Here is a 144,179-nt window from a genome sequence, read left to right as displayed (position 1 = left end):
GAGTGTTGTTTTTTAAAAGGGAGAAGTTTTTTTTGAAACTGCGACAGACTTTACGAAGTTGAATGTTTTTAGCCGTTAAAAAAAAAAAAAACTACGGTTGATTTTATAAAATTATTTATTTATAATGACATGAATTAAAGATTTCTCGCGTACGTAACGAAAACAGAGGGAGTAGGAGTGTTGAAATCTATTAGAGGGAAAGTGAGAGGTGTTTTCTTTCACCGCCGCTGTTTCTATTAATAATGTGTTGTTTTTCCTTTTTGTTTACTTTTGTTTTTTTAAAAGGGAGAAGTTTTTTTGAAACTGCGACAGACTTTACGAAGTTGAATGTTTTTAGTCGTTAAAAAAAAAAAAAACTATTTGATCAAATTAAATGAAATTGTTTGTATTAAAAGCGATATAAAAATGCCGGAATTGGAATAACGGATTGAAGACGTTGCTATTTAAGCATGCGCAACCGGATGTTGAAAACCGGAAATCTGATTGCAAACATACAAGATCCATATACTTTTAGTATTATATAGATTCATACTTGGGTGCGATTACACATTGCATGACAACGAAGTGTAAAAACAGAAAAATAAATGAGGCTGGGAAAATAATTGGGAGGTAAAACTCATTGATATTTTTTATATAATCCATTCATTAGTACATGCGAATTTAGAACTATTGATTTCACACATTTGTGACTACAGTCATAGAAACAAACCTCCAAGAATGGCGTGCTTTTATTGTAAAATGGGAACGACACTCGAACCACGACTGAACGTAAGCAATTAGACGACGTATGCAAATGTGAACGCGGTCGACATTAGACTATATGAAATACCTATTTCTTCCTTCTTACTGACATGCGAATTATCCGTACATTTAAACGACTTCGAAGACAAACGTTCTTTCGAATGAAAAAAAAATGATAAATGTTTATAGTTTTTTAACGTCACTCGTTACAGTCTGTGTGTGTTTATTTGCTTCCCCACTGAGCAAATTAGGCACAAGACCGATTTTTAATGTGGAGAGAGATGGAGGGGGAATGGAAAAGGGGGACCAGCTCCCGATGGGTGGGAAATGGTAGCTGGATAGTTACAACGTTTATGTGAGGTTTCCACTACATATGCTTTTTGCTTGCAGTATCTGTTGGAACAGATACTACTTGATCTTGTCGCCCTTCTGTGAGAAAGAGGTTGCTGGGAAGAGAAAAGGGAATCCCTTACAAGGCTACGAAGTCTATCTTGAACTCTATCAAGGCAGGATAAGTCTTTCTAGCAGCTCCTGCCCAGATGTAGCAACAATTCTCCATCCTTGGACTACCTGGCTCTCATATAGATAGAGATTGCATCAGCAGTGGGATATCTACTGGATCGATAGAAGGATCCCACCATTTTTCAAGCGGCCTTGGCAACGGATTTGACGTATATGTTCCATTTAAAATCATGAGTAAAGGTCAAGCCCAGAAGCTTGTCAAAACACGAAGCCTCCCCAAGACAATAGCCATGCATTTCAATTGATGCCAGATGGGGATCTGATCGTTGATGATGTGAAGATGAAAGCTTGGTTTTAGATATTAAAAGTAACCAGCCACTCCTTTCCCCATTGTACCACATGCTCAAGATCAGAGGAGAGAGAATCAGGGGGAACTTGGTCATTTACGGTCTTAGATGTGCTACCATAGATAGTAATGCCATCAGCATAGATGTGTACGAATGATGTAAGGATGTGATTTGGAAGATCATTAATATATATCAGGAAGAGAGTTGGGCCCAGGTGGACCCCTGAGGGACTGCAGCAGTAATACTAAGAGCTTCAGATGTTTGCCCATCAACCACTATTTATATATTAACCTATTTTCGTATCTCTATTTAATATATATATATATATATATAACCTAGCACCAAGTGAAAGTCAATCATAGAAATCTTAACAGATAGAAAGACCGCCATAAAATTCACAACATCTACAAGGCAACCATGTAACATAGAACATACAATGCACTTATATAGATTCTAAGCAGATTAAGACAACCATGGACACAATCTTGTTTTTAAATATTTAAATTTTTGGTTATGGAGAGATAAACACATAATCTACATCATAATACATATTTTTTTTATATTTTATCTTTATTGATTATATCGAAATCCATTAGATTATATTGTAACACGTGTTTATTAAGTTATCGATCAACGTATTTATCTATTATAGCGAATTTATTCTTGTTAAACTAGCAGCAATAAGAATATATTATACCTTTTATTAAATAATTGTGCACAGAACATCGTGGTTGAATAAAATGATTCAAATTAAAATCAGAAGCACTTGCTTTTATTTTATTCACACAAATATTGTTTTATTGCCTTCACTACAAATGAGATTCGATGTTTGTAAACACAGCTGAAATATATGATATTGTACTAAAATATATATATGCAAATGCATATTGCATATATCTTCAGTTTGGAGAGTAATTTGGCAAATGAAAAGTTGTGTGCGTAAACTCTGTAATTAATAGAAAGTTGAAGTATGACGTCAGTTCGCGATAAATTGTGTTGTCTTTTATTTTACCATGCAGACTTGAATACCAGTGGAAGAAGAAAGCAAGTGCTAGTCTCACGTGGGCGACTGATGCAAGCAACTATATAAATTCAATGTCTGTCTTTCGATCTAGTAACTTGCTCTCGAGACATTGATGGGTTTATAAATATTTTGCTATCATTTAGTCACGTATATATATATATATATATATATATATATATATATATATATATATATATATATATATATATATATATATATATATACAGAGAATATGAGAAAGAGAGAATATGAGAAAAGGGAGATAAAAGACGGAGAGAATCATTTATATATGCATAGATAAATAGATATAATTTCTGTGCTTATTTAAACTAACATATTGGGTGTTTCTCGCGAAAAATAATCGCATTGAAGACATGTGTTCCCTGATTAAATCAAACGGAATAATAACACGCGGAATGCTAACAGTAAGTGGGTATAATATTATACGCATCTTAAACGATCACACTACATGTGTAGATAATCATATTCTGATTCAGGTGATGATTGGAAAGTATTTATCATTTAGTGTTTTTGGGATTAATATATGAATACCTTATTTTTTTGTTGTTCAACATGTTTAATAAGTTTTATACTACAACGCATTATCTTTTAGAACAAGCTGCTAATGTATCTCCCGTGTGTTTAATTGCAATAACGTTAAAGAATGGGGGATGTTACTTAAGTTACAAAATCTTTTTTCTAATTGTTTGCGTTGTAAATAGCATTTTACAGAAAATACAAAAACGCCTTCAAATTTTGCGAAAAATCTTATTCGTATTAACATTTAATGTTAAATAAAACTCTGGTAACCAGATCTTATGCTTAAATGTACAACCTAATGTAATATAATTAATAATTATATATTATGATAAATGTTTGTTCCTGCAGAGATATAATAATGTCATAAATAATGATGGGAGGCTTTAAATATTTTTACGATTCCAATACAATTACCGACTTAGTTCAAAACCCCTTATTTTTTTACAATTGCTTAATTAAATTTTAAAATAACCTAATCGTCTATTTAGGAGTTAGTTTGTTTAACAAATTGTCATCGTCAACTTTTGCATTTTCTTCATGTTATCCGTTATGTATTTTATCCAAAAAGGTGATAATATTATTGTAAGATTTTGATCTGTATTTTGCAGCTGTCCCACGCTTTTTTTTATATATCTAACTCTATTTTTTATCAGTGCCAATTTGTATGGACAGATTGGTCTGGTGCTACTGTAACTAGTCATTAAGATCAACATAGATTTCGTTTATTCGTAGCGTAAAATAAATAATCATTTTATGATTAGTACCCGCATTGTTAAGTACCGGTTAAAACAAAAACAATATTATCGCTGGGCTAATTTACCGGCTGACATTACGGCAAATTGATAGTATGAACTTCATTGCCCAAGTTTTATTTCTGAAAAAAAGATAGGTATCACATGTAAATACAATTTTTTAATTAAAAAAAAACTGCAGGTGTTGTTTTCCCAATTGTTATTGTCACTGCATAATTAGTTAAATGAAAAAAAATTGCACGGGCTGAGATGATGTATAACCTACGCTGGTAAATATCAAACATTGTTCATGGATGCGAGTTTTTCAAATGCATTCTCTTTCGAAGTGAGTTTTGTTTCCTCGTTTAATATGCGATATTTTCTTTTTGCACTAAATCTATTTGAATAGTATAATGTGAAATTTAATGGATATCATAATTTCGTTTTCTATATCACTCATAATTGTGTTTTTAGTGTAGCTTAATTTGATTAAAAACAAAACATTGGTGTCTTTTTTAATGAATGCATGCTCGGTGTAAAATTTCATGAGCATACATTATTCTTTTTCCATCGTCATGAAGTCGATAGATGAACTGCATCGTCATCAAGTCGATGGATTGACTGCATTCATTAGGAACCCAACGTGATGCACCGGTAAAACGTTTCACATGCCTCTCCACAGTAATTTTGTCCACAATATATTTTCGTTTATGTTGCACTGTAGCCAATTTACAGTTGATTTGTGAATATATCTATAAATAAAGGCTTGAATAGAATTTTGTAAAACACATTCAAGTATCGTAATTTGATTTTGCTCTAAACAGGAATATTCACTTCGAATGTGCTCCTTCCAGTTGAGCTATTGTGTGACGCGTATTATTGCCATGTTCGAAGATACTTTTAATGACTGATGAGTGCTGTGTGTGTCTTTATATATTAGTCGACCCGCTTCAGCTCGTTCACAGGGGTTGGCACTCTTTAGAACGTTTCCTTTCCTAAGGAATAAAATTTCCATAAAATTAAAAAAAATGAGAATCAATGTCTTTGTGAACCGCTGTGACTTGACCGTCTTTATAATTGGAAATCGTCCACACATTCAATCCTTGGGCTTCTCATTTGAACAGGCGCATAGTGTCAACAACCCTTTTTTCAGAAACTCATCACTATCTTTATTACAGCGGGGAACTACTGCTGGAACAATTCGATCATCCTCATTTTAGCTCTTCAGTGAGTATCCTTGTCATCCAGGGGAAGCTAGCTCTTGAGTAGCAAAGTACATCATAGACCATTTTCTGTGCTGGCCCAACAGATAATCTAAATCCTGCAATGTACTTCGTTGTTCTTCTTCTGTCAGACAGAATGAGATTTCAGGAGGCCTTCCAGGCCTATATTCATCCTCAACACTGATTCGTCGTTATTTCAAATCTTTAGCTAAGGTGTAGACATTTTTTTGTCGAAACATGTGGCATAATATACAGTAGGGCAGGTTGATTTGCAACTTTGTTCAGACAATCAACAAGACACTGGTGATGATAGTTGGGATTTGATATGATAAGAAAATATACCAAAAGTTAGATTCCTATCTTAAGCAGAAAATTGAGCATTTAATTCTTAAAATCGTGTAGAAAAATACTGAGAAATCTTTCATTTTTATAGCATTTTACACAACACCGACTTTTAAATTTCACTATTTTTATAAAAAATTCAATTAAAATTGATATATTTATATGGAACATATTGAAAGGAAAATAAATACACGGATCATAATTTTAATTATGAGTAACAACTAACAAAATATCTAAACTTTTACTGCATTGATTAAACAAATATTGTATAAAAAGATAATTAGCAACTAAGTCTTTTACATTTTACAATTCAAAAGAATATGTGAATATGTATTACACAACATAACAACTTGATACAAGTTACATATCCATGCATTTTAATTTTTATCAAATACAATAATAAAAACTGTTATAATAGAACTAAATTGTTCTGTATAATTTCCTTTCGAGGAAAATGAAGGTCAAATGACTTTGTAATAATGTGTTTAAGTCTTACTTCTTGCCCATATACAACTTTCTGAAAAAGTCAATAAAATTTTACCAGCGTAGGCTGCAAAATTGATAGCAGTAATCTTTTTCGGTCTTTTTTCTTAGTTGTTCACTATTTTTGGAAGAAACAACACAAAAAAAACAATTATTTAAAAAATATATTTTTGTGGTGTGATATGAATAAAACTGACTTGTTTGGGAAAATTGAGAAAACTGATAACATTTTATTGATAAATATTTATTTACTTAATAGACAAAATCGTTTGAATGCACTCTTCTCTCACATCTAATTCATCCGAGTTTATCATCGATATTATATTTTCCGGAAGTAGGGCAAAAACACAATATTTTAAACTGTTTAAAACAGTAATTTGGACTTCAGTTAACTGAGATGTGCTCTGAATCATATTAAAATTAACTGTTGTTGGTTAAAAAATATTGTCGGTTTTTATCTCAAACCAATTAACTACATACACTTGGCTGATAAATTTGATCAGAATGTTTAATTTATCATATTGTTTTAGGATAGACACCTCTGGTCCACAAACGCATTAACCTTGTGGCTAATGTTAGCCATCGTGCTTGATTCAGGGGCACAATTTTTTCAGCTGAATATTTTAGATTAACTTCCCCTCGAGAAATTCCAACAGCGTATTCAAAATGTAGCCTATGGTCTTCACACTTAAATTATTTGTGTCTTCTGCTGTCTGATAATGATGATCAGGAGGGGCACTAATTTTTTAGAATTCTACTTGCGGCAAATCTTGATAATTATTGATAGGAAGTTTCCCCAAAGGACCAGTACATGTTTGGCTTTTTGTTGTTACATCAATTAACTTAAAATTGGCTCTAAATTGCTGTTCTCTTAGTGGAAACTGAAAATGTAACATTTGTATGTTTGATAATAGAGTAAGAATACATAAAAATACCAATATATTATTTTATTTTCTACAAAAAAAACGAACATAATTGCAGGTAAATCTATAGAATTAATCTTACCTACTTGTTAGGAGGACAAGTGCAGACTATGCACCTTTTTAACAGTTTTCTGCCTTGCCCTTTACTGCAAAGTTATCACATCTCAAGACAGCAAATTTACAGCTACAATGGAATATATCAAATAGTCTGTCTAGCAGTTCCTTCATTCTATTAACTTTGGTTGCTGCAAGACATTTCCTGTCAATCTGTTTTACCCTCTTATAGTAAAATATATTGATCTTATGTCCTATAAAACGTACCTGTAACAAGGGAATTGAGGATTAACTGCTTGCCAAATACTAATAAATGTCTTAGCAATTAACTTAGAAATCCCATTATTTTTTTAAGTGGGCATAAGTGTTTTCGAGGAAATAACTAAACTGCATGACGTGTTGTGACGTTGGCGGTGCTATTTCATCAAAACCACAAGGTGGACCAGCAAATTTTGTGAACAACGGGTTAAAACTGAACGTTGTGCGTTTACTGATATTCTAACCTGAAAAGTAAAATAAATAAATGAAGTATAAAACAAGGAAACTTTTTAGGCTATCTTACAGTTTCATATGCAAACAATATGTGCTAGTTATAAGAAACAATTGAAAAAAAAATGTAGAGTTGAAGTAGATGTATTGAACAGAGAGGACCAAACAAAATCAGAGGCATAGTAGTGTTTAGTTTAGACATTTTTAGCAGACTTACCTCCTCCTTCGATAACATGAATTTATCTATAAAAAGTGTCATTCTTGCTGTAGCCGTGCCATTTTAAACGAGCGTTTAGAGTGTGAAAAACCAGTGCTTCTGCATCTATGCAACCATGCTATTTTTAATATCGTTTTCAACTTAAATTTCATTTTTATGAATTTTTTTGTTTATTACATTGATAGGTGAAAGTAGAGAATAGTTACAACACACCCTCATATCCTCCCTATATTAAGAATGACTTTCTAAATATTAAATTTATTTTAGCACACTAACATAGATGCACAAGTAATGAAAAACCTTTAAAGGAGTTTGCTTATTTACACTTATTAACCTTAGTGGGTCATTTGATTTTAAAACTATACTTTTAGAAGAAAAATACTGCTTAAACACAATTACTTCCTAAAAATAAAAGAAATAAAAATTTGACACTAATTTTCTGCAAAGTATTTTTTATTGAGTAGAAACACTTGAAAATGTATGTGATTATGTTTCGTAAAGAATGTGCAGAATAAAATTGTATCGGTTATTTTTTTTAATATAAGACTCCAGTATTATAATATTCTAATAAAAATTTCAAATAGAATTTGCTGTGAAATATTAGGTTGGCGAAAAAATAATGTTTTCGGCATTCATTTGAACGCAAAAAGTAACATTATTTTTGCGCCCACCTAATAGAAAAAACAAATTAAAAAGTATAAAACAAGTAAGTTTAAATTGACTGCAGACACTTGAAATATAATCTATGTATAAAGTAGTAGCGTTCGTGTGTGTGTGTGTATGTGTGTGTGTAAAACTACCAATCACCAATGAAATATAAAGGCCATATGTGTGTACACAACTCCTGGTCAAGAAATGACAGGTCATCCTCTGAACTCCAATCTCTGGTCCCCCCTCGCCAATCTTTCACGAAAAACACCCGTCTAGCTGAATCCACTGTGAAAAATTTCCCCCACCCTATATCTCTGCCTAAATCAAAACGCGGATTCCATGAACAAAGCTTCTTTCTTAGAACTGCACGCCTGTGGAACTCTGTTCCGTCTGCCTGCTTCCCACCGGACTACAACTTGGATGTCTTCAAGTTCAATGTTAACAAATTCCTAATGAACCGCCCCCTTAAGTAAACACTTCATCAAATCTCCACACTAACATAATGTACTTGCAAAAACCCTTATCCATGAGTGGCTTCCGGGCCTTGATAAGTGGTGATCGCTCTGTAAAAAAAATATTAATGCCCGTATTAGGATACTTCTGTCAAAGAAGACATTAAATTGTATACGGACTTTCAATATATAGCATTCTTTAAACCCCTAATCTAATGGATTTTTTGTCTTAGGTTACTTAAAAAGTAAGCATAAGTGAAAAAAAAATTCCGAATTAAAATAAAAATATAATCAGCTTAGAATAATATTTCGAAATGAAAAAAAAAAAACAAAAAAAAACAGGAAATATTTAATAACGTGATCCATTTTAAACAATTTTTCAATTAAGCTATCACAGTTATTTCCCCTTTTCGTTTTCTGGTTTAGGGTTTCAAATAAAAGGTTTTAGATTAAATCAAACATAACTTGAAATTTAAATAAACTAAATAATTAAAAATGTTGTAATTAGTATAGTTGAAACAAAAGCTATTATGTCGAATAAGTAATGTCATCGAGGTAATTATTTAAATAGATTGCATTTAATGTGATATGTTAATGGCCGTAACTCAGTAATAAAAAAGTGGTTTAAAGAATGTTATATATTGAAATTCCGTATAGAATATAATGTCTCCTTCGACAGAGGTATCTCTATATGGGCATTAATATTTCTTGACCAGGAGAGGTGTACACATATATGGCCTTTACATTTCTTTGGTAATTGGTAGTTGTACACACAGATACACGCACGCTACTACTTTATATATATATATATATATATATATATATATATATATATATATATATATATATATAGTGGAGATGGTAATTAATAAAAACTGAAGAAAGTACTCAATAATGTTGTAGAGCAAATATGCGTTTTATTTTTTTATTACCGTATCTTTCTGTTAAGTTACATTATTGTTTCGGCTACACGGCCGTTTTTTTGGCTGCCTGTAGCGTCCTCAGACTTTTACCGAAATGTACGCTATTTTGGGATGAAAGAGTGGAAGAGTGAATGAGGTCAGAGGGGGTTTGCGAGGAGGCAGGAAGAGGAAGAGAAGAAGGGAACAAGGAGGGAAGGTGGGGGAATATTGCGCCTATGTACCTACAAATTAACTTAGATTTAAATCAATTCAGACGAATATGTATATACCAATAACCGTCTATATAACTGGGTATATATGTGTGTGTGTATGCACGCACGTGTACATCCACGTGCGCGTCCGTGTGTACACGGGGTACCGATGTGTATGTGCATGTGCCTGTGTATGCCTGTGTGGATGTAAGAGTATATATGCCCGCCGTCTGCTGTTCACATAGTGTGTGAGAGCGTGCAGCTCTGTATATATGTCGATGTATGTGCCCACGAGTATTGGTATCTGCATGCGCGCACGCACTTGAACGTATGCGTGGGGTGCTAGTATCCCTGAATCAATATGCGCATATGAACCCGTATAATCGCCTCCTTGGGGGCCGGGGCGTCGATGTATGTATGTGTCTGTGTATGTGCACATCCATGCCTACGCACGCGCACCCAATCTTAGCACCTCAAAGAAAATTTGACGCAGGTGTCTATGCATGCAGGCGCACATATGAACATATATCTGCACGCCAGGGCGGGCATGTATGTGTACCTGTGACCGTTTCTTTTAAGTATATATGTGTGTACGTGCGTATCTGTCTACCAGTGGCCGCGACCGCTAGTTGACCCTCTCCACACAATTAACAACAAAATAAAAAATCAAAATAAATAAAACGAATCACAGCCCCAAACATAAGCGAACACCCAACAGCTCAAGACATACTTACCAAGAAATCACCTCACCAACGAGACGCTAAAAACTTTAACACTAAGACGTTAATGTCACCCCTCTCCTACCCCACGTATTCCCCTTCCCCTCATGTATCCCTATGCTCTCAGCCACACCAGAAATGAGCTTCCCATACCCTCCCCCACAAGTTCCTTAAACCCCGACACTAAAACATTATCGACATACCAAACGCCCCCACCTTCCCTCCTTGTTCCCTTCCTCTCTTCCTCTTTCGCCCTCCTCGCAACCCCCCTGCCCTCATTAACTATTCCACTTGTTCATCCCAAAACAGCGAACATTTCTGTAAAAGTCTGAGGACTCAACAGACGGCAAAAAACAGCCGTATAGACGAAACAATAATGTAACTTAACAGAAAGATACGATAATAAAAAATAAAAGTATATATATATATATATATATTAAATATTATATGTATATATATATATATATATATATATATATACTAGAACAAACAGTTTATAAAACATGTTAACACACTTTGAAAAAGAGCAAAAAGATATTTAATTTTAAAAAAGGAAACACTAAATAAGTGCATAGTTGTTCATCCGCGGAGTTTAGAAGAACTATTTTCCTTATCGTCAGAGGGTAGGATTTAGCAAAATGCGGGATCGGATTTTGTTTGTAAAAATATTTGATGAAACTACAATTAAGTCACAGATCTTACTTGATAACAAAAAATGAGGCAGAGGGGATAGGGAGAATAAAATGTGATCTCATGTCAATGGATAGTCTGGTGAATTGTAAAGTATCCAATGACGGTAAAATCGAAAAATGCAGCACCCAAGAAAGTTAGTTAAATTTACATTCGCACAAGTAAATTCCAAAGAAATCGCGTAATTGGAAGATGATCCAAAGTAAAGGAGTTGGGCCGTTTTTTGGGATCATCCTATATATGTATGCATATATACAGTGTGACCCCCCCTAAAAAAAAGAAGCTAAATGGAGGCCATCTATAACGTATACTGTAGAACGGAGAAAAAGCCCTAGTGTTTTGATGTGATGTTTTGTAATATAATAAACTAGTTATGACCAAAGTTTCATTTCATTGGGGAAAAAACACTAAAAACCGGGGCCTAATTAGAGTTGGGGTTAGTTTATTTTGGGTCACCTTGTATATATATATATATATATATATATATATATATATATATATATATATATATATATATATATATATATATATAACATTTTTAGTCATTCGATGAATTTAAGAATTTATGACGTGAACTTTTTGAGTTTCAGATCGAAATATTTTTATTAGTGTATATATGACAAAGAATCCATTAGAAACATTTAGGAGTTACAATATTCCTAATGGATTCGTTGTCTTACATATAATAATAAAAACTATTTTGATGTGAAACCCACACATTTCACGTGATTAATTATAAAATTAATTGAATGACTAAACATTTGATTTATTTGCTCTATCTTGTATATCGAGCAATTCATATTTCGGTGGGTAATACTTATAGAATATTACTGCCAGTAATATCTTGTAAATTTTATAATCACAGGTTTCCATACCAGTTGCTTGTTGGATAATTTTAATCTGAAATATATATATATATATATATATATATATATATATATATATATATATATATATATTGAGAGAGAGAGAGAGAAAGGGAGAGAGAGAAATGTAATTCTTGGTTCGTTATAATGCGAATAAAACCATGTATTCTACGTTACCAATTTATTTGAAATTTTCAGACAACCTATCTTTAGAGCCGAGGGATGTTTTTATGTTATTAAAATAAATTTACCTCGCGAATTATTAAAATATTAAATAAAATAAATATATTTTCGTCACCGTTAGTGTTAACCTGTTCTGTTGATAAAACTGAACTTCCAGTTCGATTCATTTCACAGCCACGAATTGACAAAACTAAGTAGATTTCATTTTCTGTTTACTGGATAAGTAAAAAAAAACAACATAATTCATTTGTTTATCTTCCAAATTTTTTTAATTTTAACATTTTTTCTTTATTATATAAGGCAAAAAAAGTTTGTCGCTTGGGTTTTAATTTTTTGTTTTTTTCGATATAAGATTGGTTGATAAAAGTACAGTTTTTTTTACGGATTACTAACTTGCTTAAAAAATATTTGGTGCTAATGCAAAGAGTGATCCGCGCTATTTTTTAAATCGTATTTCCAGGCTTAATTAAAGTTTTATTATATGTTTTTTTTTATTCAATTGTAAGGTTAAAATACAGATTAGGTAAAAAACACCCTCCCCTCCCCATGTTACGACTGGCCTTTTAAATAATAACGTTATTATTTCAACACGGATCACTCTCTGCATGAGTACTGTACTTCCTACTTACAATTTATTAAACAAAAGATGGTACTTATGCAGAGAAGGTACCGTGCTAAAATAACGCTATTAAGAAAGCCATTCTTAACATGGGAAAGGAAGAGAGTTCTGTAACTATTTTATATTTTCACCTAACAATTTAATACACAAAATATAGTATTTATGCAGAGAAGATACCGTGCTGAAATAATACCGTTATTTAGAAAGCTATTCTGAACATGGGGAGGGAGTTTTGCATCTATTCTAGACTTTCACCTAACAATTAATTAAACAAAAATAGATAGTACGTATGCATAGAAAATACCGTGCTGAAATAATGTTATTTAGAAAGACATTCTTAACATGGGGATGGTATTTTGTAACTATTCTGTCCTTTCACCTAACAATTTAAAAACAAAACATGGTACTTATGCCGAGAAGCTACCCCGCTGAAATAATGACGTTAACATGGGGATAGGGGTGTTTTGTAACTATTCTGGACTTTGACCTAACAATTTAATAAACAAAAGTTAAACTTAAGCACACAAGGAACAATACTGAATCATTAACATTATTTAGAAAGCCATTCTTAACATGGGGAGGGAGGATGTTTTCTAACTATTCTGTACTTTCGGTGCTAATGCAGAGGGTGATTTGCGCTATTTTTTAAATCGCATTTCCACGTTTAATTAAAGTTTTATGATATGTTTTTTATTCAATTGTAAGGTTAAAGTACAGAATAGGTACAAACCCCCTAATCATGTTCAGAATGGCTTTTTCTCTGCATGAATAACGATTAATGTTTTGTTCTTTGCTTTTTTACCGTATTTTTTAAAATTAAATTTAAAGTGCACGTTTTTTCTTTATTTTACAGAAGTTGTTTTTACATAACAAAACATGAATGCTTTTTCTTTATTAAAGAAAATGGGTACTCGTGCACTTATTGATCCGTGCTGAAATAATAACGTTATTATTTAAAAAGCTATTCTTAACATGGGGAGAAGAGGGTGTTTTGTAACTATTCTGGACTTTCACCTAACAATTTAATAAACAAAAATTAAACTTAAGCAGACAAGGAACATTACTGAATCATTAACATTATTTAGAAAGTCATTCTTAACATGGGGAGGGAGGATGTTTTCTAACTAATCTGTACTTTCGGTGCTAATGCAGAGAGTAATCCGCGCTATTTTTTAAATCGTATTTCCACGTTTAATTAAAGTTTTATGATATGTTTTTTATTCAATGGTAAGGTTAAAGTACAGATTTTGTCCAAACCCCCTCCCCTTCCCATGTTAAGAATGGGTTTTTAAATAATATATTTCAGCACGGATCACTCTCTGCATGAATACCGATTAACGTTTTGTTCTTTTCTTTTTTACCGTATTTTTGGGCTTTTTTCAAGAAAACCTTTTTTAACAAAGATCGAAAGTGCGCGTTTTTTTTTCTTTTTTTTACAGAAGTTGTTTTTATATAAGAAAATATGGATGCTTTTAAAGAAATTTGGTACTCGTGCACTTATTGATCCGTGCTGAAATAATAACGTTATTATTTAAAAAGCCATTCTTAACATTGGGAGAAGAGGGTGTTTTGTACATAGTCTGTACTTTAACCTTACAATTGAATGAAAGAAAAACGGTAAATTTTTAGATTAGGTCCACCTCCACAATTTTCTTTTACATGACGACTTTTGTAGGTTTTCGACTATGCTGAATACGGAAATCGCATTGAAATTTTGCAGAAATAAGTAGTTATCGAGATATTAAAATTTTGCATAATGCATTGTAATCTCTTGCAGCCGTCTTTTTTACACGCTTGCGCACGTCATAAACAAATCTACGCGCGTAACAGAGATAGCCGCCAAAGAATACAATGCATAAGACAACTATCTATATCTTGATAACTATTATTTCTGCGAAATTTCAATGGGATTTCCGTATTCAGCATAGTCAGAAACCTTTAAAAGTCGTCATTTAAAAGAAAATTGTGGAGGTGGACCTAATCTAAAAAATATACTAAAAAAACATAAAACTTTTATTAAGCTTGTAAATACGATTTAAAAAATAGCGCGGATCAGTACGTGCATTGGCACCCATTAATCGACTCACGTGACCTTATTGCCAAATAGGTCCGGCTACAATGTTGAACGCGCCGTTCACATTGTTTTTTTGTTTTTTTTTTCAAGTTAAATTCAACTTTCACATATCTTTTTATTTTTTTATAATTACACAATATCTTTTTTTAATAATAAATTGTAGTTAAAAAGCATAGAATAGAATAGAATCCCCTCTCTATCGTAAGAATTTCTGGAAAAATATTAGGTACTCATGTAGAGAGTGATCCGTGCTGAAGAAATGACGTTGTTATTTAGAAAGCCATTCCTAACATGGGGAGGGAAGGGTGTTTTGTATCTATTCTGTACTTTAACCTTACAATTGAATAAAAAAAAACATATAATAAAACTTTAATGAAACTTGGAAATTCGATTTAAAAAAATAGCGCGGATTAGCAAGTTCATTAGCACCAGAAATTATTAGGTGAAATACAGAAAAGTTTCTTCCAAGAAAACCATTATTCTTTTCTTTTTTTTTTTTTTTTGCTATTCTTACCAAGAGGAGGGGATGATGTGTTGTTACTATTCTGTGCTTTCAACTAACAATTTATTAAAAAAACAAAAAGTAAATTTTCACATTAAGTCCACCTCCACAATTTTTAACATGGGTATGTTGGGGGTGTTTATTCTGAAAGCCGTTCTTAAAATGGGGAGAATGGTGGTATTTATTCCAAAAGCCTTTTTTAAAAGACGAAAGACAGGTAAAAGGTTAAAACATGTGGTTAGGAATGGGTGTTGTTTATTCCGAAAGCCTTTCTTAATATGGGGAGGTTGGGAGTGTTTATTCATGGCCGTTAGTGAATTATAGTGCATAGTACAGGTCTTTATATCTCGAAAGATAATGGCCTCTGCAAATTTTAAATGAGATTTTCTTATTCAGCATAGTCGAAAATTGTGGATATGGACCTAATGTAAAAAAAAAAAATACCCTCCCCCCAAAAAAGATATCGTGAAATTTAAATTTAAGCGCGGTAACAAAAATAAAATTAGACAGGAAAATACACCTTTGGGTTTGTACTTGCACAAAGACTTGACAAAGTTGTCAACAAAAACAAATATATAACAAGTAATATTTTCAAAGGCAAGATAAGTTACTTTTCTACCTAATTGGATAATTTTTAGTGTTTTTATTGGGTTTGTACTACTGTATGTATAGATTCGAAAAAGTTGTCAACAAATAAATGTATAACAAATATTATCAAAGGAAAGATATGTTACTTTATTACCGAAGTGGATAATTTTTTTTTTTTTGTTTTTTAATGCAAAATTTTTATTCGGCTCAAAAAACACAGCGTTTACTGTTATATTTGAAAATTACAAATAGCGTGAGACTGTGTTCACACATTAGGTTTGAGAAAATGAGTTAAAACTACAAAAAAACTATACAAAATACTGTAAAAATCCACTGATTACATGTCTGCCTATGTCACAGTAACATATATTGAGTGAGTTCCTGTCAGTATTTTGTATAGTTTTTTTTTTAGTTTTAACTCATTTTCTCAAAGTTAATGTGTTCAACACTCGCGGCCATTTGTATTTTTCAAATATACAGATAAACACTACATTTTTTCAAAGCGATTAAACATTTTACACTAAATAAAAACACTAAAATCTTATCCAGTTAGGATAGAAAAGTAATTTATCTTTCCTTTGATAACATTTATTTGCTATATTTATTTTTCAACAACTTTTTCGTTTCTGTGTTTAGTAATACAGACCCGTTTTATTTACTATAACGTTTAGTGAGCTCAAAGAACAGTGTTTATCAGTGTATTTGAAAAATACAAACGGTGATGAACACTGTTGATGATGTAAAGTTTGAGAAAATGATTAAAACTAAAAAACTATACAAAATACTATCAGAATAACATATAATCAGTAGGTACCTGACATTGTTTTGTATAGTTTTTAACTGATTTTCCCAAACTTAACGTATTCAACAGAGTTCGCGACCATTCGTCTTTTTCAAATACATAGATAAACACCGCGTTTGTGAGCCGGTTAAACATTTTACATTAAATAAAAACACTAGAAAATTATGCAGTTAGATAGAAATGTAATTTACTTTACCTTTGCTTTCATTTATGCGTTGTTGAACAACTTTTTCGAATCTGTGTATAGTAACACCCCACTTACCCAAATATTAATTAAAAACTCAATTTTTTAATACAATAAAAAGAAAACTATTTAGCGTGTCAATGGTTTAGAAATTTCGGCTTAATCCACTGAATGTTGGTCGAGCCCAAGCCATGATTGATGGTAGCTCCATTTCTGCGAGAGTACCATATTTTTTTTTCATTTTCTCCTTTTTTTTACTTTTTGGAGTGGATTGCTGTATAAGAAACATGCATTTCCTCTGTTTATTAGAATTTTCCATTACACGAAATTAAGCCACATCAACGCGTGGCAGGGTATAGCTAGTATATATATATATATATATATATATATATATATATATATATATATATATATATATATGTATATATATATGTATACCTTTTATTTTCTGTTACCGTATTTTTATTAAGTTACATTATTGTTTCGGCTACACGGCCCTTTTTTGGCCATCATGTAGCTTCCTCAGAGTTTTACAGAAATGTTCGTTCGTTCGAACATTTCTGTAAAAGTCTGAGGAAGCTACATTACGGCCAAAAACGGCCGTGTAGCCGAAACAATAATGTAACTTAACAGAAAAATACGGTAATAAAAATAAAAAAACGCATATTTGCTCTACAACAGTATTGACCACTTTCTTCAGGTTATTATTAATTACCATTTCTACTATATAGGTATATATATATATATATATATATATATATATATATATATATATATACATATATATATATATGCTAGATTTACCTGGCCACGCGTTTCTGGGGCTCAGTTTGTTAAAATGGAGCACATTCCTCATAAAAAATTGCATTTTGTATTGTTTATTCATTTTATTATTTTCGCAATTTTTTATCAATAAAATTTGTTTTTTCCCCACGAAAAGGTGACTTTTTTAACATAAATTGTTAGCTGAAAGTTTTTTGGTTTTTTTTTTGTTTTCAGGAAAACTTGCACTTTTTTTAAAAGAAAGTTGGCATGAAACATTTCCTTTTGAAAACAGAATTTTTATTATAAAAAGAAAAGATGAATGTTTTATATGAACTCTGTAAATAGTTAGGTGAAAGTAGAGAAAATTTATATTTTATTTCAAGAGAATGTACATATTTATTTTGTCAATAGATGTTAAGAAAATAAACGGAAAAATATTCCCATCCTTAATTAATTCTGAAAAAATAAATAAAATGTTCGTTTTGTGTGTCAGCATTTGAACAATGCTCGGCTGAATCTGGTGATTGCCAATCGAACCCTAAACTAATTGGAATCCGGTGCGGGGAGGGGTGTTTAATTCCGCATGAGTACCATTCTTTTTAATTTTGTTTTTTGTTCAATTTTTTGTGTGGGCTGTCAGCGCTTGCAAATTAAAAAATTCAAACAAAATGCAAAATATTCAACAATTAAATAACTTTAATATGTGCCCAGCTCCAAATACAAATCCTAGTAAATCAATACACCTTATTAGAAACACTGAAAGAAAGGACAAAACCAAATTATTGCGAGTATGTTTGGGAGAGGTTATATACGTGTATCAGAAAGTTGCCATTAAAAATGATGATCAGAACCTTAATAATTCAACTTTCTATTTTTTTAAGCTTATAACTACTTCAAAATATAATTCATCCCCTAATTTTTTCAATTAAAGGCACAAAGACCAATGTTTTTAAATAAATAACAGGGTTAATAGTCAATTATGCAATATTTGTTTCTTTAAAGCGGGTGTCTTTTAAAAAATATAAAGAAAATCAACATATTTTGATTAGCTTATAAATATATGTATATATATATATGTCAAAAAATCACTTACCTAAAAAAATATTATTTAATGGGTAGTTCCATTCTTCATTATTAAGAATTTATCCATATTTATATTTTAAATTCCATTTATTTTTTAAATAAAATGAATTTTAAAAGCGATGGTCCTAGAAAATCGCATTTTTGCAACATGTTTTGCGCGAATCGTTAAATAGCTGCTGCTGCTAAAATTAAATTTAAGTATTTTCATCCTCTGTAGTTAAATAAGAAACGTACATTCACTTGTAAGTTTTTCCACTGGAACAAAAAATCCGCTTCATCGATTAAAAATGTTTGTTTTTTTAATGAAATACACGAGTTTTTTATTGATATAGTTTAATACTTCTTCATCGAATATATTTTTTTTATATCTAAAAAAAGAAAACATTCAATGAGATAGAAAAATTTGCCGTCGGCGTCTGGTATTGACTTGACGATGTAAGCATAACATGAGCTTTCATTTAAAAAAATCAACGATTTACAAAAACAAAAGTTGTACATTTGGAATTTACATGTCAATTTCCAAAAACTATTCTTTTTTTGTTTTAAATTGGAATATTTTCTTTCTTGATATTTTATCTTCAATTTGTGATATATAAAACTTTGACACATGAATTAATTATCAAAATTTTAATAAACATTTCAAAACGGGGGGGGGTGAATTTGAAAAAAAAACGTTTGTCTAAAGTATTATATTTGGTTTATTGGAAAGAGCATAAAATTTCAGATTTACCCTGAAAATATCATAAAATTTAATTAATGTTGATAGATTTTTAAAGTTTAAAAATTGAAAAGTATTAAACTCGTAAAATTCTATTGATTTTATTACGTAAATATGGTTGCACGAAGGCACGCCGCATTTTATTAAACACCGTTTTTTTTAAATAAAAAATAATATTTCTATTATGTTTTAAACAACTTTAATAGTTTATTTTAAAGTATCTTCCATATAGAAAATAAACAACTCACTTTAAAAAGAGAAATTACGATTTTTTTTTGTATTTTATTCGCAGTTTTCTGTTAGGGGTGTCAAAAATTCCTCCAAATTTCTGATACATCTAGAGGTTCTATTCTTCTTTGTCTTTCTTTCTTTTTTTCAATATTTTAAGCAGATTTGTTACTCAGCTAGTAGATTTGGTGCTTCTACACTTTATTCGCGAAATCGGGGAAGCCATTTTTTACGCACTTGCTATCTAAATCTAGGGTAGACATCATTATATGGCCGAACGATTGCTTCCGGAAAAGGAAAGAATAAATTTACCAAAATTTACATTTATTAATTCCGGAAACGATAAATTAAACAAAATAAATTAATCAAAATTAACATTTATTACTCCCTTAAACTAAAATTATCATGTATTACTTCCAGAAACTTGGTAAACCGATATTACTGGAGAAAATGTATCTTGACAATTCAAAAAAAATATTTAAAATTATTTATTTGTTCGAAATAAAAAGAACGCACATACACAAAGGAAAATATAAACGAACAAAAAAAAACCAATTAATGTGTTGGTTTTATTTTGGTTTTCAAATGGCGCTCGCCCAAGTTAAACTATTACGAATATGTCATTTCAATTTTTTGTTTTTAATAAATAAAAAAAATGTTCCATGAAAAACTTCCACGTTCTCATCAATTAAATCGAAACATTTCTAATTAAACAATTACGTATATATGTTCTCTTTCACTTTCTTTATTTACTTATAAAACAACAATAGACTTTTATAAAATAGTTTATTTGTCTATTTTTTTTTAATTTTAAACATTTTTTTTAATTGTCAAGATTCATTTTCTCCAGTAATATCGGTTTACCAAGTTTCTGGAAGTAATAAATGATAATTTTAGTTTAATTTAACGTTTCCGGAAGTAATAAATGTTAATTTTGGTAAATTTATTCTTTCCCATTTCCGGAAGCAATCGTTCGGCCATATAATGATGTCTCCTCTAGATTTGGATAGCAAGTGCGTGAAAAAAATGAGGTCTCCAATTTCGCCAATATTGTGTAGAAGCACCCCAGATTTTTATGGGTCGCTATTTTTTCCATAAATTGTTAGGTGAATTTTTTTTCAGGAAAAATTGCACTTTTTTAAAAAAGAAAGTTGCTAGTAAACGTTTCTTTTTGAAAACAGAATTTGGTAGTCCTTGGGCTTTGAGTTCCATGGCGACCAGCATAAAAAACACGCATCGCTCCCTTACTGAAGCAAGCGCACGTAACACTTTTTTTTATTTACTGGCGTTGTCGTAGTAACTAAACGATTATTTGTCACATTATTTTTTTTTAAATGTTTTACTCTTTATGAATATTAAAAGAAAAATTACTAAACATTTATTAATAATGCCTCACTTTTACAGACATTTGTTTTTAAATTTCTTTTTAAATGACAACTTTTATCGACTTTAAATAGCATTTGCGGATGAGTATGCTGACATTTGTTTTTTTAATTTCTTTTTAACCGACTTTTTATCGACTTTTATTTCAATAGCATTTGCGGATGGGTAAAAACAAACAAATAACTACGTCATTTACTGACAATTTCGCGGTATCTTGATTTTGATTACATTTATTTGTTAAAAATATTTGTAAAAGTGAGAATTATTAATAAATGGTTTAGTTATTTTTTTCGTTTTTACCTATCCGCAAGTTCTATTAAAAAAGAAAGTCGATAAATAGTGATTTAATAAGAAATTAAAACAAATGTCATCATACCCATCCGCAAATGCAATTAAAAAAGTCGATAAAAGTCGTCATTTAAGAAATTTAAAAATAAATGCCTGTAAAAGTGAGACATTATTAATAAATGTTTAGTAATTATTCTTTTAATAGTCATAAAGAGTAAAACTTTTTTCAAATTAATTTAGTAACTCAACGTCCAAGGAGTACCTAATTTTTTTATTATAAAAAGAAAAGATGAATGTTTTATATGAACACTGTAAATAGTTAGGTGAAAGTAGAGAAAAGTTAGATTTTTGCCGAGACTGTGCAAATTATTTTTGGTCAACAGATGTTAAGAAAATAAATAGAAAAAATACTCCCATCATTAATTAATTGTGCAAAAAAAAATAAAATGTTGGTTTAGTGTGTAAACATTTGGACAACGCTCGGCTGAATTCGGTCACCACGATGAATTGGAATCCGGTGTGTTTGGGGGATAAATTCTGCATGAGTACCATTCTTTTTAATTTTAATTTTTGTTCAATTTTTTGTGGACTTTTAGCGATTGCAAACTAACAAATTTAACAAAAATGCAAAAAATTCAACAATTAAATAATTTTTCTAAGCTCCTAATACATATCCTAGTAAATCGATCCCCCTCATTAGAACACTCAAGGGACGGAGGGAACCAAATTATTTCCAGGTTCTATTTTTTAATATTTTAAGCAGTTTTGACACTCAGTTACCAGATTTTTGTGATAAGTTTAACTTACGATAAAACTTGCGCTGGATTGTTGTAAAAATGGAATGGAAATTTAAATTTCGCTCCGTTTTAATCTTTTGTTTTAATTTTCATTCTCCCATACTAATATAATCAAGAGAATAACATTCAACAATTGTACTTCATATATAAAACACGAAATATATATATATATATATATATAAAGATAAATAATTCCATTTTTTAAACGAAAAAAGTCAATTTGGTATATAAAAGTTCCGTTTAGTGATGTCACCTCATGGCACGCAGTGTGAAATAATTGTCCCCAAATAAAAAAATGGCCCATCCGTACAAAGAAAATCACCTATTTATTATAGAAAAATTAAGTATAATGTTATAATTAAAAAGAGATATATAGAAACACGCATGGGTACAGTAAACATATTACACCAAAATGTGGAAGCCATCCGTCCACTGGTTATTTAGACTATTAATTACGAACGAACCAAGAGTTACATTTATATGTATATATATATATATATATATATATATATATATATATATATATATATTATCATTTACAATCTGGCTTCTAATGAAACTGGAAGTATAGGCCAGTCAACTATCAAAATGATAGCTCTGTTATCGTCGTGACAGTGTAATTTGTTTACTAAAACGTTTAATAATAATAAAATAATAATAATAATATAAAATCTAGTATATATGAATTAAAACAGTAAATGTATGTGTGTGTCAATATTTTACTGGTAGACTTTAAAACTGCTTGTCACATAACACTGAGATTATCAGGAAATAATAATTATACACTAAGGATGGTTTATAGCAAGTGGAAACTTTGGGTTGATTAGTAACACTTACATTGGCAAATTGAAATGCAAAATTTGAATTTCAACCGACGGACATGCTTTTGCTTCTTGTCTGCGCATTCTCACATACAATTCATTTATTCAAGTGTGTTCAGATTTGGATTTTATTACGTATTCTTAATAACAACATCAATAGGCAACACGGCTTAAACGTTAATTGATTTGTTTTCGATTCTAGCTGATGGCATCAATCATTTTTCTTTAAATTTATCTTTAATATATTTGTTATTAATAAATGCGGATATCTGCATGGTTTTCAATATATTAAAACGTATTTTACGACAAGCGAAATCAAAATATTTATTTACAGTCTTTGAAAATGACACTTTTCTTTTAATTTCATACAGTCTTGGAAGATGATAAATATTTTTGACGATTATTTTTTGTCTGAAATCCTTAACGAACTAAGACAAAATTCAATGAATAATATTCATATTTTCATGGGTAAATCATCTACTACAGAGGACAAATTCTTAGTACAGTTTTGATGGTAAGCATTACTTGAAATAATTTCAGGTTTCTCAGTTTATTTTCTTGTTTTTTCTAAGCAATACGTAAATATTTCTAGTGATTCTGAAATTGGAAATATTTATAGTCAAGCATACATGTAATAATGTTTTTTTAATGAAATTATTACTCGTATTCCCTTAAGATAATTTACTTTTTTTCTAAAAAGCTTTTTGTTTACTTTAAATAGCGTGTCTTTTCATTTCTATATCTAATGAACTATTTTCACTTTTGTAAATATTTAAGAAGTCATCCCTATATATCTTTTCTTTTTTATTTATTCATCGATTAGGTGAACAAATATTAATTTTTAACAAAATTCTAAACTTACACATTTACTGATTTAAAGCATTTTTAAGAAAATTATGAAAACAAACAAAACAGTGTTTTTTTTAAGACAAAATAAAAAAAAATCATAACTAACAATATATAAATAACCATTGCATTTGAAGAAAACAAATATTAATTCCAATGACACTTTTTATATAATTGTTTCCTTGGACTAAAATACAAATTTTCGGTATTTTTATATAAACTACAACTCACCTTTCAAATTTTGCCGGATATGCCGAGATCGAATACTACACTTAAGCTTGGGACCTGAAAACATTTATTATAAAACATCCCTGATGGACATTTTCCCATCATAATAATTAGTAATGCGTATGCGTAACGGATTTCCGTATAAACAAAGCCAAACATTTCCATGTTAAGAACGGCTTTCGGAATAAACACCCCCGATATCCCGATATTAAGTTTCAACATTAATATTCAATATTTGTTTCAACATAAACACCCCAAACCTCTCCATCTTAAGAACGGCTTTTTGTATGAACAGCCCCAACCTGATTATGTTAAGAATAGCTTTCGAAAGAAACACCTCATTTTTGTCGATGCTGTGAGTGATACAATATTGGATTTGTCGCATGCTGTGATTTCATAAGCCAGTGATTTCATAAGCTTTTACGTGTGGTAGTATATGATTTTGTATCTGGTAAACGAGATATCAGCCCCGAATTTAACTGTGATATTCCTTGTCATCTTACCCTTAATCTATAAAAGTCGTTAATCTCAATCCAATGACCATCCCGAGACTAAAGTTAACCAATGAAAATGTGACACGAAAGCAATCATTTAAACAAAAACAGAAGTTTAAACGAAATTCAATAACATTTGAATTTGATAAAAACAATAATTTTATCAATAAACAGATTCTATGAACAAAGCTTCATTCTAAGAACTGCACACCCGTGGAACTCTGAACCGTTTTATTTCCTTCCAATTGACCACAATATGGTCGTCTTACAGTCCAACGAAAACAAGTTTTCGATGAGCCGTCCCCTTAAGTAATTAATTTTCCCGTTGACTATATACACCAATTAACCGTTATCCCGAGTGGCCTCTGGGCCTTGATAACTGGTGACTTCTTTGTAAAAGAAAAGTTATCTATCACTAGTTCTATGTCGATGCTTGAGTCTATCCTTCTTTTAGCGTCTACTTATCTCTTTTTCACCCTTGTCACACCTGTATGTAGTAACATCTTTCCGTCTGTATGTTCCTTTCTTACATTTTTTCTTCCTCGTTCATAGTCTCGTATCTATTCGCGAAGTTTCGTACTTTTCTCAACGTAATTCGTGTTTGTTTACATCATTCTACCATCTGCCTATATATTTTTATCGTACTTGTCTCTACTTTGTTTTAACTAATATTGTTTATCCTGCATTTTCTTTATCATGTCTGTATCGTTTAGTTTATCTCTTACTACGCCTTATTTCTTTGTTCTGCCTTTTCGCTATCTCTTCCCATTTTTATAGATATCTATCAAACTGTTCTCCTCTTATATATAATTCGGATTCTATATGTCTCTATCTCTCTTAATCTCTTTCCATATTTCTCTTTCGTTATCTTTTCTACACCCCTTTCTCTCCTTCTGGCCAGCTATTTCTAATTTCATTTCTTCTCTCTTTGTCTGCCGTCATCACGGTTTCAGAATTTATTTAATGAAAGCCCCAGCAAGAGTAGGGAACCGCTCTTTGCAGATCTCACCGGCCCGACCCCGACGGAACCCTGGGACATCCTCTTCTTAAGCAGATCCCTTCTTGCCTACCACTCCTACTTGTAGGGGTGCACACTCATTGATTGTATGGCGTGTGCGTGACATTCATTTGATAACAGATGAGGAATCTGGAGATCGCAGGGAGACAGGGGCGATAGGGGTCTGTTACGGATGGTGGGTGATGAAACGGAATTAAGAATCACTCCAAAGAGAAGCTTCTAGAGAAGCTGCTACAAGCAATTATATTCACACAGCCACGTGTTTAGATTTGAGGAATAAATACATTATTCGGTGCATTTTGTTATTCTACTAGTTGTAGTATTCACTCCACCACAGGTACATGACACTTTGTGCACATTGCACTACACAAAGGCTACATAAACAGTGCCATATCATATTATATTAAAGTGAAAGTGATATATTATATCTATATAAGATATCTATCTATCTATATATCCATCTATCTTTCTCTCTCTATATATAAATATAATGTAGTTTTTCTCATTTTATTTTTATGTAAATATACACATGTCTAGAATTTTTTTTTTAAATTGATATGCGTGTAGAATCAATATGATTATAAAATCAAATGACCTTGTAACGGGTGTTGTAACCCAACATCCGATTTGCGACATCCCGTTGCGGATGCGTGCATAAACAAATAATCAACGTGACAATAAAGCATATTGTTTTACTGTGTACGTTTTCAGCTATGAGTTCGACAGAAATGTTTCCGAGTTCGACAAGATACACTTGAACAAGGTCGGAGGTTATATCGGCCGAAACGTTGTGAAAATCCCACTCAATATGAGAAAAGTAGTCTGATGAATAATAATACGGATTACCAATCCTCATCTCAAAAATGCAGAAGCATCATAATCCCTATTACTTCCTATTAATCCATATTGATGTATCTAAAAGATACAGTAATAGTTAGTTAGTCGGACTTTATTAAAGCAAATGTTAATAAAAACTGTAGCCAGATCGGCCTAGTTATTTGGAGAAATTTTCAAGTAAAAGTCGTAAGTTGATAACTAATCCTATTTATCCACATTTCCACAGGACTCTGCATCTAACATGTACCTTGACGCTTTATTGCAACTTGTCATCGCAAACCTCCTCATAAATTGTCAGCTATATCATCCAAGTATTTTCCGAGAAAAATGAAATAGACAAACTAAAAGTAATAAAATAAAGATAAAAATTGAAAAATGGTTTAAAAATAAAAAAATGTACCTTCACTCAAGCAGATTTTCCTACTATATTTTTCAGTATCAACGAACATCACTTTGAGTAAAATCATATTATTTAAAAAGCTAATCAATAAACACCCAACGCTGTCAAGGACTAAAATAAATAACTGCCAACAATATGTAATCCCAAAAACCGTTGATATGAATTAAACTAAACAACAATACGCCTTATAATGACTCCATTATTGTTTTTCATGCAAATCTGCATCAAATTGCATTGTCAGTCTCCTTTTATGGGGACGAATTGTTAAATCACACTAGGGTGTCCTGTTTCCTATTTAGAAAATGGCCAGCCATCAGTGAAACGATACGACAGACAAAGAAAAAGAAAGGCGCGACAGCACATGTTGTCCCCTAAGGTCACCGACTTCCTATCATTAACCCAACATCATCTGTCACATTACAGAGTGGGGCCAAGTGGGGCGGATTCGTTTCTATGGAAAGACATATTGCTTTTAACTTACTCGGTGACGATTACTCAGCATTGAATGAACTTGAGAAGTACCAACTTCCTATTTGAGATAGAACGATTGCCACCTCTTAAGACTTTTATATCGTGATGATAATTCCTTTTTTACAAGAATCCATAGGATGCGACGTTAAAACTTAAGGCAGCTATGTTACAAGTGACGCACAAGTGCTTTAGCTGTATCTAATTTACGTTTATATTTATTTATTTAATATTTTTATATAGCTATTTATTATAGCATCCGTGAGAATTATTAAGAAATATTGTAGCAAATAAAGAATATTCTTTGTTTAGCATTATGAAAAAGATAACTATGTTTTTAACAGAGACAGTTTCTTTTATTTAAAAGAAACGAACACGGTGTATGTCGGCAATATGTATATATCGAGCGGTTAGTGAAATAAATAGCCATGGTAAAGAAAAACAATCTATAAAAACGGAGAAATGACGTTCTGGAGCACGTTTGATAGCATGATGAAACGGTTTTCGAGAGGACAAACGTGAGATAATTTATATTCATTTATTACAATGGCAATATTGATAATCAATTATACACGTGTCATAAGCTTAAAACAAATTACTACTTTTCATAGAATAACGTCAACTTTATTTTTATTTTTAGTACTTACTTGTTATTACTAACTTTAGTGTGTACTTTGCCTTTTACACGCGGTATAATTGTTTAAAAATGTAATCAATCTTGCAAAACCGCCAGGCAAGTATTTTTGAAATTTAAAAACTTTAGTAATTCATATCAATAAGACGTTAAATTCCACTTATAAACAGTCAGAACACAAACTTATAAACATTTTTTTTTTAAATTCAAAATGGCGTATTCCAAATTTCTGTCTAAAACAGAACAAGTAATTTGCTACGTTAAAATGAGTATGAAACAATATTACTTATGTTAATTTATGGTATTATCATATTCCTAAAATAAGAAAATTGTTCAATATTTTTATTTTTATAAGGAAAATGATTTTTAAATAATTTTAAGTAATTATTGGTGCAACTAGAACATTTGTCTGTAACATATAATTGACGATACCGAAAAATTCGGAAGTGAACGAGCAAGAAGAAAAAAAACGAACAAATGTACTCACCGACTTGTCTTACAAAATAATTTGTTTTAAATTTTCCACTCTCGCCCTTTTTTATTTCCGTCTCTCTTTTGCGACTGTGTTTTGTACGTGGTAACGTAAATATTTCTTTCTTTTTATATTGGCCTTTTTATGATAATAGCCCTTGTAACGTGGACCCAAAATAAGTAGTATGTATGTGACCGTTACATCGCAGATAGAAAAAGAAATAAAGCAGGAATATAAATAAATAAAAAATATGGATAGGCAGTTTTGCATTTTTTACACCGGTATTTTCAACATTGTTTAAAAAAAACTCTTTCGCTTCCACATGCCCATTTAAGCCTGACCGTTTTTCTCCTTTCTACTGCAAGTCGGGCACAGCCGGATAATTCTCGTCTGCGACTGACAACGTCCATTTCCATCGTCGGCAAATTTCTTTTTCTCGCGAGGACATGTTACATATTTTTTCTTTTCTTTTCTCGTCTCGCGCACACTTTTTAATTAGAACATGCAGTTTTCCGACCTGATTTTAATCTCTTCGCATGCTATCCATCCTTCGTTGCAAGTGATATTTACATTTGCACTCTGTTACAGATGTAAATTCAGACTCGCAAATTAAATTTATTACGGTTCAGTGACAAGTTAAACGTGTATTATATTTGTAAGTTCATCTGAACACGTTTCTTATTCAATAATTAAGCTTCTTTTTTTTTGTAAAAGGCGATTTTAAAGAAATAACTAATCTACAAGTGCTCACCCCTCTCATTATAATATAGCTATTACATGAAAATACTCGGGACCGTCAAGTTGCATGCAGATAGTCGCAAGAAAACATATACAATGAAAGAATTCAATTTATTTTATGTCCCGTTTCCAAAATAACGGTTCGGTTCTTGTTAAAACGTACTCTCGTACTCCATGGGCTTAACAAGATTTTGCTGTGTCGAACATGTGGTAATCTGTCTTTATCCGGTCATGTTTAGGACACGTTTTTCACTGTTCTTCTCGAGCCACGTGTATACCACATCTATCTCAGTCCTATTTAAACCCCAGGATATATTTTTTTCATTTTTTATAAACTTTTAGTTTCTATTCTTCCTAATAGATGGTCCATGCATACGGCTCAGTCCTTTGCATACATCTGCGTCAGCGCTCTGTTACAGCATGTATATCAAATTACGCAATATTAGTGTTACGACGTTACGTGTGGGCCTTTTTTCAAGCGTGTACATCTTCTCCCAAATCGAGTACCTGGTATTTATAAATAGTCCCACCTTTAAACAGTTTCAAGTATTTAAATATGTTCACATTGAACACCCAATAATAAATACAAATGTGAATTTCTTAGTTAATTTATGTTGTCACGCCAATGTTAGATAATTAAATTAGCTCCTTGCTCTATTTTAATTTGTAAGGAGAAGCAAGAAACGAGTAATTTATTTGAAAACAAAATTAGATTTGCTCTGTCATTTTAAATAACTTTAGAAAAATATCATATCTTCATAAGTGCGTGACTGTTTTTAGATGGTTATCAGAAGTGATAGTAATAATTTATAAAAGTTTTAAATTATTGACATAATTATATTATGATACATTATTATGTGATTAATAGTATATTATATATATATATATATATATATATATATATATATATATATATATATATACATATACTGAATAAGAATGCGGAGTATTGTATATTAACGAGTTTTTTGGTGTATGGTGCGCATTTACGCATTCTAATGTAATCCTACTGTAATTATGCCTTCAGTTATTAAATGCTGCCAAGGTAAAAATACTAGTACATAAGACAGTTATTCGGGAATAATAAGTAATGAATGATCATCGAGGTCAACCCTGTACTCATTTTTAGATTTTACTCAGCTACGAGGATAGATAGAATCAGAGATGGAGCCATATGCTTAAAACGAGGAATGGATGAGGTTGTCCATTTTAAGTAGTGACTATCGTATGCCTTTTTTTAAATCACCATTTATCATTGAAGTTCACTCGACGATAAATGTAAAATTAGAGTCTAAAAAGCAGTTATTGATCTTTTTATCTCCGTCACCATTAAACTGGTTAGTTGTTTGCAATTTATATCAAGGCGCATAAACATCTTCTCTTCCGCAGTTTTGTCTCGACATACATATTTTGGTTCCAGGTATAAGAAACATATTTTCATGAGCATTTTCTCAATCCGGAAGGTTTATACCAGGGGATCAAGAACAAAGAGCTAAGACGCCAACATTATGAACTTTAATACATGGAAACAAGGTAAAACATAATGTGTTATTCTCAATATTGACCCTGACCTTTTTATTTTCATTTAATTCAAATTTATATGATTTATATCTACTTTCGAAAAGCATTTAAGATACAGGAGAAACTCACCATATCTGTTCTCTTTCAAAGGCAAAGTTATTGTTTTTATTAAAAAAAGGAAATAACGAAAATATCCCCGAAAACAAAATGAATTTACATAAGAACTGCACTAAACATTTTATAAAACGTTTCTTTCTCGGGGGTTTCTTGGTGCAATATGTTTGTTCCTGGTGATGCTCGCGTGATACATTTTGGATGAGGTAACTTTATGAAACTTTACACAGCAAGAAAGTTAAGTAACCATTAAGATACGCTTTCTCTATTCATCCACCCTCTAAAATATATTTGCGTCCAACAATAAAAATAGTGCAACTCTTACAAGCTTAATTTCTATTTCTTTAAAGATGTAACTGACCTTTTGTCGGCGATTATATAACAAAGTTCACACAGACAAATCCAGTGTTTCACAAAGTCCATCCCAACAGAATTCCCCACATACTCTATCTCGCTATCTTATATTCCGGGCTGAAGCTAACGGAATCAGGAAAAAGCTCGCCACATTCTCTAGCTTCGGTCTGGCTTCAATGAAAACACCTCGTCAACATATGTGCCGCCAATACAAACAAATTTTACTGTTATGCTTGCTCAAGTTGTCATCATAAACAAGACAAATACCTCAATCAATAGTATGTAATGTGCTTTTATCGACTTCTTTTTAGATGTGATTTTTAGCCCATTTAGTTATCATCCAAAGCCATCTATCTAAACATTGCTTTCGCTCTCTTAATATATTCTCAAAATTCTCAGTAATGATCAAACGGGATCTGTCAGAGTGATTATACACTATATAAAATATTAAATCAGTCGCCATCTTAACTGCCCATCAAGAATCGAAGCACATCTAAATTTATTAGATTTACTTGGTTTCTATTAATTTATTGATTAAAGTGTATCGCTTATTTATGTAAAAAAGATGGCCATTGTTCTTGTGCCTCCCCTGTAACCTTCTCTTTAAAGAACAAGTATCGCTTGCCATAATAATTTCCAAGTGGTTATTGAACGGTTTTCAACGTCGCTGAAGAATGTATTTTTGAAAATCAATTCCCACTTCAAAATACGTGATTCTTCTTCTCCTGCACAACCCCGGCCACTTAATGGGCGGACTATCTGTTTGCTTCCCCATCATACACACTTTGGCGTCTTCAAACATATTGGACTATTTTTTTTTATCCTGGCATTATTGCTAAAAATTCCATATTCAATTATGTTTATTTCTTTGTAGTTGCTCCATCTTATGTTCTTCTATACACCTCACCCCATTTGCTACTTTGGCTCCTCGACTGTCTCAAAACTCTTAGAATATTATCATCTTATCAGTGTCGCTTACCCAAACTAAAGTGACAAAAGATCCTGCCGCGCTGTCACAGTAACTCTTTTTAAAAGCTTCCTGGCCAGAAGTGATTTTAAACATCCGCCTATTCAGCCCTCTATCAGTTCTCATATTCTTTTTCCCCCAACCCGGCTTTGCTGTACTTTATCCCCTCGAAGAATCCCAGACATAAATTCCAGACCTTTATGGAGTTTCCTCGTCGCAGCGTATTTTCCGAAAACTGCTTTTTATTCACTATTCCCAGGCGGATTCTTCACCTGATTAGAGCTCTCGAGGTATTGTCCGTAAACGAGCCTATCCAGAGATGGCGTCCATATAAAATGCGCGGGAAAGGAGCCGGCGATGCTCTTCATTCTTTCCATCGAAGAGACGACGGAGATAAAGAAAATCGAAATTTTCTGATGGAAACTGCCAAGTCTGGGAATAACTTGACAAGAAATCACCGACCCCACGTATACGTATAAATCTGATGCAGATACTCAGAAAAAAAGATTGAAGCACACACTCTGATGCAATCTTTCCTCTAATCTCGCTTTGCCAAAAAGAAAAAAAATCGATGCCGGCAAGCCTTTATGCTAAAAACTAATAACCTGATATTGTGACCTTCGGAAGACGAGGAATATGGGGTCGAACATTGAATCAATAAGGTTCGATACTTGACTAAATGAAATCTTCCACTTGTTATAGCATTGATATTATCACTATTATTGATGAAAAAAACCTTTCGACAGTTATTGAAATAGTATTCACTGGTTTTAGATTGATGTTTGCTATGTGAATTAAAACGGGCCCATGCATTATTCAATGACAGCTCTCCTATTCGGCGTATTCTAGTATGTGAAATATCTTTATATATATATATATATATATATATATATATATATATATATATATACATTTATGTATATATAAATATATATATATATATATATATATATATATATATATATATATAATAGCAAACAGTTAATAAAACATGTTATATATATATATATATATATATATATATATATATATATATATATATATATATATATAAGAACAACGAGTTAATAAAACATATTAAAACAATTTAAGAAACATATTTAATTTTAAAAAAATGGAAACACAGTTTAAGTGGATTTTCCATAAACCGCGGAGTTTCGAAAAAAATTACTTTATTTCTCATCAGAGGTTAGGAATAAGCAAAATGCGAAATCGGATTTTGCTTGCATACTATTTAATGAAACTACAAGCAAGCCATGCACCTTACTCGGTAAAAGTTATAAAAATAGTGAAGCAGAGGAAATAGGGGGAAAAAGAAAAATGATTTCACGTGAATTGTCGTGTGAAGAGTAGAATATCCAATTACGGTAAAATCCAAGAATATATATATATATATATATATATATATATATATATATATATATATATATATATATATATATATATATATATATACATATTATTTTGGGGACGAAAAATCGAAAAACGGAATCGATATCGGTATCGAAGAAATATGTGAGTATTTTCCTATGTCAAACAGTATTCTTTGAATTGCCTTTTTTATTTGAATTTTTTAATGCAAACTCTCCCACTTTTAGTAGAAATGAAAAAAATAACGAATATTTATTCATGTAAATATCAGTAAGATTAACATCTATAGATCATCTCGCACAAAAGTATTTTTTCCGTTTGAAACATATCTGCATATTGAAATGTGTTTTTACAGGCATCGGGAGAAATAAAAACAAATCTATATTTAAATATTTAGAAATTTATAAAAAACAGATTGACATCACAATGGTGAAATTAGTACGAATCTATAATTGTATCGCAATCGTGAAAAAGATTAGGACCGTCTGTGTTTGTGTCTAATAACCTAGTAGACTTGGTATTTATTTTATCGCGAATATCGGCATCCAACAATTTTATATAGGAGTAAATATTGTCTATATTTTATATGACCAATTGTGATGGTTTAATCGGTATGGCTTCGTACCGAATAAACAACGTTTTTGTCTCGTCTGCTTCAAATAGGTCGTAATAAATGCATAATGAGATTGAGTTAAGTAAGTATTTAATTTTTATTTTAACACTTATGTATATATGTATATATATATACATATATATACATATAATTATATATGTATATATATGCATATACATATGCATGTATATATGTATGTATATATATGTGTATGTATATATGTGAATATATATATATGTATATATATATAAATATCAACTTACAAAGTGTTTCCTTTGCAGATTAAATATGTTTTTAACTCTTTTTCAAAGTGTTTTTAACATGTTTGCTCTTATATATATATATATATATATATATATATATATATATATATATATATATATATATATATATAAACATGTTTTCTCTTATACACACACGCATATATATATATATACATATATATATATATATATATATATATATATATATATATATATATATATAGGCGAATTAAAGAAAAAGAATAAACTTAATTCTTTAAGAGGAGACATATCGGGATAACACAAAGCTACACCGATTTTTGGGGCCTTATATAAAAGGCAATATTTAAAGAAAAGGAAGGTGCAAAAACTATATAGTAATATATATATATATATATATATATATATATATATATATACTATAAGATATATACACATATATGTTAATTAAGCTACAGAGAATATTCCGTGTTTCATATATATATATATATATATATATATATATATATATATATATATATATATATGAACCTGACGAATCCTAACATGGATCATATATATATATATATATATATAGAGAGAGAGAGAGATAGATAGATAGATAGATAGATAGATAGATAGATAGATAGATAAGGTTATATATAAATTAGTCATGTTGGGTAAGTAAAATCTCTTTATACCATGGTGTATTGAAACTTTATTATCATAAGATTAAAGAAGGTGCTACGTAACATAATATGAATGCGACGTCTAACGAGATTTACATTAGGAAATAAATTAAAAGCGAAATAAATTATTAGTAATGTTTCGGGGCCCTATATCGATCTCTGTCATATAAAGGGAATATAGTTTGTAATATATAATTCATGAAGCTCTATAGCATATCTGTCATGATGCGGTTGATGTATGAGCATGTTTTCTTAATCTATCGGGGAGAATTTAGGGTAAGTTACTTGAAAGATGTTGCGTATTTAAACATGTCTAAATGCATTGTAGCTATGGCGGGCGTTGACATGAGATAGGGGTTAATGCTGTGTCGGTATAGTTTGTAGAAGTGATATCTGAGATTACAGCACTTAAAATATAAGTTATCAAGAGTAATAGTAGGATAATTATAGTGAGTGGATGAATTATACAGATTGCAGTGTACACAAAATTAATCAAGTAAAATAGAGGATAAACAAATAGTAGAATAAGGAGAGAAAAATACCAAGGTATATGGGGTAAATAACTTTAAATATATACGAATTACAGAGTTATACTAGATAATAATAGTTTTTAAACATACGCAGTTAATAAATATAGAGAATAAAAATACAAATAGGGGAATAAAATGGGCATAAAAAAGCGAAAATGTAAGGATATAAAGATACGTGAAAGAAGAAAGAAGTAAAAATAAATGAAATATAGGGATAAAAATTAAACACACATATATAACAGAATATAAAATAAAATGAAAGTTCGCTAAACGCGAGAATATCCAGTTAGATATATTTCTTTAAAGCCAAGGGTTGAGATGTAATGTCGGGCCTTTAATCATGCCATTATATAATTCAAAGTAAACAACCACATAAATAATATAAGCTCTTTTGTGAGAAATACTGTCTTCGTCCAGTTTATATAGTTTGTTTTCTTACAAGTGCAGTCACCACTTATGAAGACCCGGAGGTTATTCGAAGATAAGGGTTAAATGGTGTACAGTGGTCAAGGGGAACATGCCAGTCATCCTAGGTAGTGGAAATTTCTTAAATTGGATTACTTAAGAATTTGGTCACGTTGGATTTGAAGACAGCCATATTGTAGTAAGTGTGTAAACAGTAAAACAGAACAGAGTTCCACAGACATGAAGAGAAAAGCTTTGTTCATGGAATCTACTTTTAGGTTTACGCACCGGTAAAGAGTGGTGGGAATTATTGATCGTTGTTTCAGCTAGACGTGTGTTTATCGTGAAAGTGGTGCCAGGGGGACAATAGATTGGAGCCTAGACCATTGCCTGTTGCTGTTGGTTGTAGAAAATTTGCAATTTTTGGGATCTTTGCCATTTGATGAAAATATGATGAATAGACAATACCTCCTTATTAAGGATGACGAAAGATTTGGAACGGCCATTAACTCCAGGTCGTATTTTTATTATTCCTGGATTGAAAAATGTTTAAACTTGATTAGTAATGTAAGTGTTACTTTTTTACGTATGCAAAAAAATGATTACAGTGAAGTTATAATTACTTGCGGGGATAATTCTTCGTTGTAGACAGATCGAGGCACCCAGTGAAAATAAATAGACGTTACTTTACTAACAAGACTAAAGTGTCAAAAGCTTAGGAGAATATAAAGAAATGACTGGGAATAGGGGTGAGGTTAAGAAAGTGCGCTGTCAATGGACAGGGGAGGTGATGGAACTGAAAGTTTTGGTCCGATTTTTATAGGGGAGATAGTTATTAAGACCTTATTTTTTTCATTTTTATAGTGGAAATACTAATGATGGGGTGAAAGGTCTTTGGTAGTAGACCAAATATATCAATAATTAATGTTTAACTTTATAAAGGATTAAGTTTATAAAGAAATGACCATTATAGGGTTCGATTTGTAAGGGGAAAGTAAAAGTCTATAAAGGCTGTGATACCAAGATGATGTTTTCAGATATTAGGGTTGAAATCAGGGGGAGGGGTATTATTGATAAATTTAAATTTTGGCTTTAAGTAAAAAAAAAAGTTTGATTAGTAAAAGTATCACGTAGCGCGTATTAGGGAGAGATTTTATGAGTGATGCTGAGTATATAAAGCTGATAGATGAGGATGTTACGTTAGTAATACATATAATCATGACTATGGATACATTTGTTATCGGAGGGAGTTAATTGGACTATGCGGTGGGCAGGCGTGGTCTCATAGTGCACAGGTGATATTTATATTCTGTGTTTTGATTAATTAATGTAGTGATGAAAGTAGTGAAAAAAGGTGGGGGTAAAATTGCCAGATCCTGGATGCTAGGCTTCGCATGTTAGAAAGGGGATTAACTGTTTTTTTTTAATATTGGAGGGGCTTGAAATTAGTTAGACAGATGGTGTTTATTTCAGAGGCTTATTCTAAAGGGATTACATATATTAGTCCTTGTTTGGGTGTTGTTTTTTCGGCAGGGTTCAGAGTAGTTTCATATTTCAATTTTCTTTTGTGCCTGTAGCTGTAAATTATCTCTGATTAAAAATTGTTTTTCTGGTGTTGTTATAATCGCTGTGGTCTCTAGTTTTTATCGGGGAGGATGACAATCATATCTATGCATTTTAAGTTTGATATCTATGAGTCTCTGCCTGGGGGTGTAGTTGAGTTCAGGTGCTCCGAAGATTGTTCAATATGATTTAGTCATGGCTATTCTACTGGTTGCGAGATTAGTTGTTCCACAGATACGTCATTATTTATTAAGTTATGTGTATCATTGTTTGTAATTCTAGTAATTTGGGTCAGACTAAAGTTAGGTTTTTAAGGGGAATTCTGTCAAAGTGCATATGTATATGAGCTACTATTCCTAATAGAAAATTTACTGGAGGATTGCAATTACATTTCGGATATGCTGAGTTTGGTGTGTTGTTAATACCTTGTTGTGCAGATTTTATTTTTTAATTATTATTCGAGAGTATACTTGTTTGTGGTCTATTAAGCATTTATTTAGGGCCGTGCAAATTTGTGAGGGTGTGCCAATGAATATTCTATTATTTCGATGAGTTCTGTAGGGATATTGGTTTTATCTTTGTTCTTGCAGCGTATTTTGAACAAAATATTGCTTTCTCTTTTTTTATTTTTTAAAGTTATTTGCTGTTTTTCTAATTTAGTATTTGCATTTTTATTTTGCTTATGATTATTATGAATAGGATTTTCTGCATTATTCTTCCTTAATTGTGATTTGGTCACAAAGAAGTTATATTATTAGTATCTAAATATATAGCATAGTAATTATACGTACTTATTAATTCACCTAATTTCGGACAGTCCTATATATATAAAATACAACATACACTATTTTTATTAAAAATGTTAAGAAATTCGCAATTGTTGCATCTCATTAGCTTTCCCGAAACATTTGTTGATTGTATATATTTCAACCAGTTGGATTTTCGTAGGTCCCGCTAGTTATAAATATAGTATATATATATATATATATATATATATATATATATATATATATATATATATATATATACTATATATATATATATGTATATGTATATATATATATATATATATATATATATATGAGTGCTTATATATAAAAATGTATAGCGATTTATATAAATTGTTAAGACCAAATACTCATAAACTAAATACTAGAATTCTCCTGTGGCATACCCGATTTAATCGAAGGTTTAATGTTAAAATCTACGTTAAAAAGGCGATAACAAAGATTACAATGTCCCATTCGCTTCCATCTCTTGGAAAGATCCCATTTTCGTCAACTAGGTTCCTACCCCTGCCCATCGCCACAATGTTGCTTCCCATTGGCTGTTTTACAAGTATTTTAATAGAATATTCTCTGAAGAAAAGATTGCACTTGTGCCCCCTCAACGTACATGTGATCGACAGACCCGTTTAATAACCAAATCACACCCTTTTATTGTTGATGTATCTAAATGCCAGAAAGAATGCTACTCTAATAGTTTCTTCCTTAGAACGGCAACTTTGGAATTTTCTTCCTGCTATCTGCCTCCCCAACTGTACTGATATGCATAAGTTCAAATGCAACGTCAATAAACATCTTAATCTTTAATAGGCATGGTCCCAATTAATAGCCCCTTACGTCCAAGTGGAAATGTGCCTTGTTTGGAATGAAGTTGAATAAAAAGCAACAAAAAACAATAATACATTATTGCTGAAATATGGTTTTCAGTTTGAAATTTCATAAAGTTTGATTAGTAAATTGCACAAAATGAGTTAGAGATTACGCGCTTTTGAGAATGAGAGCAATAGTTGTATAATATAAAAAAATGCACGTGAACGCTTTCGATCATTTATTTTGTGTTCATTACAGTCGAGTGTAATGAATAAAATAAAGAATAACATTATTGTTATGGTTAATTAATAATCCAATGTAAATTTGATTTTTCCGCACCAGATTGGATATGATATACTGTATTACAGTTATATATATATATATATATATATATATATATATATATAGTAATCGTTTTCACTGATAAACCACCGAACTTGTTAAAGTTATTACACACAGTTTGCATACTATACTGCATTTTAAACATTGATAAAAAAAACGTTATATCACTTTATAAATTATTTTAGGTCTTCTCATTTTTCAAGAAAATAGAGCAGTGTTGGATTGAAAGTTAAATAAATTATACTATATATATATATATATATATATATATATATATATATATATATATACTAATCAGCTCTTCTAAATCCAAAAACCCTTAATATTTTTGGTATATAGCATAATCAACGAACAACAATCATGAAAACAGATGAAATATTAAGAAAAACCATTGAATTTTAACAGGAGTAACAAGTGCGGACCATACAAACTGCTGCAAATAATAATAATAATAATAATAATAATAATAATAATAATAATAATAATAATAATAACTACATTAAAGCTAAAATAGATAAAACACTAGAAAAGTGTATATATTAGGTTGCTCAATGTTGAAGAGGATTGGTTATTCGTATTATGTGGATTCTTGAGACTTCTGACTTGTTTGAAACGCGTGTTTATTCCTAAGCATTAATATAACTGAAAACGATATGCATGCAAAGAAAGATTGTTGGTGCCCCAAAAATGAAAAACTTTTCACTAAGTGACCCCTCCCCTACTCGTGTGACTTTGCATATAGTTTTTACGTTTCAGTCGTTTAAATCCTTAACGACGTGTGTCTTATACAAAATCGGAAAAATTCATGTAAAACTTGTGAGTCTGAATGAAATTTTGAATGGAGTCTATTACTTACTTCAGAGAATGCTCTCGTCCGTAACCCATGACTGAGTAGATGGTACGAGAAATCCTGCAATCATATTTTTAGGTTGCCCACATTAAGTATTAAACTTTCAATTTTCAGGATACAATCACTTTACAGTTGATGTTTTCCAAGCACTCTGATCACTGCGCCACGGTTTATATTGCCATTTAAATGCTAGGGGCCATGTTGATTAGATTTAATATGTATAGATATCATCATAATGAAAGAATCGTTCAACAAAGTGTTTGTCCGATCAACATTTAAGATCTTTCAACTTTTTATACAGTGTGGTGACAAGGGAGTAAAGAAAGTTATTAGAGTAGAAATATGTCCGGAAACTCCAAAGCTCTGTGGTCAAAGAGTGAAATGTTACTGCTATTTCGAACATTTACATTAAGAATGTAAAATGCAATAATTGCGTCAAAATACATACGCTGGAAGTTCTTTTAAATAATATAGAATGAGTTAAACACTGTGGAGATTCGACGATTGCTGGCATTAGGAAAATCAAATATGGCAGATATCAACTGATGAGATTGTTATAAAATAAAACAGGTTATTATCTAAGAAGACCCTTCTCTAATTAGATTGTTAGTAAGATAATTTGGAATAACAAAAAGTAATGCTGTCGTATCTAAGTAAATGTACGAGAATAGAATTGATAGTTGCATATTATAGGAGCTGGTGTTTATTTACGTATCTTGTAGAAATAATTATGTTCACAGAGCTAAGTAATACATTAATTTTGCAAATGAATCAAGTGATTTCTAACGGTAACAGAAACTGTGATGGAAAATTTGCCGATTGCGTTAAGGCATCAGATTACTAACTTATTTATGAAATGTTTTCTTCGTTAACTTCTGAATACAACATGGTTGACTATCCTCCATGACTTAATATCTTGGGCCAAGTTGTTTGATTTCTACCCATATTCTGCATTCACAAACGGTCTCTATCAACCATTCCTTCTGTCTACTTGTATTGTAACAGAATAAAAGGTTTAACTAAACACGGTTATATTATGCATCGAGTAACAACAGGCATGAAAAGTTATTGGAAGTTATAAAAACTTAAATCAGAAAGATTTCCCCATAATGATTTATTATTAAATAACACAAAAAGTGTTGCTACCGTGTAAAGCAATAAAACCAAGAACATACATATCATATATAAATATATATATATATAGATATAGATATAGATATATATATATATAGATATATATAAGTGAATGTGTCTGTGTGTGTCTGTGTGTATGCATTTCCTTACGCAATAAGTCTGTCAACTTTAGGTCCACAGACTCGAAATCTGACATACAGGTTACTGAGATTTCACAGATTTCGATGACAATAAAAATATAGGAGTGTGAAATATTCGTTGATCATCATTCATCCCGGACAACGCCGGGTCTCCTTGCTTATATATATATATATATATATATATATATATATATATATATATATATATATATATATATATATATATATGTGGGGGTATGTGTGTTTGTGCGTGTGTGTGTATTTATACATAATGCGAAAATAATTCAAAAGACAAAAAACAGAAAAACTAAGCAGGAAAAAGAACAGAGGTATAAACACTGTATGAAGCATAAAAGCTCTCGACATATTGTGAAAAAAATAACGACAATGATTAGTATAGTCGGATTAATAACGCCCCAAATTAAGTATCACTCCTTATTTCAAACTCCACAGAACAAGACTCCGGATATTTCATACATTCTGTAATGATAACCTTTGATTATAATATTCTGTTTTATAGAATACTCCCAAATGGTAACCATTTTATGTCATTTAAAATATTTTGGTACATAAATGTTGTGCCATCAACGAATTTTTAAGTAATTTCTTCTTGTTAATTACATTAGCATAATTACTTGCATTGGGAATTGAAACACCTGATTATTACTTAGTACTATATAAAATGTTTAATATCAGGAAAACCTAAATCAGGCTGGAGGAAGCTATCGCTTTCTTGACTTTCAAATCCGGTTTCGTTGGCTGGCATGGCTCTTGTTGGCTGCGGCGTTCTTTGGGCTGTGAAAATTAGTGCATATTATCTCTCACATTCTGAATATATATATATATATATATATATATGTATGTATATATATATATATATATATATATAACGAAGCATGGCGTTCCTATTCTAACAGAGCGTCGAAGAACGAAATCAGCAGCAGCAGTACAATACTTTATTAGCAAATGTATCTCCATACGAATCTCTAAACTCGCGCATTGTCGGTATAAAATGTTCTGGTAATGAATGTGTACATAGAGAGTATGTTAGTATATACGTATCAAAGTCATGTATGTTATGTGCATATGTACGTGTGCGGTCTATCTTGTTTTCTGATGTTTCGTTGAATTGATACGTGTATAACAATTACGATAATGTTGATATCTTTACAGATACAGTTTAACAACGTATATATAACATTTATAACAAATAGCGACAAATAAATGTTTATGGGGTTTTACATCTTCCAACGTGAGAAACATACTTGCTCCATCGTGGGTCTTCTTTTAACGAGTTCTCTGAATGGTACAATTGAGGATTCGTACAACTCAGTCTTATTGGTATTTATAGAAGCGTTTATTTTTCGGATATTTACCTCAGTAGCACGCTTACACGCTGGTGCTAGACTATTGTCATTTCTAATTTCCTCTATATGGAGCCATTACTGTTTGTGGACCCTCACTCAAGACTGAGAAATTGTACGTGTTTTTCAAACTCTTTCTTAAATTCCATATCACTTTAAGTGACTTATACGTAATGCTAAATAGGACTCTAAAAGTCAGATCTATTTTTTAAATCCTTGTTAGTATTCTAACATTTTTCTTATTAAGTCCTCTAAATATAGAAACATTAATCTGTATATCTTTACTTCGCTATGATAGCTATCATTCTATTTTTATAAATTAAATACAGATAATATTAATCGTCGACTTGCACAATAATCCTCTCGTCTTGCCAATATCTTACACTAGGATCTACAAAACAATACATTTAAAGATAGAAAATTTGCTGAAATTATTAAACATGAGAATGTTTGATATATCGTAAAATAAACAACAACTGAAATCATCACCTTCAATAAATATTTGAAGGTTCAAAGAATTGAATAAATAATTGATGCATAAAACGTTTTGTTTTTGTAAAGTTAATGTGTAAGACATTAAATACACCAAAAAACCGGTAAATGTGTCTTGAACGAAAATAATAAAATGAACACGAGAGTTAATATTTCAATATATAAACAACGGTTTTATTTTAAAATTACTAGCTTTGGAATTGAATAACCCCCTTTAAAACTATAAGGAATAAAACAAACACACACAAGCAAATGCGTCACAGATTGTCTGAATAATCCAAACAGTTTAACTTATCACTCCTTATCCAAATATTCCTGACACAAAGCGAATAAATTAGAGCTATACACAAACACACACGCACAAACACCGACACGTAAACACAGCTACACACACATTCACACACTCAAATTTAAATGTTACTATAGTTCACCTGACGTACCAACGCATGATGATCGACTAAGCACACGTCTTATTGACCTATTTATAGTTTCCCATCGGTAAAGAGAATTTCAGTTCAGCCTTAGCGTTATTCTTGTAATGCTTCTTGGACTACCGGCATGTAAACGAAGAAGATCGACAATCAAGGCCAACGCGTGCGTCGTTCGTTTTCGGTCGTGATTAACAACGTTTCATGCATATCGCTCATAATTTAATCGCGATTCATGTTTAAGTACAAATTGTATGACGGTTTTTCACTTGAACGAAAATGCTAACAGACGTCACTAAATATAATCTTCACCGCAATAAAAAGGTTAGATGTTTTTAATGTTATAATCTACAGTCGTTGTTTCGACTTTCACTATGCACACACACACCCATACACCCCCCACACATACACACACATAAATATGCATGTGTATTAAGTATATTCTGGCAAGTAAACTACACATATATATTTATGTTTGGTTCAAAATAAAAATTATTAGAATAAATATGTCCGTACATGGAATAGAACTGTTATGTGTCCGATACAGAAAAGCGTCCTAAGAATTCCAGATAAAATTGCATTGAAAATATTGTTGTGACTATGTTGAAAAATACATTTTATAGCATAAAAATTCGGTTATTTAATAGTACTTTTGCCTTGTAATTCTTTAACTTTTTGTATTTTAAATATATATATATATATATATATATATATATATATATATATATATATATATATATATATATATACTGTGTCAATCGCTTTATTGCAGACTAGTAAAATATCAATATTTTACGAAATATACGTCACAACAAATGAAAATGAAATCATCAAATGACTGCTTTAAGGTGAGTTATTTCCAAAATTTTATGCAAATTCATGCGATATTCACAAAGTCGGTGTGCTTTATCGTTTATCAAGGAATTTCCACTGCTCATCGCTTTATTGCAGGTCTCTAAAATGTTATTTTAGGGCAAAAATATAATGTCTTATCTTGCGAAGTTTATTTTTATAATATTTTTGTTTCAAAGAAAAATAAACAAAAGCTGGAGAACACGTTGGTCAGGACATGCAAGTTTCTCCAACGAATCCTATAAACTCAAGGAAGGCTGCAGTCGTTGCAAGCAGAATGAGATTGTAGATTATCATATATAAAAAAAAACATATGAAAGCGACATGACAATGGTAGGTCAACTAGTCATATCGACAAATGAATATCCCAAAATGCCATGTAGGTATTGCTGGTAAGATTTACACTCGCTAACGCTCGGCATGGTCTAACCAATTTATCTCCAATGATTCCCGCCCAAAACATGATGCCTCCACCTTCTTCTTGGGGTTGAACTCTGTAACGGGTCTGAGTTCCGTTCGGGTTGCAATCTTTGGTCCATCTATCCGAACTGTCAAGAGTTACATGGGCCTCATCCCTAAATAGGACCTATTGGAAATCCATTTTCATGTAATTTTGTGTAAAAACCATTCGTTTTTCCTATGTTGTTTGCTCTATGGAGGTTTTGGAAGAGGTTTGATGTTCCTTGCAGTCTCATTCAACACGATTTATCAGGCTTGCCTGAATCGTGGAGAGATTCCACCTTTTTCAAAAACGGAAATACTGGTGGTGTTTGTTTTTTGATTGACTTCCCTACGAATTTCCCTATTATCACGATCTGAAATGTTTCTCCTGGTGGCCTTATTTTTCTGGATTTTGTGTTCGGGTTATTCAAGAATGAGACCAAGTTTCTTGGATCCCTTTCCAGATCCCTGGCTAAATCTTTGATGGGCAATCTTTCTGAGAGCCTAGCAAATGTCCTTTGCTTTTTGATAACCTTTAATCGCCTGATTTTTGTCATTTTACAAGATCTGCAGTAAGGCGGTGGCAGTATAATTTCCTTGATAACAAATTAAGTGCAATATTTTCGTAAATATATAGCATGAATTTGAATAAAATTTTGGGAAATAACTATCTTTAAATCAGCACATTGATGGCACAATTTTCATTTGTTAGTGTCGTATATTTAATGAAATATTGATATTTTACTAATCCGTAATAAACCTATTGACGCAGTGTATATATATATATATATATATATATATTTTTTACTATTTCATTTATTACATAAATCAATATATGAAGATATAATTTTATGCGGAATTTTTTAGTATTAACTTCAACAGTGCTCAATACATAAGTAGAGGTAGGAGGTAAGTTTTAAAATATATATGCCAATTAAGCTGTTTAATCCTCGTAAGAATTATTCAGGCTTATGCGAAGAGTTGTGGCATTTTTTACATAAACACATGCTATTGAATTTGCTGGTTAGCCAATCAGCTTCCTAGATGAAACCGCATCCATCCTTATAATCCAATGGTCAGATACTTACAGGACAATGGTACAGATCATCTTAGGTTAAAAGTATGTAAGCTTTCTATACACAAACGATTATAACTAACCCTTTCCCGTGAAAAAAAACAAGGGAAAAGTGTGAACTTGAGATTACCTGTTCTTTTGTCCGGTAAGTGAGCACATTTAAAATAACACCCCTTTAGAGTTTTACAACAAAAAAAATGGTAAACATTTGTTATATGGGAAAATAGATTATTTTAAATGATTAATAAGAACACAGTTTAATCTCTTTCTCGAGCGCTGTCAAACTTGCAAGCTCTAAAATAGACTCCAATAATTGTAAAATCAATAAAATGGTGAATAATAATAAAACTGAATCCGAGGAAATAAATTTTAGGAGAAACTGTAACTGTAGAATATTAACGAATGCCCACTGCTGGGCAATTGCTTTATTTCAGAAATTGTATACAAAATTGGAGTTAAGGTGGATAACTGTAGGTGAGTATACTTTAAGGGTTCGGATTGTTTGTTACAGGAAAGATTCAGAAACCAGGTTGCTTCATTTAAAACCGGACACGAGAACGAACCCTGAAGATATAGCAATAATAATATAAATGCAATTAGAACAATAATACTTAATAAAAAAAATATATAACAAAAACATAACTGCATTAGGGCATTAGATTAGTGCTTACTTTTTGCTTATTATATAGTGAACACTAAAAATGAATTTAAAACCAAGAAATTGGATGCTATACTAAGTTTTCTCCATATAAATAAATTCCTGCTCTCCCGCCTAAACCCTGCTCAAATAAATTTATAAAGCGAATACACAGTATATACTAATAATAGAACATGGGAAAACACATACATTTAACATTAAATTTAAAAATGATGAAATATTTTCATAATTAATGAGTTCTCAATATAAGCATACTTCAAATGAAATTGTTATAACTGAGAAAGGAAAATAGAAATATATTTTATCTTAATGATAGTTAGGGAAAATAAAATTAAGCCTTGGTAAATTCAAGAGAAAACCCCTCAGGAGTAATCAAATGCTAGAAAAAGTTTGGAAAATATTTTGTAATTTTTTTTTACTAACATATAATATCGAAAATAATGGTAAATACAAATTTAAAAGCCATCGTGAAGGTTAGATTTGTGATCTTTTATATGCCCCGTAAAATTAAAGAAAAATCATTAATAAATGATAAAGCCAAAATATGATATTAGAAAAAGTTATGAATTAAGATTTTGGGAAAACAATAAAATGAGAAATCCTCATTTGAACGTTTTTATATTATTTTTAAAAGATAAACAAAATGGAAATTACAAAATAATTTAAAATTTCTAATCCTTAAATTAACAAGTATGGAATGTAGATTTAATTTTGACATAAGAAAAAATCCATTGGAATAAAATTTTAATAATAATCCACTTCACAGGAAAAAAAACTTTATGCAAAATCGACTTGTAACATCGGAAAAAACAACAGATTTTAAACCTTTCAAGATAAAATAAAATAGAGTACAACAATATAAATTACAACTGAGAATTTTAGGTATTGTACAATACTTTAAGAACTTATTTAGTCTGAAAACCAATAAATTAAATAAACAACTGATGACGACTTATACATATTAAGCCGTAATTTGGAATCCTTATTAACACAAAAGTTTAGATTCAAGTATAGCAAGAAAATTAAGGATTTGATCAGAAATTTCTTAGATCATATTTTCGAAAAGTAAGCAAAACAATGAGAACAAAACAACTATAAATTTGAAACTCGTGAAAACACGGATAAGGAATGTCGACTTTATTTTTATTTAATTAAAAAATAATTATTTTTCAATCAACATTTAATAACTATCCACTGCTTAGGAAACAACATTATTTTTATTAAAATCGATCTGCAACACCGGAAAAAACATAAAATACTTAACTTTCGCAAGTGAATACAACAGAGGTGCAACACGACATTTAACCAGTAATAAGGAAAAGCAGGTCTCACTTTTAGATCAACAGTTCCAGAGAAATGTGTGAAAAATTCAAATTGCCCACTCGGAAATGTTGATCATGCTCAAATAATGATGCCAACATCACTCTAAATCAAATAATGATGCCAACATCACTCTAAATCAAATAATGATGCCAACATCACTCTAAATCAAATAATGATGTCAACATCACTCTAAATCAAATAATGATGCCAACATCACTCTAAATCAAATAATTATGCCAACATCACTCTAAATCAAATAATTATGTCAACATCACTCTAAATCAAATAATGATGCCAACATCACTCTAAATCAAATAATTATGCCAACATCACTCTAAATCAAATAATGATGCCAACATCACTCTAAATCAAATAATGATGACAACATAACTCTAAATCAAATAATTATGCCAACATCACTCTAAATCAAATAATGATGTCACCATCACTCTAAATCAAATAATGATGCCAACATCACTCTAAATCAAATAATGGTGCCAACATCACTCTAAATCAAATAATTATGCCAACATCACTCTAAATCAAATAATGATGTCAACATCACTCTAAATCAAATAATCATGCCAACATCACTCTAAATCAAATAATTATGCCAACATCACTCTAAATCAAATAATGATGTCAACATCACTCTAAATCAAATAATGATGTCAACATCACTCTAAATCAAATAATGATGCCAACATCACTCTAAATCAAATAATTATGCCAACATCACTCTAAATCAAGTAATGATGTCAACATCACTCCAAATCAAATAATGATGTCAACATCACTCTAAATAAAGTAATGATGTCAACATCACTCCAAATCAATTAATGATGTCAACATCACTCTAAATCAAATGATGATGTCAACATCACTCTAAATCAAGTAATGATGTCAACATCACTCCAAATCAAATAATGATGTCAACATCACTCTAAATCAAGTAATGATGTAAACATCACTCCAAATCAAATAATGATGTCAACATCACTCTAAATCAAATAATGATGTCAACATCACTCTAAATCAAATAATGATGCCAACATCACTCTAAATCAAATAATTATGCCAACATCACTCTAAATCAAGTAATGATGTCAACATCACTCCAAATCAAATAATGATGTCAACATCACTCTAAATCAAGTAATGATGTCAACATCACTCCAAATCAAATAATGATGTCAACATCACTCTAAATCAAATAATGATGTCAACATCACTCTAAATCAAATAATTATGCCAACATCACTCCAAATCAAATAATGATGTCAACATCACTCTAAATCAAGTAATGATGTCAACATCACTCCAAATCAAATAATGATGTCAACATCACTCTAAATCAAATAATGATGTCAACATCACTCTAAATCAAATAATGATGTCAACATCACTCTAAATCAAATAATGATGTCAACATCACTCTAAATCAAATAATATTGCCAACATCACTCCAAATCAAATAATGATGTCAACATCACTCTAAATCAAGTAATGATGTCAACATCACTCCAAATCAAATAATGATGTCAACATCACTCTAAATCAAATAATGATGTCAACATCACTCTAAATCAAATAATTATGCCAACATCACTCCAAATCAAATAATGATGTCAACATTACTCCAAATCAAATAATGATGTCAACATTACTCCAAATCAAATAATAATGTCAACATTACTCCAAATCAAATAATGATGCTAATATCACTATAAATCAAATAATGATGCCAACATCACTCTAAATCAAATAATGATACCAACATCACTCCAAATCAAATAATGATGACAACATCACTCCAAATCAAATAATGATGCCAATATCACTCCAAATTAAATAATGAAACCAAAATCACTCTAAATCAAATAATGACGCCAACATCACTCTAAATCAAGTAATGATGTCAACATCACTCCAAATTAAATAATGATACCAAAATCACTCTAAATCAAGTAATGATGTCAACATCACTCCAAATCAAATAATGATGTCAACATCACTCTAAATCAAATAATGATGTCAACATCACTCTAAATCAAAAAATGATGCCAACATCACTCTAAATCAAATAATTATGCCAACATCACTCTAAATCAAGTAATGATGTCAACATCACTCTAAATCAAATAATGATGTCAACATCACTCTAAATCAAGTAATGATGTCAACATCACTCCAAATCAAATAATGATGTCAACATCACTCTAAATCAAATAATGATGTCAACATCACTCTAAATCAAATAATTATGCCAACATCACACCAAATCAAATAATGATGTCAACATCACTCTAAATCAAGTAATGATGTCAACATCACTCCAAATCAAATAATGATGTCAACATCACTCTAAATTAAATAATGATGTCAACATCACTCTAAATCAAATAATGATGTCAACATCACTCTAAATCAAATAATGATGTCAACATCACTCTAAATCAAATAATTATGCCAACATCACTCCAAATCAAATAATGATGTCAACATCACTCTAAATCAAGTAATGATGTCAACATCACTCCAAATCAAATAATGATGTCAACATCACTCTAAATCAAATAATGATGTCAACATCACTCTAAATCAAATAATTATGCCAACATCACTCCAAATCAAATAATGATGTCAACATTACTCCAAATCAAATAATGATGTCAACATTACTCCAAATCAAATTATGATGTCAACATTACTCCAAATCAAATAATGATGCTAATATCACTATAAATCAAATAATGATGCCAACATCACTCTAAATCAAATAATGATACCAACATCACTCCAAATCAAATAATGATGACAACATCACTCCAAATCAAATAATGATGCCAATATCACTCCAAATTAAATAATGATACCAAAATCACTCTAAATCAAATAATGATGCCAACATCACTCTAAATCAAATAATGATACCAACATCACTCCAAATTAAATAATGATACCAAAATCACTCTAAATCAAATAATGATGTCAACATCACTCTAAATCAAATAACGATACCAACATCACTCTAAATCAAATAATGATGCCAACATCACTCTAAATCAAATAATTATGCCAGCATCACTCTAAATCAAATAATGATGACAACATAACTCTAAATCAAAAAATGATGCTAACATCACTCTAAATCAAATAATGATGCCAACATCACTCTAAATCAAATAATGATGTCAACATAACTCTAAATCAAATGATGATGCCAGCATCACTCTAAATCAAATAATGATGACAACATAACTCTAAATCAAATAATGATGCCAACATCACTCTAAATCAAATAATGATGCCAGCATCACTCTAAATCAAATAATGATGCCAACATAACTCTAAATCAAATAATGATGCCAGCATCACTCTAAATCAAATAATGATGACAACATAACTCTAAATCAAATAATGATGCCAACATCACTCTAAATCAAATGATGATGCCAGCATCACTCTCAATCAAATAATGATGTCAACATAACTCTAAATCAAATAATGATACCAACATCACTCTACATCAAATAATGATGCCAGCATCATTCTAAATCTAATAATGATGCCAACATCACTCTAAATCAAATAATGATGCCAACAACACCCTAAATCATATAATGATGGCAACATCACTCTAAATCAAATAATGATGCCAACATCACTCTAAATCAGCGAAGTTACTCCTGGCATCCAAATCCGGTACTTGTGTGATGAGAAGCTCTTCAGTCTCCGCCGTCTACAAGCTGTCAGTAAAGTCAAAAGAACAGTAATTAGAGACCTGCTTTTTGTTGACGACTTTACGTTCAATGCTACCAAAGAGCATGAAATACAACTGGAAGTGGACAAATATTCTTCAGCATGTGAAACTTCGATCTTACAATAAGTATGAGCAAGACAGAAGTCATGCACCAGCCTGCTCCTGGCAACGCGTACCAGGAACCGAACATCCAAGTAAATGGTCAGAGCTTGAAATCAGTAGACCATTTCAACTACCTTGGTAGTACACTCTCTCGTGCTGCCAACATCGACATCGAAATCGCCAACCGCATTGCCAAGGCAAGCAGCTCCTTTGACAGACTAAGGAAAACAGTCTGAGAACGAAGAGGAATTCAGTAGTACACAAAGGTCAAAGTGTACAAAGCAGTGGTCCTGACATCTCTTCTATATGGTTGTAAAACATGGATCTTCTACAGACGCCACGAAAAACAACTAAACCACTTCCATCTTCGATGTCTTCGGAACATATTGACCATTTACTGGCAAGACAAAATCCCAGACACTGATGTTTTCGAGAGGTCCAAGCTCCCAAGCCTCATCACTACAATCCGCAAAGCGAAAACCCGCTGGGTATGGCACGTGTATCGGATGACAGACTCGCGCATACCAAAACAACTGCTCTATGGTGAACTCCGGTGCGGAATGAGAAGAGCTGGTGGACAGCGCAAACAGTTCAAAGACACTCTGATGGCCCATGTGAAAGACTTCAACATTGACGTGAACTCATGGAAAAGCAGTGCTTCCGACAGGCCCACCTGGCGCCACTTGGTACACGAGGGTTCTCTGCGCATGGAGGCAAGACGAACTGAATCTGCAAAAGAGAAGCGTGCTACGCGAAAATCCCGATATGCTGAAGTGGCCGTGTTCAGCCACTGGTGTCCAATATGTGGCGGGGGCTTCCGCACCCGGATTGGACTGATCAGCCACCTGCGGACACACAACTAGTTGTCTATGGTCATAATCGACTCCGATTGAGGAACCCACACACAAATTATCGACAAGTTTAAGAGCAATTGCTCAAACGACAAGGTAATTCAACAAGGCTGAATGGCATGGTATTAGATGTCAAAGCATACAGCAAATTCACGTTGATTCACCGTTTCCCGGTGGATCACCGAAGGTAAGCAACGTCAAACCTGGTCATTATTAAATGGGTGACAATTTGGGACTTCCAGGTGCTGTATGTGCTCTCCGATTATCTTGGCATTGTTTCCAGTTGTCCTGAACTTCTCCTTACTAGTGGACCCAAACAGTGTCGATTCAGGAGAAATGTGGTTAGGGATTTGGTGAGCCTTACTTTACAATTACACGCGCAACTGCCCCTACAGGGATATCCTCTGTCTGAACGGAGGCATCGATCGATCGAGATATCAAACCACTAACGGCCCATATGGAAATAAATGTTCTCTTCCTGTAGAGAAGTGCGCAAATGAGACTACTGAATTGTTCTAAGCAACAATTGAAGCACGGGTTCCCACTAGGAAGATTTATAACAAACCACATTCTCTCCCCCCAAGAGTGTACTTCCACTTGCGAAGCTGCTATTGCTCAGAGGCTACATGCATACTGCAGGTTTATATGGTCAAAGTCCTATACAAACAGACAAATCTATATAGCAGCTAAAAGTAATTGTGAGAAAGAAGTAACGACAGCTAAGAGAGAATATACCGAAACAACCCGTAAACGCATTGTAGCTCCACAATTTAGGAACTCATGATTTCTGGAAAATCCATAACGGTGTAATTAATAATGGGTAATCAACAATTTCCCCACTGACTAACAATCACAAGATTGTTTGCAAGGCTGCGAGAAAGGTAGTCAACAACCTCAACAGAAACAACATTCTTAGTGACATGCAATATGGTTTCCGCTCTGCAAGATCTACCGCAGATGTGCTAACGGTTATATCACACAGGATTAGTGAATCTCTTGACAAAGGTTTCCTTACCAGTGGCAATTGCTCTTGACATATCGAAGCCCTTCAAACAGGTATGGCATGAGGCCCTACTTCACAGGATTTTCAGCTACGGTATTACAGGAAATGTATTCTCAATCATTAAATCATTTCTCTCCGATAGGTTCATAAGATTAGTGGTTGATGGGCAGAAATCAGAGGCCCACAGTATTAATGCTGGAGTCCCTCAGGGGTCCATCCTGGGTCCAACTCTCTTCCTGATCTACATCAATGATCTCCCGAAACACATACCTAAATCATTCGTTGACATCTATGCTGATGTCATGACCATCTATGGCAACGGATCAAAGACCGTTAATGACAAAGTTCTTTCTAATTCTCTCTCCTCTGATCTTGAGCACGTGGTACAATGGGGGAAGATGTGGCTGGTTACTTTTAATGCATCCACAACCAAGCTTCTATCTTTACATCATCAACGCTCCGATCCCCATCTGACATCAATTGAACTGGATGGCTCTCGTCTTGGAGAGGCTCCATGTTTTGACAAGCTTCTGGGTTTGACCTTTACTCCTGATCTGAAATGGAACACGTACATCAAATCTGTTGCCAGGGACGCTGGGAAAATGGTGGGATCCTTCTACCGCTCCAGAAGATATCTCACTACTGATGCAATTCTGTATCTGTATAAAAGCCAAGTACGTCCAAGGATGGAGTACTGCTGCCACATCTGAACAGGAGCTGCTAAAAACAGCCTATCCTGCCTTGACAGAGTAAAAATAGACTTCGTGGCTTAGTGGGGGATGCCCTTTTCTCTTCCCTGCAACCCCTCTCCCACAGAAGAGGCGTTGCAAACCTGTCTTTGTTTTTTCCCTATTTCCATGGCAGGTGCTCGTCCGAGCTCCAACCCCTCGCCCCCCCCTCGCTAATCTACGAAAAACACCCGTCTGGCTGAAACTACTGTCAATAATTTTCCCCACTCTTTATCTTTGCCTAAATCCAAACTTATATTCCATGAGCAAAGCTTCTTTCTTAGAACTGCACGCCAGTGGAACTCTCTTCGGCTTGTCAGTTTCCCACCTGACTACAACTTGGACGTCTTCAAGTCCAACATAAACAAACTCCTGACAAACCGCCCCCTTAAGTGAGACACTCTATCAAAACCCCTAATTACTACAATATAATTTCATTGATTACTGTACACGTAATAACCCTTATCCTTGAGTGGCCTTCGGGCCTTGATAAGTGGTGACCCCCATGTAGAAAAAGGTAACATGATTTCATGAAATTTTGCTTTTCCTTGCGGAGAGAAACACCACTAGATGAAAAAAAAAAAACTTTTTCAACTATAGGATATCTTAATTAAAAAAAAGTAAACACCGCAAAGGCATGTAGACCTGATCTCGTCCTGGCTGTACTAGAATAAAAATTTTCCGCTGAGTTTGCTCCAGTTCCGCCCTTATCTTTAACAAATGCCTTACTGAATGTTGCTTTCCTGACATTTTAAAGATACTGCTTCTGTGGCACCAATTTCATAAATATATTAGCATATATGTACTAAAATATACGATGAGTAATGTAACCGCAATATTTATGCGATTAGTAATTTTTACTATTTTATGAGCTCATTGAAACAAGCTATTGTATCGAAATAGCAATATCTAACAGGAAACGCAATTGCTACGTTTATTATTAATACCGTATAATACTCCATTCGGGTAATTATAATTTTATAAGGTAAGCTACATAGAAATGTTGTTAAAAATATGTACGAGGCATGAATATTTAAAAAAAGAAACGTAGATATGAGGGCAAACCACTAAGGATGGAGAGTAAAATATAACACAAAGACAGAAAATGAGAAAAAAAAATTATTGTACAAATTTACTTTTTTATCTAATGTAATTTAACGAACGTAAAAATGATATTTATATTAATGCAAATATCTATATTGAAGTGTAAAATTTCGTTTGAATAATTTATGACTATTTTTTCTCACTGGAGATGAGGAGTACAACAAACAATTGCGAGGTCAATGTTGATTTCTATTCTCCTGAGAACGACGCCATTGATTACAAAAAAACAAAAGCTAAATTAAACTCAATCGACCGGTAATCGACTTCGACGGCCGCAACCAACCTTCCATCACCATGCCTTGCGTGTCACCAACTCTGTTCCTCTGCGTATGGGCTGTGTTCCCGTGGAGTGTCAACGATTAATCGTCTTTGACACCAATTTGAACCGGCCACCGAGACACCGCCTCAATATTGCGTGAGTCTTCGCACGAGCCACCAACAAAGAAATCGTCAACTTGATTTAAAAAAAAAAAAGTGTTGACGATTTCGTGTTTCTGTTTTTTAGCGTTATGAGGGCAGCGAGTAGTAATGTCACGACGATTGGGTACAATGAAATCGAAAAGGCATGTCCAAATGCATTCGACTTTTCTTTATAATACTCCATACGCAATGGGTACCGTTTGTAAGATATCCTGCTAAATGAGACCTATACATTAAAAAATGCAAGGGTTGCGAAATCTACAGCGGCACTTCTCAAATCAAGTGGTCTTTATTTCAATTTTGTTTTACTAGATAGTCGTCTAAGTACTAAGGCCTACTTATTGAATAGCATAAATGAATATCTGATAGCTGGTTAGACAATAACGTGGCACTCGGTAATTGTAGGGATAGTCAGAAATTAATTAATGAGGAAGGCTCAACAAGAAATTGTTTGCATTAAACTTGAAAAGCATGCGTTATTAATCGGGAAAACAGAGCGCAGATAAGTTGTTCTATGGTCTAAACTTTGCTGATGGAATTTTTCTGTATTTTTAGTGAAAAATGAGTAAAGTATATCATTGTCATTTTTTTTAGCTTTGAGTGTTTTTGTTATCTGTACAGTATTTGTGGGTGCATGACTATACTAGATCCCCTAGAGATCGGACGAGGAATCGCTGGCTAAAATATGCATTGTTTTTAACTCATAATTATTCACCACTTACTAAAATAGCAAATTAATTGAGCTTAAAAACCAATGAACAAATTTAAGCGAGAGTTCTAAAAACTTATGAAATAAATAACAAATTTGAGGCAAGAAGAAAGTGGATTTTTTTAGTTTACTATCCAGATTCGGTAAGTAATTTTATATTGTACTGAACTCTTCACATTTTATAGGCTATGTTTCCTATCATAAAGGAAGAATTGCTGTATTTTGGGGTTGGATTATATCAATCACAAACTCATCGTTGGTGTTGATATCAAATTGTTTTTGTTCACCCCTTAGATCAAGTAGCTTCATAATTTGTCTCGAACGATTTTTATAACAATATGAAAATCGTTGATCATATGGTTTTTATTTCCGTTGTGTATGAAGATACAGTTCGGAGAAAAAGAACTGACGTAGAGAGCCGGAGACTTTTCTGTGACATCTTGTCTAAAAATTAAGGAAAGCAGAATCGAAACCTCGCCATTTTGTAAGGAGTCCAACCAGGGTCGAAACTATCATGTACAATATAGCTCAACGTTATGTGACAAGAGTGTGTTTATCTGCCACTCTGTTTTTCTTCATTTTCTCTTGTGCTTTTTTGTGTTTATATGGTGGTTTTTTGTGTTTATATGGTGGTTTATTGTGTTTATATGGTGGTTGCACTAATCTTTCATAGAAATGAACATTAACAATCAAGTGTTGATGATAAATGAAGAAACTGGTTTATATCATTTGTAAAGCCATCGATAAATATTTGTTGTCAACCGTCCGTCTCGGGAAAAAATGGTGTTGCAGTGGACCAACATAGTCTTGGAAGGGTGGTATGGAATTTATTTGGTGCCTCTGTGGCAGTCCTCTTATTTCCAAGAAACCAATGCAAAGGCAATCGATACAGCTTGGATATAACTGCGTCGCAGGTGTTGCCGGTGATAACAGTATAATATCAGGCCTTTTTAGCAACTCCGTATTTGAATTTTCTGTTAGCCTTTCCGCAAAGCAGCAAAGATTTTAAATCAGAGTTGCCTTCTTTAAGGTGAGCTACCATCCACAGTTTACGAGCCCCATCTGCCCAAGGTGACTGGTTTTAAGGCGCGCGTATACAACCTTTGACCCTGACCCAGTTACTATAAACGGTGTTATCAAACTTATTAGCTAAGCCATGCGAGAAGGCTCGGAGCTGGGCTTGGTTGTCAGAGGTTATTTGGGGCTCACACAATGAGGGCATGTTTTAGTTATCCCCACTACCAGCCTCGGTTGCAACAACCTTTGCAACCCCTATAATAATGAGGTGTAAATAAAATCACTTCAGCAGTTAATATACACCTTGGTGTATAAATAACGACAGGATGATTTTCACTCGGTAAAACTTACATAGTTTTCATGGATACATTCACTTCGAGAGTTGAAGTAAACTACGAGCGTCATTCCTAAAGCAGTGTGTTTTACAAGTAAGTCAAGAACTAAATGCCAGAATAGCTACAAAGTTTGATCGACCTTTTGCACCCCCGTATTTAGTTTTCTAATAGTGAGCACTATTCATTTTGCCAGCGATGAACGATGCCTCAGCCGTGAAAATCTGGAATGTAATTTATCACTCACATCTATCATCACTCTGACATATAGACACTGTCTCTTAACTCTACTGATATTAACTGCATCCGCTTCGCAAATGTTCAACAAGCGTATTCTACATTATCTTTAGTACGAATTGCAAATAATTTTGCCTTATTGCATTTACCGTTTATCGTTTATTTTTCTATGGAAATGACCATTAAATTTCTTTAAAAAAAATGTGTGGTGAAAAGCTTCATCAAAATTCTTACTCCTTCCCACTTTTTCTAATGGGGATCTGTCCTGTGTATCGAGGGTTTCGATCACCCATTTTATTCCAATTTCTCATACCATTTCACAGAAATTTCGGATCTGTTATTTGTGTTAACACAATATTTATATTGCATTTTGATTTTTCTCCTCATGTCCAGCATGCATATCGTAGTTGCTATGTAATGATAACGGCGATTCGACAAATTTAAAATTATTAAAGTAGGATGTTCACCATAACATACTTTTAACATATGGTCACCATTTATCAGGGCTCAGACGACAGCTAAGTATGAATGACAATCATCATCGGGATGGTCAGCTAAGGTCGAAATTAAATATATTTAATAATTTACAAAGAAGACTCACTTAAAAAAATGCATGTTGTAGTAAGCTGGAAAACTAAACGGTTTGTATTCCAGAGTTTCGGAAGTTCTAGGAAAGGCATGTTGCTCACGGAAATTACGTTTACGTTTAGATAGAAAAGGGAATTCTCTCGAAAAGAGACCAAGGAAGGAAGAGTGATTGGCTGTGGCTGTAACTGGATGACTTTTTGTTGATAATGTTTTCCACCGAAACAGCATAAATTGAATCTCATTCGGGCAGGTTCCATAAACATAACGATACAATAAAGAAAGATTAGCAACGTTTCTTCAGTGGGAGTGGAAATAACCAAATAGTTTTCGAGATAGAAACATGCGAGACGTACCATTAAAATGATCGGCTTATTCTGTCTCCGAATGTATTTTTCTAACTAGTTATCACGAGTCACAATCCAGCGATGAATGATGCCTGTGAATGGGCGTCCGAGGCGAGTTTGTCATACGAGAGGCGATCAAAATTTAAAACGTATTTATTAACAAAAAAGTTGGTGAACTACTAAGTCTGAAGTAGTACCATAATAACACGCGATAGTGTGTGGTCCGGAGTATATTTTCTAACCTAATCACTCCCTTTCACAATGCACTTTTGCCAAGATTCAATAACGGGTCCTCGTTTTTTATGCACGTCTATGACAGTCATTATTTTATTAGAGTCTCACGCCGACAATATCTGCAACAGAATGATGAAACTTTCAGGTCATAAATACCTATGCGTCGTTCTCACAACAATGCAATTAGCATTCCCCACTTGTCCATTCGGATGAAATAAAAAAAATATGAGGCATTACTTTCGGAATGCCCCTCCTAATTCTTTTTACTCTGATTCAAAGCCATTAAATATTTTACTATTGGTGGTGGGATTGTTACTCATCAGAAAATAACTTTGCCATCCTACTATGAACAAAGTTTAAATAAATAGAATTTAGACTCCGGTGTAATACCTTTTAATTTTTTTTTTAACTGAAACGAACAAGTGTAAAGTGTCTAGCAAATTTTCTTATTGTAATCTGAACAAATGCCCGTTATCGTACTATAAATGCTGCAAACCAAAGCGAGTACGTAATCATTGCCTTCGGTCCTATTACGGTAGTCCAAACCCCCAAAAGAAAATTTCGATCAGCCATTGTCCCGTCTTGATGAGTTAAAGAAAACAAAGATCTTATTTTTAAATCGTTGACCAATCAACTGCTTCCACTCCAACATCTGCCACCAACAACGACAAATGCATTGCGCTTTATTCTTAACACCTGTTTGTGTCGTATGGCGTGAAACAATTGCCTGTCGATCTGTCGGCCATTGACGGTTAATTATTTCATTGTCTGAATTGTTTTCATCACATTCTGACAGACGTTGAAAAATAAAAATAAAAATAAAACAACAAAAGAAAACGTCATGGGTAATGTGAAATATTCTCCGCAGAAAAGATCAAGCTTTGGGGAAGGGTAGATAAAATCAAGTATTTCTATTCGTTATGTATGTTTACCGATGAACGCCCTATTTAGGAGGTCCTGGATATGACCTTATACTATATCCAGTGGTGAGGCCTCAGCTTGCGGCTTTGGGGAGTGTGGAGCCACCCTTTAATTGCCATTGCTCCCAGGTCCACTCTGACCCGGAGTAGTAGTACCTGTTAGGGTTCCAACTATGGGCTAAATAGAAACCGACTTGAAAACAACAAATATATTCTATTAAAAATGTTTTTCTTCAAAATCTTTGGATTCGGCATTAAATAACCCGAAATGAGTTGATATGCCGTAAAACAAAAACAACCAACCTATTTAGGAGCACCGTGCTATATCAAGTACCAGTGTGACTGACTGAACAACGACATTAAGTATTTAATTATTAGTGGTGCCATGGTTTGTCGGGTTGGCTGGGGTTATTTACGTCGAGAGATTACAACAGCTTGTAGTCCGTCGGAGCACTTACAATCAAAATACTTGTAAATCAGGCTAAAGTATGCAACATTTCGTCGATAGGAAAGTGGTAAAAGTTTATATGACAGTTCGCGACTTATAAGGTTGGCAACCCTCTTCAACACTCTCTCCAGGAGTTAGATAGTAGTAGAAGATGCACCAGCCCAAATAGGGCAACAATGCTCCATACTTAATATAGAGATTTATATGCCAAGATAACTATATCCATCTAAAAAAATAGTACAATCAATGAATCCGTTTATTTTCATCTGTCTCTCATATAACAACATCTTTCAACATGTCTAATTAAACCCTATGCGAACTTGAAGAAGCTTACGAACTTGGATTTATTATTTAAATTTATATATTTACGAACTTGGAGAAACAAGAGATGCAATTCACTTTTCTAATGGTTCTAAAAGATAAAGGTACTAATTCGAAACCGATACACACATTATCTACTAACTAAGATTGTCACACAATCTTTGAGTACAATTTGTACTGTTCTCAAGAGTCTGCCTGACAAGATGTCTTCCCAGATTTCCAGTGCTCTCTAACACTTTCGATAACCTTTGCAGATTACTTTGCCTTATCGCAACATCAGCTTACCAATGATTTGTCGTTAGCGCCGACGAATGGTTATCACTGGAATTGTAGTAGCAATAAGCCTCTCCGCGATTCCATGCCTCGTTGCACTTATCCAGCCAATGTCTGGTTAGTGCTTTCTTTTCTCGGTTTTTCTACTCTTTTTGGCTCTTCTCTATTGTTTGCTGTGGCGTCAATTTTACTACTACTAATACTACTATTATTATTATTATCATTATTATCATCATCATCATCATCATCATCATCATCATCATCATCATCATCATCATCATCGGCTCCCGCACAGGTCATCAAAGATCTCTCCTTGATAAACACCTGTGCTGTTCCCTAGAAGCTAAGTGGCAACAAATTGTTCCATAGTTTCCAGTACTCTCCACCTCTCTCGATAAAATTTTCAAATGACTTTGCCGAATCTCAACAGCCGCTTACCATTGATTAATCACCAAAAACGTTCCACCTACTTGACTATTCAGTCTCTTTTTGGGGGGAGACGTGGGCGGTGATGTATTAATAGGCGATGGGGTAGCCTTAAACAACTTATAGATATGCCGTTTCAACGTTTTTGATCCTGTGGATCGCTTCATGTTGTGACTCTGTAGCTGTTTGTCTGACCCGCACATGTGGCTCATGCGTATTCATCTCCACATTGAAGGGTATTTCTTTAATAGTTTAGCTGTTTTCATTATCGTTATTCATTGTATCTTTCCAGTCGTTTCTCTGATTCCAATGTACCCATTCCTTTTCTAATGTTTTTCGAGATTGTTACTTGTGCTCCTACAATTTTAGGTATTATTCTTATTTTCTTCACCATACCTATCGCTTTCAGCTCCGTAGCTCTTTTTCTTTGATATTCACCCTCTGATCAGCTGAAGCAGCAAAGACTAGGATTTGACAGTACTTTTTCTTTCTTGTTAATTATTAGGACATCCGGTCCGCTTATTGAATGTGGTTATCGGTTACTTTATCAATGGTCCATAGGATTGCGTGATTCTCGTTTTAAAGTACTGTTCCCGGCTTATTTTTTTACCATTTGTCAGTGCGCTCGAGATACAGATGTGTGCATAATTCGCAGTGTACTATTCTTCCCACTTGGCCGTGTCTGTTCTTGTATTCCTTTTGGGCCAGTTTGCTGCATTCAATATCTAGATCGTTTATCCTTTCGTCTCTTCGTCTGAAGAATCTGCGTTTAACGTTTGTTCGTGTTTTATCGATCTTTGATTTGATGTGGTTGGTTCTTATTGAGTTACTTTGTGTTCTAGGGGGTTAGTTTCTCTGCTTAGCTGTTCTATTAATACATCACCGCCGCCATCTCCCCAAAAAGAAACTGAATATCAAGCAGGTGGGAATTCAAAGTGTTTCTGTAATTATCATCTATTTTCATCTTTATGAATCTTCCATGTAATTATTTTTCTTCCAATTTTTATTTCTCGCCTTATCCTTTATCTTTCTCTTTTCAGTTTTGTCGATTTTTTTCAGTGTCTTTCAATGCCATGATTACCTCTTTAGTGTTTTGCATTATTTTTCTAATTTTTTTGTGTCATGCCCACAGTCTTCTATACAAACTAGTCCTCTTCTGCTGTCTTTCCCTTTCACGTAGAATCGGTCAACATAGTATTTTGGGTGTAGTACGTTGTGCATGGTCATGAGTTTCCTGGTTTTCCTAACGAGCTGTCTAAGTTCTTCTTTGGTCCACCAGGTGAACGGTACTGAGTATCTTACTGGTGGTAATATCTCTATATTTATAGTTTTTATAAGGTTTCTGCTGTATAATTTAGTTTTTAAGTATTCCTTTTCAATTCCATTCTTCATTTCTGTGGTTTTGGTGGAGTCTGCTTACAGAATTCCCAATTATGTATAGGCGTCTTGATTTCTAAGAGCTCTTATTTGCGTTTTGTTTGGTAGTTCCATACCTTCTGTTGTTTCTAGTTTTCCCTTTCTTATAAGCAGTAGCGCGCATCTTGGATATCTTGCATGAAGTACTAGTAAAGGGACTACTATCTGAGACACGCTGCAGGGATACTATGTTGGGAGTTTAGTAGCAAGACGTCTATTTTATTACACTTGAATTTCTGCATGTCAGTACAGTTGGTGAAGCAATTCCAAAGTCTAGTAGTTCTGGTGAAGACACTATTAGAGTATAATGCTTTCTGAGATCTGAAGATCTCTACTGTGTTGGGGTCGAATTTGCTGCTTGTAAGGTTTGTTGAAGACATTTACATCGAGGTAGGTATAAGAGCTTGTAGTTCGTCTGAACATCTACTATTAAAATGTTTATTGCTTTTGTTCCGTATTAGTGAACTTGTATCCGATTTTGAATCGTTTTGGTAGATTGTTAAAAGGTATCATGTTATGATTAATCGTAGGGGTGATACGAATGCCCGTTAATGATATTTTCTTCTATTTTAATCTCAGTTATGTATTGTCCACCAGCTGTTAGTGCGAACCCTTATGTTCTCATTGTATTTTTTATAAAATTAATAATCTTGCCTGGTATTTTGTACATTTTGGGGCATTGTTTTATGAATGCTTTTGCAATCCTGTCGCAATCGATCTTATAGTCGATCCATATCATGGCTATGTTCTTTTTTTTACATTTTGCATCCTCCGGGATTTTACTTCCAGGATATATTAGATAATTTTTTTTTTTTTTTTCAATTTCTAACACATTTCTTTCCCCGGGAAGTAGATTGTTATTTAAATAATAGTTGTATTATTTTTATTATTACTACTTCTATTAATATTTCTACTACTTCTAATATTGATATTCACTAGGATTACCCACATATTCTATCATCAGTGATCATCACTGATGATTACGAATTTCCTTGAGTTTTAGTGACACAAATCTCCAATTATTTCTAAAAAAACTCTCTCCGTGACATATTGCAATGGTTTTTATTAAATTTTCACCCCAAACAAAGCATAGTTTCACTTTGAATTAAGTAGTTACAATAGGGGACATAAGTTGCAGAGATATTATGAAGAGCGGTGAGTAGCAACGCATTACACTTGAATTTCTGCATGTCAATACATTTGGGAAAACAGTATCCCGGAAGGAGATAAAAATCTTGCAGTTCTGGGGAAGAAACTATTGAAGTAGAAAGTTTTCTCACTCCCAGGAATACCTACAGTCTAGGGGTGGGATATAGATGCTTGTCGGGGGTATTTACGTAGCGAGGGGACAAGTGCAGAGCATTCCCCATTGAAATACTTGCAGAACAGGCCGAGGGAATTAACATTTCCTCGGAGACTGAAGCTTGGATGACATTTAAGGATTTATCAGGTTGAGGACTCTCTTTTAAACCCGGTCCAGGAGTGAAAGACTAGTACCAGATGCATCAGCCCAAATGTGACAACAGTATTCCATGCATAGGCGAATTGTGGCTTTATAGAAGTACATGATAATTTCAGGCGTGAGTAGCTTTTTAGCACTGTAGAGAGAGAGACCCAGCTTCTTCGCAATAGTCTTTGCAATGCTATATATCTGCCCCAACTCATGTTCCTAATGTTAGGCTGAGGAGTTTAAAAGAAGATCTTTCAGATAATGTGTTTTGACAATTGGTATTCGTGGCAGAGAAGGTGTTTTGTAATAAGTTAAGTAAACAAGCTTAGTTTTTGCCGCATTGAATGTAACCTTCCAATTCGGTCCCCAATCCACTATAAATTGGAAGTCTCCTATCTTTCTGTCATTTCCTTAGATGTGTGTTCATTTGTTTTCCCCTCGTACCTGTTATAAGGCGTAGTATCATCAGCAAATAAACCCATCTCAGTCAAAATGTTATCAGGGAGGTAATTTATGAATATAAGGAATAATAAAGGTTGAGGGAAATAACCCTGAGGTATTCCCGCATTAATATCATACTAGACTACCAGTGACCTGTTGGCTACGTATGCTATATTGGCTATGGAATTAATGTATAAGCGTGACACTTATGACGTAAAGAAAATAGTGTTTGTGATATAACAGAAGCATTTCTATGAAAGTATATTAAAATGAAAATAGAGCATAGATAAGTGTATATGTGTCGTTCTGCTTTTAATGTTCTAGTTTTGGGGAAAAAACTTACAGCCATTGAATTGTAAGTGGCATACGTGTAAGTAAATGTACACTGAACAGATACCACAATACTTCAAGTTAGATAAAATTTTGATATATATTTAAAGGGGGGATGTCCTGTCATGATTTTGCCACTGTCTATGACCAGATTGTTCACGAACCCACCCGTGTGTCCGACACTACTGGTCAGTATGCGAGCCTTCTAGACCTTTTTCTCACAACTTCCTCTGAGCTATGTTCATGTTCCGTTTATCTCCTCTGAGATCCTCCGAGCACTCTATTGTATCAGTAAAGAAATGAAATGTAATAAATCTTCAGACGTACCTCTCTATCGTACTGCATATCGATACTCTATGGCTGACTGGGATAGCTTCCGTACATTCATATCTGATCTACCTCTGCATTCCATGTTTAAAAAGGATGTGTCCTCTGTAGTATCAGACCTGACCGAATGATTAATTGTAGGCATAGACCGATTTATACCAACTAAAATATTCCAACAAAAACCTAACAGCCAGCTATGGTGACCCCCCGAATGTGCTGCTGTCATCGCGCACAAAAATCACTTTTTCCATTGCTACCAACGTAATAGATGTACTGAGACTAAAGCTGCTTTCACGACTGCGAGCAACCACTGTAAAAGAGTAATAAAAATGTAAGAGAGCTATATGCTCAGTCTATTAAATCTGAAGTAGTTGATCAGCAGCTTGGTTCCCACCAGTGTTGGCAAATAGCAAACAGGATCTTAAACAGAAGCGTGCGTTCTATCCCAACCATTATCAATAAACCTTAGATCATCTCGTCAGCATCAAACAAGGCAAAATTATTTACCAAGAACTTTGCAGCTAATTCTACCTTATGCGACAAAGGCCATCAACTCCCCGTATTTCTTGCTATAGCAGACAACACGCTATGCAACATACAGATATCTGTGCGCGAGGTTGTCAAGCTAATCAAAAATCTTGATTCCAGTAAAGCAACTGGCCCAGACGGCATTCCAATTATAGAGTTGTAAAAGCTTCAACCAGAACTTGCTCCCATACTTACAAATCTATTTAAGCGTGTATTAAGGATAAGTGCTTTCCAACACCCAAGAAAATCTCATCAGTATGCCGTGTATTTAAAAATTCAGGTGATAAGTAATCTCCTCTCAGTACAGACCAATATGTATTCTGTGTATCATGAGTAAGGGGCTGGAATCCATATTATATAAAGAAGTAGTCAAACACTTCAGCAGAAATAACCTGCTTAGTGACATGCAATATTGTTTCCGTTCTGCTACATCGACAGCACATGTGCTAACGGTTATATCTCATAGGATTAGTAAATCGCTCAACCAGGGTTTCCTTTCTAGGAGAATTGCTCTTGATATATCAAGGACCTTCGATAAGTTATGGCATAAGGGCCTACTTCACAAGTTTTCCAGCTACGTTATAACTGATAATGTTGTCTCAATTATTAAATAATTTCTCTCTGATAGGCTCATTAGAGTAGTGGTTGATGGCCAGAAATCAGAGGCGCAGAGTATTAATGCTGGAGTTTATCAGAGATCCATCCTGGACCCAACTCTCTTTCTGATCTACATCAATGATCTCCCTAAACACATAAATCATCCGTTGACATCTATTCTGAAGACACGACCATCTATGGCAACACCTCAAAGGCCGTAAATTACAAAGTTCTCTCAGATCCGCTCTCTTCTGATCTTGAGCGAATAGAACCGTTCGAGAAGAGGTGGCTGGTTACATTTAATGCATGTAGAACCAATCTCCTATCTTTGCATCATCAACGCTCTGATCCCCATCTGGCATCAATTGGAATGGATGTCTCTCGTTTTGACAAGCTTCTGTGTTTGCCCTTTCCTCCTGATCTTAAATAAAACACGTAGATAAAGACTACTGCCAAGGTCGCTGGGAAAATGGTAGAATACTTCTATCGCTCCAGAAGATATCTCACTACTGATGCAATTTTCTATCTATATAAAAGCCAAGTACGTCCAAGGATTGAGTACTGCTTCCACTGCTGGGCAGGTGCTGCTAAAAACAGCCTATCTTGCCTTGACAGAGTACAAAATAAACTTCGTGACTTTGGTGGATGATGCCTTTTTTCTCTTCTCTGCGGTCTCTCTCCCACAGAAGGGGCGTTGCGAGCCTCTCTTTGTTTTATCGTTATTTCCATGGCAATTGTTCATTCGAGTGCCAAGTTCTGGTCCCCTTTCCACAATCTTTCACGAAAAACACCCGTCTAGCTGAAACCACTGTAAGCTATTTTCCCCACCTTTTATCTGTGCCTAAATCAAAACATAGATTCCGTGAACAAAACTTCTTTCTTAGTGCACGGCTGTGGAATTCTCTTTCGTTTGCCTGTTTCCCACCTGACTACAACTTGGATGTCTTCAAGTCTAACATAAATAAACTCCTGATTAATCGTCCCCTATTAGTAAGACAGTTTATCACATTTCCAATACAAATGATGACTACGGTACTGTCCCACTGATTGCTGTACACGCAATAACCCTAATTTCCGAGCGGCTTCCGGGCCTTTATAAGTGGTGACCTAAAACAGTACAAAAAACAATTGAGACACTGAAAACGCACACCGTAAAACAATAAGGTTTAATGACGCCTTGATTTTTTATTTGTAACGCAATTTAAAAAAAAAACATTTTCAGAATTATTTATTTATGTTGGTAGTGTAGAAGAAAATGTATGAATGTTTTTTTAAAGAAAAGTGTATTAAAAATGGGGAATAAATTAAAAAAAGAACGTGGTTGGTAAATCGCCGTTGTAAAATGCTTTTATGGTTGTCAATGGGTTAAAGGAGATTTATTTGTAAGACAATTGCGTTAAAATAACTTAAACTTGATACGGAATTTAACGATGTAAAAAGAAAATGCATAAAGTATTAACGTCTTTATTTTGATAATTTAAACGCGTAAAAATAGCAATTGGGCCGCTGAAAACGTACACAGTAAAACAATACGTTTTATTGTCGCGTTGCTTATTTGTTTCTGTACACATGCGCAACCGGAAGTCGTAAACCAGATGTTGGGTTACAACATCCGTTAGAACGCCATTTGATTGTTATAATTTTATAGATGGTTTAGATGTACGGCCGTCGAGGACAACATGGATTCTTCTCTTGTGTAAAAGGGATCTACTTACGTGATGTATTCTTCCAGTGATGCCATAGTATCTGATTTTCCTTAGAAGAACATCTTGCCACACTATGTCAAAAGCCTTAGATATATTAAGAGCTACGGATGTACCTTATCCTGCTTTGTCCAGTGAATAGTATATACGTTCAGAGATTACAGTAAAGATATCCGCTCTCGAACGGGATTGCCTAATCCAAATTGATGGTCGATAAGAAGCTTCGCAGCTGTAAGGTGATGGACTGGATCTTGATTAATTATTAACTCAATTTATTTTGCAAAACGCGGGAGGAGGCTAATGAGGAGATAATTTAATAGGTCAGTTCTTTCGCTAGAATACGTGAAAAGTGGTAGCAAAGAAGTAGTTATGCAGCTGTCAGGAAAGCAAGATTCGTTAAGCATTTGTTGTAAAGTTTGGAGACAACTCCAGCAACTTCAGCGGAAAATTTTTTAATAGCACACCCCGGATGAGATCGGGTCAACATAATTTTGAGGGTCTAGTTTTCTTATGACATCATGCTCCCGGGAATTATGATATTGCATTATTACAACATCCACTTACCACTCATTTTTCGATAGCAACGTAGATTGAACAATAAGCCTTAGTATTAGTATAATCGGATTAACATCACACCCACACAGTCATGGGGTTTTATATAGAGATATTCCTTACATAAATATGTATCCGGGAGTTGAAAAGTCCTTGCTAGTTTTTGTTTGACTGGCTTTTGTTTTCGTTTTGATCGGTGCAGAACGAAAATGTATATCGAAAGTCATAGTTAGCTGAAAACGCATCGAATTATTTCCCCTGTACATTACTTCTTGTTTTGTTTTTAACTTCTGTGTTGATCAAGTCCTGTTTCAATGCAACATATTGAAGTTTTAATGTATACGTTGCTTTCCTGTGTTTTGTGTAAGGTGTTTGCCTGTGTGGTATACGCATTAATCTATTATTGCAATAAATGTGATTTTATGTATGATATAATAACACATGGGATATGATATAATATGGCTTAGTTCGTGGATATACAATTGATGTTTAAAACGATTTATGTTTTCTATTGTTATGATTATATGTAATTTGAAATTAACTGACAAACTAACATGCATCTCTCTTTGCTGCCCATGTATTTTGGTCATTGATCGGGTGATTTTGCAATTGGTATTTCGTAACTGTTTCCGTGTACATTAGTAATACATCTCGTTCTTAGCACGACCATCTAATTTATATAGACGGTATACTTGTTATACTCATTTGCTTAAGTATTTTCTAAAGTATTATCATTCTGTTAGACGATGGTAAAGTCATATTATTCTATATTCGATACTCATAAATTCGAATGTGTAAGTGTTTGCATATAGATTAAAAATTGTTCTCTTTCGAGTGGAGTTATTTTATTTTATGGCACATAAATTCTTTTTGAGTAATTTAAGATGAAATCCTGTATTTTTTATAAAAAGTTTAATGCTTTCATTTTTTTATGTATTCTAAGATGTATTCAGGATGTTTGGTCGTTTGCTTTCCTGCATATTGACCCTATATCGAGTCAGGTAATGCCGTCTAGTAAAATGTTGGAGAATGTTCCATGCTTGAATCATTGTGTATCTTAAAATCTGTATTGATAGTGTTTGATGCGGTTGTTTTATAAGGGAAACATAATATATTTTTTTTTAATTTTGCAGACCAAAATTAAAAAATAAGAATTCGAAAATTTGGATCAGAAAAAATAAAAAGATAAAACGGATAATAAAAGAAAGAACTGCAATAAATATTAGGGGAAAACATGGACTATGGAGACGAAAACACATAGTATACAGGCACTAACCGGGCAACTATAAACTAAAAACTGCAATAAAAAGAAAAGTAGACTATAGCATGTGGAAACTGTAACTATAATTGCAAAAGAACACCCCTCTCGAAAGAATTATAGTGTCGCAATCAACAGGGTTTACAGTAAATAGTCGAGAAGAATCAAGCAGGGTTGAAGGACAGAGGAGAGAAAACACTTCACAGATAATTGAATGAGTTCAAAGAAAACTGGGACCTCAGAGACGTTTACGGGAGGACCAATATTCGGTAGCAGCAGGTAATTTTCTTTAAGTATGTTCAATAATATGACTTCGTTAAAGTCCTTTTTATATACGAAGGTGTTCAGAAAGTAAATTTTAATCTATTCTAATTTAAAATATTTTCCAAATAGATCTCTGAGAGAATGCCTTTTCTAGTAAATAATAATATAGAATCATAGAACCTCGTAAATTCTAATGTTCGAACATATACATAAAAATCATATATGCATTTTTTTAAGGAAATCAAAACAGAATAAATTAAATTAGGGATAGAGGGGCAAACGTGTCATGCATACGCTTATTGTATTAAATTATAGGACAATATGATTTTATGAATAGCATGATAGTATTATAATTGCAGTGCTGTAATCGGACGATTTTATGGACTGTTTTAAAACACTTCAGTAAAATAAGGAAATCGCCAGTAAAAAAAAGAATAAGTTGAAATTGAATTATACTTATTTTTCTATAAATGAGTCAACACTTATCAAGGCCCAAACACATTCGAGGATATAGCTTAATGGGTGTACAGCAGTCAATCGGACAATATGGCAGTAATCATTAATAGTAGAAATTTAGTAAATTGGATTACTTTAAAGGTCGGTTCATCACGAACGTGTTTATGTTGAACTTAGAGACATGGCAGTCCCTCCGAAATAAACTCTTCCTACATGAATGGATATAGTTTTATTTTCTAATCACCTGAGGTGCCCCTAACAAAGATTATTACAAGTTATTTGTAGCTATTTTTGCAACAAAACTTGCTCACCTATTAGGAGAGTGGTCGTTAGCATCATATTTCAAACTATTTTCATGTCTTTCTGCAATGAGAAACAATAAACTCTGAAAATTGGTAAGATTATCAATGGCTTACATACTCAGCATATCAGATGGTTTCATTTGTTCTACTTTCAAAAAAACGAGTCACCGTTTATCAAAGCATGCATGCCACTTGAGGATAAAAGTAAGGCTTGACAAGTAGCGTGTGAAACACCCACGTGCCGGTCATTATTGATGATCGTAAATTGTCGGAGATTATCTATTTAAAAGGATGTTTAACAAGAATTTGTTTTTATTGGACTTGAAAATGTAAATGTTATAGTCAGCTGAAAAGAAGTTTATTGGAAACATGTTCTACAAACAGACAGTTATAGGAAGCTCCATTTAGTACGTGCAAATGAGTAGTATTCGATAATGTCTTAGAATGACTGCACGAGATGAAGAAAGCTGGCATGCGAATCACCAAATCGTTTCTGACTTGTCTCCATAAAGGTACATAAAAGAGAATAGGAATTTATTGTCAATGGATGTAGCTAGACTAGTTTAAGCTTTATGAATGTTTAAAGTAGATAGGAGTCTAATCGAGCACTTGCCATAGGTGCATCAATTTAATAATGCATTTGGAAATACTAAACACTAGAGAGCATATTGAGAAGCGGAAATCTGTTTCAAATGCTTAAGAAGCGATATAACAGGTTCCAGCGTGGTTTATGTCAGCATTTTGGACCAATCGGTATGAAAAGAAGGCATGAAACAGTGCACCCCTAAAAATAAAACTTTACAAAAACAATTACTGCATTGGATATAAGGAATTATGAGGGATTTGACCACGGAATATTATTTTTATTGTCTTGACTCGCGGGTATATATCCAATACAGTAAGATGCACTTACTCAACCGAGAACCAAATATATCTATATAAAAACATATACTATATTAACTGATATATTCTTAACAGTCAAACCAATGAAGAGATTGTGCTGTTGTCACAGCTCTAGTAATACTCACATACACCCACTCACAGACATTTATATATATATATATATATATATATATATATATATATACATATATATATATATGAAATAAAATTAAATAAAAATAAAGAATTGAATAAAAACATCCCTAACCATATTAAATTAAAATACTATCTACAAGTTCCAGGCGATTTTGTGCCGCGATACTGTTACTGTTTACAACAGCACGTTTGAACCAAAGTCAAATAAATGCCTGACAGAGAGATCTTTCTCGAAATGTTATATAACATGGATGTACCATGAGACCGACTTTCCCAGGTGCCCACTGTGCAAATATAAATATAATGCGTATAAGAAATATATGAATATGTACACATGTATTTTTAAGTTGTATTAATAAAACTTTCTCACCTGCTACAGCTTGTGTCCTTCCGTTACCTCTGCATTGTACCGCCTTCCACAATTCTGTTTAACTACATACTATACAATGTTTCAAGCAAACTACATCCACCTCTTATATATATACATATATATATGTAGATATATATATATATATATATATTTATATATATGGAGTAATTGTTACATCTTCTATAAAAGCAAAACTTATCAAGATATAAAAAGCTCAACCACATCAAAGAGAACAAAAACAATAATATTAAATACAAGTTTTTTTTTGTTTTTTTTATCAAACAATGTTTGTAATAATTTTTCCATGATCTACTTATTTCCTATTTGTCTCTCATCTAAATTTTCAAAAATAATATTCAATTGTCTAAAGAGTTGAATTCAGAAAGAATGTAATGTAATGACGTCAGTTGTTGCCGAGGAGGAATCTCTTTCATCAAAGACGCGACTAAACGGCGCTGTAAAAATTTGCAAGGCCTTAAGTGGGAATTTTTTGTTTAATTTTAATAAAAATAACAATAAAGAATGAGAATAATTGAAATTATTTTAAAAGTCTCTCACACATGATTTTTGATCTGCTATACGGACATAAATGGCGCAAACATCAAAGCAACTTTAACGAGGACAACGATGAGGCTCGAACTATTTTATATTAAGGAGAAGAGGCGGCTAAAATGTTGATTCTTTCCTGTTAGATACGCAATCAGAAAGGGGAACATAAGATCTATCCACTTTGCATAAAATTGTTTTCAAAAATACTTCTATTTGACGTGAAGACTACATTTTAATTCCTTTATAATTAACCGAAAGGGATTTCCATTATGGGAATTTTTCCATGGCATCTCCTTCATAAATTTTCAAGTACACTGTGCTTCTTTGAAGATTAAAACGTCAGTTTTTTAACTTTAAATCTGCAGATAATTTGATAAAGCAAAACTATGTATAAATCTCTTTTAAATCTAAAAAAAATTATTAGATTATATTAATAATTGTTTATATATATATATATATATATATATATATATATATATATATATATATATATATATAAAGAGATAGAGATAGAGGGGGAGTGAGAACTGCTTTAAGCTTCACTGCTCACTCATTTTTTGACCAAAATCTTTTACAATTTATAGTTATTTTCTTAACTCGATTTTAAGATAAAACGTTTCAATTTTAATTCTTTAAAACAAATGTTTTAATAAAATAACTTGTGTTCAAAAGTTCTTAGAGTGTGTAAAGAACGGGAGAGACGGTTTTATTTTGATGAGCAATTTGTCACCAAAGAAACTCTACAAACATTGACGTCTTATAAAGGATATGTCTTCCGATTGGTTGTTGGTTATTAATTAAAACACACGCGGTATTTTAATATATTAATATTATTGAGTTACAATTCTTATTTCTATAATGCATTTATTATCTTATTAGTTTAATCTATATATTAATATCAGCATTTACATCGAATGTTGTCATTTTGAACACCCCTTAAAAGGAATGTTGAATATTACAAATTGTTAATAATAATTAAAAAAAAAACATTAATAAAACAAAAATATTGGTATCGCTATTAAGGCAAACAAATTCTGATTATATATTAATACGTTGAAATAAATAAAAAATATGTAGCGCTTTTATTGTTTTAAGGATAATTATATGTCCGCATTTCAGGTATAAACATTATTACCTGCTTATATGTTATGTTGTCGCTTCCACTGGTAACATTCTGGCACCCCTTAAAAAGAAAGTGGAGTATTTCAAATAGCAAATAATAATATAATAAATAGATAATACTAATAAAACCCACAAATAAAACGAAAACACTGGTGTCACTGTATAGGCAAACCCATTCTGACTTTACATCAATATGGCGAGATAAGTAAAAACCTGTTACACCTTTGGTTTTGGGGACAAATATGAATTTCCGCATTTCTATTAGAAACATTATAACCTGATTATATATCATGTTTTCGCTTCGACTATTAACATCCTGACATCCCTTTAAAGTGGCATGCTCCATCCAAATAGAAAAACAAAAAAAACTGAGTGTCGCTGGTAAAAAATCAACTATTCACATAATGTCCTTGAAAAGTCACTTTTTATTAATTATAAAAATTCCCGCAGCAACCACCTAAGCTGCAGCTACCACTATCTCCATCACCACCACCGCCATCACTACCACAGTCATTACCACAACCACCAGCAACTTTATTTCTACTGCAACTAATATCACCAACGTCATGCACCACCACCACCGTCTCTATCTCCAGTGCAACTGTACCACTAACACTACTGCTAATAAAACCACCACTGCCACGACCATAACTGGTACGATAACTAACACCACAGCCATGACCATCACCTCCATTTCCACTGCAAATTGAATCAAAATTGCTTGCCGCCACCTTTGCTTGGCACCTACCATTGCCTGTCACCACAATCACTGCCATATCCACCGTCACAACCGCAATCTCTAGTGCAATGACAACAAGCATCACTACCACCACTTCCACATTCATCATCACAGAAGTCACCACCACTGCAACTGTAACAAACACTAACACCACTTCCACATCCATCGGCACACCGTAACTATCCTACCCACGAACTCTAACCCAACACTACGGCTCCCATCACAACTGTTACCACAAAACCACCACCTCCATCACAATCACCATCTACAACAGCAACAACACCATCGCCCAGCGCCTCTATTACCAACACCACTACCACTAGCACCAGCACCATTATCTTCACTGTAGACACCACCACATCTGTGGATTTTTGGTGTTATGTTGGCAAATTTCTGTTGGGCAGCGTTCGTTTTTCCTGGATTTACTATTTTATTAGATTAATTTATTATTAACTAGTGTATTTCGGCATACATTTCATAATAAAGCGGTCATCTAGAAACAATATCAGGATGATTGAGACGAATGTACGATTAAGAGCTTAAGAAGCTTTCCAGGAATTACCAAACATTTCTCTGGCAGAGGTAGGTAAGTAGTATCTGTAAGTAATGTAAATTAATGTCCATGACATTATATCCCCCGTTTGTGTTGGAGTTAATTAAGTTTGTTTTGTTTTTATAGCGTTATTTGCTTTTTCTTTGTTCAGTATTAATATCCGTATATTTGAACATAAAATGGTTAGTAATCTTACACGATGTGTTGCAATAACATCGTGAATTTTCACAAGTCTACGAGAATTTAAAATATATATGTATAAAGATGATGGAAATTAATTTAAAGTCCTTCATACACACATATATGTATATATATATTTCCGTGCAAATAATTTAAAAATTTAAATGTAATGGATATAATAGTCTAGGTAATGTAGATAACGATATCCTAAGGATGCGTCAGGATAAGGAAGACGATATAATTAAAAAAATGCGAGTAATTTACCCATATGGGTTGAATAGTAGAGTTAAAAAAATAACCTACAAGATTCTGAAATTATAGGTAGATTATATCCAGCTTTGCCTCGCTACGGTATTAGAGATAGAACTCATGTTAATAGAAATAATAGAAAATCAGTTATTTCATGTGAGGATTTTTTTAGTAAAATTAAAGATATAATTATTAATAAAATTTATGAGTCGTTCAATTATATAAGAAAATTGCTTAATCAAACAAAAAAGAAAGTTTTGAAGGAAATAGCATCTAAAATATTATTACAACCGGATATGATATATAAGAAGGACTATTTCATTGAATGGTATGAATATATTCTAGATATAATTGACACTAAATTATATAAGCCACCAGGGAACGATATAAAAAAGAAACCTAAAAATGTTTGTGTAGTTTTGTATGAAAATAAAGGTTTTGATGATGTAAATTTACCTAAAATATTTAATAAACAAAAAAATATTCAATTACTACCAAATGAGTTCCAGAAAAAAGATCAAAAACCAATAGTTACATATAAACTAGGGACAATAATACGCAATAAGATTTTTAATTATAAGAAAACGGTAGAACATATAAATATAAAAGATAATGATATAAATATTCCAGAATGTGAATGTAACTCCTCTCCGTTCTGTAATAATGAGATAAAACATGTAATTACAGGAGATTTAAATATAGTAAATAATCCTAAATTAAGAAAACTACTTAGTAAGGGTCCAAATTATAGAGAACCTAAATGCCTAAGTTACACTAAATGCGTTAAAGAAGTTACTAAAGCACTAGAAGGTTTTATTATGTCTATGGTAAAGAAATATAAATTAGCACAGTCTACGTTTGATGCATGGAAAATAGTATAATTGAATGCGTAAATAAAAAGTTTGAACATATAAAACAATTTAAACGCCCTAGAAAAACCAATCCTCTTTTAAAAAAATTCAGAAATACGGGAGGAACTTAAAATACTTCAAGAAAAGTTCGTAATAGTTCCGATTGATAAAGCGGCAAACAATATAGCCTTTATATGTAAAAAATATTATATACAACGGTTATTGATAGAAGTAGGACTTATAGGAAACGATTCGGATACTTATAAAGTAAGTAATAGTAATTTAGATAGTATTATTTTGAATAATAGTATTATTAATGAAAAAGTAGGATTAAAGTTAGAAGATAAACACAAAAATCTTCCATGTATGTATTGGATACCTAAAATGCATAAAAATCCAGTTGGGGCTAGATTTATTGTAGGTTCAAAGACGTGCATCACTAAACCTCTAAGTAAAGCTATATCTAAAATATTTAAATTAATTATAAATCAAATAAACAATTTTCACCTGAAAAGTAAATTCTATAGTAATATAAATCTATTTTGGGTAGTAAATAATTCCAAACCAGTGAAAGAAAAATTAGATAAAATAAATTCCAGAATAAAAGCAAAATCTATAGCTACTTATGATTTTAGTACGCTATATACTAAAATTCCGCACGAAAAACTTATAAAAGAATTAAATGATACTGTAGATTTGGCTTTTCAAGGTGGAAAAGGTAAATATATAGACTTTTCAAACTCTAATGCTTTCTGGTGTAAAAATAAAAATAGCAAAACTAGTATTTCTAAAGGTATTTTAAAAATGCTTGTAAGTCATCTTATTAAAGAATGCTATTTTCAAATAGGAAATAAAATATTACTCCAAACGATAGGTATCCCAATGGGATTGGATCCGGCACCATTTTGGGCAAATTTGTATTTACATAGACTCGAGTATATATATATATGTCATCATTATTAAAAACAGATATATCTAAAACATATAACTTTCATGGGTGTAGGAGATTTATAGATGACCTTATATGCATAAACGATAATGATGAATTCGAAAAAAAAATAAACATCTTATATATCCAAACGAACTAAAATTAAATTGTGAACATAGAGGACAACAGGCTACATTTCTGGATTTAGATATAAAAATTGAGGATGGAATTTTTCTTTATAAAATATTTGATAAAAGAAACGCTTTCCCCTTTAAAATAGTACGTATGCCCCATAAGGATAGCACCTGCCCCGTTTTTGTGTTTTATGGAACCATTATGTCAGAGTTTTTGAGAATAGCTCGCGTTACTCTAAAATTAACAGATTTTATACCACCAGTTTCTAGCTTAGTAATAAGGATGATAAAACAAGGTGGAGATAAAAATAAAATATTTAAACAGTTAAACAAAGCATTTGTTCGTTATCCTGATGCTTTTGAATCGTTTAAGATAAACCAGATTATATTGATAAAGGAAATCCAAAACTATATTAGCAATGTATAAATGTATTTATAATTACATATAATAAATTTATATAGTTAAAAAAAAAAAAATGTATATATGTAAAAATAAAATATTTTTAACCTTTATATATCTAATTTTAAATAAATAAGAATGTAAATATACAAACTACTAACTATAGTGGGGGTGATAAGTAGTTAAATGGATTAATCCAAATCTTATAAATACAAGAATGATAAATTAAAAAATTAAAAAATGTATCCATTTTAAATGTGGAAATTGATGAATCGCACAGGTAAGGAATTCGTTTTTATACTATGAAAAGGTTAGTAATTACAATTAAGAATAGGAAATTGGGGAATAAAAAAAAAATGTGTAACTTGTCTTCTTCCTAAGATTAAGGGTGGTGGTGTTTGATCAACACTGCTGGGGAGCCATGATGTAATACACTGTTTTGTATTTAAATCCCCGAAACAGTGTTTCATGGTAAACAACTGATGATCCCTTAAAAAATATAAAAATTGGTATTATAGTAAATTTGAGAGTTGATGCAGTGATTGCAGGTGATTAAATGACTTACTGACTAGATGTTTTTTTTAATGAATGATAAAAAATAATTTTTTGTGTGGTTTCAAATGTTAAAAACTTCAAAGACTATATATATATACACACACACTTGTACTGGTCAACATAATAGAACATATGAAAACTTATTCCGTTGTGGATAATTTTCGGCTTGTAAATTGTACATGCGAGATATCTTACATGTAAATAACAATTGCAACTATTTTTAATCATTTGAGGAGATGCATATGCAGACAATGAGTACTTTACTGTCATTTTAGAAAAATCAACGTTTCAATTTAATAGAACAGTTTGTCTAGAGTAATCTTAAACTCCAAAAATGTTGCAAATATTGTATAAAAAGATTTAGAAAGCGATGTAATAATTCTGTATAAGTATGGGTCGCTCTAAAGACAAATCAAGGCACGGAGGCCACTCAGGGATAAGGATTATTGCGTGTACAATAATCAATGAGATAGTATTGTAGTAATGATTAGTATTGGAAATTTGATAGAGTGCATTACTTAAGAGGGCGGTTTGTAAGGTATGTGTTTATGTTGGACTTGAATACGTCCAAGTTGTAGTCAGGTGGGAAACAGGAAAACGGAAGAGAGTTTCACAGTCGTGCACTTCTGAGAACGAAGGTCTGCTCATGGTATCAACTTTTGGATTTAGGCACAGATAAATAGTGGGGAAATTATTGCAGTAGTTTCAGCCAGAAGCGTATTTGTCGTGAAAGTTTGGCGAGGGGGACGGGGGATTGGAACTTATATGAGTACTTGCCATGGAAATAACGGTAAAACAAGGACAGGCTCACAACGTCTCTTCTGTGGGAGAGAGGCTGCAGAGAAGAGAAAAGGACATCGCCATTAAGCTACGAAGTCTATTTTGCACTCTGTCAAGGCAGGATAGGCTGTTTTAGCAGCTCCTGCCCAGATGTGGCAGCAGTACCGTGGCTACCGAGAGTAAGAAGGTCGATGCACATGACGCGTGACGTCATTATCAGATTCACTTGTAGGTATATCGTCTAGGCTATCAGCAGCAGTTTTCTCTAGTTTTCAGTTTGCTGGCTAACATGGTGTATTCTTGCGCTGTTCCAAATTACGGAGGAAATTATCCAAAAGGCCCCAAAGTACATTTTCTTTTCCTACATTTTCTCAATTTGGATACGTGCCATTAGAAGGGAAAAGTTTATTCCAACCAAATATAGTAATGTATGTAATGTTATTTGTTAATAATTAAACGTGTTTTTAATTAGAACTGTATTCAAGTACTTTCATAACGTTTGATAAACTTGTCAATATAAATTAAAGAAAAATGCTTTTATTGCTAATACAGCAAATATTATGTCGATATTTTTAACTGTTTATTTTCTTATAAAGCTAAAATGTCTATCAGGAAGGTTGAAAATTTAATTTAATTCTGTTTTAGTTTTGAACAAATAATGTTTTCATGAGAATAATTGTCAACACGTCTTTTTAGTAATGAATAACACCTTTCATTGAGTATTTCCTAATTATTTTGAAGTTCTATATTTTTTTCTAAAGTCGGTTTGAAAATTATTCACCACACAGCTATTAATGAAATTACTAGTGACTGGGCGTTATATATTAAAATTGATTGTTTCTTTTTAAAATTATTAAAATAAATAATTATTACATGAGAATAATTGTCAAAATGTCTTTTTAGTAATGAATAAAACCTTTAAACCGAATTATTTTGAAGTTCTATATATTTTTGTAAAGTCGGTTTGAAAATTATTCACTACGCGGCTATTACTAAAATTACCAGTGACTGAAAGTGAACATTTATTATTAAAATTGATTGTTTCTTTTGAAAATAATAAACACATAATTTTTACATGAGAATAATTGTCAAAATATCTTTTTAATAATAAATAAAACCTTTCATTGAGTATTTCCAAATTATTTTCAAGTTCTACATTTTTTTCTAAAGTCGGTTTGAAAATTATTCACCACGGGGCTATTAATAAAATTACCAGTGACTGAACATTATATATTAAAATTGATTGTTTTTTCTATTATAAACAAATAATTTTTACATAAGAATAATTGTCAAAAATATTTTTTTACATTTATTTATTTGCCTCCCCACGAGGGAATTAGACATAAGGTTGGTTTTTAATGTGGGAAAATCTAGCTCCCCAAACAGGGGCACTCTGGATAGGAATAAAAATAAAATAAACATTGTGTCAGTCATGAAAGATTTCTCCTCCACTGACCGAGGACAGAACAAATGAAGTCTAGCATCAGAACAAATACTACACTGTGATTATAATTATTGTAAATGTTTGTTTGCTAGTTTACATTACGGTATGAATGTTTTCCTTAATTATGTTTTTAGGTATATGGACATCATTTTCGGCCTGAGGATGTAATAAATGAAAAGTCCAGATTCCATGATAAAACGTTGTGAAATAAACATGCAAGATGAGAACTTAAGTCTGAATAATATCTAAAGTTCCATAAAATAACATTCAATCCATGTGATTTTTCTCTAAATTAAATTTAAAAAATATTTCTGCACTAGTAACTTTTATTGTTTGTTTGTATTGAAATTATTTGTTTGATTTCAATTTTGTTATTTTATCGTTTGCTTTCTTCTTAAAATTATTTATCGTTTGTTTTAACGTTTAAGATTATTCATCGTTGGTGTTTAATATGTTATTTAATTCTTTGTTTCCTAAATTCATAATTCACTTTTATCAATATTAAATTGTAGATTACTTTAAATTTACCTATTTTTACATAGACAATATTTATATTTTATATTGAATAAAGTTCAGTTTCAGTATTAAACTGTGTTTCTTTTTCTTTTTAAAATTGTTTCCTTGCTATTTTTCAAATGGCCCTGATATAGTGCTGATAGTCTGACAGTCTAATAAGACCTACATTGTCTGCTGGCATTTTTTAGTTAACAGGCCTTCTTCTTACTCTCGGTGGCCGTGGTAGTACTCCATCCTTGGACGTATTGTCTTTTATACAAATAGAGAATTTCATCTGTAGTGAGATATCTTCTGGAGAGGTAGAAGGATCCCACATTTTCCCAGCGTCCTTGGCAACAGACCTGATGTACGTGCTCCATTTCATATCAGGAGTAATGGTCAACCCCAAAAGCTTGTCAAAACATGAAACCTCCCCAGGAGGAGAACCATCCATTTCAATTGATGCTAGATGTGGATCAGAGCTTTGAATATGTAAAGATAGAATCTTGGTTTTGGATGCATTAAATGTAACCAGCCTACCCTTCCCTCAGTGTACCACCTGCTTAACATCAGAAAAGAGAGACTTTAAGAGAACCTTGTCATTTACTGCCTTTGACGTGTTTCCATAGATGGTCGTGTCATCAGCATAGATGTCAAGGGATGATTTAAGTATGTTTTTTGGGAGATCATTTATGTAGATCAGGAAGAGAGTTGGGCCCAGGATGGATCCTTGAGAGACTCCAGCATTAATACTGTGGGCCTCTGATTTCTGCCCATCAACCACTACTCTTATAAACCTATTGGAGAGAAATGATTTAATGATTGAGAAAACATTACCAGTGATACCATAGATTGATAACTTGTGAAGTAGGCCCTTATTCCATACCTTATCGAAGGCCTTCGATATGTCAAGAGGAATTTGTCAAGAGATTCACTTATCCTATGATCCTATAACCGTTAGCAAATCTTCTGTAGATCCTGCGGAGCGGAAACCATATTGCATGTCACTAAGAAGGTTGTTTCTGTTGAGGTGGTTGACTACTTCTTTATTTACTATGGATGCCAACAACTTACTCATGACACACAAGATACTTATTCGTCTATACTGAAAGGGAGATGGCTTTTCACCTGAATTCTTAAATACAGGGCATGCTTATGAGGTTTTCTAGGGTGTTGGAAAGCACTTATCCTTAAGGCAACGCTTAAAAGGTTTTGTAAGAATGGGGGTAAGTTCTGGTTTAAGCTTTTCAGAACAAAAACTGGAATGCCGTCAGGGTCAGTGTCTTTACTGGAGTTAAGGTTCTTGATTAGCTTGGCGACCTCACGTACAGATATATGTATGTTACATAGCGTGTCGTCTGTTATAGGGGGAAATTCGGGGGGTTGATGGCCTTCGTCGCATAAGGTAGAATTAACTGGAATGTTCTTGGCAAATAGTTTGGCCTTGTCTGATGCTGAAGAGATGATCTCAAGTCCATTGACGATGGTTGGGATAGAACGCACGCTTCTGTTCAGGACCCTGTTTGCTATTTGCCAAAACTGGTGGGGACCAAGCCGCTGCTTAGCTACATTGGATTTAACGGTCTGAGCATAGAGCTATCTTGCATTTTTATACTCTTTTACAGTGGTTGCTGGCTGTCGTGAAAGCAGCTTTAGTCTCAGTACATCTATTACGTTGGTAGCTATGGAAAAAAAGTGATTTCTGTGCGCGATGACAGCAACACATTCTGAAGAGAACCATGACAGTTGTGGGGAAAAGGTCCAGAAGACATGCATACTGACCGGTAGTATCGGCACACGGGTGAGGTCGTGAACAATCTGAGTGAGGTCATAGACAATGGCAAAATCATGACAGAACCTCCCCTCGTCCTCGGTCTTATTGGAGTAAGCCAGCCATTCCACATTATGGACATTGAAGTAAATGCGAATGTCAGCCGAAGGATGAGCAGACAGGATGTGGTCAATTTTCTGAGATATGCTTTTAAAGATAGTAACCCACTGTTATGGGGGCGATAGAGGGCAAATATAAATGCAGTGGTGTAAGCTAGTGTAACCAGGAAGCAAGTATAAGGTAAATTAGGGTCTTCTCTAGAGATATCCCTAACACATGAAAAGCCATCTTTAATGTAGACACATATTCCATGTCAATGGCGATCTTGAGGGTCAGATTTAGAGGTCAAAGTTAGAGTATCCTTTAATTATGAATTCGTCTAGAGAAGTGGTTTGCCCTATGCCAGTTTCACTTAGAAAGAATATGTCCGGTTTCGTCTCCTGTAATTGTGTTTCAACCTCTGGAAGTCTGATGTTGGGGAAGGAAATCTTGTAGTAGGGGTCTACTTTGAAAGATGGGGTTCTAGGTTTATTCGTGTTTGTTTGTTTTTTTAATATTTGTAATTTTGAGGTTTTGGGATTTGTGGAACAGGTTGATAGACTTGGTTGGAGCAGGACAGAGAGGGACAGTAAGAGGGAAAAAGAAAATATTTTTTGTAGCACATGATAAGGTAAAGCAGTAACAATTACCCACTAGTATGGCATCGAGAGGCCCTACCAGAAACTAATGTATGTTACAGAATCAATTCACCAAATGGCAATACAGCAGCCCCGGTACTTTGCACCTGCTGATAGAGCAGTCTCCTCAGTGGTTAATCCAAGGTTCGGGTCCCTTACTATAAGGCGGATAACGTCAACCCAGATGGAACGTTTACCTCAAGCACCCTTACTAGGTACATGCCCACAAGGATAAACATAGAAACAGAACATTTCCGACATATCAGGGTACTGTTCACAAAATACTACTGACCGGGAAAGCGGCTTTTTCTTCACCCTTTGTCAGAAAAATCACTCATTCGAAATGAGGACTGAAGGACAAAAAAGGAGAAGCGAGAGTTACTGCAGCTGCCGATAACACATCCACATACATTATCTTCTCTCCATTAAAAAAAAGTGAGAAGGACTTATTAATATCCACTTTATAAGTCCGTTGCCTAATTCCTAGTTTAGGATATTACTTGAAGATAATCTCCCCTCCCATCTTAATGTATGGATAATGTTTGCCTTTATCTACCGCGAACTAGAATGTTCGAGCATTCCAGCTCCACCCCATAATAAATATGCTATAATGGAACTTTTATCAAATTGGAAAGCCTGTTTTTTTTTTTAACTCGTTTTAAAAAAACGGTTAAGAAGTAGTACATTTAGGGTTATGTATAAAGTTTAGACTAGCTAGAATAAATGCATACTTTAGAGAAAAAAAAGCCGCATGCTGTCGAGTTCAGATAATATGCGGGTATAATTTGGGAAATGTTCAATTTCATAGGAGCCTTTGTTTTTTCCTCGTTTTAAATATAGGAAAAAACTATTGGTTAATAATAGCACATTTGCCAAAACAGATTTAGGGAAAAAAGATAAATAAAAAGAAAACGATTAAAATATTCAGGATTAAAGTCAAAGCTAAAATAACGAGAAAATAAAACAAAATAAACATTGGTTAATATTAGGATATTTGACAAAACAGATTTAGGAGAAAAAAGATAAATAAAACAACGAGACACATATTCAGTATTAAAGTCAAAGCTGGAAGAAGGAAACAATAAAACAAAAGTTTGCAATACACAGATATTAGTAGACCTCAAAAGTTTCGGATAGAAAAGTGACTTAGCATCTTGAGTTCATAGCGTAAACAAAGGAAAATATCTTTGCCTGAGAAGCTGCGTATCTTTAATTTGTGGGCAGAAGGGAAGACAACATGGAAATCGCAATCAAGGTCGGATGTTAAAGATTGGTGCTGACCAAAGTGCTCCAGCAAGGTGCTGAGAGTGTTTTCAACAGCAATCACAAGAAATGCGGACGAAAGAAAATAATTACCGAAAGACAAGACCTGGCACTGCACAAGGTGGTAGAGAAAAGAAGATTCTAATCAACAAGTCACATCACTGAAGCTTGGAAACAGGCTTCTGGTGCTGACATTTCGAGAAGCAATACCTACCAAAGGCTTCGGCAACTGGGATGCCGAACTCGTATAGCTGCCACCAAACTGCTCCTTAACAAGTGGCAGATGTTGAAGCAGTTGCTCATCAATCCTGGACTGCAGACGAATGGCGGCGTGTGATCTTTTCAGATGAGTCTCGATTTTGTATCCCATTCGGCGAACAAGGGACACGTGTTTGGTGAAGAACCACGGAAAAGTGTAACGAAGAATGTGTTAAGAAATCTGTGAAGTTCCCGATTCTTGCATGCTTTGGGTCTGTATGAATGCTAAACGTGTTAGTAATTTATGCTTCATCAAAGGAATTGTAAGATATACCAAGATATCCTAGAAGCCAATTTACTACCAGTGTTAAATAACCAGTTTGACAGGGAGGCTACAGACAATCGATCCCTGTTCTTCAATGGCCGGCGAACTCGCCAGATGTTAACGTTATTGGAGCCTTGTAGGACCTGACGAAGAGGAAGCTCTGAAAAAAAAAACCTACTACCCTTACAGCCATGAAGATTGCAATTCAGAACACATGGGATTCAGTGTCTACACAGGATTGGGAGAAGCTTGTTGATTCCATGCCCCGGCTAATTGATGCTGTTATCAAGGAAAATGTGCTGCTACTAAATATTGATTGATTTTATTTGTTTTTATGTTAATAAAAAACGTTATGTTTACTTACCTGCATTGTTCTATTATTTGGAAACACGAAATATTCAAAAACTGACATTGCAATACACCTGAAAAAAATTCTGTCGTAAAACAACTATTTCAGTTAGTTCGGCATGATAGGGATATTTTAGCACTAATTATATTTCAGAGATCGTTCTCAATAAGAATTTAGCGCCAAAAAAATGATGTTCTATTTATTGACTAGCAGGAGTATATACATACGGTGATAAAAACTATTTAGTTTGAGATCACGTGTACTATATGTTATAGAAAAATTATATTAATTTTAAAAAAATGAAATGTTATTAATCAACGTAAGCGTTCCACTTTTCTTTGACTATTTACAAAGCTTTCGCCTCACCCTTTATATATATATATATATATATATATATATATATATATATATATATATATATATATATATATATATATATATATATAATCAGTTTGTGCCAGTCGAATTTTGACGATTAAATTTATGTCTTATCGTAAGTAAATGGTTTTTACTAAACTTACGTTACTTGACTCGCACTAACTTACCCGAGCCTTAATAAATGATGCAATTGTTTACGCTTTCATACAAACACACACACACACACACACAAGTACATACACATACGTGGTCGCATATATTTATATGTATACATATGTGTGTTATACTGGTTTTCGAACACGTCGTTAAGCCAGATGTTAAGAAATCTATTTAAAGTGTGCTATTTTATGATAATGGAACAAATGATATGCTTACGTTATCAGAAAAAAAAAAACTGTCTTACATTTCTGTTGCGAATGAATGGTTTCGTATATCCGGCCACACCTGATAACGCCCGTAATGTACGTTCACTTCTTTCAGTTAAACGACTAATGCAATCATAGGGATTGAAGAGAAACACAAAAAAACTCTCTCTGTTATCGAAAACTATATCATTTTAAAGATAAAAAGGCGTGAAAGGTGTTTCCTGCAGTTTTCATTTTATAGTGCAGTCTGTCTTTGCTGTTATAAATAAAATCATTTTTTTTTAAAGCAATAAACTATTAGTTAAATAATTATATCCATTACAATAAACAATGCCCTTTATTATATTAAAATCAAAGCCACTTAAACAGATGACAGATTACGCTAATTGGTATTGCAAGTAGTAAAAGTGGTTTCGAAGCACGTAAAACCTAGAAACAAACGCACGCATACAAGCATGCACACACACACACACGCATATATATATATATATATATATATATATATATATATATATATATATATATATATATTGGAACCAAAATAATGCCCGCGTTTGTCATTTTTTCAAAGTCGTAAATTTAAGCAAAATCGAATGTCTAAATAAACTATAGTTTAGATAGTTCGTCCTTTACTCCCCTATAATTTTACCTGTTCCCGTATAATTTTATTATTTTTTTTAAAGACTTTTAATTGAAATATGCTTGTGTTTTCGTCAATTAAAAAGAATAATTTAAAATTGAGAAGAGAAAAGGGAAAACCTGCAAATGGAAAACTGTTATTTAAATCTAACTTTGGTACACAAATACAACACAAATACAACAGGAAGAATAGAAACTTGTGAATAATTAGTAGCAGGCTCTTCTTCAATTTCACAGAGTGCACTCTCTGGGGCATTCCTTGAATTAGTCTGCGGCTATAATCCGGTAAAACGCACCTCGCGCCTTGATGTAATGCCATACGTTTTCGAGAGAGAGTTTAGGTCTGTAGATTTTGAAGGCCAAGCCAAACACGGAATACCATGCTCTTGATATTGCCAGCTGTGTAAATTAGCGCATTATCCTGCATGATTATCGACTTATAATCCAAATTCCAGCCAAAGCAAGGTAGAAAATGTTAGTCAACATATTAATGTACTTGGTCAAAAATAAATTGATTTTGCAAGCGAAATGTAGCCCCTGCACAATTAAAACTGAACCTTCACCACATTATACTGTCTAACATATTGAACTAGCTTTCGTCGCTATAAATGAATTTCGACAAAGATGAAGAATCTAGATCTTTGTTGCATTTGAAGGAGTCCGGACGGCGCTTTCTTTTGTTTACAGAAAACATTGTCTTCAGTCTTGGAACATAGCCTCGCAAATCTAATTTCTTCAATCTGTTCTTAAATGTAGAAAGAGCGCACTTTTTAATAAGATCAGTATTGTTGGATTTGGGGATCCGTTTTTAATCTGTTTCTGACGTTGTGGAGCTTGGTAGCATTGTCTTCCTTGAAAGAAGTAACCCTAGGACAATTAGATTTAAGGGCATCACGATCACTGTCAGCGTTTCTCTTCTTTTGCACAACTAGTCGTACCGTTTTTTCATCACATTTCAATCTGCACCCAATTCTCGATTGAGAAAACTAGAAAGTTTAAGATTAATAACCTCCTTACGATAACTAAGAGATAGTCGACCGATATGTACTGAACGTTACGCTGTATAACCTGAAACAACCAGAATTACAATTAGAAATCGTTTGTTTCTTAAAATCTGGATATTTTTAGTTCGTTTTAAGCTGATTTTCAACTACGCAGTTTCATTCTACTCTCTCAATCTGAAGTTAGTTTTTTTTTTAAATTGACATGAACACTAGGATAATTGTATTAATAGTAAAATATGAACAAATAAAATTATAGAGGAATTAAGTCATGTCAAAATAGGAATAGGTTGTGTAAACAGTTGCAATAAATTTTGCTTAAACTTGCGGCTTCTGAAAAATGACATATGCAGACTTTATTTTTGGTGCGACTCTATATACAACATACATATTCATGAATGGTAAATAATGAACTTAAGGAAGTTATTACAAGTGTTCAATACAAGAAAAGCAGTATATATTTGTATTAATATAAACAAATTTACATGGTCGCGATAATAGGCATGCTTATCTTGTTTGGTAAAATCAGAAGTGTAATAAATGGTCGCTTCTAAGAGAAATAATACACTCCTCAATATATAGTTACTATATACTTAATTGATTGCAGAAATTCCCCTCTGGACCAAAGTAAGGTAGGTTTCCAGCAACCCATGCCACGTACAAATTCAATGCATCTAAGTGAAAGCCACTGCATTATGTAGCCTGCACTCACGATTTCTGCCTCATTCACTCGTGATAATAAAATTCTACATTAAATCCGATGAGCAACACCATCACGATCGCAACATCTACAGAGGAAGTAGTTCCTGTTTTCTCTTTCATTACTTAGTGATGTCACCTAGCCGTTTGTGCTTCTGTCACCTATAACTGGTTATGGAATCAACATTATTTAAGTGGCTAGTACACAGACGTACAATCTAATCTTTCCAAATAATACAGTATCCCCTGTATAATTCCGATCTCTGCTATTGGCTGAGCTTTCACAATTCTCATAATCTGGAGCATAATTATCCCACTTCATAAACGAACGGTTACTAAAATGTTATATGGCGTCGCTACCAAACATATCTAATGACCGCTATTGCTACATATACAAAAGACACAACTTCTTCTCTTTAATAAACTGTCAAATACATTATTCCACGTAATTAAACATTAATACACTACTAACAGTACCACATAGCATAACAATACGTCTCTTTATTATTGCATTTTTGCATCACTCTAAATACGCCGAAGACTTCACGGTCGTATACACAAACAGCCTTACGTTCGTTTCTTTTTTCCAATTCTGCAGCACTCAAACTACACCGCCGATTTCATCTTAGTACTGCTACTACTTTATGACACTTGTCCTGTAAACTTACTTAGTCAAGATTACAAATTTTTACGGCACAAGTTAAATGCGATTCTTGCTTCAAGCACACACGATTTCAAATTAATATCCTCGACTTCAGAACAGTTTTTCTACTTATTACATTATTTGCCGTGTGGGGCATGCAATTGCTACGTAGTATAAGACAATAAAAAACCTGTTAGGAATTATCAGACTAGTTAGAAAAGGGAGATACTGACAGAATCCCATAGAATACATTAAGTATAAAAAACGGAGTATCTAGCAATGCAACTCATTCCAATTTTAAGCATAATTTATTATCTGAAAATCGGTGATTTACAAATAAAAATAATTCGTTGCAGAAAAAATATTTCTTACAGAAGAATAATTTCTTCACATAAAAGGTGTCAATGTTACCGTCACAATCACAACAAAAAGTACGAGAATCCAAAAATGAGAATAAGTAAACTACTTAGCATCATTTATTATCCGAAAAATCGTTTATTTATAAAAAAATAACCTCTTACATTTCTTTAGAGAACGATTCTATACTTACACTTAAAACATAATTAACTGCTATTGTTCTTTTATTCTTATGCCAGTGTTTTAATAAACTGCCAAGAAACACACATCTAGGTAGGTGGAAGAGTTAATTATTTAGGCTTTGTCCCTTGTCAAATGGTTACTTGCTACGTTTAGGTTTTTTGGATGCACTCATTTAATCCGTTTTTTTTTTTACATTTTCACCCCAAACAAGGCACATTGCCACTTTGGTGTAGGGGGCTACTATCAGGGGAAACATCTACTGGGGTACTATGTAGGGATTAGGGCAGCGAGATGTTGGTTCACGTTGCACTTGAACTTATGCATGTCAGTACAGTTGGGGAAGCAGTGACCTGGAATAAAATTCAAAAGTCTAGCAGTTCTGGGGAAGAAACTACTGGAGTAGAAAGAACTTTTACATCTAGGGATCTCTACAGTGTGGGGGTGGGATTTTGCAGCTTGTCGGGTCTGTCGAGGGTGTTCACGTCGTGGGGACACAAGTGCTTGCAGTTCTTCAGAGCATTCACTATTATAATACTTGTAGAACAGGCTGAGGGATGCAACGTTTCGACGATGGGACAGAGGCTGATGTTTAGATGCCAGTTTATGGCCTATCAGATTTGCGACTCTCTTTTGAACCCTGTCAAGGAGCGAGAGACTAGTAGCCGATGCACCGGCCCAAATATGACAGTAATACTCCATACATGGGCGAATAGTGGCCTTATAGAGGTACAGGATACTTTCGGGTGTTAGAAGTTTTCTAGCACGGTAGAGAGAGCCCACCTTTCTTGCAGCGGCCCTGGCAATGCCCTCGATGTAATTGTTCCAACTCATGTTTCCTGTGAACGTTAGGCCAAGGAGCTTGAGAGACGCACTCTCAGATAAAGAGTCGTTGGCCATTGCTATAGGTGGTAGAGAAGTTTTCTTGTAATTATTGAATGAAACCAGTTTTGTCTTGGTGGCATTGAACGTTAACATCCATTTTTGTCCCCATTCCACTACTGATTGGAGGTCACCCTCTAGTGTTTCTGCCATTACTTTAGATATATGTTCATTTGTTTTCCTGTCGTGCCTGCTATAGAGTGTGGTGTCAGCATATATACCCATCTCAGAGGCAATTTTGTCGGGGAGGTCATTTATGAATATCAGGAACAGCAGAGGTCCAAGGATAGATCCCTGGGGAACTCCAGCATTTATATCATATTGTTTAGATGTATGACCGTCGAGGACAACCTGGATTTTTCTCTTATTTAAGAAGGATTTAATTATGTTAAGTATTCTACCAGTGATACCGTAAGATCTAATCTTCCTGAGGAGACCCTCATGCCATACCCTGTCAAAAGCCTTAGATATATCTAGAGCTACCGCTCTGCCCTCTCCCGCTTTGTCCAGTGAATGGTATATGCGTTCAGAGATTACAGTGAGGATTCTGCCGTGGAACGGGCTTGTCTAAATCCATATTGATGTTCGGTCAGAAGTTTAGCATCTGTAAGGTGCTGGCCTAGAGCATGGTTAATTAAGGTCTCAAATATTTTGGCAAAAAGTGGGAGGAGGCTAATAGGGCGATAATTTAATGGGTCAGTTCTTTCGCCAGAATTCTTGAATACTGGTACCACAGAAGCAGTTTTCCGGAAAGCAAGATTCATTAAGGCATTTGTTGTAGAGTTTGGAGAGAACTGGAGCTACTTCGGCTGAGCACTTTTTTAATAGCACAGCTGGGATGAGGTCGGGTCCACATGCTTTGGAAGTGTGAAGGTTTTTTATGATAGCATGCACCTGAGCAGGGGTGATTATCAGATCGTCTAGCGTGGCGTCTGTCCGCATAGGAAATTGAGGTAGGGGGTGGTTTAGAGGGTCCTGTGTGGAGTTTGAGGCAAACCGACTGGCAAGCATGTTAGCCTTCTCGGTTGCTGAGCATAGAACCTCGTGATTGTTGGTTAGTGGGGGAATTGTTGATTGCCCATTATTTACTACACTGTTGTAGATTTTCCAGAAGTCACGAGTTCCTAATTTTTGTGCTTCGATGCGTTTTTTAGTGGTTTCCGTAAATTCCCTCTTAGCTGTCGCTATTTCTTTCTTAACATAACTTCTAGCTTCTATGTACTTCTGTCTGTTTGAACTGGACTTATGTCGGTTAAACCTGCGGAATGCATGTTGCCTTTGAGCAATGACAGTTGCGCATGTCGAAGTAAACCATTGGGGAGAGTGGGGCTTGCTATAGAATTTCCGCATGGGAACATGCGCTTCGATTGCAGTTTTGAACCATTCAGTGGTCTCGGTTGCGCACTGTTCAGCAGGAAGAGAAAAATATTTCCCCATGTGGCGTCTCTGATAAGATCTCTGATAGCTTCCCAGTCAGCCTTTTTATAATATCTCGTTGTTTTGAGCACTGGCTGTTCAGTTTTGGGTCTAGAGTTTAGGGCGATTTCAACCATTATCACCGCATGATCAGTGTTCCCAAGTGGGCTGTCGGCTTTCGTTACACAATCATCAGGAACTGTGGTCAAAAAAAGATCTAATAGTGATGCGTGTTGTTCTTCCTGATCAGGGAAGCGGGTTGGAAAAGTAACAATTTGCGATAGGGAGTGAGATACAGAGAAGCTATGAGTTGCGCTGCCTGCTGCAGCTGTGTAAGTAGAGAATCCAAGCCAGTTTTTGTGATGGACATTAAAGTCGCCAAATACATGTACTTGGGCGCTAGTGTCGAAGGAGAGTGCTGTGTCTATGCTGTCAGATACTTTGTTTATTATGGTGCAGTCTTGGGTCGAGGGAGAGCGGTAGAGAAAGTAAAAGTAGCTAATGTTGTGTTGCATGATTAGTCTAAAGCACATAAAGGCTTGATCATCCGTTTCTAGGTTTGTTTCTCTAGTCAAGGGAAGGGTATTACGAATGTAAACTCCAAGTCCGTGCATATGTCTGTCAGAGTCCTTACGGCAGAGTGGGAGATATCCAGGCATGTTAAAGTAGTTAGAGGGGATGGAGGAGTATAGGTTAGTCCCACTTAGTGCTAAGATATCCGGGGTATTTGTTAGGAGAAATGCTTCAACATCAGCTAAATTAGTTCTAAGCCCACGGATATTTGTGAATGCAAGCCTCAAGGGAAGAGGCAAGTTGGATTTGTTTGACCCTAAGCCTGGTTTAAGCTTATTTTTAGATTGTATTGTCATCATGTTTTTTAACGAGTTTCAGTTGGGTTAGGGGAAGCCGAACAGGAGGTTATGCAGAATATCACACATGCATCACAAGTAGACCATCAGCTGACCCTCCATCAACTAGGACTGTGGCCTCAGGAAAGCCCACCGGGGATGAGTGCAGGGTCCCTTTCCATGCGCGCCATTGCACTGCAAACATCCCGATATTATTCAACTGTTGATGGAGCAGCCGCTCTAAGCGCTACCAAAGAGTTAGGCCTCCTGTACTACCAGTCGGAAACAGCAGCCAGTAACTGTCAATCCGGTACTCTCAACCCATCAGAGGAAGGTCAACCCAATCTAATTGCTCAGACATATGTGGTACTCAAGCATTCCCAAGTGCCCAGCTTTAGGGGTGGGGTGTGTCGGGAGTGGGGAAACGGCGTTCATTGCCCTAGACAAGAAACAAGATATACCACTGGGTGTTTCTGTCGAATCACTGTGATAGTATCTCTGCGCCTGACTAATAGGCAAAGAAGGAGTATGGAAGCCGGGAGATAGGCAGGACCTATCTACTCCTTAAGCATTTTAGGTTTGCAAACCGGTAATTTGTTTGAGTCACCAGCTCTAGGAAGGTTGTCATCCAAGACTGAAGAGGCCTCCCTCCTCGTTGGTTTAGTTTCAGAGTTTTCCTTCTCCTAGACGGATGATCTGGAAAGATCTACTGGGTCTGTCACCACTGAGAGGGTTTGGTCCGCGCCTGGGTTCTAATCCAGGTATTTCTGCGACCCCGCGTGGTTAGTTAATGTTATTGGGTTAGTTTGTAGAGGTTATATCTGCTAAATAGTTACACTCCTCAAAGTGGATTAGGGACATTGTTATTTCATTGTTACTGGATAAAGGGGTTGAGTAGAGCTCATGCAGTGTAAGCAACTATGATTGTAAGGAGGCTTGTTAGGAGGAGATAATGTGGTTTGAGGCTTTCTCTTTTGTATATATATATATATTTTATTTTTATATATATATATTTTTTATTCATGTGAGCTTGGGTCTAGTATAATATTAGAGTGTGAGTAGGTGTTAAGAGTTGAACTACGAGTTGTGCCCAAACTATATTTTAGATGATAACAGGGCATGAGATGCGAGTGCAATATAGTACGGGTAAAACAGTAAGTTTTGAGTCATGTGTAATTTGGTAAATAGATATATGGGCTGGTTTTAGTAGGTAACCTGGTTAAAAAAGGGCATTACTATGCTTCCATTTCCATTTAATGCCTTAAGTCTTTGTACCTATTTTTTAATTCTTTAAAAGGGGGCGGTTGTGTGTGTATGTGCGTGCGAGTCTGTTTTGGTCTGTGTGCATCCGTATGCGCCGCGTCTAATTTTTTTTCCTTCAAGTTTATACAATTCGAGAGTATATTTTAAAGGTTTTGCCAAATTTAAACTGGATTTCGTACAACTAAATAGTTAAATATTGCCAAAAATTCAATAATAATACTAAAAATAATATTAATTTAATATCAGAGGAGTGACATAGACACATGTAGATGTAGGAAAATACAGGTGTGTGTAATTTTTCAATTTTAAGATGGGGTTATTTTTTCATTTTTTATTTGTTTTCGACTATGCTGCTATAAAACTCGCATTCTAATTTTGCGGGGGCAAGTACTTTTAGAAATCACTTGTTATGAAGTATGTATGCACGCGTGATAAACAATTATACTTCTCTAGTTCCGACACTGCAACCCCCAATATTTTTCGTATTTACAGACGGAAATGCTGAATTCGATTATCATGTTAAAATTCGTGAGAATTATTTCCCACTCCTCTAAGAAAAAGCGATTATCTACTCCGACATTCTTAACATTAGATTGTAAAGGTGTCTATTGCGAACGCCGTTCTTAGAAGTGAAGGGTTGGTGGTGTCTATTTCGAAAGCCGGGATCAACATGTGGATGTTTGTGGTGGCTATCCCGAAATATCTATTCCCGCGCCGTTCTTGACATAAAAATTCTCAAGGAAGTGAAGTGAAAAAACTCGAATTGTTTTCTTACAGTTAATATAAGACGACATAAAACAGGGATTTAATTTAATACTAATAGTTGAAAGGTTGAAAAGAAAAGGAAGACTTGAACCACAAACAAAAACAGCTAGGACTACTACCACTGATTTTAATCACTGTAAAATGTGAATCTAAATCTACTGTTTTTTTTTTAATTTCTATTATTGTTCTGACGGACCATGTTCGTATCTTTCCGATTTTCGCATACTGGCTACTAACAACAAACGTAGTTTACTTTTATATGATGGGGCAGACTTCGACCGGGCAAGACCTGTTAACGAGCGCTGCTATTATATATATATATATATATATATATATATATATATATATATATATATATATATATATATATATATATTGTTGAACTCTTCTGTCGATTTGAACCTCTGAGGTTTTTACAACTGCGTCTATTTACCTTTGTGTGAAAGTCGCCGCAGACATTTCAGTCCTACCAATTATCTACAAAGTATCCATAAAGTGTGCAAGAACGTAGATTGTTTGTAGTATACGACTATGATGGCGCTCGATATTTTATTTCTGTCCCTTATTTGACGCTATACAACGTTGGTTTGGACTTCATTTTTATAATACCCTTGAAGCATGTAACCCTTCATTTATTAAATTCTTTGAGAGCAGCGGTATTTATTCAACCCGCTAAGAGATTAGTTTTTAATTTGTCCTTGTACCTAAGTAATAGTCGGCCTACTGTTTGGACACACCTGCCAAGTATACTGTTCATCAACATTTTTGCAATTCGTTCCTCTTGCACAGATAAAACATAGCCAGTCCAGAGAATATTTGATGTCAGGAGAAAAAGATTAAATACTACTAATGTTGCACATGGTGAAAAGCTCAGCATTTGCAATCCTGTCGCTGAAACTACCCCAAATTCTTTTTCTAGACAATATTTCTGAAAAAGTGTTGTTACTGTTGAATTTGTCTGCCGTAAAGTGTCCAAGACTGACCTATACACAAGTGTTGTGAAAACTACAGCATTGTATACGTGTACCTTCATTTGTAGTCTAATACCCCGAAATTTTCAAAGATTATGGCGAACTTTCCCGGCGTCACTAGAGTATTTTTTTTTCAATTCTATTGACTATCACATCGTCAACCCTTGCACTAGTGTTTACTTTATTTCTGAGATTGCTGCATTCATTAATATATATCAAAATATGACCGTCAACTTGAATATTCACTTCTGGAAACGCATGCGAAGGCGCGTCCGGCTTATCACTTTTATATTTTTCAGTGATGAGGCTGGCTGATGAAAAACTTGTTTTTGTTATGCTTATGGTTAATCGAAATGTTTTGCAAGCAGCAGAAACTATTTTTGTAACACGCTGAGCTAATTCAAACGAAGTAGTCACAAGCGCACCACCATCTACCAAGAATAATTCCCGAATTATACAAATTCGAGTAAGTCTTTTGGATTTAAACTTCTGATGATTGTAACGGCTACGACTTCTTCGATGCTTATCATTTATATAATCCTTAATTCCAGGAATTACATGTTTTAACACTACAAAAAAAAAGGAAAACAGCATAAGGTCATTACATATCCATTGTTACTACCATTTAGGGAGCCGAACCAAACTCTTGGAATGACATTATTTTTGTAACATATTTCGGGTATACCGAGCTTTCGAAAATCTTTACAGAGTCTTTCTATGCAACCTCTCTCAAGGGAAAATCTTGTATATAGTGCTATGACATGCACGAAAACCACACTGTGACAGAATATATATGGTCAATTACATGCTTTATGATCCGGTACTAAATGAACCTTGCAGCTATGCAAAGAAAAGTATTTATCGGTGGTTATTTCCCATTTCCCTTATTTTTTGTACAAATGATCAATTAGAGCATCCGTAAAGATTTGGGGGTCCATTACCTGCTTCGAAGTTTTAATGAACAAGTCTAGCAATTTCCTCACAAGGTATATACCACGGTACTTGAAGACTTCCGGTGAAATTGCATCTTTTTCCGATGTGTTGTCCAGATAAAATTTGTTTAATAGCTTCCAGGATATTCTGTAAGCTCGGTAAAAGCGATAACTCTCGTCGTTTTAGGGTTGGTTCAAGAGCCTATTCACATGTTGAATGTGATTGTTGGAAACAGTATAAACGTTCCATTGTATCTTGCAAAATTTTACCTTTGTTTTTCAATAGGTCTCTATTGGTCGGATTAACTGGTGATATTATATTTTCCTGCGGGACAAACACTCATTTTACTCTGTCGTAAAGTGTATTACAGTGTCTTCTACAGATTGCTTCTTGGAGATAGGTAGCCGAGCATACCACCACGCTCCTTTCATTGTACGCTGAGCTCGTTGAACATAGAATTTACATGAAGTGTATACTTTATTTTATCCTGGTGAGATTTTATCCTCAATCCTAGCCTGGTAGGAAGTATGCAGTTCAACGATAGAAACAGTACCTGTTCATTGTTCTCATCAAACCAATCTCGCTGTTTGTGAAAAAGAGGTGTTGACTGGGTTGCTTCACACAAAAATCTCTAAGATGATTGAATGGTTTAATTATTTCCACAGATTTCGGTCTTTAACAATGTTTCGAAAGCAAAGTTTGGAATCTTCAGGAGAAACTGGGAGAAACTGAGAGGGAGTTTGAGAGGGACAGGCGACAGCCAGTTTGGAATTCGAACGTCTAGAAGCGAGACGGTCACTTTGAAACTTAATATGTGAAGCTTTGAATTCTTGATGATGAAAACCACGGCCGGTTGTGAAGAAATAAACCCATCGTGTGTTTGTATAAAACGTCGCCTTGTGTTGTGATTCTACAAAAAGGTAAATTGAATTGTTATAATATGTCTATATGTCTGTGTTATAAAATGTCTTAACATACACATCTTACATACATGTCTCGACATCTCATATCGACAATGTGAACTCTACATCTAATATCAACACTAAGACTGTCTGAACACTATCTCCTCACTCTAAGAGCTTCTCATATCAACACTTCAAAGTAATGAACATTTTTAATATATACGAGTCCCTTCATAACACGAACACGGAACGAACAATCTCTCTCACAACATCCCTCTTAATAAGACTATCTAAGAAACTCTCTCCTCTAAGACTCAGTCTTAAAACACTTTTAATAAAACCCCTATATAACATATACATATTTTGGTGCCCAGTTTGCATCAGCGATGCAAAACCGAACCTGTGGTATATATAATAAATAAAATTTGGAGCCGTAACGACCAGACCACCCAGCAAGGGTGAGTTAAAAAAAAAAGAAAAAACTTGGGAACCACGGAATAAAAAAAAGAAACACAACGTTTTAAAAGGGTCCAAGTAATTAAAAACTAAATAAATAAATAATACCACGAAAAAAAATCACACGATCACAGAAATGCGAACAAAAAGAAAGAAAACATTTTTTAACACACACGCACACAGAAAACTAAAGTTTACAAGAAAATATTAAAAAAGACAAAAAGGCCGATATGCCGTAATGAATGATAAAAGAGATACGGTCGGTTCAGAAAAAAAGAAAGCTACCCACGAATATTTCATTCATAACTAAAATAAAAACAAATAGAAAATAGGACAGTGTCATTCATAAAATGTGTGTTAATGTCTGAATTGTTTAGAGAAACTGTCAATAATAATAAATAGCAATTTAGTGTCAAAAGTCGAAAGTACATTTGAAATTCTCGAGTATTAAAAGAAAGAATGAATAAATGAATAAATAAAATAAATACACTAGAGAAAAAAGAAAGATGCAGAATGAAATCAAATTTATGCAATGTGTATTATTTTCGGCTTTTTAGTGTGATTTAATTGTTTTGGTCTTTGAAAAAGGGGCAAATTTTGTTTTGTGTCAACGGACTTTGGAAATGTATAATGTAACGAATTTTTATTATTTTTTTGTGTTTTGTTGAAAAATGTTTAAATATATCAAGGTATTTTCTTTTGAAAATGTGTTTTAAACAATATTGTAAATTCATACTTAATGTAAACGTTATTGATTTTCATAGCAAGAATTCAAAGTTATCAGTAAATATACATTAGATTTAAACAGTCTAGGATAAAACAAAAACTAGTTTAGACGTATGGTTGGCTTACAGATTCAGTTATAATTTTAAAAGGGGGACAAGAATTAAAATTACGTAAACGGGTATTTAGAGAGTTTTAGATGTGATAAGCCGTAAGTAAGATGTTTTATTTAGCATTTGGTTTTTGTTTTGTTTTGGTTTTTTTAGAGATCCTATAATTTATATCCAAGAAAAGTGACTTGGTAGGGATTGATAAGCACAAGATGTGCCCCTATTCGAAAAATTTGGGAACCTGGTTAATTAAGTGCTTAAGATAAGCTGGTTGCACGTGACAACTCCAAGCAAGTAGTAAGCCTTGGCTTAATTAATAAACAGGCTTTGGAAAGAATACAAAAATTCGTAAGGGGACCAGTACACCGATGATAGGTAGTCCCGAGGCAATCACATAGAGCTTAATGAAGTAAGAGACAGTCAAAAATATGCCGTAGATTACGTAAGAAAGATATAACGTTGTATATTTTTAGAGACGCATGAATGTGGGATATATCTGCTGGATCTTGGATGGGGAAAGTTCAAGAATCCAAGCAAGGACATCCGAGTGATCCGTATGAGAGAACAAAGGTATATCTTGATAGTTAAAGTCAAACACAAAGATTGATTATGAGCTTTGGTATGTCCCGTATAAGATAGTTATAGAATAAAAAAACAAAGCCATACTTGATAAGACTAACCATGCGGAAAGAGATGATTAGGACACTTTTGTGCAATTTTACTACTCAAAGTAGTATTAGAGTTTTGTTATTTATTCATATAGAGAGCTCGATAGTCCAATACTAGATAAATCTATATTTGTTTAATTATTTTTGAATGGGCGTCGGCATTCTTGTTCCTTTTTTTTTAATGTAAAGCTTGTATTCATAAATTTGTGTACAAATGTTGCGTGTGTATATTGGCATATAAGTAAATAGTACTTCATTAACTATCAGTCTGCAGAGCTTGGCAGCGCATCGAGAATAAGCAAAAATAAAGTTGATATACAATAAAAAGTTAAGGCGATAGAAAATGCAAACTGTCTGTATAAAATGTAGATAATATTTGATTAACGCATTCCGTATAAGTTGTCGATAAAATTGAATAACTCTCTCATAATAAGACACGTGTGTTCATAGGCTGATATATATATATATATATATATATATTTATATTCATATATACATATATATTTATATATGATATATATACGTATAATTATATATATATATATATATATATATATATATAATTAGAGAGAGAGAGAGAGAGAGAGAGTGAGAGAGAGCGAGAGCGTATTTTGGAAGTTTGTTTAACCTGAATGATTATATAAAAGGAATATTTTAATGTTCATATCTGTTATCATTCGTTGGAAAACTATTTGAAACGTCACCAACTAACTTCGGAGCAACCCCCCCATCCGCTTTTCTTTTATATCGTAAGTTTCTTAATACGTGACTAGCTAAAGTTCAGAATAAAATCACGTTTTTCTTTTAACAATTAATTTAAACAAAAAATCTTCTTAACGCTTAAATTCTTCACTACAGTTTGCATTTTGGAGACGGAAGTGTTCATGTTTAGATAAGTGATTTCAATATAAATTCGTACGTTTTATTATTAGATTCAAATATTAATAACTACATTTTATTTCAGTATTTTATTTATGTATTTCTGTTTTATTAAATACTAGCTTTTTTCTCGTCCATAGATGTTTATTTATCTACCGATTTGATCTTAAATATTGTATACTCAATCCATTATATTATCCTTTTCAGTCTCCACCCCTTAATTCCGGCTCCCATCTTATCTCGCAATTAATTATAACGTCACCAACTAACTTCGAAGGACCCCCCCCCCATCCGCTTTTCTTTTATATCGTAAGTTTCTTAAAACGTGACTAGCTAAAGTTCAGAATAAAATCACGCTTTCTTTTTACGGTTAATTTAAAAAAAATCTTCTGAACGCTGTTTAAACTTAAATTCTTCACTACAGTTTGCATTTAGGAGACGGAAGTGTTTTTGTTTAGATAAGTGATTTCAATATTAATTCGTACTTTTTTATTTTTAGATTCAAATATTAATAACTATATTTTATTTCAGTATTTAATTTATGTATTTCTGTTTTATTAAATGCGAGCTTTTTTCTCGTCCATAAATGTTTATTTATCTACCGAGTTGATTGCAAAAATAGATTACGAAATTGTACACATTTTTAGTTTGTGAGAGGGGAATTTATCACCATACTTTCCCTTAAACACGTCTGTTGGATTTTATTACGTAGAATACTTAAATTTTTTTTAATGGAGAGTAGAAAACGCATTGTGGATGCGTTATCAGCAGCTCCTGTTATTCTCGCTTCTTCTTATTTGTCCCTCAGTCCTCATTTTTTTAATGAGTGATTTTCTGACGGATGGAGAAGAAATAGCTGTTTTCTAGGTTGTCAGTATTTTGCGCGAACAGTTGTCAGAGATGGCGGAAATTTTCTGTTTCTATGTCTATCCTTGTAGCCATGTCACTAGTAAGGGTGCTGGAAGTAAACGTTTTGTCTGGGCTGACGTTATCCGCCTGATAGTCATGGACCCGAACCTTGGATTAACCACGAAGGAGGCTGTCCTATCAGCAGGTGCAAAGTACCGGGGCTGCTGTATTGCCATTTGGTGAATGGATTCTGGAACATGCAGTAGCTTCTGGTGGGGCCTCTCGATGCCATACTAGTGGTTAATTGTTACGGCTTTACCTTCTCATTAGCTATAAATAAAAAAAAATAAAAAAAATCTTCATTTCTTTTTCTCTCTTATTTTCCCGTCACTGTCCTGCTCTAAGCAAGTCTGACGACCTAGTCCACAAATTCCAAAATTTTATCATGACAAGTTTCAAGAAAAAACACGATTAAACCCGGTTCTCAAACTTCCAACGTAGACCCCTACTATCATGTCCCCTTCTTCAACATCAGGGGTCTACGTTCTAACCTTCCAGAGGTTAAAACCCAATTATAGGAGACTAAACTAGACCTTTTATTTTTAAGTGAAACTGGCATTGGGCATGCTATTTCCCTAGAAGAGTTCGCAATTAAAGGCTACTCTAACTTAACTTCTACATCTGACCCCCAAGATCGCCATGGGCATGGAATATGTGCCTATATTAAATATAGCTTTCCATGTGGTAGGGACATCTCAAGGGAAGATCCTTACTTACCCTATATGTGCTTCCAGGTTGCTTTAGCTCACACTACTGCATTTATATTTACTCTCTATCGCCCCCCCACAACAGTGGAGTTACTATCTTTCAAAGCATATCTGAGAAAATTGACCAAGTCCTATCTGCTTATCCTTCAGCTAACATTCACGTATGTGGAAACTTCAATGTTCACAACGTCGAATGGTTGACCAACTCAAACAAAACCGATGATGAGGGTTGGTTCTGTCATGATTTCTCCATTGCCTATGCCCTCACTCAGATTGTTCAGGAACCCAGCCGTGTGCCCGACAATGACGGCCAGTATACGAGCCTACTAGACCTTTTTTCTCACAACTTGCCCTGAACTATGTTCAGTTTCTATTCTGTCGCCTCTTGGATCTTCCGACCACTCTGTTGTATCAATTACTATAAAAATGAAATGTAATATATCCCCAGACGTACCTCTCCATAGTACAGTATATCGATACACTAAGGCTTACTGGGATAGATTCCGTACATTTATATATGATCTACCTCTGCGTTCCATGTTTAAAAAGGTTGTGTCCTCTATAGTATTAGACCTGACGGAATGGTTAATTGTAGGCATTGACCGTTTCATACCATCGAAAAAGTTTCAGCAAAAACCTAACAACCAGCCATGGTTCTCTCTAGAATGTGCTGCTGCCATTGCGCACAGAAATCACTTTTTCCACTGCTTCCAACGTAATAGATGTATGGAAATTAAAGCCGCTTTCAAGACTGCCAGCAACCATTGTAAGAAAGTAATAAAGAACGCAAGAGAGTTGTATGCTCAATCTGTTAAGTCCAAAGTAGCTGAGCAGCGGCTTGGTTCCAACCAGTTTTGGTAAATAGCAAACATAATCCTGAACAGAAGCGTGTGCTCCATCCCAACTATTATCAATGAACCTGAGGTAATCTCGTCAGCATCAGACAAAGCCAAACAATTTGTCAAGAACTTTGCAGCTAATTCTACCCTTTGCGACCAAGGCCGCTAACCCCCAATATTTCCTCCTGTATCAGAAAACAAGCTATGTGATATACGTACATATGTACGTGATGTTGCCAAGCTAATCAAAAACCTTGATTCCAGTAAAGCAACTGGCCCTGACGGTATTCCAACTATAGTACTCAAAAAACTTCAACCTGAACTAGCGCCCATACTTACAAAACTGTTTAAACGTTGTCTTAAGGAGAACAGTTTTCCATCTCCCTGGAAAACCCCATCAGTATGCCCTGTATTTAAGAATTCAGGTGATCGCTCATCTCCCTCTCAGTACAGGCCAATAAGTCTCCTGTGCGTCATGAGTAAGTTGTTGGAATCTGTGTTAAATACAGAAGCAATCAACCATCTCAACAAAAATTACCTTCTTAGTGACACTCAATATGGTTTCCGTTCTGCTAGATCTACACCAGATGTGCTTACAGTTATATCTCATAGGATTAGCAAATCTCTCGACGGAGGCCACCTTTCTAGGGCAATTGCTCCTGACATATCTAAAGTCTTTGGTAGGGTATGGCATAAAGGTTTACTTCATAAGATCTCTAGCTATTGTAGAGCTGGAAATGTCTTCTCAATTATTAAATCATTTATTTCTGATAGGTTCATAAGAGTAGTAGTTGATGGGCAAAAATCAGAAGCTCACAGTATTAATGCCGGTGTCCCTCAGGGGTCCACCTGGGCCCAACTCTTTTCCTGATCTACATTAATGATCTTCCAAATCACATCCTTACATCATTTGTAGACATTTATGCTGACGACACTACCATTTATGGTAGTACAACTAAAACAGTAAACGACCTCCAATTCTCTCTCCTCTGATCTTGAGCACGTAGTACTATGGGAAATGAGTGGCTGGTTACTTTTAATGCATCTAAAACCAAGCTTCTCTCTTTACATCATCAACATTCTGCTCCCCATCTGCCATCAATTGAAATGAATGGCTCTCGTCTTAAGGAGGCCTCAAATTTTGACATGCTTCTGGGCTTGACTCCTGATCTTAAATGGAACACGTACATCAAATCTGTTGCCAAGGCCGCTGGAAAAATGGTGGGATCTTTCTATCGATCCGGTAAATATCTCACTGCTGATGCTATTCTCTATCTATATAAGTGCCAGGCACGTCCAAGGATGGAATACTGTTGCCACATCTGGGCAGGAGCTGCTAGAAAGGACTTGTCCTGCCTTGATAGAGTTCAAAATAGACTTCGCAGCCTCGTAGGAGATGTCCTTTTCTCTTCCTTGCAACCTCTATCTCACAAAAGAGATGTTGCGAGTTTGTCTCTGATGTATCGCTATTTTCATGGAAGGTGTTCAACTGAGCTTCAATCTATGTTCCCCCTCGCCAAACTTTCACAAGAAACACTCGTCCAGCTGTACACACTATCAATAATTCCCCCACTCTTTATCTGTGCCTTAACCTAAACGCAGATTCCTTGAACAAAGCTTCTTTCTTAGAACTGCACGCCTGTGGAATTGTCTTCCGTTTTCCTGCTTTCCGGCTGACTACAATATGGTTGTGCTCAAGTCTAACGTAAATAAGTTCTTGATGAGCCGTTCTATATAAGTTATCAAATTTACCAAATTTTCATTACTAATGATTACTATATTGTCGAATGTCTACTGTACACTCTTTAATCCTTAACCTTGAGTGGCCTCTTGGCCTTGAAAAGTGGTGATGCTTATGTAAAAAAAAAATTCAGTTACTTATGTACTTTCCTACAATTGCTTTATCAATGTCTGTTGTATAGCTATTCATACTATCGATTTTTTTTTTTTTACCTGTGACACTCGCCTTTGTTTCTACACTAAAAATGGATATATTTTTAATTAAATAAACGGATTATACAGTTCGGATTCGTCAATTATACTACTGATCACCCTCTCCTACAAGTAGTACTTTATAAGTTAATATTCTTATTATTAAAAACGTGTAAAAATATGAATAATTACACACGCATATCTCTCTCTCTCTCTCTCTCTCTATATATATATATATATATATATATATATATATATATATATATATAATTTTATATACATGACTGATGTAGTTTTGGATTTCCTTTATTAATATATTTTGATTAGTTTTATGCGATGTAAAAGCACCAGATTAACAAATGCTTTATCGAACTATTTAAATAGTTGTGTTTATATCACCACATTGTTCAATCATCCTTATTTTCGTGTATATATATATATATATATATATATATATATATATATATATACATATATATATACATATATATATGTATATATATATATGTATGTATGTGTATACATACCTATATATAAAGAGAGATTTATCGATATATATATATATATATATGATATATATATGTATAGATATAGATAGTAAGATATATATATAGACATATATATATATAAGTATCTTACTATCTATATCTATACATATGTATATTGTATATATATATATATATATATATATATATATATATATATAAAGTAGAATACCTCTTTGTGGGCATTCTGTCACTCACAAGTAAGTAATTATGTATTTATCTTCCTGGTAAAAAAGATAAGGGCACTTTCTAACACGATGCACAATGCGATTTATCTATTCACAAGCTTAGTTTAATAAAATGTACGTTTATCAGAATATTAGCGTGAGTAAGTTATCTAGCGGAAAAAGGTAATTATATATATATATATATATATATATATATACATATATATATATATATATGAATAAAAAAGAACACGAAAAGTATAAAAGCCTATAACTTTTCTTTATTCGTTTTCAATTGGTGACGTGCAGGAATACAAAATAATATTTTGAAAAAAAATTAAAAAGCTTTTTTTATAAGTACATATTTTCGACCGATCCTTCAGTCTTCATCGGTGTAGTGAAAGTATGAGCATGCACGGGGAAAAGGGGAATGGAAAAGGAAGGAAGGTAGAGGAGGGGGAGGAGAAGAAGAAGGAGGAGGAGAAGGAGGTATAGCCAATGAGAAGGTTCCACGTCAGTCTTAAATATATACACATATAAGTACGCACATACACACATGCAGACAGTACATATACACATACAAACAAAAAATTAAAAATTTAACAGTATATAAAAATGAGTAACGCGTCTTTAACTGTCCAATCCTTTGAATTCTAACGATATTGTTTATTCTAAGAGAGAATAAGAATTCAAAGGATATAAGACGTTATGAGGAGAAAAGCTATGATGCTGATTTGTAATTTAACGGCTATTTCTTGTTCGAAAAAGAACGAAAACGTCGTTTCTAAATTCAACCGTTTTAAGACAGAAACGAAACACTACTTTTTATTAATTTGTATGTTAATATGTACATATACATACGTATACAAACAAATACTCACATGTACAAATATATACATATATATATGCACATATGCATACATAAATGTATGCATATATACACATATACATATACTAACAGACATACATGTACATACATAAATGCTTGCGCATACATTTACACGAAGAGAAAGCTGTACATATATACTCAAGTTTACATAAGCGAATGCAGGGAGAGAGAGAGGAAGAGGAGAAGAGAGTGACGGGAAAAGAAGTATAGGTGTGCAATAAATACATACACACACACACACACACATATATATATATACGGTAATATGTAGAAAATTAACACTAAAAGAAAATGTGTTTTGAAAAGATACACACATATATGCGCACAGATACACATATATCCACATATACATACATATATATATATATATCCACATGCACATACATATACATATATATGCATATACTGACGTGTATATACACTTTCAGGTACGTATACACATACACTCGCACAAATACATACAAATATGCGTACATAATACGCACACACATACACATGCCATGTGTATGAGAGGATAAATAAAGAAAACATTAGGGAAAATGTAAAAGATTCGGAAAGCGTTACCTCATCTCACCGTGCATTTTAGTCCTAAGGAAATGTTTATAGAATATCTTTGTAGCTATAAAATGTGTAGTCACTGAGTAGTCCTAGGTTTTTATTAAGGCCTGTAGTGTGCGTGTTGGGTTTTAGAATTAATTTTTTTTTCATATTTTCGTCTCTAGTGTTGTGTAATAAAATTGGATGCTATGGGATATATCTGATGGTGTCTATTGTGTGGTTAGGTAAATTATAGTGGATAGCTACTGGATGCTGTGTAGATTTATCTCTGATGGTATGTTTGTGGTTATTAAGACGTAGGCGGAACTCCAGACCCTTTTCCCCCACGTAATTGCCTTTTGTGCATTTTGGGCAGTATAACAGATATATTACATTTGAACTATTGCAATTTAGAGGGGAAAGTTTGAGATGGACGTTGGTGCCTGGAGGAGTGAATGTGCTGTTGGTGTTAATATGTGTACATATTAGACACCTGGGCCTCTTGCAAGTTTTGTTTCCTTGAGATGTTTGGGTGCGGTTAATCCGAGTGGATGTGAGTAAGGAACGTAAGTTGGGGAGTTGGTTTTTGGCACAAATGAGTGGTTTATTGTATATTGTGTTGAGTGTGGGGTCCTGTTGTAATTGTTTGAACATCTGTTTGATGGGGTTGTATAAATGTTTGGTGTTATTATTGAAGTGAAATACCATAGGCATTCGTGTGGATGTTTTGTTGTTTTTGTATGTAAGTAGGTTGTGTCTGCTAATGTGTGATGCTCTGCTGATGGCTTCTTTTAATATTTTGAATGGGTAGTTTTTGCGAGGGAAGTGGGTGATTAAGATGCCTACCTGTGTGTCATAATCGGATGGGTCTGTGCATATCCGTTTAATGCTCAGGCATTAACTGTATACGATTGACTTTTTCGTTGTGATTGGGTGGCAACTTTCGAAATTTAGGTAATATGTATGCATATATATATTATATATATATATACGGTTATATATATATGTGTGTGGGTCTGTGTATTCGTACGATATTGCAAATTATTTGTACAATACTGCACACTTCCATAAAATACTGCAACATTATCCGTACTAGAAATCGAAGTTATTTTGCTATTAATATAAATAATTCTTTAACTTTTAATTTTTAGAAAGTATTTGCATGTAATGTTTTATAATTGGTTCATCGAAATACGGACCTATTTAAAAAGTATTTAAACGTTCAATATTATACATACCTATATATATATATATATATATATATATATATATATATATATATATATATATATATATATATAAATCCAGGAAATAAATGAAGGTTATTAAAAAAACGGGAGTCTTTGAATCTTCAACAAAATATTTTAATAACCTTCGTTTATTTCCTGGAATTTTTCTATTACAGCTGATTCATTGATGAGTTGGCAATTTTACGACTTATGTGTCCATAAAAATATTCTGTCCCCACCAATTTTATCATATGTTTATCTATTAGATTTTTTTAAAAAGGTATATATATATATATATATTTATTTATTCATTTATAGATATTAGTTGTGTATTTTGCCAAATTTTAAACACAAAATTTATACCTTAAATTTATCATGAAAAGAAAATATTACACGATTTTTTTTCAAGTGTTCAACCTACCTATTATTCCCCAACCGACAGGATACAAAAATAAAAAGTAAATTCAGTTTCATTGTCTGCGCGAATACATTTTACGGAGCCGTACTGGGATATATCAGCTAAATAATTTTAGTGGCGAGGATAGAGTGAGATTTGTTTTTTATTTAGAAAATAAACTATAATTAAACCGGAAAAATCATCAATAAAGTTCAAAACTTACTTTAGATTATTTCTCCCCATAGGGCTGATCTGACCTGTCAAGTCACAGTGCACAAGTGAGGGAATTTTCGTTGCCTTTTTCTCTGATGTTTTGCTTATATATTTTGTCATTTATCCTTGTGCACCAACAACACGATTTGGGAGATCGTCTGAAGGTATTATTTTCATTCCTTCGACTGCATTAAGTAGATTTTTCATATCAGCTGTATTGCAGTGTCCTAGGATTTTATTCCAGTTTTCCAAGTCGTGGCAAGTAGTTTCTGAAGGAACGATACTTTTTAAATAATATAGTCGGCCACATTTTATGTCAAATACAGTTCCATTGGTGTATATCAATTTTGACTTGCTTTGGCCAAACTTTATATTCGCGCCTTGTTTATTGGCAGACTGCTCGGAAAATATGTATGCTTTAAATGTAGGTATGAAAAGAGCATTTTTAGAATACAGTTACAAATTTCGCCTTTATTATTTGTTAGTGATATTTTAGCATTGCCTCTTTTCAAGACTATATCATTTATTTGAATACCGTCGGCAAGCTCGACAAAATGACTTTGTGGATTAAAGTTTGAATCAAACTTAATAAATTCAGATTCCTTGGTGATAACGTGTGTTGTAGCACCACAGTCTACAAGGAGAGTTTTACCGTTTGTGGTATTGTAAAATGTACATGTGAATAGAAATGTGTGTTCTTCCTAAAACTTCTCAACGTTTTTTATGGAGTCCATTTTTGAGCTTTTATATCGACATTGACAACTTTTGTGGTTGAGTCGTCCACAATTATAGCTTACTAGCATTTCAGCCCGGCGTTGCCCGGGTGTTTGGAGGTGTATGTTGAGAAAAAAAAAGAAAAAGAAAAAGCGGTCAATTTTTTTAAACTTTGACCCCTATTATGTCCCCTTAACATTTATTGTTTTGGACTCAAATCAAGTTATTAAGTTATATCCATGTCCAAGGAACCTATATCTAAAATTTCAAGTGTTTAGACCCACAATTGGCGGAGGAGTTTGGTAGAATTCTCAAAGGTCAAATCGTTGAACTTTGACCCCTTGCTCGGGTGTTTGGAGGTGTATGCTGTGCAAAAAAAGCAAAAAAAAAAACAAAAAAATGGCTATTTTTTAAAAACTTTGACCCCTATTATGACCCCTTTAAATTTATTGTTTCGGGCTCAAATCACTTTATTAAGTTACATCCATGTTCAAGGAACCTATATCTAAAATTTCAAGTGTCTAGACCCACAATTGTCGGAGGAGTTTGGTAGAGTTCTTAAAGGTCAAATCGTTGAAATTTGACCCCTTAACAGTCAAATTTCTGGCTGACACCCGTCACATCGATTTTCACAAATCTCAGTACCCGGTATTTCAAATTTCGAGTATATAGGCTAAAAATTGACAGAGTTATTGCGTAGGGAAATGTACACAGACAGACATACACACAGACAGACAGACACGTTCACTTTTATATGTATATAGATAATTGTATTCTTTTTCTTGGGAAAATTACTTTTGGGGGAAAAATTTGGGTGAGATGCGTAATTTGTTGGTGTCTGTTTTCGGGAAGCATTTTTGAACTTCATAGTCTTGCTGGAATTATTATTGTCCACGAGCATTCAATTCGTCTCTTGCTAACTGTGCAATGCCATTTTAACTTCACTTTCATATATGGAGTTGTCTTTTTGTGTCATAACAGTTGTAAATGGTTTAAAATCGGCTGGAAGCCCCTTGAGGACCATTGATATCTATAGGATATCGCTTATTATTTCACCTGAGAGCTTTAAGGCATTGGCGGTTGTGTCTGCCCTTATAACGTAGTCTGTAATAGTTTCATACTCGTTACGTGTTCCAGACACAGTGTTACGTATTACGTTACGTTAACACGTTACGTGTTACGTGTTCCATATACAGTGTTAGTTCTGTATATAGTGATATAATTTTCGGTTTCCCTTTTGATAAGTAATGCTCTCTTAATATGTTTAATACTATCCGTCCAACATCCAAGGCATCTCTTATAATCAGGGACATATTCAATCGTTTACATATTGCATCAGTTCTGCAAAAACAATTGCCTTCTTTTCGAGAAATTAAGAGTCATTAGGATTGTGTGTTAGAGATTGCATCACTTTGTGTAGTTTCCAAATCCTTAGATACAACAGATATTTTACTTGCCACAATTCGAATTTAAATTCCGAGTCGTCAAAGAAAAGACGATGGGTGGGCGATAACCTTTTAATTGTTGAGACATTATGTTGAACAAATATGGATGTGGAGAAGAAGTACAGTCCCGATACTGAATGTGAAGTAATTGCAAGTAAGAAAGATGGCGGCGAAGAATCAAATGCTGTTCGTGACGTAAACAACGGCGAACTAATTGTGCCCAAAATTCGACAATTTTTATAGTAACTTTGGAAGCTTTTCATTGGTTGGTTATTATAACTTTTGGTTTTTAAAAACGATCGTCAAAATCATTGGTATAATACCTGTAATTAGGAGTCAAAAACATTTAACAGTAGTCAGTAAGGAAACAGCTAAGTAATCGTGAGTTGTGGACATTTCTTATAATTTGATTATTAAATATTATGGCTGAATAGGAACTTGTTCTCATTAAACGTGATGAAATGACATGTTGTATTCAGCTGAAAAGCAGTCCAGAGAAACATAGATGTTTTTGTTATTTAGAAAGAGTATCAACACTTATCGAGGTGTGAAAGCTACTCGATGAAAAGGGTTAATGAGTAGCGAGTGACTTCTGAGACCAGAGCCCAATGATCGCTTTGGGTTGGATTTGGACAGTATTTGTTTGTTTACGGTAGACAGATAGCAGAAACGTGTTACAATAAGGGCTACCATGTTGTCGTCAGCCGGCCAGTGACACAGAGGTCCACAAGCGGGCAGTTCTAGAAAAGAAACTTTGTTATTATAATTTACGCTTACCTTAAGGGTATAGTAGGTAGAGTGTACGCAAAATTGTTAGCAATGACTAACATGCCGATTGCCTTTTGTGAACGTTTAGCGGAGACCATTAAATAAATATTAGACAGGCGACTACCCATGCAAATTACCGTAGAAGAGAAACAAGCTCACAATCTCTCTTCTTTGGAAGAGATTTCACAGGGAGGAGAAAAATTCATCAACTACACGATTTCGAAGCCGGTTTTTTAACTCTCTCATGGAAGGATATGGTTCCCGAGAGTTTCTTCCCAGATGTTGCAACAGTACTATTTTTGATGGCGTATTTAGGATTATATACCTGTATACTACTATGACAGGAATACTACAAAACACGTCATAAGGCCGCACATGCACAAATTAATACAGGCGATTCGTCACAGAAAGTGATGCTTTCAGATTGATGCGGTTTAAATGGTTGTTTTGTATTTTATTAATACATGCAATACCTGTCACTATTTCTTATTTTGCATAATATACTGCTACCAGTCGAGAAAACTCCTCGAGGATTAGTCGAAAGGAAAGTTGCCACCAAAGATACATTTTATCTTTTTCAGAAAAGGTGAGGTAAGTTTTAACCCGTTAAATCCTCACGAAAAATTAAATGTCGTCGAGAATGCTTGGGTAGCTTCATACTTATTGTTAATATTTAGGGGAGCGAGTGACATACTTTTGCGTTCGACACTAGAGCAATGAAAACTTGGTTTTGTTTCTTTAAATCAATGATGCTTTGTAAAATATGTAACTTCAGTTTTACAACGATACATTTAATAGAAGTACAGCTTAAGTATACACAAAGATAGAAGCGCGTGTGTATGTAAAACCGGAAAGTAATTATAAGACATCAGACTGTTCAAAGTATAAATGGCAGGCATCAAAATATTCAAAAAATGTTATATTGACAAATGAACTGTTAAATTCTCAGAAAAATTTATCAGAAAAAAAGGGCAATATTTTCTTTTTAATTAATAGATAAATAGATGTACATATTAATTGAATAAATTCATAATATAAACAATAATTTTTTCATAGAAATATTTTAAATCCCTTTTCTGAGAATAGTCATCAGTACAAATACATCAGTAATATTTTGTAAATATAGATAAAATAATCGAATAGAATAAACACTTTTTTTATTATTATTTCTAGCCTAAAGGTGATTTGTCTCCCTTCCTCTTTCTTTCCGACTTGTTTTAAATATCGTATACTGATATTTCAACAAATAACGATTTAATCATTTTGAATGTTTTACAATCTAAATACTGGGTAAACATTAATGAAGTAATATTATTTTCTATTAAGCTTGTCGTATGTGTGAGTAAACATTAATTTTGAATGACTAAAAGCACGAAAGTGTCTCGCTCTCCTGTTTTGTCTTTCAGCCCCCATCTCCTAGGAATGGATAATGTTTGAAACAAATGGGCACAAAACGGTGTATACCTGATCAATACATTTGCATGTAAAATAAGCAGAGGATAGTAAGCTTTTTTCAATTCTACTTTATGCTGGTTGCGATGTCAGTAATAAGACTGCTGGAATAATAGATGTCACTGAGCTGACTTTATCCTTATATTCCGTAAATCCCGAAGTGGCTGTCACGACAGCAGGTGCATTATATTGGTGCGTCTGCATTGCCATTTGGTGAATAGAGTCTGGACCTTACAGAGGTTATTGATAGGTGTATTACATGCCATATTAGTTGTAACTGCTAGGGTTTTTCTTTTTTTTGTCTAAAATAGTATTCTTTCTGCTTTTTTTCCTTTGTCACTAATCTGTTTCTTTCTCCTCCCATCAACCTTGTTACAAATAATGTTTCTGATCTCTTCCACAACTCCCAATCTTACAATGATTATCAATAAAAAGCTAATCAAGAGAATACCCAGAAATTTTACTACAGGGGGTTCCTCTCTAGCATCTAGGGTTTATTACACAATATTTATAGTTGCGCTCTACCGTGCTACAATGATGCAGTGGCTATCTTTGAAGGTATAGCTATCTAAATTGATCATAACCCCTTGTTACCATGCAGCCAACAAAACATATGACAGAGGCCGGTTTTGTCACGATTTCTCCAATATCCAATATAGCATGCGATTTAACTGATAGGTTTAACATTGAAATAGAGAACAACAAAATTTCTAATATAAAAAATAACCCGAATAACCAGCTACGATACACCCTTGAATGTGCTGCCTCCATTGGTCATACAAACTACTACTTTTATAGCTTTAAACTCAATAATTTTTTCAACTACAGTTGCCTTTTAAACTGCACGCAGTCACTGTAAACGAATTACAGACATCGCGATAGAATTATATGCTCAATCCATCAAGTTAAAAAAAGACAAAGGCTTGGCTCTCATGAGCTGTTGTCTATAACAAACAAGATCCTGAACAGATGTGCGTCGCCTATCTCGACAATAATCGATGACCCTGAGGTGATATCATTAGCATGTGACAAGGACATATTCCTTGTTAAGAAAGTTGCATCTAATTAAACCTGATGTCACCATGGCATCATACTTCTCAAATTCCCTACCAAAACTGAAAATACTATTAGTGACATCCACATAAATTCGCGATGTTGCTGCTTTTATAATAAATCTTAATGTTAAAAAAGCAACTGATCCTAACAATAGCTGGTCTAGCATCTATTTTTGTGAAGCTGTTTATTCGATGCGTAAACGAGAAATACATTCTAAAATCGTTAAGATTCTTGTTAATTTCTCCAGTATTTAAAATATCGGTGAGTGGTCTTCCGTATCTCTGTACCGACTAATTAGTTACCTGCTAGTTGTTTGAGTCTCTACTCAATAACACAACTGTAATCCATCTTGATGGAAACAACTTGCTCAGAGACAAGTAATATAGTTTCCATCCCGAAAGATCTACCTCTAATTTACAAACTTTAATTTCACATGTGATTAGTGAATCAATGATATGAGATTGCTTTCTAGAGCAATAAATCTCGACATAAAGGAAGACATTTTATAAGGTTTGACCTAAAGTCATACTTCACAAAATATTCAGCTATGGAATATGAAAAAAATGCCTTCTTAGCCAACGGTACAAAATACTGTCTTTTATCTTTATCATTACTTTCCAGTTTTACATACGCACATGTTTCTATCTTTGTTTATACTTAAGCTATACTTCATATTTAATATGTTGTTGTAAAACGTAAGTTACATATGTTACAGATCATTAAATATAAGAAACAAAACCAAGTTCTCATTGTTCTAGTGTTGTACGCAAACGTATAGTACTCACTCTCTGAAATATTAACAACGCGCATTAAACAGCCAGACTACATTTAGGAGTAAGTGAGAAGAACCCTAACACAACATTATTTTCAAGGAGAAAAAATGAAACTTGGGATGCAAATTTCCCTTTGACACCGTTGACTGCTTATCCTCAACTAGCATAAATGTATCAGAATAGGAATTCGTGACATCTTCCGCAGGAATTAGCATAAAACCAATCTTTTTCATCAAATCATATGTAAGCATAACTTTGTTTGGCCGATTACCTGTATTAATCTGTGCACGTACCGATTCATGACGTGTTATTTCCGTTTATTGTTTTGCATATAACTTCTACAAACGAATTAATTAACATAGGCTCTTATAATTAACTCACAAATATTTATTTAATTAAGGATTGTACATCATGTTGCGAGTGAAAATTCGTTAGCTGAAAGTAAGCAAATCCAGTTGACGTTAATGACAAATGTTAATGTCACATGCTAACATAATCAAATTGCAGTACGTAGATTTTAAATAACAATTAGCATCTGTACAGAATAAATGCCACTAGTACCATCGAATGCATGGGGAGCTTTTAAATACTCCTTTTTATTTAACTGATGGTACTCCCAATTTGGTCGGTAAACGACATTTTCTGGAGCTGAAATATCACTGGGGCACACATTTCGTAACAACATAATCGAGTTACGTTTATTTTCTTGGTTTTTCTGTGGCAAATTTCACGTGTATCGGTATTGCTTGTTTCAGATTGGTGAACAGATTTACTTGTAATATGAAATATCAAGTAACTCAACATGTGCAAATAGCGTGCTAATATATTTAATTTGTACGGAAAAAGACGACTGACTACAGGTTTCTTTAAAATGTTTAACAACATGAATACATTCCTTAGTGCTAGTCCTATGCAAATTCATGCGCTTATTTAGAGGCATTACAGTTTCCCCGACGTATTGTAAATTACAATTTTCATAGAACAACAGGTAGACCAAATTTTGGGACCTACATGACAAATCTTCCTTAGAATTATTTATAACAGAATAAATTTTATTAGTCACATTTGACTTATATTCTTTCGATTTTATAAGAATATTACAAGTTTTACATAAGGGTACTCCACAAGGAGCAACCTTAAAATTATTTTCCCATTTGCCACTTTGAAAGAAGGAGTTCCTACTCCTATGTTACTAATGGCAACGGCTTGACCATGTCGAGACATCTCCGACCTCCTTGGGTGGTAAACCCTAGGGGAACTCACTAGTTCTGAGGACTGCCCAGACCTAGCTTGCAATCTAGTTTTAGTGACCATATTTTAAAAGATTAGATAATTATTTTTGTATTTTATCAGAAAAAAAACAAACTTTAGTACCTTTGGTACCAGAAAAGTACCTATATATATATATATATATATATATATATATATATATATATATATATATATATATATATATAAATTTAAATGAGATTATAATAATAGTCTAAAGAGTTAAGTGTATTTTAATGTAATAGTGAAATTACTAGTTTAATTAAAATACAGGAAATGCTCGTTGTAATTTAGATATATAATAAGCTCGATAGTTAAATGTCCTAGAGCTAATTCACCTTATCATCGAAAATATTATTACAACCGGATACGATGTACAGGAAGGATTATTTCATTCAATGGTATGACTATATCCTGGATATAATCGACACTAAATTATATAAACCACCTGTGGACGGTATAAAAAAAAAGAAACCTAAAAATGTTTGTGTAGATTTGTATGAAAATAAAGGTTTTGATGATGTAAATTTACCTAAAATATTTAATAAACAATAAACTACACAATTACTACCAAATGAGGTACAAACAAAATATCAAAAACCAATAGTTACATATAAACTAGGGCCAACAATACGCAATAAGATTTTCAATTATAAAAAAGGTAGAACATATAAATATAAATGATAATATTATAAATATTCAAGAATGTGAATGTAATTCCTCTCCTTTCTGTAATAATGAGATACAAAATTTAATTACAGGAGATTTAAAGGTAGTAAATAATCTTAAATTAAGAAAAATACTTAGTAAGGGTCCGATTTATAGAGAGCCTAAATGCCTAAATTACACTAAATGCGTTAAAGAAGTAACTAAAGCACTTGACGGTTTTATTATGTATATGGTAAAGAAATATAAATTAGCACAGTCATGCATGGAAAAATAATGTACTTGAATGCGTAAATGAAAAGGGTAAACATATAAAAATTTAAACACCCTAGAAAAACGAATCCTCTTTTAAAAAATTCAGAAATACTGAAGGAACTTAAAATACATCCAGACAAGTTTTTAATAGTTTCGATTGATAAAGCAGCAACCAATATAGGTTTTATATGTAAAAAAAAATATTATATACAACGTTTATTGATAGAGATAGGAATTATTCTGAATAATAGTATTATTAGTGAAAAAAAAGGATTAAAGTTACAAAAAAAAATCTTCCATGTATGTTGTCGATACCTAAAATGCATAAAAATCCAGTTGGTGCTAGATTTATATTGGGTTCAAAGACGTGCATCACTAAACCTTTAAGTAAAGCTATATCTAAAATATTTAAATTAATTATAAATCAAAAAAATAATTTTCACCTGAAAAGAAAATTCTATAGTAATATAAATCTATTTTGGGTAGTAAATAATTCCCAACCAGTGAAAGAAAAATTAGATAAAATGAATTCCAGAATAAAAGCAAAATCTATAGCTACTTATGATTTTAGTACGCTATATACTAAAATTCCACACGGAAAACTTACAAAAGAATTAAATGATACGGTAGATTTAGCTATTGAAGGTGGAAAAGGTAAATATATAAACTTTTCAAATTCTAAAGCTTTCTGGTGTAAAAATAAAAATATCAAAACGAGTGTTTCTAAAGGTATTTTAAAGATACTTGTAAGTCATCTTATTAAAGAATGCTATTTTCAAATAGGAAATAAAATATTACTCCAAACGCTAGGTATCCCAATGGGAGTTGATCCTGCACCATTTTGGGCAAATCTGTATTTACATGGCTTCGAGTGTATATATATATATATATATATATATATATATATATGTGTGTGTGTGTGTGTGTGTGTGTGTGTGTCATCACTAATAAAAACTGATATATCTAAAACATTTAACTTTCATGGATGTAGGAGATTTATAAATGACCTTATATGTATAAACAATAATGACGAATTCGAAAAAAATAAACATCTTATATGTCCAAACGAATTAAATCGAATTGTGAACATAGAGGACAACAGGCTACATTTCTGGATTTAAATATAAAAATTGAGGATGGGATTTTTCTTTATAAAATATGTGATAAAAGAAACGCTTTCCCCTTTAAAAAAGTACTATGCCGCATAAAGATAGCACCTGCCCTGTTTTTATGTTTTATGGAACCATTATATCAGAGTGTTTGAGAATAGCTCGTGTTACTTTAAAATTAACGGAATTTATACCAACAGTTTCTATCTTAGTAATAAGGATGATAAAACAAGGTGCGGATAAAAAATAACATATTTAAACAGTTAAATAATGCATTTGTTCGTTATCCTGATGCCTTTGAATCGTTTAAGATAAACCAGACTATATTAATAAAGAAAATTTAAAACTATATTAGCAATGTATAAAATGTATTTATAATTACATATAATAAATTTATATATATAAAACATGTATATATGTAAAAATATTTTTAACCTTTATATATGTAATTTTACATAAATAAGAATGTAAATATATAAAATAGTAATCATAGTGCGGGTGATAAGTAGTTAAATGGATTAATCCTAATCTTATAAATACAAGACTGGTAAATTAAAAAATATATCCATTTTAAATGTGGAAATTGATGAATCGCACAGGTAAGAAATTCATTTTTATAGTATGAAAAGGTTAGTAATTGCAATTAAGAATAGGAAATTGGATCAAATGTTTGTAACGTGTCTTCTTACCAATATTTAGGGAGGTGGTGTTTGATCCACACTGCTTGGGAGCCATGATGTAATATACTGTTTTGTTTTTAAATCCCCGAAACAGTGTTTCATGGTAAAGAACTGGTGATCCCTTGAAAAATAAATTATTAGTATTATAGTAAATTCGAGAGCGAGTTGATGCAGTGATTGTAGGTGATTAAATGACTTACTTACTAGATGGTTTCCTACCGAATGATAAAATATTTTTTGTACAGTTTTAAAGGTTAAAAACTTTAACGACTATATATATATATATATATATATATATATATATATATATATATATATATATATATATATATATATATATTTATTGTTGTCTGGGTGTATATTAATAATGATCATTTTGAAAACAAAAGATGTATTAAAATCATGGACATATTATTTTTATTTGAAATTTTTTTTATAGAATGAAAATAAAATTAAAGAAGAAAAATGCAAAAGTATATGAAGCTATTTAACATCTTCAAAAAACTAATTTTATAAAAGTATTGAATAACCTGGGGCAATTCCATATATTAATTTTTGCTTTGTGGAATTCTGATTTTTATATAGATAAAAAGGCCAGTGCAGTTATCATACAATAGATAAAGGGTAAATAGATAAGGCGAAAAGTTTACTTTAAAACTTTATTGAGTACACATGAAAATGGGATAATTCAATCCCTTCCGTTTGACAATTAAAGAACGGGGGAAATATCAAACTAATAAGTTGGAAATAAAGCCAACAAGTAAACAATATCTATGTAACAGCATAGGTCTGTCTTGAAAAGACAAATGTGCAAGTAGACTGTTCAGTTAACAACTGTATCTGACAAAAGACAAACTGCACAAGCTTTAGTTCATAGCAGAAGAAAAATTTCAAAAATATTCTCCGTGCTTTAGCAGGAACCCATCAGCGGCGCCATAACTGTTTGACTAATCAGTGGTTCTTATTACTTGTGTTATATCACTAATCACTGGTTCTTATTACTTCTGCTATATCACTAATCACTTGTTCTTATTACTTCTGTTATATCAGCGTCTTAGTCAAAGGTGTCAGATCTAGCTGTCAAACAAGTATTGTGGCCTCCTCGTACTGGTATCTGAAACTTTCTTCATGTTACTTGACATCGCCTTTAAGACTCTATTTTTCAGTTATTTCCTTTCACCTCTTCTTCATCTGTTTGAAGTCGCTGCTGACGTTCATCTGAGGTCAGGGTCCTTCTTATACTTCCCTTTTATGTCTCGCTGTATCCTAGCATAATGTATTTCTTTATGCCTATCCAACGTAGGTGTCACCCTACCAAGAAGAAATCTTTTATAATGTTCTTAATTGGACACCTTTATTGTACAAGTTTAAAAAAGTCAGTTGGCTTATCTGCTGATATGGATAGCACAGGTTTCTAATGAAGAATGCATCACTTCACTCAATGTTGGAGGCACAACCAGCACTTCTATGTATGTTTTACGCCAGGTAGTGTGATGTACGTACAGGGGCAAGTCAATCAAACATTTCTGCAGCGTCATACCAAGAAGATGATATCCGTGTACGACTCCTGAAGAATTAAAACACATTTTGAACCTTGCATTGATGTTGTCTGCTTGAAAGCATTTTTGCTGCTATAAAGACGAGACTTCGAAAACTTATTCATTGAGAGGCATGCCCAGATTCTCTCATGCAAACTGAACTATATTAAAAATATACAAGAATAACAAATATATTGGTAGTGAATGGCATGATACGCTAAAATATGTAGATATGAAGTCTGTTTCATGTTAAACTCCTACTAGTTTGTGTGTTAGATACATTTTGGAGAATACCCTATCCCAAGGATAAGGACATTTCTCCAAGCCCATGTTAATCTGACAAATATTAAAATAAACAGAAGGGCACTACTAGAATCTTTTTAACTTTTCTGTCATGGGTTGTATGCATACCTCACAAAAATAGCCAATAGAACAGTAGATACGTCATGAATACAATGTATAAGTGAATGAAAAGTTCAATTGTTGTGCTTACCTTATGATGGATTTGTCGATGGATAAATTGATGAGACAATAGAGACAGCTGAAATATTTTGAGTCAGAGTTACCATGAAACCCATCATTTTGAAGAGAAGTATCTAAATTACTGAATAACTTCTTTAACATTTTTACAACTGAAACGGTATGACACTGACCCATCTATTGAATTGCCAAGACTACACTACGCACATATACACATATACACACATATATATCAGAAAAGTCCATAATCATGAGGTTTCCATTCATTACATTTTATTTAGTACCTATTTCTCAGCAGAAAATATAAGCTGTTCTCTCTCTCCTTTCATATGTGACATATGTCACTATCCTAGCTAGCTTTCTCCCTCCTTTTTCCTTGTTATGTACAGCAAGAGCAGATTAACTTAAACCACAATTTCCCATACGCATTAAAGTCAATTCAGTTTTATTTGTTTTATTGAGCATGGGATAAACCACCCCATTATATTTTTTAGTCAAAACAACAATTATCTTTTTTCCGAATTTTAATTTAAGTAAGTGTTTAAATAACGTTTTATTGGCACTCATGTAAGCTGAAATATATAAGAGAAATATGTTATGGCGTAGAACGTTATTATATTGTCATGAAAAAGGTACAACAATAATAAAGAGAAATTTTGCTAAAAAAATTGTTTGATGTATCATCTTACATGTTATTTACCTCTAATGGGAGTTAACATTAGCTCAGCTATTAACGACAGGGATGTCGACTTGAGTTTTTAAAGTTCGAATCTTGTTCTTTCCCCAAAAATATCATCCATTTAGGATTTTTGCAACCTGCATCTTGATCCTTCCGTATGTGGCCGATGTGTTTTTAGAAGGTATCCTGCATATAAGAATACTGGAGAAACCAATATGAACAAATAAGTATCAAATTCATAGGATATGATAATGATCTGTCTTAGTTTGAAAATCACTGAACAAAATAGATTGATTTTTTAAATTATATTTTCACCCCAAGCAACGCAAAGTGTCATTTGATGTAGGAGGATACTATGAGGGGCATAAGTTGCAGGAATACTATATAGGGAGTTTAGCAGTATGATGCTTGCCCCATTACACTTAAACTTCTGCATATCAGTACAATTGAGGAATCCGATATCCCGAAGACATTCCCAAGGTTCAACAGTTCAACAGTAGAAGTTGAACAGTTTCGTACATGTAGGGATCTTTACTGTGTAGGGATGGGAATTTTCTTGTTTGTCAGGGGAATTTACCTCGAGGTGTACGAGAGCTTGTAGTTTGTCTGAGCATTTTCCATTAAAATACTAGTAATTAAGGCAGATAGATGCAATATTTCGTCAATGGAACAAAATTGAAGCTGAGATGACAGTACAGGGCCTATCAGGTGTGTGACTCCCTTTGAACCCTGTACAGGAATGAGATACTAGTAGTAGATGCACCAGCCCAAATTTGACAACAGTACACAAACGTGGGCGAATGCTGGCCCATATATTTATAAATGCAGGATACTTTCAGGCGTAAATCATTTTCTAGCGCGTTAGAGGGAGTCCCCCCTTCGTCTGTTTAATTAAGTTTATCAAACAGTAAAGTTATATACATTAAAACTGATTCTGAGTCAGAATACGCGCGCTTGATTTAATAATAACATATCGATTATTTAATGCACAAGAACTGAACAGAAAGTAATAAAAACGCAAGACTCGTACATATTTTTAACTGCATTCATTATAAAAAAACAAACCACCGTTTACTTTCGTGTTAGTGTCATGGCGTTTCTTATGGACATTAAAACGGACAGACGTCGTTTATAAATTTAAACACTGTACTTTATGTGTCTGGGTATGTTTTGTATCGGAATTCTTTTATAATTGCCGGAATTCGGTAAACAAGAAATTTTACTGATATAATATTATAGTATATATATATATATATATATATATATATATATATATATATATATATATATATATATATATATATGGAGAGTAGATAATACAGTGGATGTGTTATCGGCAGCTCCAGTAACTCTCGCTTCTCCTATTTTGTCATTCAGTCCGCATTCAATGAGTGATTTTTCTGACAAAGGGTGAAGTGAAGAAAAAGCTGCTTAAAGGTCGGTAGTACTTGGTGACCAGTAGTCTGAGATGTCGGATATTTTTCTGTCTCTGTCTGTCCTTGTTGCCATGTCACTAGTAAGGGTGCTGGAGGTAAACGTTTTGTCTGGGCTGACGTTATCCGCCTGATAGTCAGGGACCCGAAACTTGGATTAACCACTAAGGAGGCTGTCCTATCAGCAGGCGCAAAGTACTGGGGCTGCTGTATTGCCATTTGGTGAGTGGATCTGGACCATGCAGTAGTCTCTGGTGGGGCCTCTCGATGCCATACTAGTGGGTAATTGTTACGGCTTTACCTTTTCGTGTGCTACAAATAAAAAAAAATTCCTGTCTTTTTCTCTCTTAATTTCGCTCTCTGTACTGCTCTAACCAAGTATGCCGACCTATTCCACAAATCCCCAAACCTCAACATGAAATATCTCCAGAATAAAAACTCGATTAATTCCTAATGAACCGCTCCCTTAAGTAAACACTTCATCAAATCTCCTCACTAACGTTATGTACTTGCAATAACCCTTATCCCTGAGTGGCTTCTGGGCCTTAATAAGTGGTGATCACTGTGTATATATATATATATATATATATATATATATATATATATATATAAAGCTGAATGGGTGTGTGTGTGTGTGTGTCTGGTCACGATTAGGCTCCTATATGGTTGACTATTAAAAAAAAAACTGATTACATATAATGATAGAATATGTATCGAGACACAGGAATGGGTATGTTTGATCTGGCAGAACGGTGGTTCATTTAAATTGTGGAGTCTGCGTTCGCGCCTGGTCCACAAAATATGGAAATAAAAAAAAATAAAAAAATCGTTTAAAAGTGTTTTTGATATAGATGTACATAAGAATACTTTGAAAAGTATGTTTTAACTTAAATAGGGATGGTATAATATAATTGTGGGGTCAGCGTTCGCGCCTGGCCTCCATAGAAAGGAAATAGGCACAAACTTTAATAAAGACTTTTCATATATATCTGCGTAAGTATACTTTGATAAGTATGTTTCAGTTTGAAGAAATATGGTATGATAAAATTATGGGGTGTTGGTTCGCACCTGACCTCCATAGAATGGAAATATGTCACAAAGTTTAACAAGGTTTTTTTTTAATATAGATCCACAGAATATTGTGATAAGTGTTTCAGTGTGAACGAGTATGGTATAATAAATTATGGGGTTTATCTATTTTTCTTTTACTTTAATCATATTTTGCTTTGGTTTTGCTACCCCCAAATTCGAAGCTATGTCTTTACAACCCTTCCTTTTCATAACCTACCACACTTTCATAAATCAGAGTCCATTTTCTGCAGGCCGTTTTTGAACCCAGTCAACGACGGTACTTTTGCTAGTATATATATATATATATATATATATATATATATATATATATATATATATATATATGTGTGTGTGTGCGTCTAAAATTAAGGGGTAAACAGAAACACTGCTTTAGAACACACTTTTATCTGACGAGGGAGTTTTTAATCCGTAAAAAATTAGGAAAAAAACAAAGTTTTATTTAGCATCTAAAAGCGTGCGCTAAAGAAACTTATCTCTTTATTCTTAAATTTCTAACATGTTTTTATTGCCGACACCTTTATTTTCAATTTCATATTTGGCGACTCCGTACCTTTACGACTTTGTATTTATAAAAAAATAAAAGAAACTATGGAGTTCTACATGCAAATATCAGCTAGCGCGACCTCGATAACACACAATGTTAATAGACATTTACTGTTACTTCCGGAAAAAAACAATTAACAAAACCCAAGAACCATGTTCTCTAACGATTTTGTTTAAACTGGTAATCTATATATATAAAAGCGAAAAATGTATGTGTGTTTGTGTGTCTGTTTGTGTGTCTGCTAAAAACTGTCGACAGAAAAAACGAAAATTCACAAACTTGGGCTCATATGGAAGCCCCTCTTCCGGACGAACAATTTCGAAAAATTGGCCCAAAGTGACAATCAGAAGTACGTCAACTGATCGATTTTCTGCAGGGTGGGGCCCCAAAAAAGTGAGATTTTAATGTTAAACATTACATATTTGTTAATCGATTTATAACTGCCCCAAAAAATACGGCCGCCAAATCTTCTACATATAGTATACACGCGGCCGTTTATTTTGGGTCAACTTGTATTTAAAGCCCGCTGAATCATGTCACGTGATCTTGACGTCAGCAACCTCTATGACGGTCGGAATTTACAATTTAAAAATGTTGTTATCGGTAAAAAAAAAAAAATGAATTAAAGCTAAACTATTAACTTCTACGCTATGGCAACGTTACCAAAGTTATTACCACATTCAAAATAGGTAGATACGATAGTTAAACGAAAAATAATGTAAAATAAAAGTGAAGCAAAAAAAAATACGCTTACAAAACATATTAACGATCCAAGTTTTTTTTTTTAAATAAAAACAGCCACACGCCATTTTCCAGTCTTTAGAGTAAGGCAGACGAAGTGAGAGTGAGAGAGAGAGAGTGAGAGAGAATTGTCAAGACAGATTCGACAGGGGGAGGGTCAACAACGCATGCGTCAGATGACGTCATGACGTCGTGACCTGATTTACTTTAAATAGTTGATAAACCGAACAAACTTTATGTACGCCGCTTTAGCGCAGGTAGTTAAAGGATTGGTTAATTATCTAAACGTTTTCGGTTCGAATCGTGGTGTGAGATGTTTTTTTTTGTTTTTTTCGATGTTTTAAATTTAAATATTGAACCTTCTATTATTTAAGCAATTTTTCACGTTATTTTTTTTGTGTTTTAACCCACCCCTTAATTAAAACGTTGTTTTCTTTTCTTACTTCGCTTATAACAATGCTTACATCGTCATCGTCGTCGTCGTCGTAACGCTCGACGACTTTCAAACTTCTTTCACTTCTGGCTGGCCGATTTTATTTTCAAACTTCGCCTCACGGGTTCGGCTTCGATCCTACCCCCCGGTTTCTTTTTTATTTAACATCACACACCCCTACAAACACTCGGGCAACGCCGGGTACCCCTCGCTAGTTAATTAGAAAACAAAAAGGAAATAAAATTAGTGTGTTCACATGTAAAAGTAGTTACTATTTTTATTGTTTTATTTAAATTCAAGATGCTTCTATTAGCCTTCAATAAATATATGTATACACCCGCACAGACACCCGCACACACACGCATGCATGCATATATATATATATATATATATATATATATATATATATATATATATATATATATATATATATATATATCACATAAAGTACTATTTCGCCTCATCACATATCCTTAGTGTGGCTAGACCACCACCTACCTCAAGCTAGGATTACAACTCGACGGCCTAGGCGGCAGTCAACGCTTCCCACCGTTACGCTATTTGACTGCTGCTGAGATGCTTGTAAATTTGCAATGTTTAAACATTGTAAAAAAAACACGAAAGCTCCGTTTGTTTACACAAAGAGCGTTGCTTAGTACGCTAGCGGCAGTTTATTTTTGCGCTCCCCTGTATACTCAACCCGTAATCAGGACTATTTATAGTCATTTACATACATTTCTGTTTAGCTGCATCATGGCTCATCAGTGAGGCTAACTTTGCAACTACCTTAAACCAGGAGTGAACATCTACAGCCTTGATGTTGTTTTCAATATTTTATTACTTTAAGTGATGACTGCGATTTTTCTCTATACCTATATTTTTATTGTTAATATATTATCGAAGTCAATGATCTAATTTAATCTTCCTTTTTCAAAGTTCAATGCAGTTCTTGTTTCTCCATGCAATAAATGTTTCTGACTTGACATTTCGGCCGTAAAAGAAAGCACGAAAGCCAATGTTGTTATTTTGTTTTGTCTTAATGAGTGAATTATTTTTCGCACGCTGCAAAAGACGTTCATAAATAAATTCGGTAGGGTTTGTTTTATTTACCTAAGTTTTCTGTATTCCAATAAACAGCGTTCTTTTTTTAGTTTTCACTGTGTATAAGTAATGTGCCAAAAAAAGGGCAAATGTACAACGCAATGTTGACAGAAAGAGAATGATTGATAGTGAGAGAGAAATAGATAGAGGAAGGGGTCAGTTGTTTGTTATTTATGTCTCCGTATTGCCGGAAAGAAGTCATATCATCTGAGCCGAGGCTGAAGAGGTGCCAGAATTGTGCAGCCATGCCTTAGATATTGCAGTTTGATGAACTCGGCTCTACGTATAACGCACAATCCAGCGACATAACGATTAAGCTTCGAAGGCAGAGACAACCACGGCAGGTGTTGTTTGTATTTTTTTTTTTTTAGAGTTTGCTTTCGTTCCTGTCAGCCGTAAGGTGGATATTTACGTTAAAGAACATGTTATCCACTGCAACTGCAGCCGGAGGCCAGACACGAAAAAAAGGGCAGCCGGTGGAGCAGAAGCTGATTTTGCAACCGGGAATGAGTTTCCATCTGGAAACAATTCGACACCCGTCTTCCTGGAATTACCTAAGGGAACGCCAAGTCAAGATATGAGTTGTGTATCGTACGCATGCACCGGGCACCTCAGCGGAGTCAAGGACGTGCTCACTCACACACTAAATATATTTCTGAGTAGAAGCAAACTGTGTACTTGGCATGCAATGTTCAAATCCCGTCGGGGATATATATATATATATATATATATATATATATATATATATATATATATATATATATATATATATATTTGTAGTCATCGACATACAGTCCTGTTTCGTTGTATCACAACTCATCAGTGCCGCTAGAGTAGCATATCTCCCAAGCCACGGATGCGTTCGGTAAAGAGACAACGTAAGGACCAAAAGTTTAAACTTTGAGATTTTATTTCGCAAAACGCGTAAAATGTCAAGGAAAATATAACCAGAAAAACTACATATTTTTATTGAGCACTCTTAATAACCTCGTTAAATGTATTAATTATACTTCTTGAATACATTTTACCTGGTATATATATATATATATATATATATATATATATATATATATATATATATATATATATATTTAGTCCACATGATGTACTGTTTCAGTATATCATAATTGATTAGTGTGGCTGGACTAAATACGTCAAACTAGTATTTAAACCTAACCGTCTACGCGTCGGCCAACGCTTCCTACTGTTCGCTATTTAGGTTCTGCTTGGATCCATGAGAAACTACAGTGTTTATACATTGTCCAAACGCCTAAGCTCTATTTCTTTACAGACAGAGCATGCTTGCGGTAATTTCTTTATTTCGCTTCCCAGTAAGCTCAACTTAAGATAAGGAACATTTATGGTATTTCACGTACATTACTGTTTAGCTATATCAGAGCTCATCAGTGCGGCTTATGTTGCAACAACCTGAAGTCAGGATTCAAAATGGACTGCGTGGATGCAGCTTTCAGATCAGCTCAATATTTTACTCATTTTAGTGATGACTGTGATTTTACTTTATACCTACATTTTCAGTTATAATAGATTATCCAAGTCAATGACCTAATTCGATTTTCTTTTGTCAAAGTTCAATGCAGTTCTTGTTTCTCTATGCAATAAATGTTTCTGACTTGACATTTCGGCCGTAAAAGAAAGCACGAAAGCCACTGTTCTTGTGTTGTTTTTGATGTATACTTAACGAATTAATTATTTTTTGTTCGCCGCAAAAGACGTTCATAACTTAATTCTGTAGGTTTTTTTTTTTAATTTACATATGCTTTCTGTATTCCAATAAACAATCTTTTTTCTAGCTTTCGCCCTGTATATAAAAAAATCACCTCAGGAAATTGTACAACGCAATGTTAACAGAAAGAGAATGAGAGTGAGTGTTGATCTATATATATATATATATATATATATATATATATATATATATATATATATATATATATTGCTGTACCAAGAATTTACTTATATATAGATATATATATATATGTATATATATGTATATATATATATATATATATATATATATATATATATATATATATATATATATATATATATATATATATATATAAGTAAATTCTTGGTACAGCAAAATGGAAGGAGAAATTTCAGAGGAAACATAATTTAATTTAAATACCAAAAAAAAAAAAAAAAAAAAAAAAACGGGCAGGTGGAATTATTAAAATTTCCTTAAGACCTTATCGTCTGACCCTCTAAAAGGAAACGTCAGAATGATAAATTAAAAGCTAAGAATCGAATGAGGAAAGAGGGAAATTGGTTTCAGTTGGAAGACCAGTGAGAGAAAAAAATATATATATAATTCTCACTGTTCAGGTGGTTTTAAATCAGTAAATATTCTCAACTGATGTTTCAAAATCTTTTGTCTACACAGGCTAGGTAGACAAAAGATTTTGAAACATCAGTTGGAAATATTTACTGATTTAAAACCACCTGAACAGTGAGAATTATATATATATATTTTTTTCTCTCACTGGTCTTCCAACTGAAACCAATTTCCCTCTTTCCTCATTCGATTCCTAGCTTTTAATTTATCATTCTGACGTTTCCTCTTGGAGGGTCAGACGATAAGGTCTTAAGGAAATTTTAATAATTCCACCTGCCCGTTTTTTTTTTTGTTTCTTTGGTATTTAAATTAAATTATGTTTCCTCTGAAATATATATATATATATATATATATGGAAGTTTGTATATATCAACTTTTTCAAGCATTCATAAACTACATTTAATATCCCAATGAATGTACCTACGATGCTACTTACGAGCTTTAAAAGGCGAACAATTAAGAGACATAACTGCCTTACTTAAAAAAAAATGCTAGTTTTATTTTTGGTGTCTTTTAAAAAATCCACCCAATATTTTTGCTGATGAGGAGGCTTTGTTATAAAACACTAAATGATAAACATATTGTCCAAAATATATTGTCTATCTCAATAAAAACATCGTTTCCGAAACGATGGTACAATTTATTGATTTTGTTTTTTCTCCCTTGTGAAACCGATTTTTAATTTTTAATTTTAATTACAAATTCAAAATCATCTTACACTCTCTCTCTCTTTCTCTCTCTCTCCCATATATATATATATATATATATATATATATATATATATATATATGTATATATATATATATATGTATATATATATATATATATATATATATTTATATATATATATATATATATATATATATATATATATATATATATATGCTTCCGGTTGAAGAACGACATAAGCGCCAAAAGTTTAAATTTAGAGATTTTTGTCGCAAAACGCGTAATACATCAATGGGAATCTCATAACAAAACACAACTAAATGCAAAGTATTTATGTAGAAAATATGTGTTTGAATGGTTTATATACGTCTGTATAAATATGGATACTTAAGATCAAAGATTTTTTTAAATATTCTATACCTAATTATTTCCTATTAGTTTTTATTATTTCAGCCTTACAAATCAACGAACTAATCAACAAGCGCTACTATAATTGTTATTCATTAAAGTCAAATATCTAAAAAAATTATTTTGTGAGCACGTTCCAATATGAATGGAAGAAAGAGAACAAGAAGGATTGCCAGCGGGAAAGTGTCACAGAAAAACTGAAGCTATATAGCATATGTCTTTAGTCCTTCACAATTATTTGTACGAAAAGTGCAGGCTTTGAGAAGCATGTTTTTGCATGAAAAAATGTTTCGTCAAAGTAGGTAGACCGAAAAACGTTTTTATATATTCAAATAATTCTGCAAAATAAGACAGTACAATCAGCAAAATAGCTACATGAAGAAATTTGTTCAGCAGAAAGAGGCCACAAATGTACTACAAGAGAATAAAGCTAAGGGCGCTCAACAATTGTATACCACGTAATGTCCAATTTTTTGCAAGAACACTTTCCTAAACATCAATGCAATTATCAAAGAAAGATCATCATACTTCCAACATTTAATGTCTTTTTATGTGGAAAGTATCAAGTAGACTTTACTTAGTGTTAACACCGGAGAATTTAGTATAAAATGTTATGAATTGAATTTTAAACAAATTTCTTAATACCGCAATATTTTAAGTTATAAAGTTATTATATTTTTTCTATAATATATTGTCCTTTGACTTCCCAGTTTTAATAACTAATCCTTTACTTTGCCATGTCAAAGATAAGCCATATTACTTTACATGCTCGCATTTTTCTAATGTAATACATGCTTTTTCCAGGCCTCCAATAAATCACATGTTCTTTGTATTATGTCTATCTTATTTTTTTGCCCCGATAAAAACACATGTAATAACAATGTACGGCACTTTTCGGCTTTAAATAAAATCCTCCTAATTGTATCCCTTTCATTCCTTCATTCTTTCATTCTCTCTGTTTTATCCCTGACTTCTATTTTAGCGAGAGCGGTTAATTGGTTAATTTCCGCGACGTAGTTTCTATGGAAACCGTTCATAGAACGCGCCGCTGACTTCCTTACATATTTTTACGATTTTGAACACCAGAAAATTCATCGTAACTTTTGTTTTACTGATCGAAAAATTAATTTTTTTCACAATATTGCCGAGGAAGTGATCTATAAACTGTAATAATTGTTTGAAACTTGGTTAGAAAATGAGTGCGTAGTTAAAACTATAATGCTCCCTATCTTGGGTTCAGTATATTGGGACAAATAAATATTAGCGTATGAAACGATGCTTATTGTGCAAACAAATTGAGCTTAAGTATTTGGACGATGTCAAAACATTGTTAATTCATTGGCACCTAGAAATACGATTAGAAGCTCCGACTGTCATATGAACGGTCGGGTTTCGGTCCTGTCTTAGGGTAGATGCTTGTCTGCTGGGCTGTGAAAGGGCGGAACAGCACTGTATGTGGATTATTATAATGCTTCCTATCTTAAGGTTGAGCAGATAGGGAAGTGATATGTAAATTACCATAAGCGTATAAAGTAATGCTCTTAGTGTTAACAAATCATTATTAATTACCTGCCGGCATACCAGCAGCCAAATAGCGTAGTGCTAGAAGCTATAACTGTCATATAGGCGGTCGGTATCGATCGTGGCTTGAAGCTATTGCTTGTCTAGCCGCACTAATGAGCTGTGAAACACCAAAACAGTAGTGTATGTGGATGACTATATCTATCTATCTATCTATCTATCTATCTATCTATCTATCTATCTATCTATCTATATATATATATATATATATATATATATATATATATATATATATATATACTCACCAGTATGTTTACATATGGATATATTTGGTTGTATCTATTAAATTCTAAAAACGTAAAGTATATACATACATACATACATATATATATATATATATATATATATATATATATATATATGACACCAATATATATATATATTTATATATTTATATATATGACAACAATATATATATATAAATTGTTATCATATATTTATAAATATACCTATAGATATTGTTATCAAATGCATATATATATATATAATTCTTGTTTTGAAGAGAAGAACAGGGCTCTAAATACGAATTGTAATGCATATATATATATATATATATATATATATATATATATATATATATATTATACATATATGACAATTTTAATATTTATGTATATATATATATATATTATATATAATTGTTGTATATATACAAAATATTATTTCTTTACGCCAAAAATTAAAAAATGGGCAATTTTTAAGAAAACATCTGATCTTCAAGAAGACGCTTACCTCAATATCCTTTTAAAAAAATCAACAGCAAAAAACTACGTATACATATAAACGATAAAAACTAAACAGTAAATCGTCTATGGCATCACAGCGTTATGGATAAGACGCCGGACTTTCGGATTCGAGTCATAATAACAGTCAACCTACGTTGAGTAGGCGGGGGGGGGAGGTGACCCCGAAATAGTCATGTACGTAGATTATATTATTTGTTTACGTAAATATATATATATATATATATATATTATTTGTCTACGTAAATATATATATATATATATATATATATATATATATATATATATATATATATATATATATACATGTGACAATTTTTGTTTTGAGGTCTGTTTTTTTTTTGTGTTGAAAGCAACAATTTATTACATTGCCTGCCCAGGACTTCCAGTTATAACCTACGTTTTTTTTTTTAACCATTAGCATGTACAGTGTTGTACGATGTACTTTTTTTGTATTAGTATTTTTTTTTTTTTACATTTTCACCCCAAACAAGGCATATTGCCACTTTGATGTACGAGGTTACTATCAGAGACCTAAGTTCCAGGGGCACTATGTAGGGAGTTTAGCAGCAAGATGTTCAATTTTTTAATTTTCTCTATTACTTTTTCACCCCACACAAGGCACATTGTCACTTTGTTGTAGGGGGATACTATCAGGGACATAAGCATCAGTTGCACTGTGTAGGAAGTTGGGCAGCAAGATGTCGGTTCACGTTGTACTTGAACTTCTTCATGTCAGTACAGTCGGGGAAGCAGGGACCCGGAAGGGAATTCCAAAGTCTAGCTGTTCTGGGGAAGAAACTACTGGCGTAGAAGGCTCTCTTGCATCTAGGGATCTCTACTGAGAAGAGGTGGGATTTAGCTGCTTGTCGGGTTTTTCGAGGGTATTTACGTCGAGGGCGCACAAGTGCTTGCAGTACGTCAGAGCATCCACCGTTAAAGTACTTGAAGAACAGGCAGAGGGATGCAACATTTCGTCGATGTGACAGAGGCTGAAATTTAGCTGACAGTTCAGGTCCTATCAAATTGGCGACTCTCTTTTGAACCTTGTCTAAGAGTTAGAGACTAGTGACAAATGCACCAGCCCAAATATGACAACAATATTCCATACATGGGCGAATGGTGGCCTTATAGAGGTATAGGATACTTTCAGGCGTTAATAGCTTTCTAGCGCGGTAGAGAGAACCCACCTTCTTCGCAGCGGTCCTGGCGATACTCTCAATGTAATTGTTCCAACTCATGTTTCCTGTGAACCTGAGGCCGACGACTTTAAAAAATGCTCTCTCAGATAAAGAGTCTTTTGTCATTGCTATTGGCGGTAGGAAAGGTTTCTTGTAATTATTGAAGGAAAAAAAGTTTTGTTTTGGCAGCATTAAAAGTGACCATCCATTTTTGTCCCCATTCCACTACGGATCGGAGGTCCTCTTCTAGTGTTTCTGCCATTTGTTTAGATGTGTGTTCATTTGTTTTCCTGCCGTGTCTGTTATAGAGTGCGGTGTCGTCAGCATCCATACCAATCTCACAGGCAATTTTGTCAGAGAGGTCATTTATGAATATTAGGAATAACAGAGGTCCAAGGATAGATCCCTGAGACACTCCTGCATTTATATTTAGATGTACGACGGTAGACGACAACCTGAATTTTCTCTTATCTAAGAAGGATTTAATTATGTTATGTATTCTTGCAATGATGCCGTATGATCTGATTTTCTTGAGAAGACCTTCATGACATACCCTGTCAAAAGCCTTCGATATATCTAGAGCTACCGTTCCACCCTGCCCCCCTTTGTCCAGTGACTGGTATATACGTTCTGAGATTACAGTTAGGATGTCTACTGTGGAAAGGGCTTGTCTTAATCCATATTGTTGGTCAGTCAGACGTTTAGCATCTGTAAGGTGATTGACTAGAGCTGGGTTAATTATTGTTTTAAATATTTTGTCGAAAACTGAGAGGAGGCTAATGGGGCGATAATTTACTGGGTCAGTTCTTTTGCCAGAATTCTTGAAAACTGCTACTACAGAAGCAGTTTTCCAGCAGGCAGGAAAGCAAGATTCATTAAGGCATTTGTTGTAAAGTTTGGAGAGAACTGGAGCTACTTCGGCGGCGCAGTGTTTTTAATAGCACAGCCGGGATGTGATCAGGTCCGCATGATTTTGCAGTGGCAAGCTTTCTTCTGCATGTCAGTACACTTGGGGAAGATGGAAACCGGAAGAGAATTCCAAAATGCCAATTTTGGGGGAAGAAGCTTTTAGAGTAAAAGCCTTTTTTTACATCTAGATATCTCCACTGTGCAGGGATGGGACCACGCTGCTTGTTGGATTTGTCGGGAGTATTTTCTTCGGGGGAGTGCAAGTGCTTGTAGTTCGTCAGACAATCCACTATGAAAATACTTGTAAAACAGGCAGAGGGATGCAAAATTTCGCCGGTGGGACAGGAGCCGAAGTTTAGATGACAGTTCGGGACTTATTAGTTTGGCGGCTCTCTTTTGAACCCTGTCCATGAGCCAGAGATTAGTAGCAGATTCGCCAGCCAAATGTGACAGCAGTACTCCATAGCTGGGCAAATGGTGGCTTTGTAGAAGTACAGGATACTTTCAGGACAAAGTAACTTTCTAGCACGACAGAGAGAGCCCACTTTCTTTGCAGCAGGTTTAGCAATGATCTCGATGTATCTATTCCAACTCATGTTTCCTGTAAAAATTAAGCCAAGGAACTTGAACGAAGTGCTCTCAGGTAAAGTATCTCTAGCTTTTGGTGGTTGCTAAGGTTTCATGAAATTATTAAAAGAAACGATTTGTCTTGGCAGCACTGAACGTTATCATTTATTTATGATCCAAGTCTACTACAGACTGAAGGTCTTCCTCTAGGGATCGGCCATTAGATTTGATATGCGTTCGTTGGTTTTCTCCACGTGCCTGTTATAGAACGTGCTGTCGTCGACAAATATACCTATATCAGAGACAATTTTGTCAGGTAAGTTATTTATGAATATCAGAAATAATAAGGGTCCAATGATCGATCCCTGAAGTATATCAATTGTTTGAGACATGCGCCCATCGCGGAGACCTGAATTCTTCTCTCATTTAAGAAGGATCTAATTATACTACGCATTCGTCCAGTAATACCATAGGATTTTATTTTTATGAGAAGCCCATCGTGCCATGCCCTGTCAAAAGACTTAGATATATCTAGGGCTACTGCCCTCCCCTCCCCTGACTTGTCCACTGCTTGGTATAAACGTTCAGAGATTACAGTTATAATATCTACAATAGAACGGGCTTGTCTAAACCCATATTAGTGGTCTGACAGAGGTGTATCAGCCGTAAGACTAGAGCTTGATTAATTAAGGGTTCAAATATTTTGGCGAAAAGAGGCAAGAGGATAATTGGGCGATAATTTAATGGGTCAGTTTTTCGCCAGAGTTTTTGTAAACTTACAGAAGCAGTTTTCCAGCAGCGGTTAAGGCTTTTGTTAAAGAGTTTAGAGAGAACAGGAATACCTCAGAGGAGCATTTTTTTTATAGCATAGCTTGGATAAGGTCAGATCCACATGCTTTTGAAGTGTCTAGGTTTTTTATCATATCATTTACTTGGGAGGGCGTGATTTTCAGATAATCTAGCGTGCTTTCTGTCCGCAGAGGAAAATCAGGGACGGAATGGCTTGCTGGGTTCAAGGTAGAGTTTGAGGCACATTTACGGTCAAGTATGTTAGCTCTCGTAGTTGCTGTGCAAACAACCTCATGATAGTTTGATAGAGGGGATATTATCGATTGACCATTATTTAGTACACAATTGTAGATTTTTCAGAAATGGCAAGTTCCTAATTTTTGCGCTTCAATGCGTTTCTTTGTGGTTTCAGTATATTTACTCTTAGCTGTTGCTACTTCTTTCTTGCAATTATTTCTAGATATTACATACCTTTTTCCGTTTGTACATGACTTATGTCGGATAAATCTACGGTATGCATGTTGCTTCTGAGCAATGGCAGCTGCGCATGTAGAAGTACACCATTGGGGAGAGCGGGGTTTACGATAAAACTTCCGTGTATGAACATGCGCTTCAATTTCTGCTTTGAACCATTCAGTAGTCTTTCTTATTTGCGTGTTGTTCTGCTGGAAGAGAAAAGATATTTCCCCATGATGCGTCTCTGATGTGATCTCTGATGGTTTCCCAGTCAGCCTTATTGTAGTACCTTGTTGTTTTGAGCAACGCCTCTTCAACTTGGGGTCGAGAGTTTTGAGTAATGTCTATTATTATTACAGCGTGATCAGCATTCCCGAGTGGGCAATGCTATTTTTGTTACACAGTCATCAGGAGCAGTTGTCAGAAATAGATCCAAAAATGGGGCTTGCTGCTACTTGTAATCTAAGAGGCGGGTTGGGAATGTTATTGGCTGTGTCAGGGAATGGGATATAGAAAAGTTATTGATGACGCTAACAGCTGTGTCAGTGTAGTTAGAGAGGCCAAGCCAATTTTTATGGTGGGCTTAAAAGTCACCAAATACATATATTTGGGCGCTAGTGTCAAGGGAGAGTGCTACATCTATGCTGTCAGAGACATGATTGATTATAGCACAGTCCTGGGTGGATGGAGAGCGATAAAGAAAATACAGATAGCTAACGTTATGTTGTAAAGTTTGTTTAAAGCATATGAAGGGATGGCCATCTAATTCTGGTTTAGATTCCCTAGACATGGGGAGGGTGTTTTGGCTATAGACTCCAAGTCCGTGCATGTGTCTGTCGGAGTCCTTACGAGAAAGTTGAAGATTACCAGACATGTTAAAGATGTAAGATGGAATGGGGGGATGCAAGTTAGTTTCACTTAGTGCTGATATATCCGGGGAGTTTGCTAGGATAAATAAATCTACACCATCTAAATTAGTTCTATGTCCTCGGATATTTGTAAATGCAAGCCTCAAGGGTTGAGGCGAATTGTTTGAGTGTCTGTCAGGTTTGAACGTTCGTTTTTTTATTGAGATATCATTTGATTTTATTTAATAGTTTTTCAGATCTATGGTGAGGTGCTAGGCAAAACGGATGTGAATAGCCACCATCATGCAACCCTAGTAGACCATCAGTCGGCTCCTCATCCACAGGAATGTTGTCTCGGGAATGCCTGCTAGAGATGGGTGCAGTGTACCGTTCCATGCGCGACATGTCACTACAATTACCCCGATTTTATACAACTGATGATAGAGCAGCCGCTCTAAGTGCTACCAAAGCCTGATGACTCATTTAATGTCAGTCGGAAACAGTTACCAGCAACTGTCAAACCGGTAAGCTCAATCCTGTCCTACAGAAGTAGCCCAATCCAATCATGTTAGCATGTATGGTAAACAAGCACACCAAGATGCCCAGGTGTAGGATAAGGGAATGAGGCCAATGTGGGGGACGGCATTCATTGCCCTAGTCAGAAATCAAGGCTAAACACTGGGCGTCTCTCATGATTACCTTCAGCCACACCTCTGCTCCTAGCTAATAGGCAAAGAAGGAGTATGGAATCCGGGCGATAGGCAGAGCTTATCTACTCCTTAATCAGTTTTGGTTTGCAAACCGGTGATTTGATCAAGTCAGCAGCTCTAGGAAGGTTGTCGTCCAGGACTGAAGAGGCCTTCCCCCGTTTTGTCTCAAAACTTATGAGGTCAGTGGAGCAGGTTTACAAATCGGAGTTTTCCGTCTCCTAGATGAACGAGGGGTTTTCCCCGCGCCTGGTTTCAAGGCCAGGTATTTCTATGCCCCCGCATAGATATTTAAGATTTAAACATATCTTGCTCTATTTTTCTTGAGCACTATTAATAAACTCGGTAAATTTATTCGTCATTACTCTTAGATACCTTTTACCCTTGTGCGTATATATATATATATATGTATATATATATATATATATATATATATATATATATATATATATTAAAATGTGTTTAACTGATGAGTTAATGTGTCGAAACTCCAGTTTTGGACTTAGGATTTGTTAGCCTTCATGGCATTTGTGATCTCTAACCCTGCTTGGCTTTGGAAGTAATTGTATTATCTATTATGTTCTGTAAATTTGGGTGTGCACATGTAAGTATGTATTTATATGTCAATGTTGGTGTGTAGATACACTGTAGAATCTACTATAAAATCCAAAAGTCCTGGAGATTGAGTGTATGTGTGTACTTGTATGTATATATATATATATATATATATATATATATATATATATATATATATATATGCAATCCAAATGAAAATAATATCAAAAATATGTAAAATTCTTTCAGTGTGAATTTTTCCATAGGTATATTTTTCCAACTAATTAATGTTTATCATAAATTCAATCTATAAAAAATGAGAACAATCGAAAACGTAATCAAAACGTTTCATGCTAAAATTATTCCACAAAAACTTTATTAAACAATTATCCATCAAATATGTGAGTCAGATTTAAAAAGGAAAAGTAATATTATTTACCAGTGAAATGCATTTCAATATTTTCTTTTGTACTAAAAGGAAATATATGGAATAATTATTTCTTTCCAAATAAAACTAATATTTGCAAGATAATTCAATCCATAATATGTATTGGTTTTCCATAGGTTCATTAGGATTGAATCACATTTGCTTATATATTTGGGTAAACTAAGTATTATTTTTGTTCTTTCGCAAGCTATCTTGAAATAGTAAATAACACTGGCTGTATTTAGCAATTATATAAGGAAAATATAAATAATTATTATCGATGTGATCATCTTATCCCAATTCCATAGGATCCAGACTTTAGACGCGTTGTTATTATTTTTAATCCTACCAGTGATGTAGATAGAGGGCATGCTTCATAATCAACATCATGTCACACCCCTTCTGCTAGCATTCAACATCATTCAATTGAGAAACTAGTGGTGCTGATATAAAACATGGAACAATAACCCATTTTCGACTTGACCGATGGAGAACCATAATGTTCACATTTTCATGCTACATTTTAAAGTAGTATTTGGCAAAATAATGGTGTGTCTATTAATCATGATGAATATCACGCCTTCGTGAAACAAACGCAGTTGTATGCGTATTGTTTCCTGAGATACCAAAATAAGAAGCAGATGGTAGGAAGAAAAACTGCTGTTAAGGCACACAAACTTACTCCACTACAAACCCATCACGGCTCACCCTGTGTTTATATTTTTCCACTTAAGAAATGTTCTTCCAAGCATTTGCATAAAAGGTAAGATGTGTCGCTTAATAGGAATTATGTCCGAACTATTATTACATTCTCTATGAAAAGCTTATGCTTATGAATACATGTTTATAATTCGTTCATGACAAAATTATTCATGTTTTACAGCATCTAGTCAAAATCAATTACAATTTGTTGATTACAAAATGTCTGATGATAAATGTTTGCCAGTTGAAGTAGCATCAATGGATTTCAAAAGCATTGATCGGGTTGGTTCGTATTTGTTGAATTTGGATTTGACGTGTGCCAAATGCCAGAGGGTGATGAAGTATTCACGTGTATTTCCTATCTGACAGCTGGAAAAGAAAGAAAAAACGTTTTCATTGACATTCCGAAGTAGAAACTGAAGTTCTTTAGATTGTGGGTATAATCTTGTTATTTTTAACAATGGATACAAAAATATACTTGATAAATTCTACCAACGTTTGGATTCATAGGAAACGTATAGAAGAAATGAAATCTTTTGAAACTAACTTACGTAAGTGATTTTATATTCTGTCATAGTAGGAAGCTGTGATCTAAACGGCATAGAAGTATGTCATGTATGCTTAAATTACAAGAAATAATGTTAAACTTAAAACTTAAACTTATAATGGCGGGTTTTAGAGAATACTGGACATAGATACCTCCACAAACTTCAAAAGAATTTTATGCCCCTTGGTTTTTAAAGGAAGCCATCGATCTGGTTTCTGAACCTTTAATTTTAATAGTTCCATTTGGACGTATTGATATATATATATATATATATATATATATATATATATATATATATATATATATATATATATATATACAAAATACCTCCGCAGAAAATTGAGCAGCTTCAATTTTTGTCTGCCAGTAAAGTAAGAGAAATATTAACCTGAGAGGGGATTTCAAAGTCTAGCAAAAGTAGAACGTATAAAGCTTTCCGGTAACTAAAGATGTCTATAGTGTAGAGATTGGCTGTTGCTGCTTGTAGAATTAGTCAGCGCCATGTACGTCGAGAGGCTACAAGTGCCTTGAGTTCGTCATGGCATATTGCATTGAAATACTTGTAAAACAGCTTCATTTTTGCACTAGTTTTACTATTTAAAGGCTAGCAGCTTATTCAGTAGACAGGATGTGTCGTTAATATTCGATGAAGGGCGAATGGTGTTCTTGTATATAAATATAGAATAACTTCAGGTGTAAGCAAGTTTCTTTCCACAATAGAGAAATCCACTTTCTTCAAAACAACACTGGCAATGCTATCAATGTATTTTCCCAATTCACATTGCGTGGTAATGTTAAGCGAAGAATCTTGAATGTACAGATTTCATGTAGCCTAGTATTAGTCATCGAAATAAGTGCGTGAGTATGGTTCATTGTAATATATAATCGATACAAAGGCGTGTTTTGTAGCATTGAATGTTACCCTCCATTTATGTTCCCCTTTTTTTACAGAATGGATGTCTAGTTCTAAGGTTTCGGCTATTGGATTTATATATGTGTTCACTCGTTTCTCCCTCGTATCTGTTATTAACCGATTGTTTTCAACAAATCTATCAATTCCAAAGACAATCTTCTCAGAAAGGTCATTTATGGATATCAGGATTACTAACCGTCAAAATATTGAACATTGTGGCAAACCCACATGTATATTATTTTGTTTGGACCCACTAATATCGAGAATAGTGTAGATTTTCATTTGTATGAGAAGGATGGTATTGACTTATGTAATCGTCGAGTAAGATCATGATTTAATGTTCTTCAAAAGACTTTCGTGGCATACTCTCTCAAAGACCTTACATATATCTAAGACAAGCGTTCACTGCCTCATCCAGTGCGCAGTATAAAGGTTCATATAATACCCTAAGGGCATCTGCAGTAGAACGAGCTTGCGTAAATTAACATTGTGTACCGGATAGAAGTTTATTATTCATAACGTAGTAGACCAGTGCTTTAGTAATTAAGGACACAAATATTAAGGCGATTAAGGGAAGGAGGCTGCTGGGGCTATAACTGAGTGGGTCAGTTCTTTCACCAGAATTCATACAAACTGGTACAACACAACAATTATCCAGCTGTCAGTAAATCAAGATTCTCTAAAGCATTTGTAAAAGAGATTGAAGAGTACTGGATCAACGTCAGCGTATCATTTTTAAAGATGTAGCATGGATTAGATCAGGGTCTTATGATGGCTAGGTGTTGTTAGGATATCACGAACATGATCAATTTCAATAGATGTATGAGGTTTTTAGACCGTATAGGGAAATTGGGAAATATATATCTATAATCGCGTAGATTTAGTGAATGTATCCTAATAATGCCTGGCTCTTTTTTACATGCACCACGTGTCTCTAAGAAATTTTTTTGTCTATCGATATGTCTGGTGGTTGACCTGATATCATTAAGTTTCAAATAGTAATTTTGCTTTTAAGCACACACATTTAATGGAAAACAAATGTCCGTGCCTTAAATACGTTTAAAGATTTTTAAAAGATAGATTCGTCTGTGGGCGTCCGTCATTGTGCCATACGTGATTTGGAAATAGGAAATAGTCGATAAACATGTCGACAAAATGCAATCTCGAGACCCATTTTTTCTATCACTCATTTCGTAATTTATAAATATTTGATGATTTTCCTGATTCACTCCTGCACTAAAACTATAAAAATAAAATAAACAAATAAGCGCAACAAGTGTATTATATACTTACGTCTAACGTAAAAAGAAAGATAGTACACTGAAAATTACGAAGGTTCATAGAGTTGCTTTGCTTTTAAAAATTAAAATCTAATTTTATCAGTATTATGTATCGCCAAT

The sequence above is a fragment of the Euprymna scolopes genome, chromosome 14 (assembly GCF_053919585.1).
Source record: "Euprymna scolopes isolate OS-2025 chromosome 14, ASM5391958v1, whole genome shotgun sequence".
Lineage (NCBI taxonomy): Eukaryota > Metazoa > Mollusca > Cephalopoda > Sepiida > Sepiolidae > Euprymna > Euprymna scolopes.
The sequence above is the reverse complement of the archived record's forward strand: the minus strand, read 5'-3'. Positions refer to the sequence as shown.